Source organism: Canis lupus, chromosome 26, assembly GCF_048164855.1.
Source record: "Canis lupus baileyi chromosome 26, mCanLup2.hap1, whole genome shotgun sequence".
NCBI lineage: Eukaryota > Metazoa > Chordata > Mammalia > Carnivora > Canidae > Canis > Canis lupus.
Genome location: NC_132863.1, coordinates 44604772 through 44743520, shown reverse-complemented (window position 1 = coordinate 44743520; position 138749 = coordinate 44604772). Strand labels below are relative to the sequence as shown.

Here is a 138749-nt window from a genome sequence, read left to right as displayed (position 1 = left end):
GAAAGATTCAGAAAGGAGACCCCCAAATTCTGCTCACCCACATCTCTGATTGACTCCTGATTGCACCTGGAATAGACCCAAGGCAGCCCAGGAAAGATAAAGGGATGAGCTGACAGTACAGCTGCCACCCTAGGAACACAGTTTGAAATTCAAACTCACCCACATCTTTGCCTGCTAAAACCCAAGAAAAGGCACTCATCAGAGAAAAATAACAAAATCCCAGAATCTTCACAATTCAGGGTTCATTACATTCAGGTTTATTCATTTGCTATTGCCAATGTAACAACCTTCTGCAAACCTAGTGGCTTAAAAAACACTGTTACTATCCCACAGCTGCACAAGTCAGAAGCCAAACTTGGGTCAGCAGAGCTGGTTCCTTCTGGAGGCCCCCTTTCAGCTGTTAGAGGTTCATGGCCACTTCCTGGCATCACTCAGACTTATGCTTCCATTGCTAAATCTCATCGTAAATATCCTTGTCATTATACAGGGGACACTAGGAAAATCCAGAATAGTCTCCCCATCTCAAGATCCTCAGTCACATCTACAAAGTCCGTTTGTTAGGCAAGGTAGCATACACGCAGGTTCCCAGGCAGAGGATGTGGACACCTCTGGGGGTGGAAGAGGCGTTATTCCATTATCACACCAGAATACAATCCAAAAATAACATAACTTACAAAAAAATAAGAAATGGGGGTGTCTGGGTGGCTCAGTTGGTTAAACATCTGCCGTTGGCTCAGGTCATGATCCCAGGATTCTGCTCAGCAAGGGATCTGCTTCTCCCTCTCCCTCTGCTCTCTCCCTGCTCATGTTCATTCTCTCTCATTCTCTGAAATAAATAAATAAAATCTTTTTTAAAACATAAGAAAATAAAAAAGTAAGAAGTGGATGAAATTATCAAGAGAAAATGAAGTTAACTAAGAAAAATCCTAAGATCAACCAGATATTGGAACTAGAATACAAAACTTTTACAGCAGCTATTAAAATAGCTCTCATAAAGTTATATGTACTCACAAGTAATGAAAAATAGAAAATTTCTGTAGAGAATCAGAAACAATAGAAAAAGGGCTGAATGGGAATTCCAGAACTGAAAAGTATGATATCTGAAATGAAAAATGCAAGGGTTGGACTCTTAACAGCATGTGGAGATGTCTGAACAGAGTCAGTGAACTTGGAGACAGGTTAATAGAAATTATTTAATGTGGAGACAACAGTGATTCAAAGAAAAAGGAATAAAGCCTCAGGGACCCATTTAAATGATGCGAAAGAGTCTCACATACATGCAAACAGAATCCTAGAAGGAGGGGTGAAAGAGAATAGAACAGAAATAATAGTGGAGGTAACAGCAGTCAAAATTTTTCCAGATTTGGTGAAAAATAGAAATGTACTAAATCAAGATGCTCAATGAACTTAGCAAGCAAAAGCAAAATCCCAGAGCAAAGCACATCAAAGTAGAACCATTGAAAACCAGAGTAAACACTACAACCTCAAAGCCATAAGAGACAGTGGCACATTGCATAGAGGGGAACAATGACTCAATTAAAGGCTGACCTCATATCAGAAATCATGGAGGCCAGGAGGTATGGAAAAATACCTTCCAGGTGATGAAAGTTTAAAGGAAAAACCTGTCAACCAAGAATTATACAACCAGTAAAAATATCCTTCAAGAATGAAGGCAAAATAAATACATTCTCAGATAAGAGAAAACCAAGGGCATTTGCTGCCAGCAGGTCTTCACTACATGAAATGCTGAAGGGAGTCCTTCATCCTGAAGGGAAATGATGTCCAATGGGATCTCAGATCCTCAGAAATTAGCTTTGATAAATACGAGGGTATCTGCAGAGGATTGTCCTTTTTTCCTCTTAAAAATCATAGAACCATTTAAAGGAAGAATTATAACATTGTCTTGTGGGATTTAGATATGTATGTATGAAAAATAAAATAAAATGTGTGTATGTGGAATATATAAACTAAAACATAAAAAAAAATAAAACATAAAGGAGGTGCAAATATGGGCTTGCCCCTTGCAAGATGTAGATGCAAATGTAAAAACATTCTACATGAAGTTATGCAATATTAACTGTGGGTAGAGTATGAAAAGTTAAGGATGTATATTCTAATCTCTACGGCAATCATTAAAAAATAATGCAAAGAGGGACACCTGGTTAAGCATCCAACTCTTGACTTCAGCTCTGGTCATGTTCTCAGGGTTGTGAGATGGATCCCAAAATTAGGTTCTGTGCTGAGTGCAAAACCTGCTTCAGATTCTCTCTTTCCTCTCCCTCTACCCCTCCTTCCCCTGTTCACACACTTGCATGCTCTATCTCTCTCTGAAAAAAATAATAATCAATAAAAATTATTAAGTAATGCAAAGAAGTATGGGTTTAAAAATCAACAGGAAAACATTTTTTTTTTTTTTTTTTGGAAAACATTTTTTAAATGTGTGACTCTTGATCTCGAGTCCATGAGTTCAAGCCCCAGATAGGGTGTAGAGATTATTTAAATAAATAAGACTTAAAAAAAAAAAACCCTCCAATAATCCAAACACCAAGAAGTAAGAAGGGAGAAGCAAAGAAACAATGGCAAAAACAAGTAAAAAACAGAGAAACCAAATAGAACAGAATATGACAAAACGTGTGAGCACAAATCTAACTCTATCTGTATTTACATTAAATATTAATGTAATAAACACTTGAATTAAAAGCCAGAGACCATCAGGGGCAGCTGGGTGGCCCTGTCAGTTGAGTGTCTGACTCTTGATCTCGGCTGAGGTCTCGATCTCAGGGTCATGAGTTCAAACCCCATATTGGGCTCCACAGTGGGCATGGAGCCTATTTAAAAAAAAAAAAAAAAAAGGACAGAGAGCATCAGAATCAGTTGGGGACAGAAAAAAAGATGAAACTGTATGCTGTCCTCAAGACTCCCAATATGCTACCAGTGACAGAGTAAATGGACACCAAAAATATGCGACACACAAATAATAAATGTCAGAGCGTGACTCTATTAATCTCAGATAAAATAGGCTCTGAGACTAAAAGTTTATCAGAGACAAACATTGCATAAGAACTGCTCTCATTTCTTGCACTCCTACTATGTGCCAGGCCCACTACGCAGAGCTTCCCTTTACCATAGCAAGCCTGTGAGGCAGATACTCTTATTTCTGTCCCTGTCTCATAGTTGAGAAAACTTTTTGACTTGTCAAAGATGACACAAGGTAAACCCAGACTGCTGCACACCAGAGCCTTAATTCTCGGCCACCTTGCTGTCCGTGCCGTGGAGCCAGTGAGGGGCTGCCCGGGCACCGCCCTCAGCCAGAAGAGAATCCTTGGCTCCCCTCCTCAGAATAACCTGCTTCCTCCCAGGCCCGCCCATCTCCGACGTGGTGCCAGCATCCCACGGCTCGGACCTTGCAGCCATCCTTAACCCTCTCATGTGGCACCTGTGAGCCGCCAGCAAGTCCTGCTGGCTGCACCCCCGAGTTAGGATCTACATCTGACCGCTTCTCACCACCTTCACACGCCCGACTCCCTGCAGCCACTCCTGCCCTCCCCGCAGTCACCCTCCACCCAGCAGCCCCTGACTTTTAAAAGGCATGAATCCACCCCCCCTTCCTACCCCCCACTAGAAGCCCTTTAACAGCTTCTCATCACACTGAACAAAATCCTTTCCTCCGACCCTGTCTGACGAGCTCCTCCGACACCTCTCTGTACCTCTACTTTCCCCTCCCCCTCTAATTCGCTCTCTCCTACCACAAGCTTGCTCCTGTCTCAGGACCTTTGCATAGACTGTTTCCTCCTCTTGGATCGTTTTCTGGCCGGATCCTCCCACAAACATTGAGGCCTCAACTCCAATGTCACCTCCTCAGAGGGGCTCTCCCTGGCCACCCTGGCTGAGGCATCCTCTCCATCCCACCATCACATAAACCCCCTTTTTAAAACTGTTGTCATAGTCCCTCAGTACCTAGATGACTTATTTCTTTGTGCAACTTTCACAATGAACAAGCGCAGCTCGAGATGTACTCATAAATTGTATCATTTTCGTCACCCGTTATCTGCGAGAATGGATTCAGTGGCGCCGTTTTTCACCCTGGGTGAAAACTTGGACAGACCCTGTGACTTTCTGGTCATCTCATGTGACCAGATACCAGATCCTCCTGCCTATACTTCAAGCGCCAGGACCCATGTAATAGTCAAACTCTGGCCTTGGTTGCACGCGAAGCTTCACACCCCTTCGCCCTGAGTCCGCTGCAGGTGGGGAGTCCGCACCCTTGAAGCGGGTCTTCCTCTCCCGCCTCTTTCCTACCTGTGTGGCCTCATCTCCTCCTACACCTGCCCACCGGGCTCTGCCCTCCAGGGTAGGGATGCAGGGAGGAGAGCGAAGAGCAAACCGTCCTCACTGGCCTGGTAGCCCAGCCCTACTGCCCCGTTGGACAGACAGAGGTTTGACCTGATTGTCCCCAGTGGCCCTTTGGAGCCGCCCCTGCCTCCCTGCCTCCGATTGCCGGGGGTCTAACCTGAGGTTCTTCTGCAGAGGGTCCATTTATCTCCATCCTAAGCAGGGGCTCCTTCCTCAGGAAGGCCCAGCGCCCCCCTAGGCTCTTCCTTAGGAAGCCTGTGTGCTACCTCCTGCCCAGGTAGCCTTCTGCTCCGGACGTGAAATGGCCCAGCCTGGCTCCTGCATGTGGTGCTCACTGCTGTCTAGCTCCCAGGACACACTCCACAGGACAAGCCCGGAAGCACGGTCTGCACTCAGATCAGGCGGGGCTGGAGCTCCACTGTGACAACCTTCACTCCCCTGGGCTGGGCTTCTCTTCCGGACTTCTGTCTCCACTCGCCACCCGGTTGCTCCTGGAGTGCTTTCCCAAAAAAACCCCATCGTGTTTATCCTTGCTTTGGGGCCAAGGGCACGAGTGTGAAACCAAAGGGGGAGGACATTGCTCCCCAGCACAGTAGCCACTTGCCACACGCGGCTGTTGGTCTTTGTGTGTAGGTTATTTAAAAATATCTATAAAACTGGTAATTCAGCTCCCAGCTGCACTGGTGCAGGCACCCAGTAGGCCCGCGTGGCCGGTCACTACCATGTTAGAGACAAGAGAGCATTTTCATTAACAGAAGGTTCCATGGCACGGTGCTAGTCCAGCGCTCAGGAAAGAGGCAGGGCTGGGGGTCTATAGGAGGAGGACGAGGCATAAGAGCAGCCCGGCCCCCCATGTGTGCCTCGAGGCCCCGCTGTGTCTGGCCGTGCTCCCTGCGGCCCGTCCAGAGAGCACAGGTGTCCAGAAGTCCGATCCCAGCCACAGCACGCCTGCCTCTCCACGGGAGCTTGGAACCCCTGCCTTCCACTGAGATGAAATAGATCACGGGCGATGAGCGAAAACCCAGAAGGAAAGATGTAGAACTTCCCCCTCTGGCCTGTCAGTCTCATTATTAATATAGATGTGGTCTGGGAAGGCAACCTTTTCTCAGTCCTGAGAGCTGATGGAGCGCACGTCCGCGAGCTGACGGCAGCCGCTCTCCCCCCGGCCCGCATCTGCCTCCAGCTGATGCTGGCGCCGGGCACCGGCCACAGCCCCGCTGACGGATGTCACATGGCCTCACGAAGAGGGACAGCGTGCCGGGGTCTCCGCGGTCACTAACCTGCTCGTGGGGCAGCAGTTGGGAGCCCGCCCGGGGCCCGGATCGCAGGCGACCTGGACAGACGTCATGGCTGGGCCACTCAGCAGCTGTGAGGCTGTGGGCAACCTGCTGGACACCTCTGAGACTCAAATACTTCCTCTCTGGTAGGGGGTTCTCGAAAGCCCTGCCTCAGCAAACCCTAGTGTGGGGACTAGATGGGATGACACATGACAGACAAGCCGTTCCACGAGCACAATGTAAGTCCCTCACCGATGGTAGCTGTCACTTGTGTTGCTTCAGTGAAAGAGTGGTCCGTGGGTCCCCCCATCCCCAGGGGCCCCCAGAAGTCCAGGTACAACAATGCTACTCTGAATGAACAAAATTCAACTCCTCTAGGGCATTTCCCCCTAAACAGAAACCTTCTCCGTGGAGGGGGCAATGTGGGGAGAGGACGTGGGTTTGGCATCACACAGCCCATTGCTCTGGGTGGGCCCTCTGGCCTGTGTCCCAGTCCCTTCAGGGATGATCCCAATGCCCCCTGAGCGCAGGGTGAGGGGTCAGTGTGCAAAACACAGGATGGTGCTTCCTTATAGAATTTCTTCAGAGCTTTCCCAAAAGAGGTAACCAGTGGAGAGCTGGCTTTTCGGCAAACTTGCACAAGAACGTCTCCAGGAAGAGCCCCATGGAGGGTGCTCGGAGTCTGCCCTCTACCTGACCAGAGACGACCCGAGGCAGGAAGCCCCTCCAGCCAGAGGGAGCCCCGGCCTCGCGTGGACACGTGTGCCCACGCCGAGCGCAGAGAGCGGGGAAGTGCCGCTCTGTCCCATAGGCCACGGCACAGAAGGATTTGAGATGAGGAGTCCGTGGCGGCTTGAACAGACCTCTCGGACTCTCCCCCCGCCAACAAGGAGCCGCCTTCCTCTCCCCGAGTGGGGCTGGCCGTGGTGACTTCTCCCAGCAGACGGCAAACAGGCCAAGTCTCTGGGGCACAAAAGCCTCACTCTTTCCCTTTGCTGTTTGTCTTGGCTCACTCAGCCTTGGATAAAATGCCACCACATCATAAGGACACTCAAATGATCCCGGGGTGGGGTCCTCGTAACAAGGACCTGAAGCCCCCCGTGCCGCCCTCCGTTGTGTGAGCCACCTTGGAAGCAGAGCCTCCGGCCCAGGCAGCCCCAGATCACGTCCTGTCGGCAGCCTCGTGGGGACCCTGAGCCAGACCCACCCCAACTGTAAGATGATAAATGCCTGTGGTCTCGAGCCGGGAAGCTTGGGAAACATTTGCTCCACAGCTAGATAACTAATAGAGGCCTTCAGTTGACTGAATGAGTGAATGTTGGCTTTTTTCTTACATGTTAACAAGAGATTTAATGTAAAGAGGGGTACAGTGGGTGCTATCAGCTGCCTACAAGTTCCACTGCCCCTTTTCTGTTCCCTAACAAAATCTTAATTTTGTCCAGGTATCTGCCATTCCCAGGCACCTCTGTTCTTGGGGGAAGTTGACTCCTTCCTCGATGTGGTGATTGGCCTAACTAAGCCAGTCAAGGTCATCCCACCGCCCTTGCCACCAGTTGGTTCACTGGTAGCCTCCCATGTATGAGGGGAGCCTGCGAACAAAGCCAATGTGTGGAGGAGGGCAAAGCCAATGGTGCATAACGGAAGCAGAGCCTTGATCACATCATGCCTGAAGCCCTCCTTCTGGCCTTCCCATTGTAGATACCACATGTCTTTTTTCACTTAAGTCTTATTCAGGGTTTCTATTTCTAGGCAGGTTGCTGATTTCTTTCCTTCATTTAAGCAAAGGTTTACTGAGCAACCACTCTGTGCCAAGGTAATGGAGGGTGAGAGGCCAAAGTCATCTCAGCGACCTTGACCACAGTCATGACCAAAATTCATGGCTATGGGGATGACCTAAGACCAGAAACACCCTTATTGCCTAATAAGCCTGTGCTGTGCTGGAGTTGGGGACACAGAGATAAGTGAGCCCCTAAGAGCCCCAAAGAGGAGACTGACAAGTGGCACTAAGGACCTCTGGACCTGAGCACAAACTTTGGAGCCAGACAGGCCTGGGTCCCCCAGTGGCATCCACCACCTGCCAGCATGTGACCCTGAGTGGACAGCCCAGCCCCACCGAACCTCAGTCTTGTCATCCATAGGATGGAGCTGATACTGGGCTCCACCCCAGTGTGACCCTGCGAGAAGTAAATAACCACAATTTAGCCACAAAGGTAGCTGGGGAAGTAAGGATCTGGTCGTAGGGTGTGGAAGCGGGAGGTGGAATCTGCCTCCCACCGAGATTTATAATGTGGGGGACCCTCCAATGTAAGACGAGGTTCAGACTCTGGGCAGTCAAAATATGACACATGTCCACAGCCCCCTGTGAGGACTCAGGAGTTTGGGACAAGAAGCTTGTGCATCTGAAAAATACGTGTTGCGTACCCACGCACGTGGCTAAAATGGAAAGGGTAGACAACAGCAAGTGTCGACGAGAGCATGGAGCAGCTGGGCCTCGCGTACAAGCACTGAGTGCGAGCAGTACGGCCACTTCGGAGGACGGGGCGGCAGGGTCTGCTGTTTCCAATCCCGGGAACGTGCTCAGGAGAACGGCACACAGAGGTGTCCAGAGGTGCATACGAGGGTCCTCACAGCGGCACCGTGGGTAACGGCTGGACACACCCCACATGCCGCTCGACAGCAGGAAAGAGCTTCTCAACCCTGCACTACCGGCCCTGGGCCGCTCAGCCTCTGCAAGGGGCGCTCTGGGCACTGGAGGGTGTTAGCAGCATCCCTGGCCTCTACCCACTGGATGTGGCAACGAAGATTGACTCCGGATATTGCCCAATGTCCCCTGGGGAGGGATCACCCCCACACCGAGAAGCACTGCTGCCGAACAATGAAAAGCAAGAGGCGGGGTGTGGGGAGCGACGCTGCGGGCAAGCACATGGATAAATCTCAAAGATGTGGAGCAGAAGAAGCCAGACACAGAAAAGGACCCAGACAGCGTGCGGTTCTGCGTATATGAAGTTCAAGATTGGGCAAAACTGGCTGACAGTGATTCAGTAGGAACGTGGTTATCCGGGAGGGGTCGCTGCCTGGGAAGGGCGCCAGGGTCTTCCGGGAGGTGGTGGGCGCACAAGCCAAAGCTCATCAAGCCGTACAAATAAAATTAAAGAAGTCTACTCGAGGTTTGTTAGACCTCAATTAGAAAGTAGTTAAAAAAAAAAAAGTGGCGGCTCTAGCCCTCCGTCTCCTGGGCCACCTCCGCATCCTCGAGTCTGCCCTCCCGCAGGGACTGGCCACCCCACCTGAGAAGGCCCGTCCCTTCACCCCCTCCTGGGCTGTAGCCCCAACTCCTACCCGCTCACAGCAGCCCAGGGCGCCCCCACGTCGGTGCAGCTCCGGGGAACCACAGCTCGGGCTGCGCTTCCCTCCCAGAGGCCCCCACAAGCCCTGTTGAGCCCACCTGCCCCCTGGCTCCAGGCCTTCCTCCCCGCAGGGAGGGGGATCCCCATCTTGTCTTCAAGATCCCAGACCAAGCCATCCCGGCATGATCCGGGGTTGGCAGAACCCTGAGCTCCAGCCCGGGAAGGGGGGCGGATGCAAGCAAAGGGGACCTCGAGCCCCAGCGGGGGTCTGGGAAGAATCGGGGTCCTGCCCCACGTGGCAGGGTAACCAGGCCCCACCCACGCTGGGACGGCAAGGCTCCCACCGCTTCTCTGGCCGGAAGACAGAACCACAGGGAGCAGGTGTGAACCGGGGGCCTGGAAAAGCCCGGGTTTACGCTCCCATCCTTCTGCCTGGTAAGGATGGAGACCTGGGTCCCCACTGGGTCGGTAGCATCACTCTAGCCAAAGGCCATTGGCTGAAACAGTCCTAAAGCCCACGGCACCCGAGGGAGGGGACAGATGCCGCGCCTCTCGGTGGGAGCCCCGGCAGAGAATTCAGGAGCGCGTGTTGCAATGTCAACGCCCGTCCCTGGCCGAGCAGCTCACGGCCCGGCTGGACCACGGACGAGCACCCAGCCCGGCGGAGGGAAGGAGGTAGCTGGGCCTTCAGGGAGGGCAGAGCGGCGTGTGCGGCACGTGCCACCACCGATGTGCAAAGGAAAGAGGCTAGAGATTGACCCCGAGCTTCCGGGTGCTGACAGTCTCTGCCAGGTGAGGTCGCGGAGGACAGCGGCGGGGAGGTGGGGCTGGGGCACGTCCCGAGGGCCGACACTCCGTTTGCACTTTCCTTCCTTGTGCGCAACTTGTCTCGGCCGGGTGCCTGTGTCATAGACGCAATATTTATAAAAAACATATATAAATAAATATACATATTGATATTTAATATCAATATTTATAAAAATTAAAAATAAGAGAATAATTAGATTAGCACTTCCGGGGAGAGATGCCAAGACAGTGTCCAAGAGCTCGCTTGCTTTGCTCAGTGGGCACCTATGTGCATGTTGCAACCACATTTGTACACAAAACAAGGTGATACACACCCACCCACGACCTCCCTCCCACAGGTCGGGAGGGATACACAGCAAACTGTAGGGAGGGGCATAGGATCAGGTGGGGTGAGACCTCCTTATTTTTTGCCCCCATGCTTCTGGATTTTTTTTTTTTTAATTTATGATGAAAGTCTTTGCAAAAATGCTTAAGAAAATGTTTTGGGTAAGAAAACATATATAAACAAGAGGCATCATCATAACAGTGTGATTTGGGCGAAGGGGGAGCCCAGGGCGACAGGAAGCCTGGAAGAGGGCAGCAGAGGTTGCTGGTGGTCAGGGAAGGCTTCCTGGAGGAGGAGGAGGCATCTGAGCTCTCTGAGGATGTCTCTCCTGGAGTCGTGGAGGGAGTGCCCTAGAGGGGACCTCTCTGCTTCCTCTCACCTGCTTCTCTGCCCCCCTGGGAGGACCTGCCTCTCCCTCCCCAGCCAACACCACTGACACCTGCTGGGGCCAAGACAGAATGAAGAAGCCGTTTGACTGCCTGGGGGCTCTTGCTTCACTTTCCTGCCTCCTTTACAATAATACATGCAGATGAATTAATAATCACCACTTTGTGCCAAGTGCTGCTGGAGCACTTTATTTGTCTTAACTTAGAGAGGAGTCCTACCATGATCAAGGTTCCAATTTTACAGGTAAGGAAATGGAGGCACAGAGAGGTCAAGTGACGGGCCCAAGGTCACACAGCCAGCGGCGGAAAGTGGCACGGCCAGGATTTCGACCCCACGCAGATCCGTCCCCTCTCACTGGGCTGCGAGTCCTCCAGGGTGCTCACCCCCACTCCCCCATGGGCCCCAAGTCCTTCCCCCCACTGCACTCCTCTCTCTCCCCTCCTTGCCTCCCCTGCCGCAGGGCTGGCGCTGAAGGTCAGCTGCTTTTTGCCAACAAAGCGCATTTCAGCCGCTCAGGTTCCTGAGGGCGATCCACCTCTCAAGACCTTTAGAATGTATTTATCTAACTAAATCCCTCGGGAGCCCGGCAGGTGGAGGAGCTGGTGTCTAACCACCAGGCGCGGCGGCCCAGCCCATGCAGGCGGGGCGGCCGCATCCCAGGAGCACCCCCCTGCCGGGCAGGAGCACCCAGGTGACCGGAGCACCCTCCATCCCCTCGGAGTCAGGCCCGGCAGCCAGCTGCGTTTCCGGCCAATGAACCTGCCGCTCAGAGCCTCCTTTTAATTAATTCCATGTCTCAGGCGGCCGGAGCACGTGGGCAAACTTCTGTCTGACTTCACTGCGAAGCCCAAGCACATCCCAGTTTGCTTTCTAAGAATAGAAGCGGGAGGTGGGGGAGGGCGGAGGCCGGGATCTAAAAATGAATTTGCAGCCCAGAGCAAAACAACCCTGCGAGGAGAGGGGAGAGAAAGCCGCGCACGCACCGGCCCAGCCCGGCGGGGGCTGTCTGCTGCCCTCCCGGGTGTGAATCACAGACCTGGCAGTCTGCCCAACTGTCTGGCAGGCACGGGGGTGGGGGTGGCGCTGCTCATGTCAGGAGCAGGCAGCTGGGGACGCCCATGGGAGTCTGGATTTTTTTTTTTTTTTTCTGGGCTGGTTGGTTCTCCCCGGTAGGCAGAAGTGACTCATGGGCTTGCAGGATGGGCTCGGGGGTACGGGAGAGCCCCAGATGTGGCACAAAGTTTTGGGAATTGGGGGCCCGAACGCCTGGTGGGGGCGGTGGGGGCGATGTCCTGCCATCAGTGAATCTTTGCCCCCACCAGGTAGGTGACAGAGGTGACAGAAAAGAGGAAGCCCAAGCCCCACCACTCAGAGGGACACTCGGGAATTGATCAAGGTGACACACTTAGCTGCTAGAAATAACAAAATCCGTAAAACAACAAGAAAATAAGGGAGATTTCGCTCAGCCCATCACTGCTTTGTATACTTTACCCAAATGACCGCACTTGAGCCTCACGACAGCCTTGTGCGGCATAAGCCACCTGGTCCCTGTTCTACTGATAAGGAAACTGAGGCCTGGGAGTTTCTCCCCCACCCAAGTTCACACACTCAGAGAGGTGTCCACCAGGGTCAGGACGCAGGTGAGTCACATGCTCAGAGAGGTGTCCAACATGGTTGGGACACAGAGTGGGTCATATGCTCAGAGAGGTGTCCAGCAGGGTCAGGACACGGGCGAGTCACATGCTCAGACAGGTGACCGGCACGGTCGGGACACAGGTGGGGCTCCTGCAAGGCCCAGACCCCCCTCTGCAGCAGCATCTCCCTGACAGCAGCCCCATCTCTGCTTGTCCATTGCAGGCGCAGTGCCATGTAGGCATGGCCTGTGTCACCCGGGACAGGGGTCGGGACAGGTGTGAAGTTAGGAGGGGTCCTTGGACCCAGCAGCAAATAACAGGCTGCACACAGAAGCTTTTCCCCTTTGCTTTCTCTTTCAACCTTTCCAATGAGATCTGTCATGGAGAAAGTCTCCACGGGTGCTAGTTTGTCCTTAACGCTCACCGCCCCGGCACTCGCTAGTCCCCCTTTTGAGCCAAGAGAGCGGGCAAGCGCCTGCCTAGAAGTCAATAACACCGTTTTGTTCCCTTTGTGTTTATTTTTCCTTCTTTATGGAGAGTGACCCAGATTTTCCTTTTAACATAGTGACATAGAGTTCACTTTTAAGATAAACTCAGTTTTAAAAGTCAGTCGAACCCTTTAGAGACAAATACTGAAATATTTATGGATGAAATGACATGATGTCTAGGATTTGCTTCAAAATAATCTGGAGAGGGGGCAGTGAGTAGAGATAGAGAGGAAACGAGATTGGCCATGAGTCGAAATTTTTTGAAGCTAGCTGATGGCTATTATATTATATGGCATTTATATTATAAAAATATTAATATCATGTATAAGATAAAATTTTATACATTACAAATTGTATATAATGCTATATTAAATTATATATAACATATTACATATTTTCATATATTTAAATATATATAATATATATTTTACATTATATATTATATGATATAGATGTATTGCATTATATTATCCAGATTACTTTTTTAATTTTTAAAAAAATTTTTTTTAATTTTTTTTAAATTTATTTATGATAGTCACACACAGAGAGAGGCAGAGACACAGGCAGAGGGAGAAGCAGGCTCCATGCACCGGGAGCCCGACGTGGGATTTGATCCTGGGTCTCCAGGATAGCGCCCTGGGCCAAAGGCAGGCGCCAAACTGCTGCGCCACCCAGGGATCCCCTTATCCAGATTACTTTTGTTAAAATTCTCCATAATAAAAAGGTTTTTTTTAATGGTATATAATTTTTTTTTTAAGTAAGTCGTTTTAAAAAAAAAATGGTTAGGTAATGGTTAGGTAAGTGGCACCCAGATATGGCAAAAGCCATGACGATGAAGTGCAAATGAGCAAGGCATGCAGAATGCTGGTAGGCAATGTTTCCCACATTTACAAGTTTATTTTCCTCTCTTGAGGAGCCAGGGGAGGTAAAAACCCCTAACCCCATCCAGAACCTCCTCCCTCTGGCTGGAGGTGGGCCCCTGGTGAGGTCGGCGATCTGCCATCATCCTTACAGATCTTGAGAAGGAGGGCGGGAGGGAAGCACTGCCTTTTTATCTTTTGCCTTCAATGATATAAAAGTGCAGTATTGCTAAAATGATTGCCATCTGGAAATCTAAATGCATCAGGAGTGAACAGGCCTGGATCAGGGAAGGGGGGTCTTGCAGGGCCCTGTGCTGGGGTCATTCCCAGGCCATGCTGCAGGCCCCACCCACAGAACCTCATGCTCAGAGGCTGTGAGAACCAGGAGTGGAAGGGCCTGCTGGTCTACCCAGAGCCCAGCACTAGGAAGGCTACACCCCTCGGGGCAGCTAGGGGAGACCCTGAGAGGCTCTGGGTGTTGGCAGTTGGCCAGAAGGGACTTCACAGAGCAGAGTCCCTGAACCCATCAGACAAAGGCATGAGGGGCTTCAAAGTCCCCACCCAGAGTCCCTTCGGGCCTCACGCAAGCAGGGCTCCAATTGTAACTTCAAAGCACAGACAGCGAAATGCCCTCCTTCTTGTGGGCATCCATGTATGCATGTGTTCATTCATTAAGTTAATTAACTAACATCTATGAAGCACCTACTGCATACTGGGGATAGTTCTAGAAGCTGAAAATACCAGAAGGATAATGATGCTTCCCTGAGTCCCAACACTGCCAAGTTAGAACACTTTCATTACCTCCACTTGCAGATGAGGAATCTGAGGCACTCATGGAAGAGGGAGGGGAAAGAGTGTAGAGAGAAGAAAACAGGTACACGAACCAAGCAGCTGACCTTTACTGAGCGCCGACTGCATACTGTGCCCTATTCTTTCCTCATGAAGGGGTGCAGTCAGTAGACACCCTGGCTCACTGAACTAGAGGTGGCTGGGGACTTGCCCAAGGTCACCCAGGTGGCAAGCAGCCAGGCAGCAATTCTAACCCGATGGCCGTGGTGGACAGACTCCTGGCCCCTGGGCCACATACAGCATGTGACACATCAGAGAGTTGAGAAGGGCCCTGTCAGGCTCCTGTTATATGATGACCACTTGGTAACCGAGAAAACCAAGACGCAGGAAGAAATGAGCACGACTCTGAAGTTAACCAGTGCCTGCAAACTGCAAACACAGTGGTTTATTTGATCTGTTTTGCCCAACGTGGCAGCTACAAGCCACGTGTGGCTATCTAGCACTTGAGACGTGGCTGGTCCTAAATGTGATACACCATGTGTATCATTACGTGTAAAACCCTGCGTTTCCACAGCTTGACATGAAAAATGAAATGTAAAATATCCCGATGGTAATTTTTTCCTTTGATTACATGTCAGAATGATAATATTTTGGATATAGTCCATTAAACCTAACTTTTAAATACATTGTTAAAATTAATGTCACCTGTTTCTGCTTTTTTCTCGTGGGATTGCTAGAAATTTCTAAATCATATACGGGTCTAAGTCCATTTTATAGATAGGGAAGGAAACTAAGGACCCGCAGGGTGCTGGCGTCACGGGAGTGCGACCCACGCAGTCACACAGGCACTTGGTCCGATGCTACGCTCCTGCTCCTGCCGTCTGGGAATTCTCAACTTGCAAACAAGGGCCCAGGCCTTCGCATTCTGCAGTGGTGCATGCAGAGGAGCCAGACTGCCCACACCGATCCGGGGGAGGGTACCAGCCCGGACGCCGGGCCCCATCTCTGCCCTGTGGGTTTGTGGCTGAGAGCGGCCCACCGGAAGCAGCTGCCAGCGGCCTCTCGAACACAGGACAGCCCCACACCCCCTCTCCCACGTCCTTGGCGGTTCCTCCACCAGGTTCCTCTTTCTGAGAAGCCCGAATGTGCGTGCACATTTCCCCAGCCTTGCTGTTGAGTTTTCCCAAGCCAGGCATAGCCCCTCTGTTCCAGAAGGCTCCTTCTAGCCTTCCGGCCACCTCCTCCCTCATTCCTTGGGTAAAGAGAAGTGGAGAGGCCTAATTGGGGCGTTTATGATAGGCGGGAATATTATTGAGGCACTTAAGAGGTTATTAACACCTTTTATGAACCTCATTGTTTAAAAGCCTACCATGCTTAATCATTTTAGCACCATTAAATCAGTATTAACAACAACCCCGCGACTTGCACTCCAAAATGTCACCATTTGATAACACTCATGAAATGCAGTGCCTTCTGGGCAGAACAGGTGAGCTCCCAGCTTCCCCCACAAACACATGTCCTCAGCTTGGCAGGCCCCCAATTAGAAGGGGGTGAGCCTCCTGCCTGGGGGCTCAGAATCTGCTCCCCAGTCTACTGTCTCCTATCCTTCCACCCATCACTAGAGCAGATCTGGGATCCTGCTCAAGACCTTCCTTGAAAAAATCACCCAAAAGACCCACTTGGAAGAACATGCTGGTAGGTAAGCAGGGCCTGAGATCAGTAGGGTATCTGATGCAATTGTGCAAATAGAAGCACGTTTCTACCTTTCACATGCTTGCCCAACTCCCGAGGCATTTGTAAAGTAAAAAGTGTTGCCTTTCTCCCCACTGACGAACCTCAGTTTTGCTACTTGAAAGCTGTGTGATCTTGGGCAAGTGACTTTACCTCTCTGTGCCTTTATTTTCCCCCTTGTAAAGAGGGCATCAGACTGGCACCTACCTTATTATTGTAAAATTAAGCGAGAGGATCTGCGTATTCAGCACAGTGTGTAGCACCTAGTTAATGTTCAATAAGGTCTATTACCTCTTAAATTCCAGCGGTAACATTATTAGCAGATGGGGGTCTATCCTTGCCGAGTTTGTGCACCTATTAAATGCACCTGCAGGGAGGTTTCTCCAACTTTGTTGTTCATTGTTATTTACAAAACTGAAACCGTCCTATTTATACTATTGTGCATCTCCTCCCCTCTTCTGGTGTTTTCTCATGAGGCAATAAGTCATGGAGAGACTTCTACCTCAGTGTTTATTGATGGAACAAAGTTTTTCTGGAAAGGGTCAAATAATAAATATTTTAGGCTTTGGAGGCCATCTGGTCTCTATTGAACCTACCCAAGTCTGCCATCATAGCTTGAAGGCAGCCATAGACAATAGGCAAACAAATGGCTGTGTTCCAATTTATTTATAAAAACAAGCAGTGGGCCACAGTTGGCCAGAGTGCTTACCTTCCTAGCCTCACCCTTGTGAGTAGGTCCCTGGTACCTCTGTGCAGCGGTACTGTTACTCACCCAGTCCTCTATTACGGGGCATTTAGGTGGTTTGTCAAGTTTGGCTTTTCAGACAATGCTTCCAGGTCTCACACCCAGACCTCTGGGCACCGATGCCAGGGGATGCATTTCTCCCACTGGGATTGCCTGGTGATGGAGGCGGTACCCCGTGAATGTTACCACGTTGTGTTTCGAACACAGGACGCCTACATGGTGCAAAGTGAGGGTAAAAAGGCACTTCGAGGGAATAACTGGTTGTTTTCTGAGCAGAAACAGGAAGGAGTCTAGAAACATGACCTTCTGAAGGTCACTGGGTAAGGTGTGGGGGAAAGAGCAAGTAGGAGCCGTATTTCACAAGCTGGTGCTCAGCCCTGGACTGACGGACACAGCCCCCTCTTGGTCCACTATGACCCAATTCTAACAGTCCTCCATCATCAGTGTGGCCTACGCTGGATCAAGGGACAGAGGCTCAGCAAGAGGATGGCAGAGTCATGGCCCACACGAAGTCATGGCCCACACGTGGATTCATATCTCCATATCATTTATTTTAATTTATTTTTAACTGGTTACCAAAATGTAAACATCAGGACTTTTCCCATAGAAATCAGGATTTTGGCTTCTCTTGAACACTTGGAAGGCCAAACGAATGCAGCCCAGTCCCTCAGGCAGGGGTTGGACCATCTGGGTTGGTGTCCCAGCCCCAGGAACTTGAATAAGCTATTTACCTCTTCGTCCTCTGCAACAACACGGTGGTACTTAAAGCACATGCTTCCTCATTCTCTGGCTCTGGAACAGGCTGCTCCGGGCTCCTGAAACTCAACTGAGGTCTTGCCCAGCTCAGGCCCCACCTGGGCTGGATGCTCTGGCCCTCAGTTCCTTCCCCAAGGAGACTGCTCAACTCATCTCTCTGGTCTCGGCTCAGAGATCTCATCCTTGGGAAGGTCCTCCCAGACCTGCAAACCAAAAGCCTCCCTCATATCCCATCTCAGACCCTCCTACCCCATCTCAGATCCTCCCCAGTAGTACAAGGATCTGCGGTTGTTTGATATTATTTGTGTGTTTGCTCCATTTCTGTCTCCTCCCCACCCCACCCCCCACTATCTGCAACAGCCTCATTCAGTCTGTGAGGGGACAGAGCCAGGATTTGAACCCAGCCCCTTCCCCCACAGTGTTTTTTTTCCCTCTGCCTGCGTATTTCACCTCCCTCTGCTGAGAACGGGGTGACAGTGCCCAGCTCCTAGACCGTCAAGCATTGGCTGAGTCTGTGAGGTTAGTACAATGCCCTGTGCAGGGTAGACAGTACATGCGTTAGCTATTTGCTATGTCATCACAATCCTCCACTTCCCAGCGAATACCAAGATCCCCAAAGCACCCTCCTGACAGCAAATCCAAGCTGGATCTCTGGCTTCCCCGTAGGGAGAGCCAGCACCAGTCATAAGCACTTCCAAACTCATGACTCCTCCTAGAAGCCCCAGGAGGCATAGGGGTTATTATCCCCATTTTAGAGGCGAGCAGACTGAGGCACAGAGAGGTTACGAAACACGTTCCAGATAAAACAGCTGGTGAGGCAAAGAGCCATGGAATTCAGGGCCAGCCCTCATGGCTTCATGAGGCACCACCTGCTGGGTACACCTTTTGAGGCACCCATCCCTCCTGTGCCAACTTATCTCAAGGCAAGAATCGGATGATCACACAACGGGCAACGTGCAGGAGCGTTCTCCACAGCATCGTGTGCCAGGGATGAAACCTGGAAACAACCTAAATGTCCATTCACAGGGGATTGCTCGAATAAGGAATGGCGCATCGAGCATGGATGCTCCGCCGCCAGGAGAGATGAGGATAGATCTATATTCATTAGCATGGAAGGCGTGACAGCTACGTGGAGAAAGGCAAGCCACTAAACAGCATTCCTAGTGTGAGTCTATTTTTGCTTCAATATATTGAAATATGTGTGTGTGTATTTTATATATACATATATATGTGTGTGTGTGTATATATATATATATCCCCATGTGTGCAAATATGCATAGAAATGAGGCTAGAAGAAAAGGCATCAAAATGTTAAAAGTAGTGTTTCTGGGCAGTAAGATTCTGGATTCTTTCCACTTTCTGTCTCCTTATAATTTTCTGTTTTCTCTATTTTTTTCCCATGAGCATGTATTGCTTTTATAATTGGGGGCGAGTAGAGATGTAAAAAACGATTTAGCTATTTTCGTTTTGAAAAATGTACAACTTGCTTTCTGTACTTAGAGATAAATCACGGGCACCTCTCTCCATCCTCAGATAGGAGTCGCACCCTCCTCTATTGTTGCTGTGCTTATTCTATGGTATGGGGGCATCGTTACTGAGCCGGCCATTCCTCTAGGGACAGATGTCACTCTGTGCTTCCCTGTGGATGTGGCCACACTGACAGCTGTCACGGCCCTGCTTACAGACTTGCTCTAGACTCTTGCTCTTCCCACTGTCTTTGAAGAAGTGAATGGCCAAAGATCCCACAGCCCCGAGAGAATCGATTCTACCAACAGCCTCAGGGACTCGGAAGCTCGTTCTCTTCCAGCCCCACACCTTGATTTCAGATGAGACCGCAGCCCCAGTCTATACTTTGATTTTGGCCAGCTGAGTCGTGCCTGCCTTCCTGACCCACAGCTATTGTGAGCTACTGAATGTGCGTGTGTGTCTGTGTGTGTGTGTTTAAGATTTATTTACTTATTCATTTGAGAGAGAGAGAGAGAGAGAAAGTGCACGCATAAGGGGTGGGGTGGGGGGAGAAGCAGAGAGAATCTGGAGCATACACCCCGCTAAGTGCAGAACCGTATGCAGGGCTCGATCCCATGACCCTCAGATCATGACCTGAGCCAAAATCAGGAGTCAGATGCTTAACCTACTGAGCCACCCAGGTGCCCCTGAATGTGTGTTGTTCTAAGCCACTAAGTTTATGGTAATTTGTTGGACGACGATAGACAACTAAAAGAAATGTATTAATTCGTTCATCCAACTCAGCTCTGCTAGATAGGTTTGCTAGATATAGCAGATGAGAATGCAGGATTCCTAGTCAAATTTGGAATGAAGAATGCTTTAGTATAAGTAGGTCTTATGCAATATTGGGGGCATATTTATACCAAGAAATTCTCCATTGTTTACCTGAAATTCAAATTTAACGAGGCATCCTTTATTTTATCTGGCAACCCTACTAGTTGACCTCGCAAAGAAGATATAGAGCAGAGAGCCGAGCACACCTTACCTCTGCCAGAAAGGCCCATACTGCAGACCCAGGGGACACCCCGAAAACAACTCTACAAGGCCAGCTTGGTAAAGACCAGAACCAAATCCCAAGTTCCTCTTTTGTAACCCCAGATTTCCGGCACCATCTCACTAGCCCTAAATTGAAGGGACCCTGCATTTCGGCTCTCCCGGGCCAGCACCACCCGGGACATGCCTCCAGGGTTCCCAGCAAAGGACAGTGGAGGGCTGGAGCTCTTCACACTTCATGCTCTCCTTTCTCATGGAAATAAGCCATCCCTTCCTAACAGATTGGTCCAAGGCCAGAGACTCTGCAGTTCTTGACACCAACTTAACAAAAGTAAGATACAGTCTTATCCCTCAAAGGGGTTATGGTCTAGTGGGAGGCAAGCAGGAAGGAAAGAAGGCAGGAAGGGAGGTGGGGAGGAAGGAAGGAAGGAAGGAAGGAAGGAAGGAAGGAAGGAAGGAAGGAAGGAAGGAAGGAAGGAAGGAAGGAAGGAAGATCGAGGGAGGCTTAGAGGGAGGAAGGAAGGAATGTCACAATCGTAGTGTTGAGTGAAGAAGCTGGACACACAAACAGGGCGTGCTGTATGATCCTTTCACACAAAGTTCCAGAACCACCAGCTTGAACCATGAGTTGGAAAACAGGGTCCCCTCTGAATGGGACACAGGGGTTTCTGAGGTGCTGGTCATGTCCATTCCTCACTCTGGGTGCTAGTGTGTTCACTCGGTGAGATTTCACTCGTCGGGCCATGTATGATCTGTGCACCTCAATAAATAATCGCTTTGTAAAAAAAATAATAAGATTTATGGACAGGTGAATGGATCAGCAAGCTGGCACATATTCACATGGAGAAAAGCTGCCCAGAAATAAAAAGCAGTGAACTATTGCTACACACAACAACATGCACAAATCTCAAAATAATTATGTTGAGTGAAAAAAAGCAAGACCAAAAAAAGCACATACTGTATGATTCCATTTATACAAAACTCTAGAAAATGCAAAGTAATCTATAGTGACAGAAGCAGATCCATGGCTGCCTTGGGGGTGGGGGCAGGAGAGAGGTTACCAGGGGGCGCAGGGAAAATTCTAAGGGTGATGGAGAGTGTCCAGTATCGTGATTGCGAGGGTGGTTTCACGAGTGCTGTGCCAAGGTCAAAACGGATCCAACTGTACATCTTAAATATGTGCATGTCATTTCATGTATGTCAACCCCTCAATAAAGCTATTTTTTAAAATGGATGGGATGTGGGGATTAGGGGCAGGAGGAGGGATCAGAGGGACCCACCTGCTGACTCTCAGACCAAGGAAGTGAAGGAGGGGGACCTTGTGTCACGGTCATCGTCTACTGCTTCATGCCACCCCAGGCTCCTGGAAGGCAGGGCTTGTCTGTGTTTGGGTTCCACTGGCCCCTGGTCCTTAGCACAGGGCCAAGCCCCAGGAAGGACCTGTATTCGGGGGGGGGGTGCTCTTTGCCCAGACGAGGGTGGTCTCTGCTAAAGATGTGTGTGGGCTGAGAGGCCTGACCCCACTGCCCACCCCCGGGAGGGGGGGGTGTTTGCTCCCGTGCATTTCCTCCATTAAACAGTCACCCAGGGAGACCAGGGCAGAGAACAAAGTCGGGAAGCCTGCCTCACCGGAGCCCCCACAACGTCAAGAAGAACAGCAGCTGGCATTGGCCGGGTCTACCCCACAGGCTGCCACCCTACCTGCCTCTGCTTCTTTGGTGCCCGGACACCCTGACAAGGTCCCTACTGGCAGTGTCCACAACCTACAGGTGAGGAAGCAGGTGTGGTGGTTAAGAACCTGGCTCTAGAGCAGTGGTTCCCAACCCGGAGTGATTTTTGCCCCCGAGATAGGGTTGGCAGCTACCAGATAAATCCACAGCACACCCAGTTAAATTTGAACAAGTAACTTTTTCATATAAGTATGTCCTAAATATCAAATGGACATACTCACACTAAAAATAATTCATTGTTTGCCTGAAATCCAAACATAACGGGACCTGTATTTGATCAGGCAATCCTACCCCCAGCAGGTACGTGGTAATGTCTGGAGACACTTTGGATTGTCACTACAAGGGACCCCGCTACCGGCATCTAGAAGGACGGCCCCCCAGCACGGAGAGTTACCTGGCCCCAGATGTCAATAGTGAGAACTGAGAAATCTTGACCGAGAGCCACATGCCGGGGGCGGGGGAATTGAAGTTCTGGATCTTCCCTGTGGGCCAAGAAGAGGCCGGGGTGGTGGCAGTGGAGACCGAGGCCAGATCAAGCCTCACTTGGGAAGCTCGCAAACGAGAAGCAGAGAGCCAACCACCCCCGGAAAGAACAGGCCCATCGTCGTGTGCCTTGGACACGTGTGTCAGACGGTCGCATTTGTGGGGAGAGGGTGTAAAATGATACACGGGGGTCTAAAGATAAATAAATAACTAGAGAAGCCCGAATTAGCCGTCTGATGGTTTTAGCATGGAGAGTGGGTACAGCTTGCTCCAAGCATCCTGGTTTCCTTGGATACGTTGGCCGAGCATTAGCTGTCTCAGGCCAAAAATAAAAGATTTTCGAGAAAGAAGCCACAGGACGTTGCCGCCGCTGCTACAGCGTTCGCCTGGGCCCCAGGGAGGGACAAGTGCTGGGTTTCCTCCTATTGCCACAAAACGCAGTGGGTCTGAGTTCAAATTTTGACCCGCACCGTCACCCGGCAGGCATTCTAAGGACCTTATTTAACTTGCCCAAACCCCAGAGAGGTTGCCACCTCTGCTCACCAAAAGGGAAGATGCCCCCGCCTCGTGGGGCGGTACGAGGTGCTGGGCACTCGACAGGTGCCGAGCGGGGTCCGACCCCCGGGAGCGCCTTCCTACGCTGCTTGAGGGGCCGGGCACGGCCTGCCGGGGTGTGGCGCGTGGAAACATGCTCCTAGGCCCGGCTTGGTTGCTGCCGGCCAGCCAAGGAGGCGCCCCCCCCGCACCCCATCCTCCCAAGCCCACCCGGCTGCAGCTGAGGCACACAGGCCGCTAGACAGGCTGCAGCCTCACCTGCCCGCTTCACACATTTCTGCCTCCTCCTGGAGGCCCCCCGAGCCTGAGTCTGTAAGCTGGGGCTCAGTCTCTCCCCGGGACCGGTGGGGGGTGCAGGGGGGTGTTGGTGCTGGTCTCACCAGTGCTCCAATGCTCTGCACTCACTCCGGGCTATTAGGATAGCAAAAAGGAGGAGTCACAATTAACAGCCAGCACCTAAGGTAGTGCTCCCAGCCCTGGCCGCCCGTCGGAACCTTCTGGGGGCTCTCACACACACCCATGTCTGGGCAGCATCGGGGACCAGTCAGAACCTGAGGCTGGACCCTGAGCATGTGATTTTTAAAGCTCCCCAGGTGACTCCAGGGTGCAGTCAGGATTAAGACCCATTGTCTAGCCCGGGGGTCAGCCGATTTTTTCTTAAAGGGTGAGAGAAGAAATATTTTGGGTTGGTTGGGCCATAAGGTCTCTCGCAACTATTCACCTCTGCTGGAGCAGGAAAGTCACCACAGACGGTAAGTGAATGATGAGTTTGTCTGTGTTCCAATAAAACTTTATTTGTGGACACAGAACTTGAATTTCACATAGTTTTCATGTGCCAAAGGATATTATTCCTTTTGACATTTTTCCGACCACTTAAAAATGTAAATACCACTCTCAGCTCCTGTGCCTTTCAAATATTGGGCTGGATTTGGCCATGAGCTGCATAGTTAGCCACCCCTGGTCTAGAAGACACCATGCTGAATTTTTAACTCCAGTTGTTTCATTGAGCATCTATCATGCACCAGGCACTGGGCCAGATCCCGGGGATGCGGCAGGAGAGACCACAAAGTCTCTTATGTATAAGTAAGAGGGGTCACATTTTCATCTCTTAACAACCCAGGTTGGGGAGTGTCACTGCCACCAGCTATGAGAGGCCCTGTGGCCTCAGAACTGGCCTCCTCACTGACCCCTGTGTGCCCGGCCCTGGAGGGGATGCTGGCACTGGACACACTGGGAGCACGGTTCAGCTCCTTCCCTCCAGCGGAGGAGGATGGGCCCTGAACCCAGGCCTTGAACTTCTCAGCGTTGCCCGAGAAATCATTTTTACTTTTCTACCCACTTTACAGAGGAAACCACTGAGCCCAGAGACGTGAAGTCATGTGCCTAATGACCTCACCTGGGTGGGTTCCTGAGAGCAGCTCCCACTGAGGGAGCTGAAATGATCATTTCCAAACAAGTGAGGCCATGGTCAGAGCCAGGGAGCCCGCACGCTGCCCCCCACCTTGGGGCTGGGCCTGCCCCCTCCACCTGCAGCCAGCCCCGAGGTGCCTTTCCAGAGCCCAACACAGACCTCCCTTGTAGTCTTATTTATTTTCAGTGTTGGTACATTTCAATGACAAATCGCACACGTACATCAATATTTTTTGCTTTATTTTGTCGTTGCCAGAAGTATAAGCCCTCTGCTTCTATATTTGTCTCCAGTCTTCCACCCCACGGGCGTTCCTTCTGGGCAAACATACTTGCTCCTCCCTCCCTCTCCATTTCTTGACTCGGGGTCAGTTTGGGGCGTTTCAAAGCCCCCCTCACACGCGTGGGTCCTGGGATTGCACGAGTGCAAAACGAGGAGAGGGCGAAACGATGGCCCATCAAGACTTTCCCCAAAAGTAACCAGACCTGCCTGGAAACGAAGGAGGCCCTGTCCATCTGCCCAGCAGGACAAGAAAAAAGACCCCCAAATATCAATATTTCCAAGTTCACTTCATCCGGCTTCTCGTCAGGGTGGGTCCTTGCCACACCCTGCAGGGCCGGTGAGGCCCACAGAGGTGGAGCCTAGTGGGGTGACCCACCTTCCGTTTGCGGGCTGACTGGTGGCAGAGGGTGTGTGGACACCCCCAGGCCTGGGCCCAAGCTCTAGGGGCACAGATGGCATGACCTTGGCAAGCGCCGCCCACCTGTGCAGAGTTCACGGACGGGCACAACTCGTTTCCGGGGGTGGGAGGAGACCACCCTCCATCAGTAACTTCAAACATGCCAACCGGAAACATCTTGCAAATGACTCTCTGCGACCAGCATCATTTCCTACAAGAAAGAACTCATTAATGCCAGCGAAACGGAAAACATCTCCATCTTTGCAAAAAGTTCACGCCCCTTCCCTGGGGGCCTTTCACAGTGGCCTGATGGCAATGTCACCCTCCCCCCCCCCGACTGGAGGCAGCTCCAGTCCTGGGTGGACAGTCACCGGGCAAACTTGCTACCTGCACTTCAGTTCTCCCAAGTACTGCCCAGAGCAGTTCAGGGAGCTGACAAGCACGTCCCTAACACCATGGCTCCTCCCAGGTGACACTGGCCACAGGGCGTCGCCGGGATGGTGGGATGACACGGGGTGCACTCAGCTCTCAAGACAGGCTCACAAGCGGCCGTTATCACAGCTGGGGCGATTTGCAGCATCTGTGTTACTATTATTACCGCCGTTGCTGTTGTTGTCATGATCATTACCCCTCCACTCCAGTCCTGTCTTCTGATTCCAAATCCAAGTCCTTTCACTCATGAGTGAGAGCATCAGTTTTAAAACGCCACGGTCTGGATTCGAATCCTGCCTTTACCACCTGGGCCTACGACTTACCCATTCCGGGCATCAGATTCCATGTCTGTACAATGGGGACAACAGTGAGGTCAGAGGATTCTCATAAGGATCTTGTGAAATAATTCAGCCGAAGACCTCAGAACAGCGTTCAGCAAGTAGTGGGAACCAGTCTGAATCACTGTGATTGTCGGAAGCCGCTGGCTGACTGCAGACCCTGCCCCCTTTCCATGCTGCCCCTCTGCCCTCCCGTCCCCCTTCCCCGCCCCCCACCCAAGACTCTGACCCAGTGATTTCAGGACCAGCAGGTCAGAGTGACAGGCTATCCTCGGCCATGAACACAGGGGCGTCGACTTGCTTCCAGGATGGCCCATCAAGACTTTCCCCAAAAGTAACCAGACCTGCCAGGAAATGAAGGAGGCCCTGTCCATCTGCCCAGCAGGACAAGAAAAAAGACCCCCAAATATCAAACCAGGGAAGCAATTTGGCCGCTGGCTGCATCTTTCTAGACGCTGGAGCCTTACCGGACCAACGGGGAAGGCTGGTTCCAGCCAGGGAAGCATATGGGGCCCTCTCAACTTCTTCTTTTTTTTTTTTTGCCCTCTCGACTTCTGACACTCGTTTCCTGTCTCCCACACAGGCTATCCCAGTCACTGTGAACCGAGACGACACCAGAGTGCCAAGGTAAATGGTGCTCTACCCTGGGGCGTGATGACCTTCCTATTGGGGAGGAGGGCTCAGTTTGGCTGACACATTCCTTCTCTGTGCTCGGCAAACAAGCCAGACAGGTCCCTGTCTTCACGCAGCTTACAGTTCAGAGAGGCAAAGTTCAGAGCAAGGAAACAAAGACTCACATAGACCCTCACGGCTCTTGCTGGGGACCCAAGGGAAGAAACAGGGTGATGGAGTGGGTCATGGCAGGGGTGGGGGAAAGGCTTCCAAGGGGAGCATTTGTTGAGTCCTGAATGATATGGGGCTGGCACAGGGGACAGCAAGAGCAAAGGCCCTGGGGTTGGAGTGGGGGTGGGGGTGGGGGTGAGGGTCACGTCCAAGGCCATACGGCTTTGGGTACAGAGGAGAAGCAGGAAGAAATCGGGCTGGCCAGGTGGCAGATGGGTTATGGGCAGGCTGTGCAGGGCTCTGGACTTTAGTCAAAAGCAGGGGGAAGTGTTTAAAGATTCCAACTGCCCCTCCCAGTTGACTCCTCACCTGGTTCACCTGGAGGCGTTTGGCTGACAGGACGTCTGGTCTGTCTCAGAGACTCAACCTGAGGCAATCCTGATTTGTTCGTCAGTGGGAGAGAGGTGATCTTCTTGTCCAGGGTCAACAGGTTTGGAATTTCAGGTTGCCTTGTCTGGCTTTGGGCAAGAAGAAAGGTGTGAGATTTGCGATTCGGTCCAGGGTGAGCATCGGTGCTTTTGGCTGTTTCCCTGACAACTTCTGCTCCCAGAGCGACGAGCAAAGACTCAGGGGGACTCAGGAGTCCGTTGTCGCAAAGACTCAGGGGGACTCAGGAGTCCGTTGTGATCACTGGACTGTGTGCTCCCTGAGGTCAGGGGCTGCAGCCGCTCTGCTCAAAACCCAACCGGCAGGGGCCCGAACACTGACTAAGCAAGTAGAACGAAGGGATGAATGGTAAAATTCTGGTGGACGCTGCGGCTGTACTTTCTTCAGAGAAAACTTGCATAGTCCTTCCTAGATTCTAAGAAGCAATCAACATGCCATTGATTCAGTAACTTTTCCAGGAAAGGGAGTGAGCCCTGAATTCAATGTGCCTGCCCACTGCGACTTCTGTCCCTGTTTCAGAAACTGAGGACTGTTGACTTCTGGGAACGGGAAGGTATCTGTTTGAGTAGTGTCCCCCTCCCCGCAATTCAGGCCCATCCCCAACCCCAGAATGTGATCATATTTGGAAATGGGGTCTTTCCACGTGTCCTTAGTTAAGATGAGGTCACACAGGATTTCAGTGGGCCTTAAATCCAGTGGCTGCTGTCTCTATATGGAGATCACGTGAGGAGAGAGGCAGAGATTGGATGTATACAAGCCAAGGGATGCCAAGGATTGCCAGCAACCCCAGAAGTGGGAGAGTGGCCTGCAGCCCGGAAGGAACCAACCCCGCTGACATCCTGGTGCTGAGCTTCCAGCCTCCTGAGCTCTGACAGCATAACTCTCTGTTGCTCTAAGTTGCCCCAAAGACCAGGAGCAAGGATCTGTGGCTTGACTATGTGTGTGCCTGCCTCACGGTTGCCCACCGTGGCTGCTGAAATCGGGAGCCAGCCGTGCCAGCCAGACATCAGAAAAAGAGAGTTCCAGACCTTCTGCAAATGATCACCTTGGTGGTGTGGACCAGCAGAAATACCTTTCCTCACGGTTCTGGAGGCCAGAAGCCTGAAATCAGTATCCCAGGGCCAAAATCACAGTGTCGGCCACCCTCCTTCCGGAGGCTCCCGCAAAACAGCTGCTGGTGGCTGTCACATGGCTTGGCTTTGTCCAAATCACTCCAGAGTCTGTCTCTGCTGTCACACGGCCTTCTCTGGGTCAACCTCCTTCTGCCTGTGTGATGAGGACATGTGCAGGCCTACCTGGATAATCCAGTAACTTCCTAACTCCAGACCCCCGACTTAATCATATCCATAGCAGGCTCTGCCCCAGGGGCCCAGAAAGGAAAGCAGTGAGTCCTGGGAACCAGAAAAGGTTCACCTAGAATAACTGACACTTCCACTTCCCACCAGGAGGCCCACCTTGCAGGCCATGTCAGTGCTCTCAGGACAGGCCAAGACCGTCAATGAAGAGAGTGGGCAGTGGGGAAACTGAGGCAGGCTACAGCCCAAGTCCTCTCCTAAAGGGGACAGAGCCCACTCGGTTCCCACCTGGGATGGTCTGATCTTTTGATTTACCAGGAAAAGCCAGAAATGAAAATCTTTTAACATGAAATATCCTCATTATTAAATAAGCAACTAATTTTTAAAATTCGCAGTCCTCTGAAGATCAAGCAAGACACAGCCAACGGGCCACCAGCTCCCAGTGTTTGCGGTGGACAGAGTCTATCAGAATCCAGCCAGCATCTGGAAAGATCTCTGAAGCATATGAGAGGAAGGTCAACAGCTGAGACTTGGGTTCAAATCCATCCTTCACCAGCTGTGGGACCTCAAGCACATTAAAATCTCCAAGTGCCAGTTTCTTTATGTGTAAAATGGGGCCATAAGCCCAACTTCCTCTGGCCACTGGGAAGTGGTTATTAAGATGCTCAAGGCAGGAAGCCCAGAGCACAGGGCCTCCTGAAGTGAATGTGCTGTAAGGGTTGAGCATTATTACTATTGTGTTTCTGAAATGCATTTTTTCATATTTTAATCACTCAGACATTTGGATGCAACCTACCATCAACCACGTAAAATTAACACAATCAAACAACTGTTCTGCTTTTTTCTCCCAAAAGTTGTTTTTCAACAGATTGTTGAAGCTCAGAGAGCTTCCTGTTCAAGGTGTGGAAATATAATGTACATGACGCTCATGTTGGGAAAGGAGATTAATGAAAGATTGGACACTCCGTTCGAGAGAGCACTGTCCGAGAGCAAGCCCCAGAGCCCTGCCCGTGCTGGGTCCGTCCGGGTCGGCATCCTCACCAAGCACTCACGTGAAGTCTGAGAACCCACGCTTGAGAAATTTGCAAGTGACCCCAAGAGGGAGGGGGAGCTCTGGCCTGGGGGGTGAAGAAGGTCCAGGGCCCGAGAAGATCTCTCACCAGCGGTCAGAAAGGGAGAGCAAGTGTGAGTCCTGTCATTTTGGCTTCCTTAGGTGAGTTGCAAAAGTCAAGGGCGACACCCACCAGAAAAGCTGCAATCAAGAGTGGTGACATCAAGAGTGGTGACAGGATGAAACGCTGGGATGGCTCAGAGGACTGCCGGGGGCAGGGGCGGGGGGAAATCGGTAAGAGCCCCCCAATTACTGCCTGGCCATGTCTGCTAGAGCATTCCCATTCCTGCCAGCAAAGCCCGAGCAGGAATGGGTGCACACGTGTGCAGGGAGCACGTACAGACAAGCCCCAGAATGCTCAAGACAGCCCCAGCTGAAGCAGCCAACAGCTGGGGGAAAAAAAAAAAAACAAAATTAACCAGAGAATCGGCAGGAGAATGGCTAAATTGTGGTATGTCATGACTGCTCCAGAGCAATGAAAAGAAACAAACCTCTACCACACTGAGAACGTGTCTCCCAGACTGCACGGCGCGAGAAGTCAGACACGCAAGAGCACACACTGTGATTCTGTCTCTGTGAACTTCGAGAAGAGGCAAAGCAAACCCACAGTGGAAGAAGTCAGAATGGTGGTTACCTCTGCAACAGGGTGGGGGAGGTCGTAGTGGGAAGGAACAGGAAGGAACTTTCTAGAGTGACGGAAATGTTCTCTATCTCAACCTGGGGGGTAGTTACTTAGGTGCACGTGACATAAAAAGTCACCCAGCTATATACTTCAGATTTGTGCACTTTAGAGAGAGATTCTATAACAATAACAAACGGTAAAGCAGGGATAGAGTTAGCGGCTACAGTAGCAGGTGCAAGATAGGATCTTGGGAAGCAGGACTCTCTAGGGGAGTTAGAGATACAGACCAGGTGCTGGGGCCTTTCCTCAGGCCCAGCTGGAAGCTCTCAGGATCTGATCTGCTCCGGGTCAACCGCACCCAGCCATGTGCGCTTCTGGGGGACATCGCAGGCCTGTGGACCACGAGCGGGAGCAGGGCCCCTTCATGGGGTGGGACATGTGTCACATGGGACTCTGGCCTGAGAAGGAGCTCTGAGCTCTGCTGCTGTCGCCTGAACTTACAAATGATTTTTGAACAAGAAGCCCTACATTTCTGGTTTGCTCTGGGCTCCACAAATTATGTAGCAGGTCTCGAATGGGAAGCTGTGACGTTTAGGAGGGGTCCTCACTTTCCGAAGCACTGTTCTATGGAGAGAGAAGCTCATTTATGGTGTCAGGCGCATGAATTGACGAAAATTCCAGGCGGGCAGGCCTCAGCCTGACATAAGGAAGAGCTTGCTGCCCATGACAGTGGCTCTCGATGACCTAAATCCCGAAGAAGCACCAACAATCCATGAGATGAGCACCTACTTTGTGCCAAGCGTCTTCCATACTTCGTCTGACTCTTTGCAACAACCGGATGAGGAGGGAACTATTGCCATCCCTGTTTTGCAGAGGAGGAAACCGAGGCAGGCTTTTATTGCCAAGCATCCCTCAGCTGGGTTAGCAGTGAGGCTGGGATTTGAATCCAAGTCTGACTGACTCAGAGTTAGCATCCTCCACCAGGGTTTTCAGACACTCCAGCTGAGGGTTGTAGGACATCAGGGGCCAGAGAAGGAGCTTTTGGCTCTGGGAGGGGCTGGACTTTAGGGCTCAAGGTAGAGACTCTGGGATTTTAAACACAGCAAGCAAGGCGAAGGGTGTCCAGAGGGCTCATCTGAGAGCCAGCCCTGAGGACGCTGGTCTTAGGATACCTGGCCCCACCTGAGGGCTTCCTTCCTGGTCAGACCAGGGGATGAGGACACTCAGGTGTGGCTGAGACACGTAAATAAGGCTACCTATGTGTGATGCAGTCAGGAGGCGTGGGAATTGCGCCAATTTAGGCAAAAAAAAAAAAAAAAAAAAAGCTTAGAAAAATGTTAAGCATTATGGAGGCAAAACCGAAAACACTTCAGCAGGCCGCCCACAGGTCACCAGCAGGGTTGCTGGTTTAGACCGCCAGCCCGAAGGACAGGTCTGTCCCCGTAGCCCAGCAACAGGGCCTGGCAAGCCCCACGGCAGCTACCCAGCCCCCTACACCTCTGCCCCCCAGAGCTGGGCAGGCAGTGGGTGGCAGGGCCCTTGCTCACTTGGCTGTGCCTCACCCAGCTGGTTCTACTCCCTCCCCTTTCTCTCCCTTCCCAGTAGCAGGGCCTGACTCATGAGGATTGTCTTAAGAAAGAAAGGCTGAGACCTGGATCAATATTGGGATCGTGCACTGGTTGAGACCAAGGCCTCTGGAAACAAGCAGACCTGGTTTGAATCCAGCCACACGATGCCCTAGCCCAGGATCTTAGTTACCCCGCCACCTCGGGCCGCCCTCTCCATGCCTGTAAAACGGGAATGACGATAGTAGCTAACTTGGGTTTTCTGTGAATATTAAATTAGGTGATACATGCAAAATCCCCAGAACGCCTTGCGCATGATAGACATTCACCCCATATTAGCTGTCACTCTTTAGCACAGGGAACAGTCGCATCTCTCAAATTCCAGCGCTGTGCTAAGAACTGGTGCAGACCCTCCACGAGGCACACCTGCCCCTGTCACCTCTTCCCCTGCAGAGCTGGGACAGCGTTAAGGGCCGTGAAGGAGCAGAGCAGTGGGGGCCGTAGGTGAGGCCGCCTGCACACGGTTACACGCCCCCGCCCCCACCTGCACCTAGTAGGTGCTCAGTAAACGTCTGTCACTGGATGCACGTGCCACGGCACCGCACTCTCCCCTGGAAGGCACCTGCTCGCACCCGGGCGCTGGGCGAGGCTGAGCCGTCCCCGTCCCCCGCCCCCCGCGGCACCTGCTCCGGGTCCCCCGCCGAGAGGACGCGAGCCCCCCCCCACCCCCACCCCGGCGCCGCCCCGCCCTCCGCTCACCACGTGGATTTAAACCCCACGCGGTTGCCAGGCTCCTGCCCCCCTCCCGCCATTGGACGAGGCCGCCCGCACTTGCGTCCAATCGAATGGCGGCTCCCGGAATCCGAACTTCGGATTGGCCCGTCCGCTGTGTCATTTCGGGCGGCTCGTGACGCGCCGGCCTGACGCCCCGCCTCCTCCGCGGCCGCACTCCCAGTTAAAGGAGCCGCGGGCGGAAGACGCGAGAGTGGCTTGCGGGAGGTGGGGGTGGGAGGTGGGGGTGGGGGGTGGGGGGTGGCGGCCCTTGGAAGTAACCTTAAAAATTTTTTTTTTTTTTTTAATTAACGTACGTTGTAGAAAATGCAGCAAACAATATACGAGTGAGGTCCATTCCACGCAATCCATTCCACGAAGCTAACCACTGTTACACTGTTCTGGCGTGTATCTTTCCAGTCTTTTTTCTAGTAACACAATTTTATTTATACAAAATTGAGATCGGTTCGGCAGCCTATTTTTAAATGTATTTTATAAAGGACTTTTCAAAAAACCATCAAATCATCTTGGGAGACATTTTTAACTAATGCGTTTTCTTTGATCTTCTTGACCTTACTTAACCAATCCCCTCTTTCCCCCGCCCCTCAATTTAGTTGCATTTTTATTATTAAAAGTGAAGATAGGATCAATATTCTGGTCCATTAATAATCAGAGGCTGAGCATACCTATATCTTAAGGCCTTAATACAGGTTGCAAAATTGTTTTGCATTCCCCCATTCAGTGGATTTGCATTCTAGGAGCCCATTGATGCTAGGAGCTATGGATGCAGCAAAGAAGCAGACAGGTGTAGCCACGCGGTTGCCTCTGGAGCCAGCTGCTGGACACGTGTTCCCAAGTTCCCATATGAGCACAGGGCTCCTTGTGTAGAGGGGAAGGGGCCCTATCTCCAATGCTAGTGGGGGCCTGCAGAGGGAGGGCACAGGGTGTTTTCCAGCTGCAACTCCCTTGTGGGGACTGTCAGGGCCCCCGTGGTGCCCCACAGCGCTTGTCTGGTGTTCTAGAGGCCCTGGGGACATCTGAGCATCTGTTCCCAGAACCAGACATTGAGAACACACAGGGCACAGTCCAGCTGGGGTGAAAGACGCTGAACAAAGCAACTAAAGAGTCATGAGAAATTTCACTGGGGGTAACTTCTCCGAAGGGACAATTCTAGGGTTGGTTTATGTTTTATATGAGACTGCGAGTTGCCAGGGCACAGAGCACGCAGTAATAACACGCTTTTTTCAAGAGCTTATTCCTGCCCGTGCCCCGTGCTGAGTGCCAGCCAGAACGTTTCCCCTTGTTTCATCTTGCCTGTAGCTCTCTGAGCAAGTCCGTTTCTAATCCCCATTTTAAAGATGGGGAAACTGAGGTCAGGATCAGTAATGAACTTTCCCAATCGAGATCAGGAAGTTAGCAGTGGCGATGTGTACTCTCAGTTTTGGGCATGCAGAATTCAATGTTTGGGGAATAATAGGTCAATGAGTAAGTGAGCTCCCCAGAGGGCAAACTCTGTGAAGGCAGCGCCCAGCTTGTCCTGGTCACCATGTGCCCCCAGGGCCTGGTGCTTGGCTCTGGAATAGTCTGTGTGAACTAGGTGTGGGTGCGATGCCCCTCGCTGGACAGACAGCCCTCCCTCACATCCGGCCCCCTTTGCATCAGGTCCCCCTCAAAACCAGCAGCAGAGGCAGCAGCCCAGCTTGGCTCCAAATGCCTTTCACGCCACCGAGAATCACGGTTTTACATTATTAATCACTCCTGACAACAGTAGAATGTATCCCTTCACGAGAACAGAGACACAGAACATTTCTGCTCTGGTGTGTCTGGCCTGGGAAACCAGCTTGAACGACGCACCATTCTTTCTGGAAGTGTTTCAGACAGGAGTTGAACATGTCTGAATGAGCCTGTGAGGGGAAGGTCTGCATATTACGCTATTTACGATAACCAAAGACCCTGCGACCTGAGCCTGGAGTCAGGATCCCCTGTGCCCTGCACCAGCACCTTGACCCTAGCCAAGTCTTGTCTGGGCCTCAGTTTACCCATCTGCCAGAAGACAGGATTTGGCTCTAATGTGTCTTTCTGTCCTTTCCTTCTATCCTTTCCACTCTTTATCTTCCTGCCTTGGTCCCAAAGCCCTGTCTTCTCTATAGAAACCAGTTTCCTGCTGGAAATAAGAAACAGAATCAGAGGAAAGAGATGTCCCCCTTGGTGGGGGGTGGGGGTGCATCTATGACCAGTTTAGCCAGCTTTCTTTGGCTTGCTGCTGCAGGAGAGCTCAACCATGTGACACACCTAAGCACACATGATACCACCCACAAAACACACATGCACCCACAAACCCACAACACACACACGATGCATACGCACACACATGCGTCTTTATGGTTAAGACCTCTGGCTCTGGCCTGGTACCAGGCAAGTACTTCTTTGTAGATACTGGCCCTGGTTTCTGGCTTCCAGATGCTTGGTTAGAAGTTTGTCATGAGGTGGGCATCCAGAGCACTGACAAGAAGTGTGGGCGTGGGGGGCGGGAGAGAACAGGGGGGAGAGAATTGTCAGAAAGTAGCAAGGGCAGCCCAAGTGTGACTTGCACGTTATTATCTGTGGTGCCAGTCATTTCCTCCACAGAGGTTTGCCAATGCCCACTGCAGGCCAGACCCCATCAGACGCGCACTGGGGCCTATCCGGTGACACGCCCACCGAGCTGCCTGTCTACGGTTGCCAATCAAGGGGAGACAGGCCGTGAACAAGGTGTGTGTCCACTGCCGCTGGTCTGTGCTGAGGCCTTGACACACACACCACCCCGTACTGTGAAATACTGTTGTTTCCACCCCCCGCGCAGGGGTGGAGATGCAGGTTCGGCAAGGTGAAACCACCTGCCAAGGTCACCAGTGTGGGATTCTGAGTTGGGTCTTCATCTCCCCTCTCCCCCTTGCCTGGGATCCCTGCAGAAGGCAGCTGCTCTTTATCCTCCGAGGGGAGATGGAGCTGGGGGAAATTCCAGGAAGCCCAGGGAAGGGTGCTGCCCAAACCCAGCACCCTTCCCAGGCAGACCCAGGTACCACTGAAGGTGGTAAGGATGGAGGAGGGGAGCAGGAAGCACCATCTGCTGAGGTCTGCCTGTGGGTTCCGGGGCCCAGGCACCTGCATCCACATCCTGCCCCACCTCACGGGTGGCGCCCTGAGCCTCGGTGCCCCTATCTGTCAAACGGGAATCATATTAGCTGGGACCTCACAGGGCTGCTGTAGGGATCCAGTGAACTCACTGTAGACCTCGATGCATGTTTGTGGAATGATTAAGTGAGTGAATCTGAAGAGTCTAGGACAGGGCCTGGTACACAGTCAGTGTCCAATAAACATTAGGTCTTATTAGTGTTTGGACACAAAAAGAGACCCCCTCCCCCCAAAGTTGAAAAACACAAAGTCCAAAGGCGCTAAGCGGGAACGTGGACAGGCTGATTAGGCCACACACATAGGATTTGGGGACAAGCAGACCCAGCTAGAAGGGGTTTCCAAAGGTGGCCAGTTGAGAGGAGAGGTTGTTAACCCACCCCTCAGGCTGCCGAAGCTGCTTCTGCAGAGGCAGATCTGTGCGGCAGGCCTGGTGGCAGGAGGTGAGGGGCAGGGCTGGACCTGCGGAGCGGAGGCTGGGATCTGCCAGCCAGGGCAGGCCCTTTGTTGACTCAGTGGGACACTTTCCACAATGCCCAAGGGACAGAGTCAGGACACGGCCAGCCACCCTCGGCCCAGCCAAAACCCACGCTGGCTTCCCTGGGTTCCCAGCTGGCTGCCAAGGCAGGCCTGGCACCTGAGCAACAACAGGATACGCAGGGCCCCTCGTTCAAAAGTTATTAAGAATTTCAAGATGATGACAGTAGAGGATTCACCCAAGCTTGGGGCCCTTTTGAGGGAGGAGCCCGGGCACCTGCATGGATCACACATTTGTGAAGCTGGCCTTGTACCTAAACCCAGCCAGCAGGGATATGCCACTAGGAGCCAGCCCTCCTTACTGGCATGGATAGGATCTTTTCTCTCTAAAGATCCTCCTGTGGTAGATCCAACCCGTGATCAGGACAGACAGCAGCACTGTACCGTCTGGAGGCCCTGAAAGGCCTGTCTTGGCGGTCACCTGAGGACATATACCCATTTCACAATCCTATGCCCTGTAACCAGGTTGGGAAATGCATCTCAAGCCCCAGACTTCATAGGACTATGAAGATCCCTTTGCTCTTCTTCCCCTCAAGGGTTTTCCTTGGGCACCTGCTGCTCCCGGCCTTGGACTCCCGCCTGCTGTCCCCTCTGCCCAGAGAGGCCACTTCGTGGGCTCCAGCTATAGCCGGACCATGTCCCTTTGTAACATTTCTGGCTTTGAACTCAGTGACCCTCTCAATCATCACCTGGACGTATATGTTTCCATATTCATTGTCTGTTTCACCTACAAGCAACAGGAGCCCCAGGAGGGAAGAAGGGGTTTGTACCTGGCTCTAGGTAGATGTTCAGTAAATATGAATTGAATAAAATGCCACCTCCTCAAGGGGGCTTTCCTGATCTCCAACCTGGCCTCTAGCTCATCATGACCATTTCTGAAGTGACCTAAGTTTAACTATGGGTTTGTGTGTGAGTCTATAATCTCTCCCGTTCCTGCCCCCTATCCCATGTGACCCATGTGACACCCCCTCCCCATGTCACATGAGGGTGGCTTTTGTTTTGTTTGTTGCCCTGCATCTGGTACCCAGCACAGAGCCTGGCACTGAACAGGAACACAGTATTTGCTGAATGTATGAAGGAAATCTCTTTCCCTGACTTATGGCCTCCCTCCCATGGACTCAAGCTGGTCCAGCAGAGGCGGCCCATCCTCCCGTACCCACACTCCCAGTAGGGGGAGTGCTCCCGCACGCACTGCACCATTCACACCTTGGCTCCCCGGAAAGAATCCGTGGGTCTTCCTATGCCTGGCCTGACTGTGGGCCCTGCTCCTCCTCACTGAATCCCCAGCACTACAGTGCCTGGTACACACAGGGCAGTCAGATTTAGCAAATAAAGATACAGGCATACAGTGAAATTTGAATTTCAGATAAGCAACACACAAATTTTTAGTATAAGTCGATCCCAAATATTGCACAGGATATACTTACACCAAAAATTATTTGTGATCTATCTGAAATTCGCATTTATCTGGCAGCCCTAGGCACACGCAAAGCCTCCCATGAGTGTGGGTTCTCAAGCGTATGCTTCTCCCAAAGCAAGTCTGTCCTTTCCCATTAACCACCTTAGCCAAGGATGCTGTCATTGGGTGAAGCCTTCCTCATTGCCGATCCTCTCATCTGCAAACAGGAGGATAAAATGACGCCAGTTCCTCCCCTCCCCAATATGCCATGAGGATTGCACAACAAGACCACCAGCACATATTCAGCCTCTTACACACTTTCACGGCACTGACTCCTTTATTCGTCACTCACCATCACCCCAGTCAAGGACACCATTAGGGAGGCAGGCCATTTTGCAGAGGAGGTAACTGAGGGGACAGGTGAAAGGACTTGCCAAGGTCACGTGTCCCACCCATCTTTAGAGATGCAGTTGTGGCCACGGTGCCCGACACCCCACTTCAGACCCCCAGCAGAACCAACGTTGGAACCAGGGCACAGACCACGAACCAGTCCCAGGGCCACCGTTCGAGCAGTGATGGCATACTGTAGGTGCTCAGTAAATGTGGCCGGTGCTGTTGTCTCAGGCAGATCAACCAGAGGTCAATGTTGTGGCTAAGGCGGTTTTTTTTTTAATCTGTCCAGGCATCCAGGCCCTGAGCGCTTCCCCCCTCCTCCTGGTCCCTGGGGTTGGGCACAGCTCTGAGAGGGAGCCTCTCTTCCCAAACAAATCAGGGTCAGAACCTTTGAACCTCCCTCTGTGTGGGCACCTTGGGCTCCTCCTCCGTAAACCCGGAACACTCAGTCACCCCTGAATTTGAATTCCTTCACAGAAAGTGCTCTGTGACAGCAAGGGGCATCCCTGGGACCAGCTGCCCGGAGAGATGTCACCCACTTCCTGGGCCGGCTTTCTCTGAGTTCTACGAATCTCTGGTCTGGTTACAGTCTCTTAAAAGGGAATAATTTTTAAACACCCCTCCCACCCTGCCCAACACGAAAGGAGTCACTGCTCCTTCCTAAACCCCAGTAATTGCGTGGATATGTGGATATTTAAAGAAGGAGGAAACTATGTGGGGGTGCAGATACCCCCCCGGGGTGGGGGGGAGCAGCCTTGGATGAGGACCAGGCTCTTGCACTGCGTGGCCCTGAGCAACCAACTCCCCAGGCCAGCTCCCACGTCTGTAGAATGGGGCTCACAACATTCCCGTCTCGGGGAGTAGGTACCAGGTTGAGTTCCTATTTGGCGAGTTTCTGGCACTAGGTAGGCGCTGCCCAAGCGCATGCAAAATAGAGACTGGAGCAGAGGTCCAGGAGGGGCCACACCACATTGTGGAGTCTGGAGGTGTGCCAGGGAGAGGACCTCTGACGTAATAGCTCCGTTCCTTTTTAAACCAGGAGAATGTGTTCTTGTAACACTTGTGTAATTAAAACTTAATGAAATAAAAGGACACCCCCGCACTTCCTCCCCCTCCCCCCGCCCCCCGCCCCCGTCTTTTGAACTCAGGAGGCGCGCCCCCCAGCCGGCGGCCCCTGGGGCAGCAGACGACCGCAGGGGTTTCGCCCCCGGCCCTGCCGGCCGGGTCGCAACTCGAGTCCCAGGACACGTATTTACATGACAAGGGCTCCCGGGCGTTTCTCGGAGCCGTCCGGGGCGTGTCTACACGAATTCCAGCCTTCCCCGGGCGACCTCCTTGGGGTCGGGGTAAAGTGCGCAGCGGGGGGCGCCAGGGGACTAGAGGCCTCGGTGTTAGGTAACGGGTGATGGGGGACCCCCCTCATCTTCTCCAGTTCCCCGTGCCCTGAGTCCAGGGACCTGCTCTGGGAGAGGACAGGCTTCCCCTAAACCTGGGGCGAGGATCCCGGGGACCCAGGACGCACCCGCAGCGCGCGGGGGCGAGGGTGCCGGCGAGCCGCGCTTCCCCGGGCGCCCCGGTCGGGCCACCGGCCCCCAACCGGCCCCAGGAGGGGCGGAGGCGCTGCGCGGCCCCCCGCCCCCCGCCCCGCCGGCCCCGGGTCTACGCGGGCCGCCTCGCTCTGGCCCTTTAAGAGCCCGCCCCCTTCCCCGTCACCCCGCCCCGCGGCCCGGGAAGGGGGTGCGGGGGAACCTCGGCGGGGATTGGCGCAGCGCGCGCCCCCTCCCCGGCCCCCGCGCGGTGGGAACCGGCAGCCCCGTCTAGCGCTGACGTCAGACCGTCTGCCTGCCTCCGACCGCGGTCTCGGAGCGAAACCCGATCTCCTTGGACTTGAATGAGGAGGAGGCGGCGGCGGCGGCGGAGGCGCTCGGCTGCGGGAAGCCAGCGGCGGAGGCTCAGCCCCGGCGGCCGCGCGCGCCCCGGCTGCCGGCCCATTTCCCGGACGCCACCCGCGGGCACTGCCGACGCCCCCGGGGCTGCCGAGGGGCGGCCGGGGGGCGCAGGGGAGCGCGGCCGCGCGCACTGAGCCCCGCGGAGCCCCGGGAACTTGGCGGCGCCCCGAGCCCGGCGAGCCGGGGTGCGCCCTCCCCGCCGCGCGCCTCCTGCATGCGGGGCCCGAGCGCCGGGCGCCGGCCGGAACCCCCCCCGGCCGCCCCCGCGCCCCCCGCGCCCCGCGCCGCGCCGCCGCGCCGTCCATGCACCGCTTGATGGGGGCCAACAGCACCGCCGCCCTCGCCGCCGGGCAGCCCAATGTCTCCTGCACGTGCAACTGCAAACGCTCTTTGTTCCAGAGCATGGAGATCAGTGAGTGACCCCGCGCCCCCCTCCCCGGAGGCCCCGTCGGGCTGGGACCCCGAGGCCGGCCGCAGCCGCAGCCGCAGCCGCGGGCGGGGGCGGGGGCGGGGGCGGGGGCGGGGGCCCGGGCCGTGCGCGCCCCCTCGGGCCGTGCGCCCTGCGCCCGGGGCGCGCCCTCCTGGCTCGCGGCAGCTGGCGGCCGGCCCGGCTTTGTCCCGCGGCGCGGCGAGCCTGGCACGGCCCCCGCTGCCCGCGCCCCGCCCGAGGGGCCTCGGACCCGGGGCCGAGCGGCCGGGAGGGCGGCGGGGCGCGGGGCGCGGGAGGGCCGGGGCGCCCGGGTCCGCGAAGTTTCCATTTTATTTCCCCGAGGGGCAGTCTCGGTGGAGCAATTAGGCCGGCTCTTTATCAACTTTGGCTGGGGGGGGGGCGGGGGGAGGGGGAGGGGGAGGGGGTGGCGGGCGTGTGAGACGCTGTCTGGCCTGCGGGGTGTCTGGGGCCCCGGGTGTGTGTCTGGAGTGTGCGTGGCGCTTCTGTCTCGGTCTGTGCGAGTGGGTTTCCTCGCGTCTGTGGAGCGTGCGTGTCTGTGTGTCTCTGTCTGGGTCTGGCGCGTCTCCGTGGCTCTGTGTCTGTGTGTCTGGGTCGCAGTCTGTCCCGGGCATGTGTAGTCTTCCTGCGCCCCTGCCTGTGGCCCGGTCGGGGTGCCTCTTCGGAGCGTGTGCATCGTTCTGGGGGCTTGGGGACCGTTTGTGCCCAGGTGTCTGGATCCAGGGCTCCGCGCCGGTGGGTCTGGCCCAAGGTGGATCTGGAGTGTGTGTCTCATTGTGTGAGTGTCTGTGTCCCCGACGCACCTATAAATAGCCTCTGTCTGGACAGCTTGGCTCAGCCTGGCTGGGACCGTGGTTACAAATGAGTCAAAGTTTGGGGCTGTCTGTGTTTGGGACCGCCTGGCCCTGAAAGGAGGAGATAGACCGAGGGTGGGGAGGGGGTGTTGGCAGCTTGGCACCAACTCTCCCTGTGCACCCAGAAGTTGAGACAAATAAGCCTCTACTTCCGCCATTCGGACCCCACTCGGGTAGAGGTTGGGTTGGGTGGAGCGCCGTCTAGCCTGTACCCCCACCCCCCACCCCCCACCCCCAGCCCATCCTTTGGTGTGTGTGTGGGGGGGTCTTACCTCTCTGGGCTTCGGTTTCCCTACCCTCACCCCTAAGCACCGAGGCAAGGGAGCACACAGCCCTCCCCTGCCAGGGCCAGCCTTCTTCCAGCTGGGACCAGGAGCCAGAGGCGGCCACCACTGAGCAGGGCAGTCACTGGGTGACTCATAAGCCAGTTTCCGCAGGCGGCTGCCACAGTGCGTGGCCCCTGAGCCTGTAGAGTGAGGCACAAGAGGTAAAAATAACCCGTGACCGGCTCTGCCGGGGCAGGCAGGCCAGCTTGAGTGGTGGGTCCTTCCATCCGTGAGCGTCCCCTCCCTCCAGCCCCGGGATGGAAAGCCTGCTTGTCCCCAACCACCCCCCACCCCCAGCCCCCAAGCCGCCCTGCGCCAGGCCAGCGAGGTGCCAGGAGAACCTGCCCAGAGCCAGCATGTGCGGAACTGAGTTGCATTAAACCAGATTGCTTCCCAAAGGCCCTTTATGAACTCAGGAGGCTAATGAAATGCACGAGGATATTATTAAAATATGTTCGCACATGTTTGGAGAGAGCCTCGCCGGTGCTAAACGGATTGCTGTTTAAGTACCCGAGGTGCCTCATTTTCCCTCTTCTGTAAAGCTGCCTTAGGGCGCTCCCCACCCCAGGGGTCCCCGCTATTGTGTTGAACCTATGGAATCTGTCTTTAGGAGGACTGGACACAGGCATTTTGCTCTTGTCCTTCCTTTGTGTTCAGGACTTTTTTTTTTAAATTCATTCTTATTCCTGTCCCTCGTTAGGCTCTTCAGCCCTGATGGTATTTTGGCTGACACCAAGGTGTTGTTAAATCCATCGCCTTCAACCCGTGTGCTTCCCCCAGGCGGGCATCTGAGCTGGGCCCTGGAGGTTAGCGCCTGGAACCCTGGCCTGCTCCAGCTGGCCCCAGGGTGGTACATGAGTCACCGTGCACAGTGTATTTTTTACACACGGCCCCCTACTTACTGGAAGAAAGCCCAGGGCAGGAAGGGAAATGATCTTTAAAATGCAGGTATAATGTAACAGTTTGTTACAAGTGCTAATCAGATTTCCCCGAAAGGGTCTGGTGAGGAAGCCTGAAGGCCTGGAGTTTCTTTATACAAAAAAGATGGGGAGGAAAATTTGAAGTGAGGAAGAAAGGCCACATTTCATGTGATACGAGCTGGGGGGTTGTTCGCACGCAGAACGTCAGAGATGGATTTGGAGCTGGGCTGCGGGGCCTTGTCCAGGTGGCCCTTGGTTGGTTCCTTAAATCGCCTTAGTTTCCTCATCTGAAAAATGAGATCTGGACGGTTGAAATTTAAAAAGCTTACCATCTTTCAAGATGGGGCCTCTGCCCTCCCAAGTCTGGCTGGAGGCTTCCGTGCCAACGGTGGCTCCCCTCCCCCGGAACAGTGCTGGGTCCCTGGGGTGGTGTACAGTTGCCCCAAATCTCAGAGCTGGGTGGAGCCTTGGCCGGCTCGGGCTTTATAGATGAGCCTGAAGGTGGCAATGGGAAGCTTTGCTCCAGCTCTTCCAGCGCACACTGGACCCAAACCCAGGGTTGTTTCTCAGGGAGCGCACGCACTGTCTCTTGGGACTTGGGCCCCACAGTAGGTCCCTCTTGAGCTGGAGGGCTGGAGGATCTCAGCAGTATCCCCATTGCGCTTGGGAGGGCGGGAACTGGGTGATCTCCAAGGAAGCCAGATAGGAGATAATGCCGGCACGCTCCAGGGGCCCCAGTTTTCTCTGAGAGTCAAGGGGTGAGGGACGCTGTCTGATGAGAATTCACTCTTCCCAAGATACCCCACAGAAAAAGAGGCTGTTCTTTAGAAAAGCCAGGGGTCCTGGGGTTAAAAACAGCTGGCTGACACCAGAGCTGACAGTGGGGAGTTGGCCGGGCAACTTTTCAGGAAAGGGCTCCTTCTTGGCATGCCGGTCTCTTGGCGTTCTCTTGACCTCTTCGCAGATCTGTCTGTCTTAGAAACTAGCCCCTGCTTTTCTCTTCCAGCTGCTGCTTGAGGCTTTTGGGGAGGGGGGTGCAGATCGGTGCTGCCTCTGCCTGGACAGACTGACTTGTGTCATATGGCTGTTGGCGCTCGTGCCCCATTTCTGGAGGGCCCTGGGCCGCGCGCCCTGCGCTGGACCCACCCTGGACCCCTGCGGCCAGTATCTCTGGTGGCAGTTTTGCTTCCCTACACTCCAGTGTCACTGAGTCTCTGATTCCTCTTCAAACCCAATTCCAAAGAGATACTCCCAAACACTAGAGACTGAGCTGCAGGAACTCCCAGGATGCCCGGTGCCCCATGTCTCAAATCCGGGGCATTTCACCCATGGCACTAGGACGTCCTTGTTGGGAGGGAGGGGGAGGCTGTGTGCTGTGCTGGATATTTAGCAGCATCCCTGGCCTTTGTCTGCTAGATGACCGTTGGAGCAGGCTTCTGCTTCCCTCTCCACCAAGTTGTAACACCCGTAAATGTCTCCAGACCTCCCCTGATGTCCCCTGGGGAGCGCATTGCCCTCCCTGGCTGAGAACTGCTGTTTTAATCCATTATTTCTCCAAGGGGCTGGGGGGCGGCAGGGTGGAGGTGAGTTGCCAGAAGCTGAACTTCAGTCTGCTTCAGAGATCAGCCCCTGGGAAGACCCGTGGTCGCGCTCGAAGTTGGCGCCTGCCTGTCATTCCTTTGGCCTTTCTTGCACGCCTGTTGTGTGCCACGCAGGAAGGATGGGGAAGGATGGGGCCTCCGAGCGCCTGTTGTGCACCACGCAGGAAGGATGGGGGCTCTGTCTTCAGGAACTTCCCAGTTTTCATCTTGGATTTGCATTTATTAGGAGGAGAGACTCTGGCACCATGCAAGCTTGTATTTTAGGATTTGGTTTAAACTGTGGCTGTCTAGCTGGAGCTATTTCCCCCATGGGCCCTCTGAGCGGGGACTTTTAACCCACATGTTTTCTGACTGTCTGGGTTTTAGGTTGAGGTGCAAATCCTAGACTGGATCTCAGATCAGACAGTTGGCCACAGCTCCCCAGGAGGTCTGGGGTAAGCCAGCCACACCACCCAGTGTGACCCAGGGTCAGGGGTGAGCTGAGTGTTTGTCAAGGCAGAGAGTACGTAATTGCTCCTCCTGCATGCATGCACACAGATGCACGCACACGCACACACACACATACGTGCATACTCGTGTGTGTGTACACACGGCCAGTGCATGCACACACGTATGCACACACATGCTCCACTGCTGCTTGTCTTTGCCAGCTTCTCTTCGGGTAATGGCTTTACCTTCTGGGCACGTAAGGAAAAGGGGGAAAAAGTGCACACGCACACAGTTGGGCCTTTAAGTTGTGCAGATTTATGCACTCTCCCTTGGAAGGAGAGGGAAATGGAGCGGTGTGCACAGCTGCCCAGGAGAGGAGGCTGTTGGGGAGGGCCAGGGTGGCAGCAGCTTTTCTGGGACAGCTAGGAGCGCTTGCCCCACAGTAGCCCCAGAGCTGCCGGCGCAGGTGCACCCCCGGACCTGCCCTCTGCGCGTCCTGGCCCGCGGCTTGTCAACGTTCCTGGTTTGGTCAGTGGTTCAAATGTACGAATGTGTTGTGGAGGAGGTTACTGGTGGTAGGGCCCGAGCTGGAGGGCCCACGTGGCTTTTCCTCTAAGGGTTTTATCATCCAAAGGCCAGGTTTGCAGGCATCTCAGGGTCTGGGATGCTACCCAAGGAGAAGGAGCTCCTAGCAGTGGAAGTCGGGAGGCCGCCAGCCTTGGGGTCTTGCTTGCATGGGGCACATGCTGAGGAGGTGATCAAAGCCAGGGGCCTGTTTTGTGTTTTTTAAAAGGTGTCATGTGCATATAGGCGTGCACGTGTGTGTGTGCATGCGCGTGCCAATGCCCAGTTAGGGGCACGTGTGGAGGCCCTGTGTGCTGGCACGTGCCCACTCTTCTCTCGGTGCCCGGGAGCAATGAGGATGGCACCGTGCTGTGCCCGGGGCTTCCCGAGGCCAGCGAAGCGTGGCACGGGGTGGCAAACTCAGCTTTCTGTGGGGGTGAGTCCTGCCATGGTTGGGGGGCAGCTGCTACGCGGGCCCAGTGAGGCCAGACCTTTCAATTTCCGGGACCTGGACAGCCGGATTTTGATGTAAAACCCTTGGTTTTTAAGTACTGGCAATTCTTTTTTTTTTTCCTCTCACTTCGAGGGTCCTGCAAAACCCGCCTGCAGACCCGATCTCCTTGTGGGTTGCAGTGGGTTAAGTGTGGGATTGGGGGCCAGGGAGATGGAAGCCCAGCCCAGCTCCAGAACTTTCTGGCTGTCCTGTGGTCCAAATGAAAACGGGGTACCGACAGCTCCTGTGTGCTGGGGGGTTGTGTCTCTTCAGAGAAACCTCTGTGTTCCCGGGGGTTGGTGGTGACAGTTGATGGGGGGAGTCTCAGCTGTTCACTCTGTCCTGCCCCCCGGCGGTCGCTGCCTGAGGAGGTCTGCGCTGGAAAAAGGTTTCCCTGTCCTGGGGCTGGGGTGCTGGCAGGGCCGGGGACGTCAGAATAGGCAGGCCCACGTGGGAACCGTGACCTTGAAGGTGGAGATGCTTGAATATCTCCCTCTCCTGGTCCCTGCCAGGCCCACCGCAGGCCTGGCTGGGAGACCCCCAGCATGCCCACCTCTGGGCAGGATGCCCCCCAGGCTCTCCTAGGGACCCCCTCGGGCTCCCGCAGTCCGCTGCCAGCTTTGGAGGCTGGGGGCCAGCTGGGGCTGTGAGGCACAGACCCATGAAGTCAGCAGCACCCCCGACCTCCAGACCCCCCACTAGGTCCAGCGCAGAAGACCCAGAGCACAAAGCCCAGGAACTGGTGATGCTTTGCGGCTCCCATTTTTTGAAAATTAATGTCAGTTTTTTTTTTAACAAATAAGGGTGTACAGGCCGTGAACCATCAAAATAAGAGCCTGATCTTCTTCGCCGATGGGGGCGGGGGTGGGGGGGGCGCATCTTCTGCTCCACGTCTCCGAGCACCTGTGTCTTCTGTGCTGCCCTGCCCCCTCCCCGAGGTGGGCTGCACCCCTCCATGAAGTCATGACAACTCGGAGCATTGACAGTCAACCTCACTTTCCCTTCGGGTGACACTACAGAGCCAATCTGTGACACCTCTGTGTCTCGTCAGGGCCTTGTCAGGTACCCGTGCGAGTGCCTGTCACCACACTGGGAAAAGTCCCAGAGCGGCTTGCTGACGAGAGCAGGGGCTTCGGTGCCCTGGGATGGGCCTGGAGAGGGTTGGGGCATCCCTGGGCTTTCCGAGAGCCACAGAACGGCGTTTCTCTTCTGTTTCCAGGGTGACTGATGGATTTTTTGCTTCCACTCCCTTTCCTAGTTGGATATAGAGAACTTATTATGTGCCAGGTACTAGTGACGCATTTTTCTTAATCTTCAAAACAGCTCTGCGAGAGCTAACGCTGTCGCCAATTTGCAGATTCCAAAATGGGTCCAGAGAGGGTGAGACACTTGCCCCAGGTCACACAGCCAGGAACTGATGATCTGTTGGAATTCAGACCTAAGCTCCCTGACCCCCAAGCTCGGGCTCCTCTGATTTCTAACCCCACAACACCACATCGACTCCCTGAGCCCCAACATTATCTTTGCAAGACTCGACCCGGCAGTGGTAGTTTAGATTTTGTCCCGAGACTGCAAGCGCCCATCGGACCGTTCACTAGGGAAGAACGGGAACAGATCTCGGGTGTGTGGTCGGGTCCATTCCACTCTGGCCGCACACTAGCTATCTTTCTTTGGCAAGATGTCCCCCAGGCAAGTGTCCCTTAGGAGGCTGCACCGGGAGCTGGCATCAGCCTGTCTACAGCCCCCTCCCACCACCACCACCACCATCAGATGTTGGGGCAGGAGATTGCTGCTTGGCCATGCAGACATGGAGGGACCATGTCTGTTAACCTTACCCTGATTTCCAGGCCATCTGGGGTCTGCACTGCCAGGTGAGGAAAATGCAGACTTTCCGGGGGCGGGTGTGGGACACGTGGCATCCTTTAGGTGCTCAGCCATCCAGCGCTTCGTCACGTAGTTAGTGACTGTGATGCAGAATGCCCGCGACCGTATAGACACAACCCTGCCCTCTGAGAGCCGCCCTTCTAGTGAGCAGACGCAAAGTGAGTTTATTCCAGGGAGGGGGCCGATTGGGATTGGACCCGAGGCGACACTCAAAGCCTCTCTCAGGCAGGCCCCCCCAGGGTCTCAGACCTGTTATCTGGTTTCGACTCCAAGAGCACCCCGGGCTCTCCTGTTGCACTTGTCGTGTTGTGTGGGGTACCGTTCAATTAGTTGTCCGTTGTGTTGCTCCTGGTCCCCAGACACTGAGGGGTTGGGGACCGTGCCCGTTTTGCTCAGTATATCCCCCGAGCCTGTGGAAACCCTGAGTGTGAATGAGGTGGGGAAGGAAGTGGGCATGGGCAGGGCGGTGGGCAGCCTGGAAGAAGAGTCCAGAGTGGACAGGACGCGGTCAAGATAAAGACTCTGAAAACCATCTTTTTTGGGACAAGGGCCGAGTCCCTCCCGGGCCTCCACTAGCACGTCTGTGAAATGGAGAGAAGGCTCACACCTGCTTCCTAGGTTGGCAGGGCAGTTGCCTGAGCAATGAAAAGTGCCTCGGGCACCAAGTAGTATTCTGAACCATCAAGGAAGTTTCCACTGTTTGGGGCAGGAAAGGTGCCTCAGCCTCCGGGCTACCGTCACCTCGGGGGGAAAGGTCAAAGCCGCACTAAGGGGCAGGCGGAGAAATGCCCTGCTGCAGACCTGCCTCCCCTGCTTCAGCCACGGTGGTCCCACGAGGTCGAGGTCTCTTCCCTATTGCTTCAGTCCTCAGAGTATCGAGATGACAAAGGTGCATTGCCACCGCCCCGGCTGGAGAATGTATAGGGCAGTTCTTTTCTGCACAGACCTGCTTCAGACCCGGGGTGTTTTGGAGGGTTACTCTCCCACCCATTGTCACCCGCGAGCGGAGCTGGAGGTCGCTCCGAGGAGACGGTGAGACGCCACGTGTTGAAAGGAGCCTGGGTGGCTCCCGTGACTCACCTGCGGAGGTATCAGGGATCATAGGATCTTCCTGATGTCCCGGCAGGTTCTAATATGTATTTGTTTTCTGTTGGGTCGGGGGTGGGAAGAAGAAGGGGTGGGTCCTTTGGCTTAGAGTTGGTGCCTGCAGTGCCTGGTGAGGATGTCAGAAGCCTCAGGGAACCTGGAGTCTTGAGTTTCTTCCCTTTAGACGTATCGGAACTAAAATCCATGAGTATCGTGCCAGTGGGTTTGGGAAATAGCTCTACTAGCAGAAGAGTTTTAAATATTTGGTAGCAAGTGTACCATCCCCCGTGGCCTGGGATCTGGAAGCTGGATAGTTTGCTTCTGGCCCTTAGGAGCCGGCTCCGAACGCTCCTAAGGCTTTTCCGTCCCCTACAGAAGCCCCTGCCAGCTCTCCATGGCCTGCAGCACTGGGCTCCCCCAGGGCCGGACCGACAGACACACCTACAGCTCTGAACAGCCGTGCAGGTTCAAGATCCCACCTTGCCTTTTACGTTTGGAGACCTCGTCCTGTGTCTTTTGTCCCTCGTGGAGATTTTGGCGGTGATGGAGACGGGGACGGCGGTGCCGAGTCCTGGTCAGTTTTTGCATGCTCTTCGGCTCAGAGTAGGTGTTCAATAAACAGTGAAGCAGCTGGCGAGGGGATGGATTTACGATGTCCCTCACTTGCCCCTGTGACCACTGGGTGTGTGGGTGATATCCTGTGAACTGCTGACACATGATGGGGTCTGTCGGGAGCAGCCGCCGTCCTTTACTGTCACCGATGGGGAGTCGTCGATCCCTGGCATGCACATCACGTAGGCTGCAGGGGTCCGAGAGTCCCTGTTGGTCCTTAGGTCTCCAGGACATGGTGGTTCCATCCCTGGCTTTTGGGGGGGCGGTAAAAGTGACAAATCCAGCTGCGGATTTGTTTGGGTGTCAGTGGTTAAAAATACCGCAATGTGTGCTTTAATATATAAAACCGCATATCTTTGGATCTATGAGAGATACATAAATGTTTCATGATACAAAATACGCATGTTTTAAAATGTGTGTGTTCCACCCACCAAGGCTTTTTTGAGGTCCCTTGACTGGAGGCCCCTGTGGGGACCCTGCCTCCCACAGGTGTGCCCCGCATCGAGCCTGAGCCTTCCTCTGGCTATGCCCGGGTCCACCAGCGTGGGTGAAATCGGGGTTCCCAGGCCCCTTTTTGAGAAGAAAGAGAAGCAGGGAGCTGAGTCAGATTTCTAGCAAATTTTGGGGAAAGCAAACAGTCCTTTCCCAAAAGAGGGTTTTCTGCCCCAGTGGCCTGCGTGACCTGGCCACTACCAGGGGCTGGCGTTGCCCAGGGCACCTGCTTGCTGTACCCATGAACGGTCCAGGGAGCCGGTGGTTAGAGGGCCGGCTGCCTGAGAGCATAAGCCAGGTGTAAGCTCGGTGTTATCCTCTCCCGCGTCGGTTTGCCCACAAGGATCTGACATTCCTGACGGCGATGCTTCTACACTTTGCAGAAGTTTGTCCAGGAAGCCTGGCCGGCAAGCTCTAACCCAAGGCCTGTGGGCTGACTCATCCCAGAGGTCACACTTCGTTAACGGAGAGGCTCAGAGTTTGCATGTGGCCACAGCGAATGCTCTTTCTTCATCTACCCCCCAAGTTTTATAATAGGTAAAATAGCTTTGATCTGAACTATCTGCAGTCGGTTCGCATGGAGAAATTGGGTGAGCGTTTGGTTGTGGTAGATGATGTGTTTCCAAATCCTGGTCCCAGAAGAGAGGATCTCTATGTTCTACTGTGGCTGCTGCATTTAAAGAATAAAAATAAATAAATAAAAGTTGATACCAAGGTTTCTACAGGAACTGTGTGTAAATGTGCCTGCCTCCTCTACGTCGCTGGTGTGGCTACAGGTTTTAAGGATTTCACGGAAGTCTTAACCCGCCAGGGGGAGGCAGAAAGGGAGGTCCCCGGGTGCCCTGCAAGACTTTGGGGGCTGCCCTCCTCTGTCCCATTTTGCAAATTCCCATGTCGATAGGCTGATGATGGTGCCGGAGCAGGTCATAGCTCTAATTGCCTTCCTAAAAACAATTTCGTCGGTAATAATTCTGTAAACCTATGAATCAACTTTGCGCAAACACCCTGAGTAATTTCTTTGTTCTTTTCTTTCTACTTTGTAATTGGTGTCTGTAAAAGCCAAAGGTTTGGTCTTGCGGAAGGCATGATTCATTTATTGGTGTCTGTACCGCCCCGTTATCATTCAGTCATTTGAAATGCCGTCGCGGTGAGCCCGGAGTGATTCATACCAGGCTGAGCTTGGCAGCCGATGGGGTCACGGCCATAGCAGGAAACTATTTTTTCTAATCTATTTATGGTATGGGAGGGAGAGGTGGGTGTATTGAGATGATGGAGAGGGTGTCGATTACGTTGGTGAATATAACCAATTAAATAACACCAACAGGCCCTTTAAACGCCACTCCATTTGCTGCTGGTGATCGTTACGATAGATCACAGCTAAATACGCTCCTATCTCGGCTGTATCTGGCCCGTGTTTATGGATCCCGGTTCCCGAGCAGGCCGGCACATAGGGACGCCCCCGTCGGCGTCCTGGAGCCCTTTACTGTTGAAAACGTACAGATGCAGAGAATGTTGTCTTAAAAAAACGAACAAACAAACAAAAAAACAACAGAAAACACCGACGGGGGTGGGGGGCGTCCACCATGCAACATTTTAAATGTCCAGGCTTAAGAGTCAGAGGCCATTCCCCATCGTCCCTTCAGTTTTCCTAACAACGACAATTATTAGATGTTTGCAATTGTCAAGCCTGTCATTTCGTTATTCTGCAAAGTGTGGGGACTTAACGCGTGGAGTGGCTCATTCTGCCTAATTTTATTACTTACTTTTGGCCCTAAATAAAATTGTCACTACCCTCCTATCTAGAGGCTAATTAGAGTTGCTCGCTGCATGGCCCAGAGGTGTAATTACAAGTCCAGCTTCCAGTTGTCCGTGTAAATCCAGGCCCTGCCTGCAAGTGCGTAATCCCACAGTCACTTACGCGGAGTTGACGAATATTTCTCCCCGCAGTCTGCTTCTCTGGTGACTCTCCGTCAGCCTAATAACTCACTCCGCTGGATCCTGCGGTCTGGCTCGCGAATTTGTGAATCCCCAGCTCCTGTGACCCTTTCCTTAGACTAGGAGAGCCCAGCTGGTGTTCATTGAGTGGCTTTGTGACTCCCAGGGTGTGGATCAGGGATGAGTGCGTGGCTGTCGGTCCCGCACTGTCCTTCCCGCCCCGTGACAGACATTGCTCCTGCATAGCAGCGTCCACTCTTGGTGGGGCTCGGGGAGGGCTCGACGGCGATGTCGACGATCCTCAGGAAGGAAGCTGAGAGTTGTCTGTGCAGGGAAGTCCGGCCGGGAGAGGCGTCAGGGCCGCAGGACTCCCTCTCTGCTCCGAAACAAGTCAGTGGTCGTCCGTTCTGTGAGTTCTAGGAATGTGCCACCACCTTGGAGTGGCCCAGGCCCCTGACTTCAGCTCTCAGGCTTGGGTCCCTCCCAGACCTCCAAGCTCATGCAAGGTGAGATCTGCAGAAAGACCCATCCCTGTTACTCCCCAGCTCCCCGACGGCACTTCATTTGTCTTTCTTTAAAATCGGGGTCATGAGCCTACATGTCACAGAAGCCTCCCCTTTACCTCAACAGCCTCTTTGCCCTGGATATCCTGAGGCCTATGCTAAACACATTGTAGCATTCCTTTACACTCTAGTAAGAATGAGCTCTGGACCCTTTCCCCAGAATAGACTCGGACGAGGGGGGATGAGGATTGGGAGCAATTTTCTCTGCGTCCACCCATAGTGGCATTGTGGCTTTTCACACCCCGCTCTTCCTCTTGTGCATGCCCTGCCTCACTGTCCTTGGGGTGCCCCTCGTGTGTACCTGAGGAGGCCAAACCAGGTCACGTGCTGTGGTGTGGGAGATCACAGGGAGCAGAGCAGGATTTGAACCTGGGCCACGGGGCTCCGAAGCCTGTGCTTGGCCTGCCATCCTCTAGACTTCGGAATCACTTGCCCCCCACTGCAAGGGTGTTGGTGTCCCTGCCTTTGCTCTCTGGCTTCTCCAGCCGCCTCTCCACATCCCTCCTTGTAAGGGTCACCTGGTGGCGATGCCTGGGGCACAGGCCTGAGATAGCAAGGGTTTGTCTGGCATTGAGCTGCAGCTGAAGGGAGAGAGGGGTGACTGTGGCCTCTGGGATGCTGGGCAGGCCTGGGCTCCCGAGAGGGGGTGGAGACAGCTTAGTGAGCCTCATGGCGGGAAGGTGCTCCTGCAGCACCCTCTGCACTCAGCCGTTGCCGCGCTGGCTGCACAGGAGGTCCGCCTCGAGGCTCATAGTCGGGCACTCAGGTGCACCCCAGGCCAATGACTGGGGACAGGGCAGGCAGCCAGGATGCGAACCCTCCGGGTAATTCCAGCGTGTGGCCGCAGCTAAGGCTGCTCCAGCAAGGGAGAGGAGCAAACCAAGGCCAGTCTTCAGCCCAGAGCCCCTCAGTTACTAAACGAGGCCTGCTACTTATACTGTTTTCATCACAAGGATACGTCATACCAGCAGGGACTCTGGGTGTGCCGGCTTGGTGCTCCCACTCATGTGCGTCCGTCCTCAAGGCAGCAGCAGGATGCCGGGCGGCCTTGTCTCCCAGCACGGGGCTCACCTGTGTGTTGTGTTCTGGACCAGGTGCTTGGAACGACTGAGTGACCCCGGAGGCCTCTGGCCAGCCTCGGGGTTGGGGGGATTACCTGGGGTTTGATGGACACCATGGTCGGGATGGGCCCTTGGCATCCTGACTTCTCTTTCCACGCCCTGTGGCTGGCCAGAGACCTCGATTTCTGGCAACCTGTGTGAGGCTTTCTGCCTCACCGGAGGTGGCACATTGCTTCTCTGCAAAGGTGTCTTGGCACAAGGTGCCAGAGGGGAAGAAGACAGGCAGAGACGGCACTGGCGGGCCCCCGGTTGAAGGCTTTCTGGACAGGAGGTTTTCTTGGCCCTGATCCCCTAGAAGAGCCTGTGCTGGTCTCTCCTATCATCTCCTCCCATCCATTTTCTTCTTTGTCAAATGGGCACAGTCAAACCTAGCCCGTTGCAAGAAGAAGGAGCCCATCAGACCTCACCTGCGCGTCCCTTCTCTTCCCCTAAATTGTTAGCCTTCCCCTGGAACCCATGTCTTCCCTGCTCTGATGTGTTTATTGAGGTATAACTATAGGCACCAAGGTGCACAGACATAGCGTAGGCCGTGATGAGTTTTGGCAAACATGTGTATGGGACACTCATCCAGACTGACCCGACAGCCCCCCATCCCGGGACAGGTCCCCCGGCCCCCTTCTGGTCTGTGCCCACCCCCTGGAGCAGACACTGCCGGCCGGTCTTTCCTAGTGGAGAACTTTGCATAAATGAAACCACACTATATGTTTGCTGTGACTGGCTTTTCCCGCTCATTCTCCCGACTTTGAGCCCCATCGCGTGGTGTGGATCCGTAGCGATGCCTTTTTATGGGTGCGTCCTATTCTCTAGCGCAGGGGAAGCTTGGGGTGGCAACACTCACCAAGGCAAAGGAACTGTAAGGGGCCACGCTGGACCCAGAGAATCACCGTCCACTGGTGGAGCGCCAGCTGCCGCCGTGGGGGGGAGCGTTGATAACCGGCATCTGGGCCTCGTAGACGGGTACCCCAGACCCGGACGTCTGTCTGTCCAGCCCCAGCCAGGGGGGACTCTGCAGCGGAGTCCTTGAGACCCCGCAGGCTGCACCTCTGGCGCCGCCCGGCACCCATGCCAGCCCGCCTGCTCGCCTCACCTGGCGTGCATTCCTTTGCAGGGAATGAGGATGTGGGTGACCCCAGACAGGTATGAATCATGTCTGGGGGAGGCGGTTACTCAGAGGCCCTAGCAGTGAGGCCGCGTTCCTGCCGGCTGACGGAGGGCTGGGGCCTCGGAATGGGGCTGTGGGTCGGGGGTTGGAGCGGGCCCCGCTGGGGAGTGTGGGGCTGGCACCCTGGGGGCCCCGGCTCGCCTTCTCTGTGGGAGGAACAGACCCCGCAGAACGGCTTCAGAAGCCGGGGCCTCTTCAGAATCGTGGTGGCATCGCTGTTGTGGCTTTTGCACCCCTGGTCCTTGCTTCGGCCGTAAAATGGGGGTGTTTGCAGTGTTCTGGCTCCCTGGGGCTGTGTGTGGCAACACGATTCGGTCCTGCCGTCGCTGATGCCAGCCGCCGCGTCACATGGAGCCCTCGTGGGGGCCGCTGTGACTAGACCTGTTTTCCGGATGGGCAGACTGACGTGCAGAGGACAGAAGGCGCTTGCCCAAGGGCACGCGTGCCCACCATGAATTGACGGAGCTACATCTGGATTCCGTTGAAACCACCTGTGTCCTCACTGCCCTACCTTGTAAGTTCGGAGACGTCGACAGGCCCACGGCAAACCAGGAGCCCGGGAGAGAGACCACTTTCAGTGGCATGTGGATGGACGTTTTAAATTTCGCCGTTACACGCTTAGGCTGATGTATGTTAAATGCATGTCAGGATAAAACGGAAAAAGCATGGCCCTGATTTCATGAGGGCTACTGTTTAAGACGAGAGTATGTAGTGAAGGTGAGTTGATAGGCTAGAATTTAAATTTTAAAAATTAAAATATTTAGGATTTTTAGTTCCTTTAAGGGGTATTTGGAAGTGGCCTAAATCGGGAAGCCTAGGGGAGTGTCACGTTCTAAGAGGCTCCTGTCGGGGACTCCGCGGGGGTCCCTACTAGCAACCACAGACGGGTGGCACCTCCTGCAGAATGGAAGCACCTCGCCCTTTGGTCTTTTGAGGTCACCCAGCCATTTGAAGGTTGGGGTCAGCTCGATTCTAATGAGATCAAGGTTCAGGGTTGCGGGGTCCTCTGAAGGAAGGGAACCCAAGGTGGGGGAGCAAGATCGGGGGTGGGAAGTTAGGGATGAAGGGGAGATCCACATCCTTCCTCCAGACACAGAGCTTGGGGCAGCATCAGGCAGGTGACAGGGCTCCAGGCTTGTTCTCGGGATGGTGCCGATGATGGGGAAGCCAAGCCTTTGCCCCCTTGGACTCTTGATGCACCCCACGCAGTTTGCAGGGGAGTGCCTGTCGCAGCTGTGTGTCATCTGGATCTCTGTGTGTGTTTTAACCGAGATCTCTAAGTTCTTTTTCTGTAATGGAAAAAAACCTCCTTAATTTAATTGTCCTACGGTGCCTGAAATGGTTTGATGCTTTGCAGAATAGATCTGTGATTTACTACCGAGCCTCCTAATGCACAGTTTTGGCTCTGGGGATAAGGGGACACAGTGGGAAGCAAGTGAAGCAAAGGGCCTAGGTGTGTCGTAGCTCTGGGCCTCTCAGGGGTGCATGGGCACGTCTGCTGACCACGCTGCATCATCCCCGCCGTCGCCGGGTCACTGCTGGGAAAGGCTCCGGTGGCAGAGGCGTTGGGGGAAGTTCTGCTGCCTGTCTGGCTCAGGCTTTGGCAGAGCTTGTGCTTTATTTCTGCTACTTTCAAAACAGTTGGCGTGTGACAGGTGCTGGAGGGAGCTGTTTGAGGACCCCGCAGTGACACCACAGTCAAACCTCCTCAGAGATCTGAGAGTCCCTTAAGGGACCCACCCCGTGAGGCTGGTCTGGCTGGGGTGAGGCAGGCTTCTTCCCAGGGGGCTCCTGACTCGCTGACCTTCCTGGACCTGGAGCCCAGGCCTCAGACCCCGGGTCTGGGTCTGGTCCTAGGGAACCGTGGGGCACAGGCGAGGAGGGTACCCCACCAGCCACACTGGGTAAGGCCGAGGAGAGCTCATGGCGCTTGCCCCCTTGCCCCCTCTCTCTGTTCATCCCAGGGCCGGCCTCCTACCTGACTACCTGTCTAGGAATTTTTATTGCAACCCACAGAGGCATTGCAGCTTGGCTGGAATGTGAAAGGTCCTGGCCGCACGGGTGGGAATGCAGAGGCGGAGGCCCCTGGCCTGCTCACAAGAGGAGTGTGGACGTTGTGGTGGTGTTGCCTCGGGGCCTGCCCAGGCTTTGTGCTGTCTCTTTGTGCCCTCAGTCTGCCTGGTTGCTTCTGGTCAGATTCGGGGTTGACCACTTCCCCTGAGACCTCGATGCACAGTGGGGCCTGAAGTAGCAGCTGAGGACGATGAGGTGTGAAAGCCGGGAAGACAGCCTCGAGAGTGGAACGGCTCCCGGGCAGCCCCGCTGTGCCCCTGAGCACATTGCCCAGCACTCTCCTCCCTGGGTGTGGAATCCTCCCAGCTCCTTGGCAGCCTTTGCTGCCGTTAGACCCATTGTGCAGATGTGCACACCGAGGTTTAGAGGGTATTTGCTTTAGGTCCCATGCCTGGTAAGTGGCAGAGCCAGGACCTGAACCCCTAGCAGCCTGGCTCCCCGGCCCACGCATTTAGCTGAGTGTGGGCTGCAGGCTCCGCCAAGGGATGGATCTTCACGGCCTCTTAGGGATCGGAACTGCCTTGCCAGTCACTGGGGGAGATGGAGGCTCAGGGCTCCCAGAGCTCTTCCTCTCTGCCTGGAAGAGCGTAGAGGTGACATGGGGGCTGCACCCTGGAGAGGACTTGGAGCTCCAGGTTGACTCTGGCTTCCATGGGCCGCCCTGCCAGTGGGTGCCAAGCCAGCAGCGCCAGCCGGCGTGGGAGAGGCCACTCTGCCTCTTCTCCATCTGGCAGCCTCAGCCCTCAAGGAATTCGTCCTGGGGCCAGGAGTGGCCTTGGCCGCGCCGTCCTGTCCTCTGCTGGCTGTAGGCCAGGTGCAGGTTCAGGCTGCTGTGAAGCAGCAGCGGCCTGAGCAGAGGAGGGGTCTTCTGGAGAAGGACCAGGCCCGGGGGCACCGGGCACCAGGGATGCCGAGGTTGGGGGCTCCAGCCCTCTGTCGCAGCCCTGAAGCCTGCAGCCTGGCAAGGTCCTCGGAAAGGCCAGACCCCCGTGTCTGGAGTGGGCGGGCACTGCGGACCCAGACCCAAGGAGGGGAAGGCAGCGAGGGCCTCTGTGGATCCCCACTGCCAGGGGAGTGTCCCTGCGGTTGCTTCTCTGCTCTGGGCCTCTGTTTCCTCATCTGTAAAATGGGGATCCTAAGAGTCAGTCATTTCGTAGGATCATAGTGGGGATCAAATGAGGAATATGTGCTTAGCTCAGTGCTCCGTGCCTTGTAAATGCTCAAGAATTGTAGCGTGTTCTGTTATTAAGTCGTGGTCCCGCGGGCAGCAACTTCACCCTTGCCACAACCTGCCCAGAGACCCTTTGTGACTCAGCCCTGCGTCACCGCCCCTCCCCCTCCAGAGCCTGCGGGTGGGGGGGGACCCCAGCCCAGCCCCCTGCTGGAGGCACCTCTGTGGATGTGCTCCTGAGGAGGAAGAGCTAGGGAAGGAGGGTCCCCTTGTGACATCCTAATGGGGGGGGGGGCAGAGGCGAGGGCGGGGTGTCTTATCCGTAATCTTGCGCTCATGTAGGAACCTTCCTGGTGGGTTATCTCCCTCCGTATTTTACTCCCTCGTTCACAAACTCATTCACCACATCTATTGAATACCTACTATGTGTTGGGCTGAACATTCTAGAAGTATACAACCCTGACAAAGAGAAACTCGACTATGGCCGCCAGAAGATGCCTCCTCATTCATCAGGTGCAACGGTTCACTTAGATATGGAACTGAAAAGGAGACGCTTCCCGCCTCTCCCCCGGGGGTGCTGGTCCAGAAACTTGGCGTAGGCCAGGAACCTGCATTTTTGCAATTCTCTTGTAAGGAGATAGGGATTCAGGAACGCGGGTCCTAGATCCCAATCAGCCGGGGCAGAAGAGAGACTGCTAGTTCTGGTGGGTGGGGGCATCCTTGAGACTTTGGTTCCCTCTCTGAGTGCTTCCTAGGACAGATTCCAAGCCGGGGATCACGGGGCGCACCTGCGTGCCCACTTTTCTGGCATCTGCCGTGTATTTCCAGCCAGGACCCCTGAGGACGCCCAGAAGCGATGCACCCCACCCCGCCGGGGAGAATGGGCAGTTCTCCTTTTGTTTTGCCGTGAAAATAGCGCAGTTCTTCTGATGGTAAGGGGTGATATGTGCCCCTTATTTAACAAAAATTCAAAGAATTTGATAAATGACCAAGACAAAAGTCAAAATGCCTGTGATCCCATCACGTGGAGACAGGTTTATGCTGCTGAAAGTGCTCTGCGGGCCGGTCTCCAGGCATTTGCAGCGACGGCTGATAAAGAGTTGGTAGCAATGGCTGGGGAGATGGGTGCAGGTCCACCCCCCCCACTCCGTACACACACCAGCAGTTTGGGGAGGGGGAGGGACGTGTCACCCCTCCCACCCCCCGCTGTCTGTTCTTGCACAGCTGCCCAGCATCTCTTCCCTGGGACGTGTGGGTGGGAGGCCCACGTGGGGACTCCTGCTGCCCCCCTGGCGCAGCTCTCTACAGACAGGTGGCCTGGCCTTTGAGCCTCTGCTTCTGCCACTCAGAGCCTTGAGCTCCTGGTCTGTCAAATGGGCTGATGCCCAGTTTCAGTCTCAGAGGCAAGGGGACGAAGCCCACGGGTGTTAGAGGAGGCTCAGCCGGCACCCGGCTCGTAGTAAGTGCCCAGTAAACCTCGGCCACTGGGTGCAGAGCCTCACACCCCTGGGGCCGCAGGGCAGTACTAGCAGGGCTGTTTGTTTCTGTTTGATCCCTGGAGCGCCCAGGTCCACCCTTCCAAGCCAAAGGCTTCTGCTGGTAAGATAATCCTGAAAAACCACAGATCTGATCTGAGCCCCTCTTTATACAGACGGGGGTCCCTGAGACCCAGAGAGGGTGAAGAGGGGACTGGGGTCACACAGCCGGCAGCCAGGAAAGTGTCCAGGAACGTGTCCCCTCCTCCGCGTGGAGCAGGGTCTTCCAGACTCAGGAAGACTCTAGGGTCTCTGCAGGGACCTCTCCCCCCGCGTCACCTCAGCCCAGAATACACATGAAGCTTCTAAACGGGTCATCCCGAAAGACCGCTCGTGTTTATGGGTGCTTCCCGGTCTCAGGCACCGTTCTGAGGGCCTCCCGTGGATTTGTTCCTTTAGCGATGAGCCGAGGGATTCCCCACTTTTCACTTGGAGGCAGCGCGTCCAGCCTTGGCAGCGACCCAGGCCGGATTCCCGGTGCAGAGCTCTGGCCACGTCTCTTCTCCAGGACGGACAGGAGGTGCGTGGGACCGGAGAGGCGGGCCCGGCCAGAGCCACCCTCTCCTCGCCCCCGCGCCCCGACCTTTCCGCCTGGGAGGCCAGGCCTCCGTCCCGGTCACACAATGCCCCCTTCTCACGTTCAGACTGGCGGTCTAGACGCTCACGCTCCCTTTTGTTCTGCAGGGTCAGGGGTTGGGGAGCGGCCCCAGAGAGTGGGATTTGGGCCCAGGCAGGAAGAAATCTTCCCCAAACGAAGAAGGGGGTGGGAGTGAGCTTCGGAGGAGGCAGCCCGTTGTCCCCGCCTGCCCGTCGAGTGACCAGCCCTCCCAGCAAAGCACGCACCGCTCTGTGACGATGGAGGCAGCTCCCGACAAACGCGCTGTGAAACCCAATCGAGTTACGCCCCCTCAGGCCTGCGCGCCCGGAGCCGCTTAGCTGACACCGTCTAAATAAAACCCCACAGCCTGTGCCAGGAGGCCTGTGCCAGGCTGCCAGCGGGAACCCCAGGGCCAGAGGCAGTGCTCGGCCAGGCCCGAGCGCAACAAACTGGGAAGGGATGCAGCCCAGCCACGTCCCCTCGGCCTCCCCCGCTTAGGGGATGTCTGGGTGCTCCTCCGTCAAGGGCAGGGCGGATGCACACAGCCCCGAGATGCGACCCTGGAAGCCATCTCGCCTGTGCCACTGGTGGGGCGACGCTGGGAGCTGGCGCTGGCCAAGGAGAGACACGGAATCTCCCAGTTTGGTGCTCTGGTTCCAGACCCATTCTTGACCGGCGAGGTCTATAACCTCTTAGAGTCTCATCTGTAAAATGGGGACGTGAGCGGCCACAGTGATTCCTCACAGAGCGAGTCATTGTGGGGATTTGGTGGGATGATCACATTCCCAGCCGGGGACGGAGTGAGTGCCGTCACTCTTGGGTTGGGGGGGAACATGCAGGCGCCCCCTCCCCTGGTGAATGCAGAGCCAGGAGAGAGCATGGGGGGCGGCCGCTGAGGCCGGGCTGACGGCGTGGGCAGCCGTGGAAGCTTGAAGCTGGGGCGGGGGCGCATGCTCTGACCCGCACTTGGTGCTCTGTGATGTCGCCCACCACTTGTCTCTTTGAATGGCCTGTTCCCACTGGAGGGCCCCTCCCAGCTGGTGCAGAAGAGCCCCCAGAATTGGGGTTGGCAGGTGGCGCTCATCACCCATTCGGGCCCTGGTACCTGTTGGCCCAGCCGTAGGGAAGGAGAAGCAGGAGAGCTGCTAACATCTCTCAGGAGCAGCTCACGAGGCCCTGTGGGTTTGAGAGGAGTTTGGGAAAAGCAGAGCAGGGTCGAGAAGGGCTGGCCACAAAGGTGCTGAGAAGTGCCGGACCCTCTGGTGGCTGTTCGTGGTGCCCCCTGGTGCCCCCTGGTGCCCTGCCCCTTCCGTGCCTTCCCCACGGCCCTGATCCCGCCCTGCAGGACTTCTCTCATTCCCATTCAGGCCTGGGACTCTCCAGCACTGCATTTGGGGGAGATGTTGGCAAAAACGTTTCATGCTGGCTTGGCTGACACGGGGTGGCTGGGGAGAAGGAGCTCGGGGCTGGGCTCTGGGGTCGCTGATTCCCGTCTGCCGTGGTTTCCAGGTGAGAGTGGCCGCAGGTGTCGGGGGCCTGGGGGAGTCCCACGTGCAGGAAGGAACTAACTGGGTTCTTTCTGGGCCTGACTGGGTCACCTGGGCAAGGCTCGGCCCCGGCTTGGGGTCCGGCTGGTAGATGGCACGCCGGCTCGGCTGGCTTCGGAAACTCCAGCCCAGGCCCGGGGACCGTGAGGACCTCCGTCGCCCACCGCTGCGCCTGGACCCTCTTGACCCACGAGAACACTGTTCTAACTCCCCGAGTCCTGTCCCCGGCGGCGCCTCCACTCTGCGTGTCTGGGTGAAAGCAGGGGCTCTGCCCACAGACAGGGGAGCCGTGGGCCGTTCCCCGTGGGAGGAGCGGAGATTAGCAGCAGCTTTTTATTAAAAATGAGCGTGTGGAAGGGGGAGCGCATAGCCTGCGATGCCCCCCTTTATGTGAGCAGTTTTTGGTTGCTGTAACCCCTGGGGAGGTTTCAGAGTTTATGTCACCAGCACGGTGATCTCCCAGTGGACTGGCCATGTGTCCAGCCCTGGGCTCAGCTCGGAGCGTGTGGATCCCCCCCGACCCCGTCTCCTGCTGCGTGTGAGTGAAGCGGCCCCCTCTTCCCGCCTCCCGGGGGCAGAGGCCAGTACACGACCCGGGCCAGCAGCCAGTCACATTAAATGCTCACAACAGCCCTTCAAGGCTAATGGCCGGGACCCTGTTTCACGATTGGAGAAACTGAGGCTGGAGCCCCACAGCCTGATGGGGGCACGCAGCTAGAGTTTGGTCTGTGGCTGTCTGGCTCCAGTGTCTGGACTCCACAACATTTGAGGACGGGAGGGAGGGACGCAGGAAGGGAGGGCAGGCGAGTCTCAGAAATAGAAGCTGCCTCCGGCGGGGACAGCCATGCAGAGGAAGTGGCTGTTTGGCCAGCACCCTGGCAGGGAAGGCCGAGAAGGTTGGCAGAAAGCATGACCCCTTTGGACACCTGGCGGGCACGAGGCTTTGCTCCAGAAGCTGGCAATCCTGAACAGAAGAGACCAGAGACCCACATCTAGGGGACCCAGGCCTGTCGGGCCGCCCCGGGGGGTAGCCTGGCCGAGGGGTCTGCACAGGTCTGCACACGCCCTGTGCTCAGCCCACCGCCTCTTGGGGGCGGTTCCTCCTCCCTTTGACCTGGCCTAGCTGAGTAGAGGCACGGCCCGGGTTTAGGATCTGTTTGGGTGACCCTGAGTGCGTCCCAGGGATGCCCCCTGCGGCCAGCCCACCCCCGCCACTGTCCTTTCCTGGGAAGGGAGCAGCAGCCCTTTGTGAAAGCAGGCCCAAGAGCCTCCTGCAAAACATTAGTCGCAGGTGACACCGAATTTCTGCCCTGCCCCACCCCCCCCGCCACGCATCTTATTTTAACCCTTTTGCCACCCCCTTTAAATGAACAGCGCTGCGGAGAAATGGCCCGCCCCAGGTGTTGGGAACCTGCTAGTGTCGGCGTCTCAGAACAAGGGCGAGAATTATCTGCCGGCCAGCCACGTACAGGCCCGGAGCAGCCTGGAGCATAGCCCAATCAGGGAGGATTCGTTTTCTACTCCTCCGGAGCGGCCGGCCCCCCGACGTCCCCCCCACCCGGCCCCGTCCACCGGCAGACCCCAAACCAGACCGATAACTTAGCATTTTCATTTAAGTCCATCTGACAAATCGTTTTAGACGGAGAAAGCAGCACTGCATCTTTAACTGGCTACTTTGTCAGCGCGTCTCTGGGCGCTGTAAAAAGTCCTTTGTTATCTGTGTCTAGACAGCACGCCAGCGGGATATTTGGTCTGCGTGAGGGAGAGAGATCTGACAAGGTTGAATTCATTTACCGGCTTATTTAAAGCAGAATTTCAAAACACTTGCTCATAAACTGTTTTCGGCCCAGACTGCCCCAGCCTCCCCCTAGCCCACACTGGCTTTTCTTGTTTTATATAATTTTTCGCCTGTTCGGGCAGTTCTCGCAGGTTGCAGCCGATGCCCTGGCGAGGAGGAGACGCGGGGTGACCGCGGCTTGCAGCTTTTTTTTTTTTTCTTTCTTTCTTTAATTGTCCTCTTTATGACTGTCTAGACGCCCTGCAGATGGACGTTCGCAGGGAAATGGCTTTTCCCTCTGGTTACGGGACACTAAGTGGGCAGGTTGCGGCCGCCACCCCCTCCGGCCGTTTGACCGCCCGCCCCCTTCCCCCCCAAACTGTTCTCCTCGATTCTTCCCTCCCTGAAACGGAGGCACTTCGCCTCCCGGCAGCGTCTTTGTGTTTATAACACATTTACTTGACTGTGCTAATTTTATACCATCACCAAAAAAGAGAGAGAAAGTGACATTCCAGGCGTGCGTCCTCCCCTGTGCGGGCGGCCAGAAACCCCCTGCGGCCCCTGCCCACAACTTTCTCTACTTCTTATCACTTTTGCATATTTTTTTTTCCTTTTCTTTTGGTGGCACACGTAGGCAAATAAAACGCCGGAGGTTGGCTTTTTAAGGATGGAAATATCAGGGCACCTTGAATGGGTCCCACGTTGTAGTTACACCCAACAGATGCATTCATTAACCTTGTTGCCATAGCGACTAGGTGATTGTTGTGGGGTGAAAAGGGGGCAGAGGGTGGGGGCGCCGGCCCCCCCCAGCCCCTCCGCCACTCATCGCTGCCATCCCTGGAGGAACATCCCTGCAAACGGCATTGTCCTGCCCGCCACCAGGAAAGTGGGCCACTCTGGGCTTTCTCCCGACTCGGTGATGTGTGGGGGAGGCTGCTCAGCTTCCTCCCTCCCCTGGAGGCGGCCACAAAGCCAGTGGATTTAGGAAATTGAGTTGAGTTACGGTCCCGTTATGTTAGGGCCGCTGGGAGGGGGCAGACAGCAGCGCTCCCCCTTCTGAAGTGGGGGCCGCAGGATGGAGAGGCATGGAGGCTGCGTGCCCTACACCCCCCCCAGCCCCCTGAAAACTATTGTCATTGCTGTTGACCCGGCTGCAAAGCCATAAATTTCCACCCTCCGCCCAGCAGTCATCAATCTGCCGCAGGGTTTTACATGGTAGGAGGCACAAAAGGTGGGGAGAGGGTTGGGGGCGGGCAGCTGACCAGATGTCTCCTGGGATCCCGAAACTGCATCTCATTTCTGCCAGGCCAAGCAAATCCAGCGTATCAATCTGCTTCCTTGGGGGTGGGGGGCTGGGGGATTGGGCATTTCGTCTGCAGGAGATAGGACACGGGGAAAACACGTCTCAGCGCGCTGGGCTTCTTGGCCCCATCCTTTTATTTCTTTGATTTCTGCTCCGCAGACGGATCGCACCCACAGGGCAGGAGCAGTGTGTTGCGCCGCTGTTCCCATTGTGCCCGCACGGGTCTGTTACTATTACCGGCTTTGTTTGGGCAGCGACACAATGGGCTGCGGGGAGAGACAGGGAGCTGTGGGCTCTTCCTCGTCCCCCCACCCAGAACCTGTCATTCCTTCTCCCTGGAAGGCAGAGGTCGGGTGCCTGAGTGTGTCATGTCTCCGAGCTCACCCTCCACCTCCCCACCCCCCCAAGGCCAGCATGTCCATCTTTAAGGAGAAAAATCCAAACTGAAGAAAAGGAGGTCTTTCTTTAAAAGAGAGGGAGAGAGAGACCAGAGCAGCATCACCAAGTTTGTGACGCGCGCAGACAGTCCGCTGGCCCCGCTCCCTCCGCCAGGTGCCCCCGCCAGGTGCCCCCGCGAGAACGGGCCTCGAGGGCGGGCAGCCGCGTCTGTGGCTGGGTCTGTGTTGGGGTAATTAAAGGCAGATGATTATATTAACCCAGTCACCAAGCCAGCGTGGCGTAGAGAGATGAGTGGCACCAGCATTGATATTCCCCTCCAGAAATTGTCCTTTCCCAGCGTATTAGGAATGCGCTCTTGGGTTGAGTCTTGGGGGCTTTTTTTTTTTCCTGCATTTTTAAATAATCGATCACGTCCCCCAATCTTCTTAAAGAACAGCGGAGGACCCCCTGCCCCCGGATAAGAGCAGCTTCGGTTCGTGCAGGGACACGTGAGCCTTTGCAAGCTCCGCTGGAGCGTGTGCGTGGCCCAGACGCCCTAAGAGCCCGCAGCTTGAGAGATGGGATTTTAAAGTCGACTTTTCAGAGCTCCAGTCTGGGAGGCCTGACCTTATTTCTCCCTCCTCTGAAGAGTTGGAGAGGCCGGGGTTTCAAGGCGGCCTTGGTGTGCTGCCTTCTTTAGGAGGCGAATTGCTGCTCATTTGTCAGGCAAAACAGATGTGGCGAGGAGACAACATCTATTTTCATAATTCGAAACAAATCTGGTGAGCCGCCTTCCTTTTCAGTGGGGCCCGCTCATGCAGAAAGCCCCACTCCCGGCAGCATTTAGCAGAAATATTTATAGTTCGTCAGTTGAACTTTCTTTCCTCCAGGATGAGTTCGTTTCTGCTGGCGGCTGGGACTGGGACCGTGGGCTCTCCATAGATCCTTGCTCTTGCAAGGATGTGTGTTTTGTTTTGTTTTTTAATTTTAAACAGGGAGAAGTCGGGGGCCCCAGCCAGTCAGAGCACCTTGTGCTTCACCTCATCGGTGGGTCCTTTCCTCTCGTCTTCCAAATGTGGGGGGCTATTGGCCGAGGCGTTCTGTTTCCCATCATTTGTCAGGGGGGCAGTTGGTGGCTGGACTTAGAGACATTCCGCACCCCCACCCCCACACCCCCCGGGCAAGCAGCTGGCTCCCCTGATGCTCCAGGAAGACCCAGGACCTGGGTCCCTAGTCAGTGGGGAGCTTGTGCTTTGGTTTGCAAGGGAATTTGGGAGTCACCCCCCCTCCCCCCATTTTAGAGATGAGAACACCGAGGCTGGGAGAAAAGCAGCTTGCCTGAAGCCACGTGGTGACTTGATGGTGGAGGTGGGGCCCTGCCTTGGAGGCAAGGCCCAGAAATGACTCGACCTGTCCAGATTCTGCTCGAGCCTTCACCCCGAGCACAGCTGTCGTAATCTCCAGCTCATTGTAGCTGCATAAACAGGGATATGGGCCCTGCATGGGGAAGAGCCATTACCTGTTCATCACTCAGATAGCAGAGCTCCTGTTTTCCTACTGGAGGAGCTGGGGGCACTGGAGATGCTTGCGCTCCCGGAGCTCAGACCCTAGTGGGGAACAGACAGAGGATGTGGTTGCAGATGCTGGTGATGCCAGGGAGGAGGAGGAGAGACAGGGTCACTTCAGTGAGCCAGGGGGTGCATGTAATGCAGGGGGTCATGATCCCAAAGGTCCTCGAGGGCTAACACATGCCCAAGACTTGAGGGGTGGGATGCAAACAGCGGGAAGCTCGGGGGCGGACAATCTCGGGGAGGGGAGTTGAGAGGGGCGCAGCTCCTCTGGCTGTGGTCCTGGAGGAGGGGCTGCCCAGGCTTCCGTCCCCTGGTCTATAAAACAGCAATTGAGTGCACAGTGTGGAAGTTTCTGGAACAGACACAAGTGGCACTATTTTGCAAGATGCTACCATTGGGAAACTGGGGTGCTCAGTTGTTGGAGATCTTCCTGTACGATTTCTTATGACGTATGTAAATCTAGTTATCTGAGAATAAAATTTCTTTGGGAAAAAAAAAAGGTGTGGGCAGCCCTAGTGGCTCTGGTTTAGTGCTGCCTTCAGCCCAGGGCGTGATCCTGGAGACCCGGGATCGAGTCCCACGTCAGGCTCCCTGCATGGAGCCTGCTTCTCCCTCTGCCTATGTCTCTGTCTCTCTGTCTCTCTCTCTGTCTCATGAATAAATAATTTTTTTTAAAAAAGGTGAAAGGTCTGGGAGGGCCTTTTTGCTTCTCGTTGCTGGGACCACCTGGGAGCAGATTGTATCCTTGTCATCGTGGCTCAGGATGGGAAGACCCTGGACCGCCTCTCTCATTTTCACCTGCAGATTATAAGAGTGGGGGTCTAGGGGATCAGGGCCCTTTATTGCCCTGGCAGGAAGGAGACCCATGCTGGGGTCCAGGTGCCCTCATGGTCTTGGGCAGGTTGCTGGTTTGTGTGTGTGTGTGGGGGGGGGGGTCTTGGGAGATCCCCATGGCAGCGAGGACTTCTGGAGGCTACAGTGTCTCGTTATCCCCTGTGGTTGTTCACCTCGAATGGATGGAGTGTGTCCCACTGGCCCATGAGCTGGTGAACGTGGTGGGGGCTCCCGGGCGCAGGGCTGTGGGGAAGCCTTGTAGCTAGAGAGCCGGCGGTGAAGATAGCCCTGCAGAGTTCCCCAGCTGGTCAGGGGGCACATCTTTATCATTCAGAGGCCCCCGAGCTCCAGGCCTCCCATGGGCTTGGGAGAACGGGCTCTCAGATGGTGACCGCCCTTTGCACAGAAGGCAGAAGCTGGAGGTTGTCGCAAAGCCTGGTTTTCCTACAGGTGGACACTCCCATTTCAGAAATCCTTCTCCCCTCTTTTCTCATTGACCTGAACCCCACAGATGCTTGGCATCCTTCTCCTGCCTCCAGAGACGGGCCTGTAAACAGCGGCTGCTGTTCCTGCCCGCTCGCTCGTACTCTCTTCATACGCCTTCGTTAAGCACCTACTGTGTGCCTGGCGCAGGCGATGCTTCTGTGATCAGGCTGGCTATGGCGGCTCCGGCCCTCGGAAATGTACAGTCGGTGCCTTTCCCTGAATTCTGTGCTTTCAAATCCAGTTTTTAGACTGAGTTGTTTTATTTTTCTTCAAACCGATCATGTGTGATTTAAGTCTTTGCTGCTGTCTCCGTACAGGGGCCTAATTAGGACTCTCTTGGTGCCTGGCGGCGCTTCTTGGGCAGCCACTGTGCGCCAGGCACTGTGCTTTTTGGGGTCGCCTGCTGCCTACTTCATCCACGGCTCCTCAGCCTCAGCACTGTCGACATCTGGGCGGGATCATTCTTGCCCGTGGGGTGTCCCAGGCACTGTGGGATGTTTAACAGCATCCCTGGTCCCACTAGATGCCAGGAGGACCCCTTCCAGCTGGAACAACCACAGACGTCTCCGGGTGCTGCCAGATGTCCCTCGTGGGCAAAAATGTCCCCAGTAAGAACCATGGCTCTAACCTGGAGGGTCTGCCCTTGAGGTAGCTGAACGGGTGCGGGGAGGCCTGGTGTCTCTTTGTCTGTCAAATGCAGGTGATGACAGGAGTCCCCACAGTGGCTGGTTGGGAACCTTGAATGATGAACGCACCAGAAGCTCTTCTCGGAGCCCCGTGGAGCCCAGCGGCTGAAACCCTCCCCGCCGGCCTGTCTGATGGGCAAGAGTCATTCAGTCCACTCATCCGTCCGGGCTCCTGGGGTTTACGGTGGGAAGAGAGCCCGGCTCCACGCTACATGCTAGAACCACCTTGCGAGGACGGGCAGGCCCTGGCGCTCAGCCTCTGTGGTGGTGCCTCCCCCCGACCCTGACCATGCACACCACTGTGGCCGGCCTGTGCCCCGAAGACCGGGAGGCCGGTGCCGGCTCCCCGCTTTGCCAGGGTGACTTTCTCTTCTCCGGTCCACCCTTCCTGCATGCGACCCACGCTGGGGCTCTCCCGTCCAGGAGGCTTGCTCCTTCCCCTCGGCGCATTCAGGCTTCCAGGCGGGGGTCGGGGGGTGAGGTGGGGGTGTCTCTGAACCACTCCAGGTGTCGAGTGTCTACCCTCTTCGTCTTTTGCACCATAATCAGTTAAATATTAGGTTCCAGCATTTGTTTTTACATCTGGGACGTCGGCTAAGAGTTTACTTGAACAAGCGGTTTGTCTGCTAAAGGAGTGAAAGCCCGACAGAGGTGCAGGTCGTGGATGCACCCCTGCAAGACATTGACTTGGTCTGTTGGACATGGGGGACGCGGGGCTCCCATGACAGCTCTGACACGTGGGCTCGTTTGCACCGTCGCGTGGAGAGTGGTACCCGAATCGTCTTCAAACTCGCATTTTCCGTGCTGCCTCTGTGCACACAGCCAGCGCCGGGGGTCTTACATGCGTCTGCCAGGCCCCCAGCAGCTCACCCCTCATCAGACCCGCATTCCATCTGTGTTTCTTGTCCTTGAAGGTGACACACGTTCCCACCTCGGGGCATTTGCACAGGTCAGCCGTTCAGCTCCGTGCCGTCTTCCCCCAGCTGTCCTCACCTGTCAGGTCTCAGGCAGGTGGTCCTGACGCCCATCCAAGGGACCGTCCTCCCTGATTACTCGGCTCACCACCCTCCTATGTTCTCTGCATAGCATGGGGAGCTGTGGGTGCTCATTTGCATGGTTGCCGGCCCAGCTTTGGGTCCCCCCAGGTGGCAGGAGCCCCATGGGGCCAGAGGTTGGCTTCTGCTGAGCTAGCACAGGGCTGATATGGCCTCGTCTCATGTGGAGGGACCCACATTCCTTGCAGGACCAGCTGCAGCCTCAGTTCAGGGTTCCTGAGCAGACAGGTGAGCGTCTTTGGAAGGAGGACACTCAGGTATCTTCAGAGATGCCCATGTCATTGGAAGGTCCCTGTGGCTGGGCCTGAGTCACGGTCCCTGCAGCAGTCACGGTCGCTGGCTGTACGGTGACACTTTACCATGATACTTTACCTCGGGGACACCAGTGACCCGCTGAGGACTTGTATTGGGGACATTTGATCGTTTGGGGGGTGCAGTGATACTTTATGTTGGGGGAACCCAAGCTGCTGTCCCTGCCTTGGGAGAGAAGCCAGCACTTCCTTGCCCTTTGCTAGGGGGAAGCCGCTAGCAGCCGGCACCTAGAGGTTACTTAAATTCTTCTTTCTTCATTTCTAAATTTTAAATGGCATGTTTCGAACGTAATCCTCAAACCTGGGAGCCAGACCTGCAAGTTGAAAGATGACAGCCGAGAGATGGTTTCATTTGGCTGGCTGCAGCAGCCAGATGGCAGATGCTGTGAGCGGGAGAGGGGAGGCGGCTTCTGTTTCGGCTCCTGCCCGCCCCCCCCCCCGCCGCCCCACTGCAGCAGAGCACCCTCCTAGTGCCAGGCCTGGGCTGTGCCCCAGGGATCATCACTTGGGGCTGCTGGCCTTGCCCTCTGCCAGGGCGACCCAATGCTACAGCCCCAAGGGACAGGACGCCCCCATACTTTTCCCTTTTAAAAAAAGAACTTTTTTTGTTTTGATACAATTATAGATTTGCAACATTTGCAAGAAATAATAGAGAGCTCGTGTCCACGGCACACAGCCTCCCCCGGTGGTGATGACTTATGCCGCTATAGTACAGTGCCACAGCCTGCAGACCAACATTTGGTACAACCCATCGACCTCCCTCAGATGTCCCCAGCTGACGTGCGCACATCGGAGCGAGTGTGTATTTGTGGGTACATGTGTGCGTGTGCTTGCATGCGTTTAGCTCTGCGCAGTTTTATCACATGTGGAGGTTTGTGCAAGCCCCCCCCCCCCCCGTCCAGACACAAAACAGTCCCATCAGGAGGACCCCCTCGCCCCTCCCTTTGTGGCCACATCCACCTCCCACCCGCTGCCTCTGTAACCCCTGGTGGCAACCTGTCGTCTGTTTGTCTCTATAATTTTGTGACTTTGAAAGTGTTACATAAATGGAGCCATACAGCATGCGACCTTTCTTCACTCGATTCTCTGACGATGCATCCAGGTGGTTTTGTGTACCAACAGTTTGCTCCTTTTCCTTGCAAATAGCCTTCTGGGAGGTGGACGCACCATGGTGAGTTTAAGCATTCACCTGTTGAAGAGCACCTGGGGTGCCTCCAGGTTGGGGCTGTGAACAGTCACGCACTAATCTTCATGCAAAAGTGAGTCTTCATTTCTTTGGGATCGAAGCCCAGGAGTGCAGCCGGGTCATCCGGTGGTTGTGTGTTTAGTTTTGTGAAAGATCCTTCCCTTTCCATCAACTCCCCTGTGTCCTCCGGCCTCGGGGGAGAGCTGCGAGACTCCTGCAGGACAGCCTTGGACATGAATGCCTTCCTGCTTCAGGTGGTCACTTGTGGGCCGTGCCCTGTGCCAGGCCGGCGTTAGCCACCAGGGATGCGGTAAGACTGGGGTCGGCAGGGGCCTTCTCACGGGCTCCCTTGCTGGTGAGTTGAAATCGGCAACAGATAGACAGATGCTGTAATAAAGGAGCTAGGCACTTCTAGCCGCCGACCCTCACACAGTGCTTCCCTTCGAGCCATGAGCTCTCTGGGTATCTTGCGATCCTCCAACAGGCCTGTGACATGGGGCTGTCCTTCGCCCCATGGTGCAGATAAAGAAGCAGAGGCACAGAGAGCCAGAACAAGACGAGCCAGGAAAATCCAGGCCTTTGTCAGTACACTGCGTTGCCCCTCGTGGCCGACACAGGCCATCAGGGGATGCAGAGGTCAGAGGTGCAGCGTATTTGGGATGGGGCAGCTGGGAGGCCTCCCTGACGTGGTAATGCGGAAGGCTGTGTGAAGATCCCGGGACAAGACCACATGTGCAAAGGTCCTGGGGTGGGAACAGGGAAGACGCCAGTATGGCTGGAGTGTGGTGAACGAGGGAAGGAGGTGGGAGGTACAGAGAAGAGGTTGAGCAGGCCTCGTAGGGTTTTAATCTGAGCGTGAGTCAGTGATTCAATCCATGTTTTTAAAAATTGTTCTGGCTGCTGGGTGCAGAATAGACTGGGGAGGGGAGTCCATGTGCCATGGAGGAAGCGGGGATATGAGGAGGACATGTAGGCAAACCCTTTGGTCTTGAGGGATGACTCCTGGGTGTCCCCCAGCGCTGCCCTGCGAGGGCAGGACCCCAGCCAGCCACCCCCCTTGGGTGTCTGGGCTCCCACGTATGTGTGTCCCCCAGTGGATTTCTCTTGTTGTTTCTCCTCTCCCTGTCTCCACACTAGCTGTCATCATGCAAATTGAATTTACGTGCTCAGTGTCAGCCACTCCAGATCATTTAATAAACGAGCACTGACATCTTTGTACCCCTCATGCCCTGCCCGGTCAGGTGAGTCGCCTGCTTTTTAATCGAATGATGGCCCCCATTTGTGAGGCCCTTGCTGGGTGCTGGCCAGCGCTGAGAGAACTAGTGGATCTCTCCTAGCTCAGCTAATGCCAGCTGTCCTGGGCCGCTACACATTACTGATCCATCCTTATGACGGGGAAACTAAGGAAAGTGGGCCAAGTGACTGCCTGAGGTCACATGTACAGGATGTGGCCGCGTCTGGATTCGAATCCAGAGCCGGGCGCCTGGCCTCCCACGGCCTTGCCACGTCCCCATCTCGGAGTGCAGAAAAGGAGCACCTCCCTGAGCTCCTCCTTCAGAGAGCAGTTGCTCAGGACCTCGGTCTTCCCAGCCGTTGGGGTTTTCTGCTTCTGGAAGATGCTGTTTCAAAAGGAAACGCTGCTGAAGGCTGAGATAGCCTTGCCTGTGGGGCGGGGACCAGAAGAGGCGTCTGGGAGGCTCGTAACTGCCCGCTGGGAATGTGTTTCGACTGTCGTCGGAAAAAGAGTAAGAGCTCGTTCAGAGTCACGGGGAAAGATTCAGCAGATTTAGACCACGGTCAGCCTCTCTCTCTCTCTGTCTCTCTGTCTCTGTCTCTCGTGCACACACACACACACACACACACACACACACACAGGCAGGAAACACCCAGAAACAGAGACAATATCCTGAGACACAAGCACACAGATGATCATAGGTGGGAGGTAGACACACAGACACCCCCAGACACCCAGACTCCCGGACCCTCGCGGAGAAGCAGGGACTGACTTTCTTTCTGTCTCACCTGCTTGGGGCAGGGGGCGGGGGGAGTGGGGTGGGGTGGCCCTGCAGGGGTGACGTCACTCCCCACCTGAGCGCCTCCCAGGCTCAGGCCCTGCCCAGCCAGGGTCCATGCAGTGGCCCACTGTCTGCGGGTCCAGCCTTGTTTCCTCGAACCTCCCCTGCGAGGCTTCAAAACAATCTGGCGTCAAGGAATGCCTCGTCCCGTGCCAGGGTCTCTCCTGCAACCAGCAAGTTAGTGACCTTCCAAGGCCAGCCTGGCTTCTGCTGGTCTCAGGCCTCTGCCGTCGAGCTGCCCCTTCTCAGAGATGACCAGATGCCGGAGGGAGTGAAGGGCGGCGGGGCTGCCAGGAGGTGGCGGTTTGAGGTTGTGGCTGTCGTACTGACTCTCTTGTTGGCTCCGACAGGGGAAGAGTAGTTAGGACACCAGGCTTCAGTGTCCCGGGCCCTGTCACACAAACCTGTGTGCACTGGGCATGTGGCTCTGCCTCTCCCAGCCTCAGATCCCTCGTCCTTAAAATAGGAGGACATAGGACCAGGGCCACCCCGGAGCGCCTCGGGAAGGGGCAGGAAGCACAGCAGGTGTGTGCCCTCCTGGCAGGCCTTCACTTAGAAGGGCTTTCTGGGTCTGCGTCCATCTGTCCCACATACAGATCCAGCCAGGTTTCGGGGAGCACAGAATCAAATTTTCTGCCGCAGAAAGGACACATCACGGTGGGATTTGAGGTGCCTGCGGCCCTGGAGAACCTCGGCTCCAGGTGGCCCTGGCACATGGTGGGGGCCGGGGAGTGTGTGCTGCTCGAGTGAACGAATGGGAGAAGCCCCTGCTGTCGTGCCTGGAGACCGAGGCCCGGCTGCGGGCCGTCCTGTCCTGAAGGGGGTGCATGTGGGACTGTGTCTCCCTCCCTAGGTCCTTACCCCCACCTTGGACAGGCGCCTGCACAACTGGTGGCTGAGTTCCCTGCACTCGGCTCCTCTAGGTGGTCAAGGTGTCCTAGTCGGCCGGAGTCGCTCTAACAAAATAGCCGTAGTCCAGGGGCCTAAAGAACAGAAATTTCTTCTCTTTCTGTTCTGGAGGCTCGAAGTCCAAGTTCAAGGGGTCACCAAGTTCAGTTGATGGGGAGAGCGTTCTTCCTGGTGGGCGGGTGGCCGCCTCCCCCATGTGAGTGGGAGGGAGAGGAGCTGAGCTCTCTGCTGTCTCTTCTTTTTTTATTTTTTTTAAAGATTTTATTTATTCATGAGAGACACAGAGTGAGAGACAGAGAGAGAAACAGAGACACAGGCCGAGGGAGAAGCAGGCTCCATGCAGGGAGCCCAACACGGGACTCGATCCCGGGACCCCAGGATCGCGCTCTGGGTCAAAGGCAGGTGCCAAACCACTGAGCCACCCAGGGATCCCCTCCGCTGTCTCTTATGAGGACACTAATCCTATAAACCCAGGGCCCCACCCTTACGACTCCCCGTAACCTTCCTTACGTCCTGAGAGACCCACCTCCAAATACAGGGAGTGAAAGCATGGACATAGGGTTGGGGGGAGACATCCGGTCCGTGGCCCGAGGAGGCCCCTTCTGACCCAGGGGATTTGGGGAGGTCGCTGAGCCCCGCCTGCTCCACAGGCTCTTGGGTTAGGAACAGCCCCTGCGGCAGCTGTCTCCTGCAGGGTTCACCGGGAACCTGGCACCACGGGGGCCAGTATTCTGGGGAATTCAACCCCCAGGTTGGTTCCAGGAATGAGGCCCCATATGGCGGTGAGGGGGCTGAAGGGGGAGGAAAGAGCCCAGAGACGTGTGTGTGGTGTCTAGGTTCACACCCGGGGCTACCCGGCTCCTTGGTGCGTGGCCTCTAGTTTCTTTGCTGCCTGAGAACCGCGGTGGCCCGGACGCCAGGGAGAGAAGCCAGTCAGGGGGATGCTCTGTCCTCGGAGCCGGAGTCCCGCGTGACCGTGGCCTGGGCTAGCGGCATCGTGGTAGGATGTGGAAGTCGCCCTGGGGCGGCCAGACCTGGGCTTGACCTTGGTCATCAGGCCACCTCCCTGCCCAGGCCCCGGGTCAGCGCGGCGGCCGCGTCCGATGGGGCCCCCGGCACGCGGCCGGGGTGACAGAAGCGCCCGTGACAAGTGGCTAAATACGCACCCGCATTGCCGCTCCCGGACGGTTTTGTCCGAGAGGCTTGGAGAGGGAGCCTGGGCTCACTTCTGGGCTCACTTCCCCTCTCCTGGGGCTGCCGTCCCGGCTCCCGTCGGGAAACACCAGGCTCTTGAAAATTGGTAATTGAGAGAAACATCTGCTGGTTTTCAAGGAGCACACGGTGCCTCCCAAGTGGCGAGGGCAGGCGTGAGTGGCCTTGTCAGCCTCTCTCGGCAACACACACCCACAGGCACGCACGTGCCTGAATTGTTGTTGTGTGTGAAGATTTTAAGAATTAGAACGGTCAACGTTTGCCATAAAAATGCCAACAATATACGGACACAGAGAGTAAAAAAAAAGCATAGTCTTCCTCCTCCAGAAGTAGTCCTGTTGACAATTTGATGATTATCCTCATTTTTGCAATGAAAATGGGTCCGCATTATATGCGCTGTTCCAGTTTCGTTATTCCTGCTCGAGAATAATTGTGAACGTCCCTCCAACATCAGACCTAGACCAGTAGTCCTCAGCCAGGGGTGCTCTGCTTCTCACCCCCCACCCCCAGGGGACATCGGGTGATGTCTGGAGACATTTTTAGTTGTGACAACTTAGAGGTGATGGTGTGACTGGCATCCAGCGGGTGCGGGCCAGGGTTGCTCCGATGCCCAGAACGGCCCCCACGGCAGAGAATTATCCAGCTCAAGACGTCATAATGCCAAGGTTGAGAAACCTGGTCGATTGAGGTGTATTTTGAATGGCCCCATTGCATTCCATAATGTGATGTACCGGGGTTTGTTTAGGGGGATTTAGGTGCTCTCTGATTATTTACCTTTAAAAAAAAAATACCCTGCAGAGATAACCTCATACATATATGCTTTCAGGGTTTCTGTGAATGTTTCCGTTGGACTCGATCCTGGAAGTTAAAATTGCTGGGTTGCAGGGTAGCTCGCATTTTTAATTTTGATGGGTATTGCCAAAATGCCCTCCGAGAAGATTATGGCCAGCAGCACAACCACCGGCACACAGACTCACTCACCCGTGCGACCCACTCCCCATTTGTTTCCTGTTCTCCTCAATTAACAAGACGCGTTTGATTTATTTTAAATAACTTTCCCTGGCACCTCCAACATGTCCAGTGGCAGAAACGGGTCTCTCCCCGTGAATCCACTCCATTCTGCCAATAACTCTCGAACGGTGATTGATATTTTGCTGACAGTGGGTGTTTAAAGATGTTCGATGTCAGTGACAATAGAAAAAAAAATCTCATTAGTTCTTTCCATTTGGTTAATAGCAAAGGAAGATAAAAGGCACGGCTTTGTCTTTTCTGAGTGAAGGAGCCGCGGGTCAGGAGGTTCTGCTGTCCCTGGGGTTCTCAGCTCACAGCCTGTTCCCCTGCTCTCAGCCCTGGGCTCGCCCGTTGGGCAGCTGCAGCCTCTCCAAGGCAACCCCCAAAAGGTGACCCAGGGATGCGTGGGGCGAAGCCCCAGAAACAGGTGAAGTTCCTCGCAGTTCTGCTGCTTTGAGCTGCTGCTCAAAGTGCAGAAGCACTTTGTCCCCTCACCTGAGTGATCCTTCACAAACTAGGACAAGATGCCTTCCCAGTGAAAAGGAGACATACCCACAGCGGGGTATGTGGACGGAACTGGTGGCCACTCCAGGGACCAGTGTCCTTTTGGCACGTGTATTGTTGAGACAAGAGATGGTCCAGGCTGACACCATTCCCTCGGCCTGGAGGCTACCTCCGGCCTTCCCCCACCCGGCTGACTGGCTCCCTCCCTCCCTGGTCATATGTGCACCTGCACACACTTCCCTGCCGGGCATGTCCCCCTGCCATCACCCCCACCCCCACCGCCACCCCCACCAGGCTCCGGAACACGCAGCTGTCCCCCACCGACTCTCACCTTCTGGCTGCCCTCTGGCCAACTGTGTCTCAGGATGGGCGTGCAGGGCTCAGCTCTAGACTCCCCCCTCGCCCCCTCTGTGGGTCCTTCCCAGGGTCACCATGCCAGTCCGTTTCATTTTGCAGGTGGCCTGCTGGTCCCCGGTCTGTGAAGACACAGATAGTCACCCATAGGTGTGCATCCCAAAAGTCACTTTTATTTTAAAGATTCTATGTACTTGACAGAGAGACACTCAGAGAGCATACAAGCAGGGGGAGCGGCAGGCAGAGGGGGAGAGGGACAAGCAGACCCTCCCACTGAGCAGGGAGCCTGACTTGATCCCAAGACCCTGAGATCATGACCTGAAGCCAAGGCAGATGCTTGACTGACTGAGCCACCCAGGGGCTCCGATTTACTTTTATTTTAAAATATCTATGTTTCTTATCTTTTAAACAAAAACAGACTTGTCCTAGCTGGTGGCTTCTCTTTCTCTCATCCGGGCGTCTTTGGTGCCAATACATACAGATGTGCTGGCTGTGGCTTCCTGGGTTGTGTCGGCCCCTCTGGGGGCCGTTTAGGTGGTTCCCGGTGATTTTTTTGCCCTTCTGCGCAAACCTGCAGTGGGCCTTCTTGACACGCATCTGTGCACACGAGAACAAACGTGATCATCTATTCAGCATATTCCTCATGTGTGCTATCACGGGAAGGTGCCGGGGACATAGGAGAAGCAGAGTCACCTCCGGTGCCACTGACCTTCTAGTAGGGAGAGGCAGGAAGTAAATGGTTACAGAGGTCACAAATAGCATTCCAGAGGAGTGCTTTGGGGAAAGGAAAGCAGGCACAGGACATGGGGTCCTGGGGCTTGGGGCAGAGCACCCTTCCCCTGAGGAAGGGACATTGCAACAGAGGCTGAAAGGTAAGGGAGGGGGCAGGCATGTGCATAGGGGGAAAGATCATCCCAGGCAGAAGGGAGGGCACATGCAAAGGCCCTGAGGTGGGGCTGTGCTTGGTCCTTTTACAGAACCCGTGATTACAGCCCTGTGAGTGCGAGGGAGAGGCCCAGCAGAAATGCACGTGGAGATCCGTGCCCGGAAGCTGACATGCCAGGTCAAGTGTTCGCACTTGAAAGTTTTGAGAGCTTGTGAGTTTGACTCTACGGAAGTGTTTCCAGTTTGTACCGTCCAGTAGCTACAGCACTGGTGGCTGGGGGGGGTGGGGGTGGGGGACACCCACCTGGTTGACCCACAGCCGCTATGGATTCAGGGTGCCCCAGGCCAGGTGTGTGTGAGGAGACGGGGCAGGCACTGCGCTGGGCCTGCAGGTCCTGGTCCCAGGGATTCCTTCCTGGCTCCAAATTAGCTGAGGTGATTCTCACCGCAGCCATGGGAAGGAGGGACGAGGCTACCCCTCTCTTTATCTCTGAGTGATAGGCCTAGGGTCACAGTATGTGGCAAGGCTGGTACTCGAACCCAGGGGCCTTTGGACCAAACACGTTCTTAACGTGTTCCCTGGGATTTTACCGTGACCGGCAGGGCAGGGAGCCTCAGTCCTCACCCCCTCGCTAGCCAGCATGTGACTTTTTTCTTGAGGCCACCAGACAACACCAGACAGTATCGCAGGGCTTACATGTTCAGGTAGCGGGTGCCAGACACCCAACCGCGTGCTTGGCACCGAGTAGGCACTTAGTAAGCGGTTCGGTCTGTTTTTAAAAATGAGAATACTGGCCTAGATTTGCTGCCCACCTCTCAAACCTCAAAAGAAAGACAGATTCATTTTTTTTTCTTTCCCCTATAAATGGTCTTACCCTAAGAAATAAATGTGCCGTTGGGGGTGTTTGAAACGGCACCAGGAGTGATCAGAAAGTTATTCCTTTGACGTCTGGTTCAATTTTATTTGACATCCTAGGTGGGGAGGGAGCTGGGTTCTTATTCAAATGCAGGGTGGGGGGAGGGGGGGCCCTAATGATGTGGCTGGAACCCCAGGCAGGCCGGGGCTCTGCTGAATGACAATGAAGCCCGCCCCAGTGGGTCTCATCCAGGCAGGTCTAACAAGATTAGATTTTCATAAATTTCAGACAGTGCCAATTCCTAATTCCTTGGTGTGCGGCCGGGAGGCCAGACAGGGCCGCCTGCATGGGCTGCTTGTTAACCAGGAAGCAAACTGGCTGCCCCTCCGCTGGGAGCAGACACAAGGGGGGCGGGCGGCGGGGGGTCGTCTGGTCTGGAAACCTCCTGGGGGCTGGCGGGAGCCAGGTGGACTCTGGCCCAGCTCTCCAGCTGAGGAAAGAGAAATGAGCTCCAGCACCCAACTGCTACTCCGATGATTAATCGAAAACTTAGTGACAGTCACACTCCCTTAGAGTACCTGTACGGGACGCGTGTGGTTCTCACGCATTGTGAGAACGCAGAGGGAAGAGCGCGTGTCGGCCCAGGTCCGCCCGGCCCCCTCCCCAGGCCTGCTGGGAAGTGGCTGAGCCGGGCTTTGCGCCCAGGCTCCCGAGCTTCCATCCGGTCGAGGCTCTGTCACCGAGAACAGGGGGGCCACAGCCTTGGATGCCAGACAGTCGCGTCTTTACCTTCACTAACGGGATCAGGAACCAGGAACGCCAGCCAGCTCCAAACCGCAGAGGCCTCAGCAACCCCCGCCCCGTGGTCGCCGGTGGAAACCATGGATCTCGTATCCCCTCGAAATCCTCCAGGTCCTATTTCACGCCTTCCTATCCCCGAGCCACAAGAACAACTCCGTCCGTTCTTGCCGTGTCACGCATCTGGTTGAGAGTTCGGGAACGGTTTTTGATGCCATGGGCTTCCTTTTACAGCCTCGATTGTATTTCATTTTAATTTAATTTTAATTGAGTCTTCACTGAAAACCCATATTGTGTGAGAGGGCGTCCCGGCCTCCCCAGTTGCTGGGGTTCCACCACAGGGAGGAGGAGAACCGGGCTCGGCCTGGGCCCAGGACTGCGCTCCGACTCGGCTGCTGGCCTGTGGCGCGGCCGATGCTCCCTCCCCGCCGGGGGCTGTTGTGGGAATTAGAGGGGGAGTCCTGTCCTGCCTTGGCCCCCCCTACCCCGCTTGGCGCGCAGGTAGCAGCGGAAGAGATGGGAGCCGTTAGGATCTCTGCTCCGTGCCCAGAGCTCCGCCGAGTGCCTGGGATGGCCTTCCTGACCCTCCTGTGATATTTCTCCACTTTAGGGGCAGGGGAGGGGGAGGGGGGTACCACCTGCCACAAATCCTGCCCACAGGGACCACATGGCAGGTGATGCTCCCAGCAGTCCTGACCCAGCCTGGTGACCAGTTCCATTCCACGCGAGCCCTTTGCTGGAACCCGGGCTGCTCCTGACCTGGAGCCGCGGTGCTCAGGCCCGCCGGGTGTGGTTAGGTGGCTGAGCCTGGCCCAGAAAGCACGGGCTGCGGGGGTGGCCCTGGGCCTCGGCGTTGTGTGGCCTCTGGCCAGCCATCTCCTCTGTCAGCCTCACTTTTCCTGGGCCGTAGAGCAGGTGCGGGCCGTGGGCATGTTGGCACCTGCTTTACAGAAGGACGGTGAGGATCCACTGAGGCGATGCCGGTGAGCGTGCGGGCCGCACCTGGCATTTAGGGGGCGGTGGGCGCACGCTGCCTCCCCAGTGTCAGGCGGGCTGGGAGAGGACCCGCGATGGGCGTGCAAACATATCAAAGTGACTGTGTCCGTCTCTGGAGGAGAAGACAAAAGGGAGGGTCAGGCCACTCTGAGGAGGCAGACGAGCCTGTTAATTTGAAATTATTCACCAGGAAAGAAGAGGCTAAATTAAATTAGAGTGACCTTACTTTGCATGTGGAAGATGGGCTTGGCCACCCCCGAGAGCCTGCTGCATCTATCACCCACCCCAAGGGGGAAATTAGGAAGAAAAATGGCAGAGCCGCTCCCCCGCCCTCCCCACGGCGAGCAGACCCGGCGCCCGGAACAAAGTGTTCTTCTCCCGGAGGCTCCTGTTGTAGCCAGGCCCTTGGAGCAGGAGCAGGACAGGCGCCCCGAGTCCCTCGTGACCTTGGGTCTGGCTGCCACCCAAGGTGACCACGCTGGACACACCTGACTCCAAACCCCCGACCCCTGGGCAGAGGCCAGTTGGGCACGCCAGCCCCAGGCAAACAGTGTTTCTAGAGCATCGGCCTGACTGAGGGGTGTCGGTGACATGTGAGACATGGTGACAGGGGAGCCCGCTGTGTCCTGCCCACTCTGAGCTCCAACGTTTGCTTCACGTCCACCACGCCAGGTTGTAACTGGGGCTCTCGGAGGTCCGCGTGCCTGGGGTCACACAGCTTGTAGCTGGCAGATGCAGGGAGGCAGCACCAGCCTTCCTCGCAGGTGCTCGGGACGTGGGGAGGGGACACTAAGGATTGCTTTAAGTGCTTTATTGCACTAAGGATTTAGTGCAGCAAGACCCTCAGGGAGGCTCTGGGCCGAAGTCCCGGCCCTGCTCTCTCTAGGCGCATGGGCTGGTGCCTTCTCCCTGCACCTCAGTGTGCTCATCTGCAAAATGGCAGAGGGGGCGGCCCCCACCTCCTAGACGCTCCTAGGCAGCGGGCTCCGCGTGGATGTCGTCGCTGCTGGGATCATAGTAACGGCTCCAGGGACTGTTGACCAGCCCGCCCACCCCTCTTGCTCGGTCCCACTCCGTCTGTGAGCGGGCCTTGGCTGTGACTCCTGTGGTCACGGGAGACTTGAAGGCAGGGAAGGGGGAGGGCGGGCAGTGATAGGACCCGTTCTGCGTGCACCGTGCTGGGCACCTGGCCTATGTCCAGGTGCAGGGGCGTCTGTCGGAGTGAAGAAACAAAGCATCAGGGTGGCCCCATATCTGCCCTTAGCAGCTGAGCGACTTGGGCCCGTCTCGTGGCTGGAAACCCGCAGGCCACCCTCCCTGCAGGCTTGGGCCGCCCAGTGCTTTTAAAACTCTTGCATGTGTTGCCAGCGAAAGGCCAGCGAGCTTCACGGGTGGTTTCTGGGTTCTGGAGAGATCGGGAGGTGTGACAGCACGGGGCCGGCTGCCTCGGGCAGCTGGGGTTCCAAGGAGTCGTGCCTGTCCGGGGGTAGGGGGCTCATGCTCAGTTCACAATCCTGCCTGGACCCAAGAGAGAGGAGTCGGAGTGCACAGGCCCAGGCCGCCCGCCAGGGCCCAGCAGTCAGCACCAGCCTGTAGAAGGAAGGCAGCCCCCCTCAGCTCTGTTCCCGTGGGTGGTGGGGGGCGCTGTGGATGCACCTGCCGTCTGCCCCCTCTCTAGCAGGTGGTTTCCTGGCACATTTCCTGGAGAAGGTGTGTTCGGCCCCCAAAGGTGGATTCTTCTGGAAGCAGCCCCCTGAATGAGAGCGCACGGAGGTGCTGTCGGCAGGACCACAACCCCCTCGCCCCACGGCCGAGGCCAGAACACCCAGAGGTGTGCTCTGCCTTGTGGGTTGGTGTGAACCAGCTGCTGGCCGGAGGCTTCTGGACCCTCAGTGCCTCCACCCACCCATGCCGGGGCCGGGCCGGGCCGGGCCTGGCCTGGAGTACCCAGCACGGCCAGCTTAACCTTCTCTTGGTCAGCATAGGGGCTTGGGCTTCCCTTGTTTTGCCGTCCTGGAGTGCTGGGAGCCCCCCAGTAATCGTGGTCACTGAGGGAGTGCTCCCGAGTGCCGAGCACGTCATCCACACGCAGCTCTGCCACCAGGTGCCCTCTGCCTCCTTTCCCGTGGGGAGGCTGTGGGGGCCCCGGCAGTGAGGTCCAGGGTCACACGGAGCTGGCCCAGGAACCCTCGGGGGCCTCCCTGCTCTTCTGGTCCTACACCCAGGCCTTGGGCTTCCCAAGTGCAGCCCAGACATCAGTCGTAGTGTCTCTTCCTCTGAGAGGTTCTCCCTCCCGTCACCCGTGTGGATTTCCTGGGTCCTGGCCGTCCCGGGTTATGGCCCAGGGCCCTGGGGTGGTCACAGTAGTGCTTTTAGGATGCCATGCTCATTTCTGGGGGTGATTCTCTCACAGAAACGTGTTCTCCTGCCCTGTTGGTCCGGCCTGGTGGGGTCAGGAGAGCGGTGGAGAGCTTGTCACACCCGCTGGGGCCTCTCCCACTGCCCCCTTGCCGTCCTGCCACAGCTGCTGTCTCGCTGCCCCACCCGGCCAGGGACAAGGACAAAGACAGCCGGCTGTGCACCTCCTTCCTCCAGGCACCTCCTTCCTCCGGGCTGGTGTGGGCAGGGCCCGAGACAGCAGCCGGAGGGGGCAGAGGGGAACCCACCGACCAGGGCGACAGGCCCTGGTCCCGGTTGGGGTGAAGAGTGCACAGGGCCGGGGAGGGGAATCGTAGGCCCCTCTGAGGAGGGAGGGCGTGGGGGTTGCACAAAGCAAGCCTGTGTGTCCCCTGAATGGGCGGCTTTATCCTGGGCCCTAACAGGCAGGGCCGGGCCCTGGGGAGTCAGAACAGGCCGCCAAGGCCCCGGAGCAAACTGTCTGGGGAGGCAGGAGGTGTGGCCACTGTCGCTGGGTCTGAGGCCTAACCCAGGCCTTGCTGCCCGCCCTCCTGGCAGGAAGGTGAGGGTGTCCCTCCTGTGGGTCCAGGCCTGGTGATCCGTCTCCTGCTGGGCAGGGCCCAGCGCTCTCAGCACTCATGAAGTCTCACCGAAGTCCCCGGCCGGTTCGTCCGCCCTCCGGGGCCCTCTGGGGCAAGGTGGGTCGCACTCCCACCTGGGAACCAGAGCCAAGGCCCAAGCTCCAGGTTGAATTCCTGGGTGCAGAGGAGGGCGGCCAGCACATGGCTGACTGGGAGGAGCCAGCACGTAGGGCCCTTGGGCTGAGTCTGTCACTCGACCTCTGGACCTTGCTCTCCTGGCCCGTGAGATAGAATGATGAAAGGGCCCGAATGTACGCTCAGCCCTGGCGCTGTGGACCCGTCACTGCCTGTCGTGGGGCATCCCCCGCGCTGTAGCAGCCCCCACCCAGTAGATGCCCAAGGGCCTCCAGGCGCGACAGCTGCCAGTGTGCCCAGAGGTCGTCCCATGTCGCCCGGTGGGGAGGCTCACCCGACTTCCTAAGAGCCGTAGGTATTAGAGGCGTAATCAGTAAACACCGGTCCAGCCGGGCACACAGAACGTGGCACGAGCGGGCAGGCATCCTGGGGCGCTGGTGTGCCGGGATGGGCTGGCCAGGGCTTCGGAGAGGAAGTTGAAGTGTGAGTGTCGGGGGGTTCGGTGTGGAGAAGCTTCCACCGTTTTGCAAACAGTAATCTTCCCACCTAGGATGCGTTGCTTTCCTGCTGGAAGCCATAGGGAAACTGAGGCAGGAAAGGCTGGCTTTCGCCCGGGTGGAGTTTGGGTGGTCCAGTGTGAGGGCCCAGAGCCCTTGAGGCCACACCACGTGCAGCCTGTTGCTCCCCCCCACCCCTCCAGCCGCGGTCTCTTGGAGGAGGAAGCGCTGAATCCGTGGCCTTGAGCTTGAACCTGTGCCCTGGGGAGCCCTCAGCTAATTGCTCGTTAGCAGCCAGAGGTGGGGGGCGCTGCCCCCCGTGGGCAGCTGTGGGCTGGGCAAGGCCGGTGGGGCCAGGCCCCAGTGCTGCCGGCCGCTGCCCCGTCTGCCCCGTCACTCCCCGGGTCCCCGGCGGCCCTGGGCGCTGGCACCTCGCCCATGGCTGGGGGCTCTGCTGGCACCGGCCGCGGGCAGCTGCCGAGCCGCCTCGACACGGACCCGCTCGAGTCAGCAGAAACCGCCCCGGCTCTGGCAGGATCAAAATAACCTTCTTCCTTTTCCAGCACTTGAGGGTTTTTCCGCCTTCGAGGGGAAAAACAAAACAACATCAAAAAAAAAAAGAAAAAAGAAAGAAAAGAAAAGAGAATGGCAGCATCTGCAGGCACCCGGAATGTGGTTTTTCTGAGGCTTCTCTCCTGAGAGCTGGGGGCGGGGGGCATCCTCACACATTCCTATCCTGTTGGGGGGTGCGGTGTGTTCGTGATAAATATGTTGGGGGGTATCTGTGGTTATGTTTGTGTGTTATCTGTGTTTATTTGTATTTGGGGGAAGGTGTGTGTCTGTGTGTGAGTATTGGGGTGTGAATGTGGGGGTATGAATGTTGGGGTGTGTGTCTGTGGTAAGTGTGAATGTGGTGTGTGAGCATTGGGTCGTGTGTGGTGTGGGTGTTGGGGTGTGAGTGTTGGGGTGTGAGTGTTAGGGTGTGTGTCTGTGGTGAGTGTTGGGGTGTGTGAGTGTTGGTGTGAGCATTGGGGTGTGTTGGGGTGTGAGTGTTGCATGTGTGAGCATTGGGGTGTGTGTCTGTGGTGAGTGTTGGGGTGTGTGTTGGAGTGTGAGTGTTGGGTGTGTGAACGTTGGGCTGTGTGTATGTGTGAGCATCAAGGTATGACTGTTGAGGTGTGAGTGTTGGAGTTTGTGTCTTGATGAGTGTTGGGGTGTGTGAGTGTTACAGTGTGAGCGTTGGGGTGTGAGCATTGGGGTGTGAGCACTGGTGTGTGTGAGTGTTGGGGTGTGAGTGTTGGAGTTTCTCTCTTGATGAGTGTTGGGGTGTGAGTGTTGGGGTGTGTGCGTGTTACAGTGTGAGCGTTGGGGTGTGAGCATTGGGGTGTGAGCACTGGTGTGTGTGAGTGTTGGGGTGTGAGTGTTGGAGTTTCTCTCTTGATGAGTGTTGGGGTGTGAGTATTGGGTTGTGTGAGTGTTGCAGTGTGAGCGTTGGGGTGTGAGTGTTGGGGTGTGAGCACAGGTGTGTGTGAGTGTTGGGGTGTGAGTGTTGGAGTTTGTATCTTGATGAGTATTGGGTTGTGTGAGTGTTGCAGTGTGAGCGTTGGGGTGTGAGCATTGGGGTGTGAGCACTCGTGTGTGTGAGTGTTGGGAAGGGAGTACTAGAATGTGAGCATTGGGATGTGTGAGTGTTGTAGTGTGAGCATCGGTGTGTGTGAGCGTTGTGTGTCAGTGATGAGCGTTGGGTGTGAGCGTTGGGTGTGCAGGGAGGGTGAGCGAGCGCTCACAAGGGCTGGGCCCGGAGCCCGTGGCCTGCTTCGGGGTCCCCCAAGGCTCACGCGTCTCCCCCGGTCTTGCAGCAGAGCTGGAGTTTGTTGAGATCACCATCATCGTGGTGGTGGTGATGGTGATGGTGGTGGTGATCACGTGCCTGCTGAGCCACTACAAGCTGTCTGCGCGCTCCTTCATCGGCCGGCACAGCCAGGGCAGGAGGAGGGAAGACGCCCTCTCCTCGGTAAGTGCCCTGCCCCTCCCGTCGGCACGGGGAGCCCCGGGTCAGGGTGCTCGGGGGACGGGCGGAGGGCAAGGTGCCCGGAGTCTTGCCGCCTTGGCCCAGACGGGCGGGAGGTGGCCCTTCCCTCTTCTCAACGGCCCGCAGGCATCTGGGCCGGGGACGCACAGTGTTTTGGACACCGCAGGTCACCCCGGAAAGGCCCTCCAGCCCCAGGGGGCCTGGCCACTCCACCCATGAAAGGGGGCTCCCGTTGCCACTCGTTGCGAGAGGGGCCCCGATCGGGCCGCTCCCCGGAGGCTGCGGGCTTAGCGCGGGGCGAGAGGCCGAGCACTGCGGGCCGGGACGGTGCAGGCTCCTCCGTCCCCTCGGTCGCTCGTCCCTCCGTCCCTCACCCGCCCGTCCGTCCCTGCCCCCCGAGAACGCCAGGGGGCCGAGTTTGGTCAGGATGAGCCTCTTAGGCCAAACCCTGAAGGAGGAAGTGACGACGGGTCCAGGCAGGTGAGGCAAACGCTGGGCTGGGAGCGTCCTTGCTGTGAATACTGCGTTTTGGTATCTTACTGGAATGGTGAGCTTCACCTGCATCCTGGAAGCCCCAGAAGTTGCCCCAGAAATTGCCCCTCAAGACTCCACAACGTGGGGGCCCGGCGGGGGAGGGGAGGCCTGCCTTTCTGCAGCTCTGAGCGCTGGGCCCCCGGCTCCCTGCACCCTGGGCGCTGCACTGTGCACTGCCGCTCGGCGCCCTGCAGCCGGTGGACCGAGGTGGGGGCGCAGCTCACCCCCGAGTGGTTTCTGCCCCCACACGGGCGCTGTGTGACTTCGCCTGGCAGGAGCAGGCTGTCTGAAGGGCAGGCTGGGATTTGCAGGGAGAAGCTGGCACGGGGGTGGCCCCAGGGCCGTGGCCCGAGCACACCTCTGAGCCTGGGAGGACAGCGACAGCAGGGAGGGTGGCACCGGGGGTGGCCTCCCAGGTCTGGGGATGGCCGCCCGGGGTTGGTGGCAGTGCCCAGAGCCTGCGGGGCTGAGCCGGGTCGAGCCGGGTCCCCGGCAGGTTCGGGCGTGTCCCCCCACATCAGGCTGCGGCGCGGCGGGGCGGTCAGCAGGTGGCCAGGGCGAGGAGCCTCCGCTGGGTCCCCCGGCCCGAGGCTCAGCAGGCATCCGGAGGGCACTGGGCGCCGCTGCTCCGGCCAGGGCTCACCCGTGTGTCTGCTGTGCCTGTCCCCCAGGTGGCTGTGCCGAGGGTGTGCCTCCCCGGCTCACGGCAGCCCGGAAACCCCATCCCACGGGGGAGAAACCGGGGCCCAGACAGGTGGGCGTGTTGGCCTGAAGCCGCGCAGCTTGTCAGCGGCGGTGCGAAGAGCCCCGGCCCCCTGTGCCACCTCACATGCTGGGGCAAGGGAGAAGATGCGAGCCGGGTGGCCCGTGCCCGGGGTGGGCCTTCTCGCCCTCTGGGCCCCACTCTGCCAGACGGGTGGAGCTGGCCCTTCTGCTGCCTGCCCCTGGGTGTGGTCACTGAGGACACCGCTCGCCCAGCGGGCTGGGGCCGTGGCGCAAGTTCCAGCGTGAGGGATCCTTGCTGCCACCGGGGGCAGGGAGACAGCCCCGTGGGCAGCACCTGGGACTTTGTGCCCAGACAGAGGGTTAAGATCCTGGCCCTGATTCCCAGACACCTGGAGCCACAGAAAAGTCCCCGCCCCATCTACCCAGCCACCTGCATGGGCCCCTGGGGATGCCCGGCTGGGTAAACACAGCCTCGTTAGGCCTGCAGCAAGTGTGGCAGCTCCCTTGGGGACCCCTCCCTGCCAGACAGCCTGCGTGCGTCTCAGGAGTCTCAGGGCCCCGTGACCTCCCACAGACACCCCAAACCTGGGCACTCTCCGCCTGGGGCTGGGCCTGCCCCTGGCCTGACTGTCCTGCCTCGGTTCCTTTCCAGGGGGACCCCATTTGCTCATCTGTCCGAGAATAAGGCTCAAGTGCAGGTACGCCACTGGCCCTAGAACGTCACTTCCCCGCCCGGGGCTGTTCCCAGGGAAGCCACACTATATTGTGTTGTGGTAACAGCAGTGGTGATCTTGCCCTGACGGCGGCACGGAAGATGGGTCTGCAGGGGCTTGTCCTGGAGTTGGCGGGTGGGGGGGATGTGCCCTGTGAGGCAGGTACGGAGCCACCTGGCACAGGTAAGCAGGTGTATAGGTGCCACCAACCCCACCCAGGAAGCCTCCTGCTCATTTCTGAGCTGCTCCTGGGTCCCTGAGCTTTGTTTTCAAACATTCCCTGCTTTGAATTCCTCCCCTTATCAGCTTATTCCCCCAAAGTTTATGCATCTTGAACAGCAACGGTCACGTCACCCATAGGTCTCTTGGAAGACGGTTTGTGTGTGAAGCCTGCTCAGCATGGGGCAGGATGGATGCAGACTAGAGGCTCAGCCAGGAAATTGGATGGGGCAACCCTTTGTTCATTTTGTCCCCAAATCAGCCCTGGCATGGGTCTCCCGCTTCCCGAGCGGCTTCTGCAGGCACAAGGCTTCTAAATCAGGGACAGGGCAGCCAGCTGGACGTTCGATTACTGTACAGCGAGCCAGGCCGATATAGGAGCTGAGATGCCATGGGAGCCTGGGAGGCAGGGGTGGTGGTGGGTGGTTCCTGGAAGGCTCCCTGGAGGAGGAAGTGACTTCCAGGTGCACACGTTGGAGGTAGTCAGCTGACGAGGCTGGTGGGTGGTTTGGGGCTCTATGGTGGGGCTCCTGGGGCATTGATGGGTGTTTCCTTAAGCTTCCTGGGTGGTGCCAGGTAGCTAACCACTCTGTTGGGACTGGGAGTGGCGGGGGGGGGAGGGCAGTGGTGGGAAGAGGTTGTTGGCCACGTCATGCAGAGCCCGGGACAGAGGGACTCGTGGGAAGGTTTTAGGCAGGAGTGTATCTGGGTCACCTCTCATCCAAGCTGGCCTTAGCTGCATGCATCCACCACCCGGGGCCCCTGACCCTAGTGAGGAGCGGGTGGACGTGCCCATCGGCTTCCTGGCACGCACATGGGCCATGCCAGTGGCCCGGCCTGGGGCTACACAGCCAGGATTGGCCTGAGCCCAGGTGGGTCTGGAAGCGAGCAGGTGAGGGTTTGGATCCCAGCACGGCCTCCTACCAGCTGGGCCCACTCAGCTCTCGGTGCAGTGTCTGGCACCGAGACAACGATTGATAACATGACTAATATCAGTAACAAAACGGCCTTTGACCACGCCAACAGCAAGGCTGTGTGGCCGCTTGCTGCATCCTACCACCTGGAACCTACTAGAGACCACAAGGAGAGCTCATGGGTGCTTTCCCGGTGGGACCGTTGTGAGAGCCACAGAGCCCCCCAGTGGCCATGTAGGCAACTGCACTTCTCTGGGCACCCAGCCCCCTCTCCAGGTCACCCTACGGCCCCAACTGGGTGAGACCGGGAGCCCCCAGGATAACGAGCCCCAAGGAAACCTTTGGAGCGCTAGATATTTTGATTGTAGTCACGGGTCTCTGGTGTATGCACGCACCAAAACTTAACCAAATTGCATACTTTGAATATGTACAGTTTATTTATTTATTTTTTAAAGATTTTATTTGTTTATTCGTGAGAGACACAGGCAGAGGGAGAAGCAGGCCCCCTGCAGGGCGCCCAATGAGGGACTCGATCCCAGGACCCCGGGATCATGACCTGAGCCGAAGGCAGAGGCTCAGCCGCTGAGCCACCCAGGCGTCCCCACGTACACTTTATCTCCATCTCTAGAAAGCTGTGAAATTCAGAGACGACATCCTTCCCCCCGGGCCCAGGGCTATCCGTCACCACATAACCAGCATTGTCTGGGTTTGCCTCTCAGACAAACTGAGCCTGGTGCAGGGTCCCACGTCCCTTGGGTCTCTCCCCGAGGCCTGAGATGGCACGTGGCATGTGCCCAACTCAGCCCATGCGGCCCGGCCACCCGTGGGGAAATCTCAGAGCAAGAGGGTGTGAGCTTCCTGAGGTGGCAGCTACACACTTGGTATGGAAGCGGTACCACCTTCCGCCTTTGTTGACTGACCCCATCATTATTTGGTGGCAGAGCAGCTGCATGGGGGCACTTAGCTCATTAACTAACTTTGTCCAATATTTCTGTACCCGTGAACTGGGCTCCTGGTATACAGGTTGAGACAGGCTGTAAAGAGGTAAATAAATAGAGACAAGTTGGTTACAGGTAAGAGAGCTGCTGGGAAGGAAGTTAGCCCATGCCAGGATTGTAAATGGGGGCGGGCCCTTTAGATGGCAGTGTCAGAGGAGGTCTGCGGGGCTGCCGGTGCAGTGGGGCGGCCGGTGCAAAGGCCCTGAGGTACATGCATGACCCTTTGCACTAGAAGGTGCGTCAGCCTGGCTCCCAGCACTTTCGTGTAGTCACAGAGGGCCACGTGCACTCCTTGGCATAGTCTACCCCTCAAAAGTTCTGGAAGTTTAGTAACTTGCCAAGATCACGCTGCAAGCACGTGGTCCAGGTCAAGGTCGGGAGGGCCAGGTCTCGCCAGGCTTCTTCATCAGCCTAAGGCACGCGGGCAGCTGCTGGAGGGTCTTAAGAAGGCGGAGCCTACAGGTCAGCTGTAGGTGGTTGGGGTCACATCTGAGAAGTGGTGAGGGCCCCAGGCCGGGGTAGCAGAGTGGGGATGGAGGGTGGCCGATGGCTGCCAGATGCAACTCCAAAGAGAAGATGTCAGGCTCAAAGCCAGTTGACCCTGTGTGCGCTCACCTGTGCTCAGCCTTCTGACCCTGCCCCTCTCGTCCCCACACAGGAAGGATGCCTCTGGCCGTCCGAGAGCACGGTGTCGGGCAGCGGAATCCCAGAGGTGAGCCCCCCGTGGGGCCCCAGTCCCCTGCCTGCTGCCCCCCGCCCCCCGCCCCCCGGGGTGCTGTAGTGGACGCCTCCGGCCATCTGCCCGGCAAGTCCCCTCTCCAAGCCGGAGGCGCCTCCCCTGGCCGCAGGAGTGTGGCTGCCAGGCTCACCTCTGTGCCCTTCTCTGAAGAATTGTCCTTGGCTGCTGGCACCGCCCGCGCCAGCCGCTCACCCTCTCCCACCCCGCAGTGGGGGGCCCACAGGGTCCACAGGCTGGAGGACAAAAGTTGCCCCTCTTCCAACTCGGTGATGAGGATCCCATCCAGGGCTCCCCAGTGCACCCCTCCCTCCCCCCCCCACCCCCAGAGAGCAGAGGGTCCCCCCCAGGCAGCCAGACCCCACCGCCTCGGGCTGCTTCGGGGTGGAGGACCCTCACTCTGCTCTGCCCCCGCAGCCGCAGGTCTATGCCCCTCCGAGGCCCACCGACCGCCTGGCCGTGCCCCCCTTCACCCAGCGGGACCGCTTCCACCGCTTCCAGCCCACCTACCCGTACCTGCAGCACCAGATCGACCTGCCGCCCACCATCTCGCTGTCGGACGGGGAGGAGCCCCCGCCCTACCAGGGCCCCTGCACCCTCCAGCTGCGGGACCCGGAGCAGCAGCTGGAGCTGAACCGCGAGTCGGTGCGCGCGCCCCCGAACAGAACCATCTTCGACAGCGACCTGATGGACAGTGCCATGTTGGGCGGCCCCTGCCCCCCCAGCAGTAACTCGGGCATCAGCGCCACGTGCTACGGGGGCGGCGGGCGCATGGAGGGGCCGCCCCCCACCTACAGCGAGGTCATCGGCCACTACCCGGGGTCCCCGGCCTTCCAGCACCAGCAGAGCAGCGGGCCGCCCTCCTTGCTGGAGGGGACCCGGCTCCCCCACGCACACATCGCCCCCCTGGAGAGCACAGCTGCCTGGAGCAAAGAAAAGGATAAACCGAAAGGGCACCCTCTCTAGGCACCCCGGGGCCGGGGCAGCGGTAGGGAGAAGACAACACGCTCCGCACCTCTTAGACGAGAAGACAGAGGAGGACCGGGCGGCAGCCACCACACGCGGCGCGTAACCATCCTCTCCCCCTCTCTCTGTGTATAAATATTTACATGTTCTGTGTGGTCTGAATGCACAAGCTAAGAAAGCTTGCAAAAAACCACGTTTCTTTGTTGAGCTGTGTCTTGAAGGCAAAAGAGAAAAAAAAAAAAAACAAAAAACAACACACACACACACAAAATCTACCCTAGTCTTTTCTGTTTCTAGTTGAGCTGCGTGCGTGAATGCTTCTTTTCTTTTGTTTGTTTATGATGATTTCACTTAACTTTAAAGACATATTTGCACAAAACCTTTGTTTAAAGATCTGCAATATTATATATATATAAATATATATAAAATAAGAGAAACTGTATTGTGAGGGCAGGAGTATTTTTGTATTAGAAGAGGCCTATTAAAAAAAAAAAGTTGTTTTCTGAACTAGAAGAGAAAAAAAATGGCAATTTTTGAGTGCCAACTCAGAAAGCGTGTATTACCTTGTAAAGAAAAAAAAAGTACAAAGCAGGGGTTTAGAGTTATTTATATAAATGTTGAGCTTTTGCACTATTTTTTAATATAAATATGTCAGTGCTTGTCTGATGGAAACTCCTATCATGTCTGTCGAGACTTTTAAGGGAGAAATGTGGAAATTTCACAGTCGGCGTCAGGCAGAGGGCGGGCTCGACACGGAGTTTGGAGAGCTTTCCGGAGGGGCCGCTTTCCTGCGAAGTGGAAGCTTCTGGCTAGCGATAGGTTGTTACCTCGTTATACATTCCCCACCGAAGGAGACAGTTTCCCCCTCTGGGCCAGAACAGCCTTGGGATGGCAAACCCAATAGGGAAGTTACTCTAGGCACCAAGTTGCAGGTGGTGGCTTTGCCTTTCCCGAGATGAAAATAAACTTCTGGAAGAATCTTAGTTTTTCCTCCTGGTTTTGTTTTGTTTTGTTTTGTTTTTTTTAAAGCATGAAGCCTCGCCCCCGCCCCCACCCACCTCCAGCCGCAGCTGCTCCCCCTTCCCTCCCCCAGAGGGGGCTTGGGTGGCTGCTTTGCCCAGAGCACTTCGGGGCGATGCGCTGGCTCCAGGATTTATCAGCTGAGGTCGGTCGGTGGAGGCCACCGACAGGTCAGAAAGGCCCGGAGTATTAGGAATTTGACCTCGTTCCTGTCTTTCTCTTTACGTAGCAATTCTCACCTAACAGGCCAACAAACGGAACCCCAGAGATGAAAAAGCGACATGCCCCGATTTCTCCCAGGACATGCAAAAGGGTTAAAAGGACAACAAAAAAACCAGTCGAACCTGTGCTTTTATGTTTTCAAAGCACAATTCTTTACCTTCTGCTCTCCCGCATTTTCGTTCCCTCTCCCCGTGGAAACAATCATGTTCGATGTGCTTATTTATCTGTGTTTTCACAGCCTCTTTAGCGGATACGAGTCTTGTCTACCAGGATTTTCCTGAGTAGGCTGCGGTGTGGCGGGATCCCCTGGTGGTGCGCAGGTGAGGGCGCGTGAGTGGCGCAGGTGTATGCGCGGTGGCGACAGGTGGGACATGGAGTGGGGGTCCCTGGGGTCGACCAGGGACAGTGGCTGGAGCTGCAGGTTCTTCCTCCCACTGAGGACTTGTTCACATTCCATGGGGTGATCCCCCAGATGGAAGAGCAGCCCCCCGCCCACCCACCCCCCCAAGCCCCTCCGCATGGAGCTGTCTTTTCATTTTGGCAGAACACTAACTAGCAGACTAACATAAGAGGAGGCATCCGGGCAATAACTCTTGTTTTTAAGCAACTTTTTTATTACTTAAACGCCTGAGAACAGTTTTGACGTTCTGACCATTTGGACTCTATTTCTACGTACCCTTCCCCAACACGGTGACCAACAGATAAACATGGGGTCTGAGTGGCCGCCGGCCAGCCTGGCGGAAAGTTCTTGTACTTTGACAATAACACCTGCCTCTCCGTGGCGAGGTCGGGGTGGTGGTGGTGGTGGTGGTGGGGTGGTCTTCAGCCTAAACTTTGCTTCTCAAAGAGGATTCTTTTCAGAAGTCGTGCAGAAACATCGGTATTAATTTGTCCTAAAAGGTACAGGGACACATTTATAGATAAAATTTTTAAAAACTGTAGCTTTCCAAAAAAAAAAAAAAAAACTGTAGCTTTCCTCTATGTGAAGAGCCTCCCTAGTGCCTTACTGAGGAAGGAGTGCCCTCTTGTCACCAAATGGGGGCATCCCTGGACAGTGACACCGAACCCCCATCCCCACCCCCTCTGCCCCTCTGCCCCGGGGACTGACCTTCCCACTCTAGGTCAACAAAGGGCTGCAGCTTCTCAAATATCCCCATCGCCCTGCCCTCCCGTGTCCCACCCATGCACCCACCCACCACCGTCTTGTCAGATGCGGTGTTTGACTCCCATGTGACTTGTAAGCCTAGAAATGGCCCCGGACTGTGCAGGTCCCCAGGTCTTGAGCCAAGCTGTTGGAATCCCGTTGGTTGGTGGTGTGGTCTGCATTTGCCGTGTTTGGAAGGAGGCGGGGGAGTGGCTCCCTGACCTCAGCTGGCTTGAGGGCAGAGCACACCCCTCCAATTGCACCCCAGGATTGCAGTCCAGGGCTCGATGCTGCAGCGCCCCCGGGCTTCATGCCCGGCAGATGCCGGTTGCAGAGGCTCAGGGCAGAGCAGCTTGTCCAAGTCGGGACACATCCCCAGAAAACCTGGGGTGTGTGTTTCTGGAAACAGCTAAGCTCTTGGTTTCTCTGCTGGACCCCAGAGCTGGGGGTGCACTCATTCCTCTGGATGTTGGCTGTCGTGCCGTTATCTTTGAAAAGATTCCGAGCACCCCTGAGGAGACCTCCTTTTTCCAGTAAAAAGTTTGGGGGTCCTCAGCTGTGGCTGGTTGGAGGGGGACCAGGTTGGGCTTCCTCTACTCCTCATCGTTTCCCTGCTTGTCCATCACATTTCCTACCCCCCGAGGAAGAAAGAGCATTTCTCCCACAAAGGCCAGGTCTCCGCAGACCAACTTAGGAAGGGGCACTAAGCCATCTCTGTCCCCCCCGAAGCCCCGGTGTTCTTTGCAAAGAGCTGAAACTCACCCCAGCCCACCCCCACCCCCCACCATCTAGCGAACCCCAGGGCAGGGCAAGAACCGAGTCCAATCCCTGTCCTCGTCTCCTCTCTGAATTGTATGTTTCAGAAATCGTTCTCTACACGCACACAAAGCTTCCAGATCCATAAAACATCCTGATGATAAGGAAAAAATAAAAGTGTTTTTGTTTTGTTTTTGTTTGTTTGTTTCCTGGAAACTGCGCTTCAAATTCTGCTGTACTATAGAGCCCAGAAGGACACGCGTTCTCGTTTGCCTGCCTGATTCCATGGTGGTGTGCTGATGGCACGCTTTTATGTTGCGTTCTTGGCGTTGGAACCGCTCACCTTTGCAGCCCTGTTTTCCCAAGTTCTGTTCAAGTTAAACTCATGTAAATTCTCCGTGGCACGCTGGGTGCGGCGCCCACGTCGCTGCCGCGTAAGACTCTGTATTTGGATGCCAATCCACAGGCCTGATGAAATCGCTTGTTGTGTATCAATAATCATTAGTGGCAATGATGACATTCTGAAAAGCTGCAATACTTATACAATAAATTTTACAATTCTTTGGAACGAGGCTTTTTTACTTCTTTGGCTGTATTGCCTTCCCCTGTCCCCCACCGCGCTCAGCAACGGTCCCAGGGCCCATTTAGTGGGGAGGGAGGGAGGCTGCTGAGCTGCTGGGGGGCCCGAGACCTCTGTTCCAGTTCAAGCAGCATCCCTGGAGCCCAGTGAAAACACTAGCTCAGGCAGGTGGTTCTAACAAAGGGGTTTAAAATTAACTCACCTCTTAAAAAAAATTTAAAAAATAAAAATAAATAAAATTAACTCCCTCTTTCATTAATTGGGGTTAAAAGAGTTTGTAAGGTGTTAACCTACTTTTCTTCCCTCTTGGAAAAATCGTGCTAAGGCTCTGATAAGGTCTGCAAGAAAGAAACTGGCCTTATGTGAGTCCCTTCCAGAAGGAAACACTGAGGCATGGATTTGTAAGAAGGGACGTATGAAGGGAGCGCTGCCACGGGAGACGGTTAAGGAAACTGGGGAGAGGACAGAGGAGGAAAAACGAAGTAAAGTAGCGAGGGGGTTTAGGCAAAGTCCCCGCCACAGCCTGATCCCAAAGATCCCAAAGGGACTGTGGGGAGCTCTGGGGTGTGAGGTGCTTCTGGGTGAAAAGTAGACTCTGAGATGCTCCTGGATTCTCGGGTGTGAGAGCGCAGCAGTGAGGAGTTTCCCAAGCCCCAGGGTGGCCCTCAGAGAGGTTCCCAGGAACCAGCCATTCGCAAGGCCCGTGCAAGCCAGGAAGGGGAGACAGGAGTCTAAAAGGGATCCCCCGGGTTCCGAGTGTGCTCCCCGCAGTGCCCACTACAGAAAGTCGCATTTATTTCTCTAAACAGAACCATCTTTGACGTCTGGTCAAGGTGTTTTAAAGATCAGCGCCCCAACAGTTGATTCCCCGGGAATGACCATCCTGCAGCCTCGACCCCACGGTTCTGTAAGCTCTGGGAGTAGAGTCCTATAATCAGGGCAGAATGTGAGGCACACATCGGTCTTGCTTTCTCCCTCTCTGGTGGAGGAAAACCTAGGAGTAAAAAAGAAAGGAAAATTGATGAGAAACCAAAGGAGCTCATTACTCTCCGGTGTTGGCAGTGGGACCCCACGGTGCGCTCCCAGCCTGGCTCCAGAGCCCCCGGCCTCTCATGAGTGCCCACTCTCCCGGGGGCCTGTCACTGTAGAAAGTGTTGCCGCAGTGCCTGTGAGGTTGTCTGAAGGACATCCTGGGTCGAAAAGGAGACCCTCCCCGCTCCTCTGACCTGGCTCAAGCACATATCACTGAATCGGTCAGGAATAAAGGCGGAAATCGGAGTATCTACTATTTGTTGAGCACCTACTAGGCGCCAAGCACCATGTCAAGGTCTCCAGTGAGGTTGGCCGCTTGTCTGGGGAGATCTCATCTCATTCATCTGCCTCTTGGTTTTCTGGGGTTTTTTTGGTTTTTAAACAGGGTCTCATGCTGGGCTCTGCTCGGGGGTCCCAGCGCCTGAAGCCCGACCTCTGACCTCAAGGAACCCACCTCCTGGTGGTCCAGACAGACTCACAGACGGCAGCACAGCACAATGCCTCGGGGGCAGGACCCCGTGCTGTCGGGGGGCGGGGAGGCTGGATTCCAGTCCCCCCCCCCCCGCCCCAGAGGTCAGGGAGGAGAGGGGCAGAGAGTGAACCAGGGCCCTGCACGAGCAAAGGCCTGGAGGAGACTCGGCGGGGCCCCCGCCCTGGAATCGGCTCTTCCTCCGCCAAGCGAGCCAACGCCAGCTCGGCCGGGGTTTGCAGGCCTGGGGGTTGCGGATTCCTGCAGCTGAAAAGCAACAGGTGGAGCGGGGCCGGGCGAGGCCACCAGGCTGGATGGGCGACTGTGACGTCACCGAGACGTCTGCCCCCCGCCGTCAAACGCTCTTCCCCTGACGTCCCTCCCGCGCACGTCCCCCTCCCCGGCCGCTCTCCCGGCCGCCCCGGAGCAGGAGGGAAGAAGCCGGCTCCCGACGCCCGCAGCCGAAGTCCCAGAATCGAATCCCATTGGCCTGGCTTAGGCCACGTGGCCGCCTCTGAGCCAATCACTGCGGCCGCGGGGAGGCGCGCCCTGATTGGCCGGGGTTCCGTCACGTGCCCCACCTGGACGGGGGCGGGGCCGCCCCCCGCGCCCCCCCCCGCGCGGAGGCGGGGGGCGGGGCCGCGAGGGAGGGAGGAGGGGGGCGGGGGCCGCGAGGGAGGGAGGGGGGCGGGGTCGGCTCGCGCCGCTGCCAGTCGCGGTGATTGCGGTGGTTCCCGGGGGTCGGCGCGCCGCGCTGCCTTCACCCCTGCTGCCGGGGATAACACAAGACCGCAGAGGCCTCGCAAATAATTTGGAACAAATGGTGCATTTGGATGTGAGAGTAAATTTTAAAATAAATATCCACGCGTGTGCGTGTGCGTGTGTGTGCGCGTGTGTGTGCTGGCACGCGCCGCCCTCCCCTCCAGGCCCTCGCCCCCTCCCCTCCCTCCAGGCCCTAGACCCCCCCTCTCCTCCCTCCCCTCCCTCCAGGCCCTTGACCCCCCTCTCCTCCCTCCCCTCCTTCCAGGCTCTCACCACCCTTCCCTCCCTCCAGGCCCTCACTCCCCCTCCCTTCCCTCCAGGCCCTTGACCCCCCCTCCTCCCTCCCCTCCCTCCATGCCCTCAACGCCCCTCCCCTCCCTCCAGGCCCTCACCCCCCTTCCCTCCCTCCCGGCCCTCACCACCTCTCACCTCCCTCCATGCCCTCACCCCCCTCCCCTCCCTCCAGGTCCTCACCCCCTCCCCTCCCTCCAGGCCCTTGACCTCCCTCTCCTCCCTCCATGCCCTCACCACCCCTCACCTCCCTCCAGGCCCTCACCACCCCTCACCTCCCTCCATGTCCCTCACCCCCTCCCCTCCTTCCAGGCCCTCACCCCCCTTCCCTCCCTCCAGGCCCTCACCCCCCTCCACTCCCTCCCTCAGGGTGGTCCCCACCTCACCATAACTGATAAGCCTGGAAGTGGGGGCCTGAAATCATGATGTTCATCTTATTAAAAGGCTTTTATTGAACTCAAAATAATTAAATTTGCCTTTAAAAGCATCCAACTTAATTGAGTGAACAAGTTTTAAGATGAAATTTTAAAATTCATAGTTAGACTCCTGCCTGCTTGTTATAGACATGGGCAGATGCAGGCGAAGAGGCAAAGCATGGAGTCAGGGCTCCGTGGTCGTTTGGTCGTGGTTATTTGATCTGGATTCAAATCCTCCTCTGTCACCTTTCTGGCCAGTTAACCCCTCGGACCTCAGTTCCTGAGAGGAGGAAGGTGTGCAGAGAGCAGTAGGAAATGTCACCCAGGCCCCACCCATATTGCCTTGGCCCTTTTCACTTCTGTCCACATGGGCCCAACTTCCATCTAAAAGCACTTGTGTCCTGCTGCCTGAGGTTTCCTCTGGCTTCTGGAAGCTTCTCTGCCTGTTATGTAGCAGACCAGAAGTGCAGGGAACTGATGCCATTGGGAGCAGCCTCTATGGGTGATGGGAGTAGGGGATAAACACCCCAGCTCCTTCGCCTTTGGGTGGGGGCGTGGTGAGCAGGCCCTGAGATGATTGTCCGCAGGCTCCCAGTGTTCCTGCGAGCTTGAGGCACCGAGCACCGAGCCCAGAGACCCACTAAGGTCACTTGCCTGATGGCACAGCCCCCAGGAGCTGCCCGCCTCCTCACTGCCCTCCCAGCATTTCCTGGCATCACCTTCCAAATAAACGGCTTGCACTCTGATCTCTGCCTCCAGGCGTGCTTCCGGGACCCCCAGTCTCAGACCAGACGTGCAGTGGTGGTCAGCAGAGTGAGAGATCAGAGCCCCTCACGGGGCAGAGGGCACAGGTGGGCTCGTGTGTGTGCGCGTGTGTAAGTACAGGCGTGTGCACGGGCATGTGGGTTCAGGGCTGTGTGCACCTGTTTGGCTGTCTTTTTTTTTTTAACCCAATATATCCAAAATATCATTTCTACACAGAATCGGTATAAAAATTGTTAATGAGAAAAAAATCTTTCAGGTGTTGGACTCTCTTCCAACTTGCCAGGTTTCACGCCCCTGAGTACTCAGCACGGTGCCCTGCTTATCTGGGCCCTGGTATGCACTGAATGCCTGTGCCCTCCTAAGTCCATACACTGAAACCCTATCCACCCCACACGGTATTAGGGGGTGGGGGCCGCGGTGGGACCAGCGCCCTGTAAGAGTCACGGGGCTTGCTCTGCGCCTCCCCCACCACGTGTGGACCGAGCGAGGGGGTGGCCATCTAGGAACCGGGAAGCAGATGTCACCGACGTGGGGTTGAACTTGTTCTCTTCCACTCACTAGCCTCGACCTTGGACGTCCCAGCCTCCAGAACAACGTTTGTTGCTTCAGCCCCCGCCCCCCCCCCAACACCCCGGCCCAGTCTGTGCCCTTTGGTCATCGCCACTGAACTGCTGAAGGCAGGCATACTCTGTCGAAGAAACCTTACAAAGCAAATATCAACTTTCCTTTTGCTGACAGGCTTGATGACGTGGAGGTGACGTAGAGGTGTTGAGCAGAGAAAGGGCTGCTCCCTCTTCTTGCAGCGCTGGGACCACGCACCTGTTCCCAGTGATGGAGATAGTCGCCAAGAGCTTGGATGCTAGAGCCTGACATTCTGGGCGTGAACTTGTTCTCTTCCACTCACTGGCTCCGTGGTCCTGACCAGTTTACCCAGACATCTCTCTGCGCCTCTGTTTTCTTGTCGGTAAAATGCAGATTTAATATTATTTGCCTACCTTACAGGTTTGCTAGGAGGAGGAATCAGTGAAATAATGGAAACGGAGTCCATAATAAGCTCTAACTAATGCTGTTGAACTCTGATCAACACGGGGATTAGGGGCATGGAATATCCTGTGAGGTCGAAAATCCATGTGTAGCTTTGACTCCCTAAAATACAACTAGTGACTAGAAGCCTTACAGATAACATGAGCAGTTGGTTAACGTGTTTTGTATGTTATGTGTGCTATGTCCTGTATTCTCACAATAAAGTAAGCTAAAGGAAAGAAAATGTTAAGACGATCATAGGGAAGAGAAAACACATCTATAGTATCGTACCGCACTTATATAAAAAAAAATCCACTTATAAGTGGACCCACATCGTTCAAAGAGGTTGTTCAAGGGTCGATAGTAGTTGCCACTCAGTGCCCCCGGTCTTTTAAGAAACACCTTTGGGTCAAATTTTAGAGCGGGATATCCGTTTAAAATGAAAAGAAGTTACAAATTGACGGGTAAAATTGTTCTACTCTGGACCTGTCCCTGTCCCCACACTCGGCAACACCCTTACCCACAACTCAGCGGGGCCACAGCTGCAGAAGAGCAAGGACCCTGGCCCTTGGGATGTGGGTCTCCCCATTTCCCCATCGTACCTTCTAGGTACAGGATTCTTAGCACCTCAGGCCTATGGATGCTTCAAGAGCCTTTGAAAATGTGTCAGCTCCATATTATGGGCTGGGGGGCAAGATGTCGCAAAATCAGAATCAACAAATGTTTAATGCAATGTCTAGGAAACCTAACATTATGTCGGGTTCATTAATCGTTTCATCTAGTCGTCACAAAAATTTCGTTACACTTCACTATATTTGAAACGAATTTATAGGTGAAATCTCATTTTGCCAGAATTCCCAAGAACCCTGAATGCTCAGGGAAGAACTTGTGGCCAGTTGTAATTAATGAATGTCTCATAAGCAAATAATTCGGGTGGCAATGTCATCAAAATATCTCTTGATGGGACGCCTGGGTGGTTCAGTGATTGAGCGTCTGCCTTCAGCTCAGGGTGTGATCCCAGAGTCCAGGGATCGAATCCTGCGTCGGGTTCCCTGCATGGAGCCTGCTTCTCCCTCTGCCTCTGGCTCTGCCTCTCTCTCTGTGCCTCTCGTGAGTAAATAAATAAAATCTTTTAAAAAATATAGCTCTTGATTATAAAAATATAAATCAGATGTGAATTCATTTCAATACATTTGTTGGGATGTGGGGGAGGGCCCCCTACAGAGAGTTGGCGGGTGGGGAGGAAGAGAAACAGCCTGGTGCTGGCCACCACCCGCCCTTGCCCACCTCTTGCCAACCTTCCTCAACCAGGGCTGCCTTTACCCAAGTCAGCTTGGATGAAAATCTCCCAGTGGCCCTTCTTTTGCTCCCAAAGATCTCAAGTTTCTACCACGGCCATCCATGCCCCGGCCCCTGCCCATCCCCGGGGCTCACTTTATACTGGCCAGCACAGCTGGGCATGATGGGCCACCCTGGACTCAGCCTGAGCCACCTGTCAATCCCCGAACTGGGCAGTGTGGCCTCTTCTCCAGCTGGAGAGAGAAGTGGATCCAGGGAGCAGCGAGGAGAGCTCTCCCTCCACCCTCACTACATGCTCCAGCTCGTGGTCCGGATAAAGGAATCACAAAACTCTATTCGATGAGAGACCAGATGAAATGGGACGGCTCGGCCATGTGGGAACGGGACGGCTGGGGACCCGGCAGCGACGACGTGACTCACTCCTGTTTATCGAGCGCGTATATATGCTCGTTGCTCTTGCAGGACCTCGGTGCATGAGCTCGTTTAACTTCTGCAATAACCTCGGAAGGAGCTGCTTTCTGAGGTGATCTCCTTTCCCAGAGGGAGAAACTGAGGCTCGGAAAGACTAGTGACTCGCTCCAGGCCCACAGCTAGGAGGTAGAGGTGCCAAAAGCAGAGCCCCAGGTCCGTCCAACTGCAGTGGACACAGTGACCATGGGAGTCCCCTGAGCTCTGCCAACAGAGCCAGGGCAGGTCCCCACGGGGGGGGGGGGGGGGGGGCAGGACCTGCTGCCTCTGAAGCAGCTTTCCCCGTCTTTGTGTCTTGCCCTCTGTCGACAGCTCTCATGACCACGTGCAATCCCGGTCTCCTCCGGCCACCCCTGGGCCTCCGATCTTTGCCCCTGACCCAAGACACATTAGTACCCAGCTCCGGCGCCGTCAGGCCTTTCCGCTCCCTCCCCCGAGGTGAATTCACAGAGGAAAATGTGAAAATAACATCCAGGCTGCCTGGTGGAGAGGAGACCGGGTTTTGCCAACACAATGTGCAGTAAAAATATCTCTCCTTTAAAAGGGAGAGACAGAAATGTAAAGACTGGAGATCAGTAACGTGTAATTATCATCTGGTTTGGGTGGAGAGTTCTAATAGTTTCCAGAAAAACACAAACCATGGAAAAGGAATGTGCTTTCCAAGGCAAAAAGAGATTGGGGCTCGGGCAGGCGGTGGCCCCGTCCTGGATCTCCTGTGGCTTTGAGGCCCTTCCCTGGCAGAGGAGGGAGGCACCTACCCCCTTCCTCTGCTGTTTTGCCTTCCACGCTGGGCAGGAGGCCCCTGGAACGTGGACGCTGCCTTCGAATCTGCTCAATAAATAGGCTCCTGTGAGTGGACACATCTGCAGGCACAGAGGAAGGATCCATGCTCCTCCCTCGGGGGGGGGGAACAGCAGAGTCTCGAAATGGCAGCGACAGCTCCTATCCTCCAATATCTGTTGTCTTCTATTTCTAACTAATAAAACTTCCTATTTTAGCTCAGTCCGTTGTGGCACAGAACAAGTACCATCGTTCCCCCACCTTCCTGGCTGGGCCATGGAACCACTGGGATGTCAGTAAAATGTGTGTGCAACTTATTAGTGTTCTTAAAGGGGGAGATCACTGCCCTTCTCTTTCCTCCTTCCTGCTGGAAGGAATGCAGATGTGAGGGCTGGAGCTTGTGCAGCCATCCCGGAACATAAGGCCAACCTGCGAATGCAGGCCACAAATGACAGAGCAACAAGATAGAAGGTGCACCACCCCACACCTGGACCACCTACCACACCGTTATGGGAGAAAGAGAGAAGCAGCTGCGTTGTTTAAGCCACCGTTATGTGGGTCAAAGATAATCCTTATGGTCAAAATTACCTTGAAAATCTCTTAACCTGAGAAATGAAATACAAGATAACCCAAATCTTTAAAAGTGCTGAATCCCACTGAATCCCACTCAGTGTGGTGAGGCACTCACAGCAGGTCCGTGGCTTCCATATATTCCAGACATGTGACGGAATGCTTTGGAATGCTTTGGGAGTCTTGTTGGGTTGTTTGTCTCCGGGTCTTTTTGTGAACATGCTTTGTATCACGTTTTCCAAAGTTTGCCACTTTTGTGAGCACCGACTAGGGCATGATTTTCCTTATTTGTTACCTCTGTTTAATCACTAAAGAAACCGAGGCTCAGAGAGGTGGTGACACAGAGCTAGGGAAGGGGCAGGGCTGCCCTGAAGAGGAAGGCAAGGCAGCACGTGTCCAGGTGGCACCTCCCAGGGGCCCTTGGCCTTCCCGGCTAGTGGTTCCTGCTGCGGGCTCCGAGGCCAGGGGACAAGCCCCAGGTGGCTTCAGGATGGGGGGGGAGCTGCGGACTGGGACACAGCAGGTGCGGGGAGTGAGGGGGGCAGAAAGGGGCCATCCAGAACTGTCCAGACAGACACCTGCCATGAGGGTGCCCGCCCGCTGGTCCTTCCAGAAAGGATCTGCGCCTCGGGATTAAGCTCAGGCTGAGCTGCAAGCCTACCTGGCACCTGGGTCAAAGCCAGGGCCTCATCCCCCCCAACCCTAAGAGGTCAGCAGCGAGCAGGGAAGGAGACAAGGAACCAGGGTCAGAGAGGTCAGGAGGGAGGGCAGGGCGGGGATGGGCGAGGTCCCCTCCCTCAGAGAGGCGGCCCAGCCCAGTCGGTGAGCGGTGGTGTCCCCTGGCAGCCAGTCCCAGCTCGCGCCCCCCAGCCTCTGCGGTGTCTCCGCCCACCCCACCCGGCGCGCCTCCCAGTCTCCCCAGCAGCCACCCCCACCCCCGTTACCCCGCATTTAAAATTGATATCACAGGGAGAAACACGTTTTCTCAGCTTTATATGAAAGAGAAACGAAGTGGTTTCCTGCTGCTCCCGAGCTGTGGGCCCGGCGGCCTGGCGAGCGGATGCACTGGGACCTCACCTGGGACCCCACCTGGGACCCCACCTGGGACCCCTCAGGGGCTCGGCTGTGAGCGGCCTGGGTGCTGACCCGGCGGACTGGGTGCACACCTGCCCCCCTTGCTCTGCAAACACTGCTCCACACCTGCCGGCCCCTCCCCTGGCCCAAGGGCGCGGGCAAAGTCCTCCGAGGCCCTGGGACCCCGAGCCCGGGGAGTTGCAGGGCTGCGTCCAGGACCCTCACGGCTGCCTGGCCCGAAGCCCTCCACCGCGGCGGGCCCCGGTGTCCCCTCCTGAACGGCAGCTCTGAGCACCCCCCCCACCCCCCTGGGGTCGTGGCTCCTAGAGACCAGGTGGACCGGGCAGGTGCCTCTTCCAAGTGTGTGGGTGCCCCGCTGTGCTCACGGCTGGAGCTGGCACTTGCTGGGGGAGGGTCTGGTCAGGCTGTCCAACTGGATTATCCCCCTCCGCCCTCTCCAGGACCTCCTGACATAGCTCCTTTTATTAGCACCATTGTACAGATAAGGAAACTGAGGCGCAGACATGTTAAAGAACTTGCCCAAAGTCACGCAGCCAGCAAATTGTGGGCTGAGTTAGAACCCAGTTTTGGCCAAGTGCCTGCACCAACCTAAGCCTCAGTTTCCCCCCCACCGAGAGAAGTCCTAGCCCCGACCTCGTAGGAGAGTCAGAGGGGCATTCAAGATCGGAAAGCACACAGTAGGTGCTCACTAAAAGCAGCTGTCATGTTGACACACACAATGGTTGCAAGGCCTCAGCACCCCCACCCCTCGGGGGATCTCAGCCTGTATGGGGGGTGAGGGTGGGCAGCGGTGGGTACCCAGAAGGTCAGGGAAGTCCCATGGGTCCAGAGAATGCTCCTTCCTACCAACACATAGTCAGGGGCCTTGCTCAACAAGTCTGCTTTCAATTTTGTTTCTCTCTGAGGCCACGCACAGGAGTTTCGTTTTCTGTTTCTCCCGAAAGCTGGTCAGGTCAGGCTGACGAGGCCTGTTTCTAGAGTGTGAACAGCAAACACCCACCGGCTGCCGCCTCCTCTCACAGCTGCCAGAGTCCAGCCGGGCAAGGGCTCGCTGCCTGCACCAGCCCATCCCCTCCACGCCGCGGGCAGAGCAGGGGCCGCGGCTCCAGGCCTCCAGCCGCTGCCGCTGGGATGGCCCAGGCTCCGGGCGACCCTGATGAGAGAGGTACTTCTTCCTCCCAAGGAACAGCAGGTGCTCCCGGGGGGGGGGGGGGTGCACCTCTGCCCAGCTCCTTTCCTGGGCTAGCTGACAGCAGTGATGGCCTGCGGGGTCCCCAAGAGGGGCCCCGAGAGTAGAGGGGAGCCCAGGGCCTGGTGGGGAAGGCTGGCTCTGCCTGGGCACCTGCCAACACCCTCTGCACGCCTTTTAGAAGACCTTGGGGGGCAGCAGGGGGGACACACGTGATGCTGTTTCCATTTTATACATGAGATTCCTCAGGCCCTGCGAGGGGGACCCGGGGCCTCGCAGCTGATGCTGGGGTCCGAACACCTGTCCTCACACTCATTTTAAGAAATAAGAGAAGTTGCTTTGCTTCACTCCCGGACGAATAACCCATAAAAGTGAGCCGTGTATGGGGCCAGGGCTGTGTATTCTAGAGAGCCTGTGGGCTGTGGGCCACATGTGTGGGCTGTGGGTTGACGATGGCTCTGATTTGGGGATTTTTGGTTTTGCTATCACTAGCTGGTTTACTACTCACTATAATCTTTGAGATAGCTGCTCCGATCCCCACTTCACAGATGGAAAAAGTGTGGCACGGAGAGGTCACATAGCCGGTGGATGGCAGGGCGGGGGCTCAAACCCAGGAGAGGTGCCGTCAGAGGACAGAAAATAAGTCAAGGGGTGGCCTGGGGAGGGGTGCCATCGGGGTGCGCCCAGGGCCTGGGCAGTTTCCCCGGTTTCTCTTCTGCTTCTCCAAGGGGGAGGTGCAAGTACTTGTTGCTCAGTGCCTGAATTTAACTTCTCCCTCTGAGGTTTTCCTCTCCAACCTGTCACTTACACGTCGTCCAGTTTACAACTTCCCATTTACAGACGCATCAGCCTGAAGACTCGGCACGCGAGGCCAGCCAGCCCTATGGGCTTGGCCCTCACTCTGGTCTCTGAGGCACGACCCCTCTGCTCCTTTGGGGTCGGTGGGGGGGGGGGGAATGGAGGAGGAGGGAGGGGAAGGCTCACCCGTGGGCAGGCTTTTCAAGAACCAGAACTCTTTTCAAGAGGAGGCAAAGCCAGGCTTGCAGTTGATTGGATGGGGATCCCCGGCTGCTGGGGGTGAAGGAGTAGATGCCCCCAGGCGTCCTAACTGCACTTCACCTGCACCCAGCAAGGATGAACATGTCCTGATCATAGGGCAAGCCTCAGAGCCCAGCTGCAGAACCAGCAAATAAATGCCTTATCCCTTCCCCCACTAAGGGAAAACCCAGAAGGCAAAGGATCAGGCTGCTGTCCCACCAGGTGCCCCAAGTCTTCCCTAGAAGGGCCCCACTTTGCATTTCCCTCTGGGCTCTTGGGGACAGACATTTCCTGGTAAGAGGCCGGGCTGCCGGGGGGGGGGGGGGGGGGGGCCTCCAGCTCCTCAGGCACTGTCTGTGCCCTGTTCTCCGCTCCCCAAAGAGCTGCTGGCTTGGATTTGTGGGATCCTGTCTGATTGGAACGGAGGCGTTCAGAGAGCTCCTGGGATTCTGCTTAGGGTCATTAACCTCAGGTGGAGAATTAGAGACCTAGTTGCTGTCCACGCCCTGCCCTGGGTCGTCTGGGCTGACACCTGTCCCAGTGGTGAGCAGATCCACTCAGACACTCATTCATTCAAATGCTGTTTCCTGATCGTCTACTGTGTACCCAGCACTGAGTTAGACACCAAAGATACTACAGTGCACCAGGCAATCACAGCAGGGGAGCTTGGAGACATTCTGCAGCCCCCCCTCACACACAGGGCACCCCGATCACTCGGGGCACCTAGGATGGCTCCCCAAGAGAGATGGTGTTTGAGTGAGGTGTTGGGCAGGTGGAGGTTGAGGGTTGAGTAGGTGTTGGGCAGGTGGAGGTGGGGGGGGAGAGTGTTCCTGATGGAGGGAACAGTGTGTGCAAAGGCCCAGGAGTGAGTGGGCTGGAAGGAGCACACGGCTGGCTGGTGCTCGGAGGGAGGCTCTGGCTGCCGAGTGGAGGGTGGGCTGGAGGGATCCCGACTGCCGTCGGGGGAATAGCTGTGGTCACGGAGGTGGTGTACGGGGGGAGGCACAGAGGGGAGAAGATGGGATCCCAGAGAGCCAGGCACCATGTTCTCAGGACTCTCCATAACCCGGCAGCAGGGAGGAGGGCCTGTTTCTGAGCATCTTTAGCTTTCTGGCTTGGATGGATAGATGCACCACTGGCGTGGACGGTGAGCCCCCGAGGAGGGGCAGGTGCTGCAGGGAGGCGGGGACCACAGGCCTCCCTCGCAGCCACTTGGCCTCCTCCCTCCCTCCCTCCCTCCCCTTGCTCTCCTGCACTCAATCTACCCCACGCTGCCACCCTCCGCTCCCTTCTGCTCTGGGACATCTGAGGCCTGAGCATCCCCACCTCACCCTCAAGCGCTCACACCAGGCCGAGGATGCTCGGGAGGCTGGGGCACCTCCTCTGGTCACCAAGGTCATTTCTGACCAGCATATGTGTCCCTCCCTGGACAGCCGTGTTGTTAGCGTCTGCTCGGGTCTCTGCCCCTCCCTCTGGCCTGGACCCCTCACGCGGGGACACCTCCCTGCCTCCGAGTCCCCGCTCCAGGCTCGATCCAGGGGAGAATCAGTCCCCTCTCCGCCACTCTCTCCTCCGCCCAGACCTCGAGCAGAGGATCCTGCAGGCGCTGAGGGACGCCGGCTCCCCCATCAAGTCCATCCAGTTGGTCAAGGAATGCCAGGTGCCCAAGAAAAAACTCAACCAAGTCCTCTACCGGCTGATGAAGGAGTCGAAAGTCTCCCAGGAAGGCCCGGCGACGTGGGCCCTGGGCACCGGCAGGATGGGAAGAGTGGTGCCCGCAGAGCCGGCCCAGGCCAACCAGGGTAACCTGCTCCCCGGGGGAGGGGCGGGGCACCCAGGCGAGCAGCCCTGGCAGTGGACAAGCAGGTCCGGGCCTGGGTTCGAACATGAGCCCTGCCGCTTGAGGGTGCGTGGCATCCCCAGGCCGTGCCTCGTAGGTCTGCAGCCCAGGGCTGCAAGAGGGTGAGATGCGGAGGGCGCAGCCTCCCGCCTGCACACAGCAGGCGCTCAGCAAAGCACTAGCAATAACACTGTTGGCCAGTGCAACCTAGTGGTGACAACCGAACAGACTCGGCTTCGCACTGGGTCCTCCTTCGTAGTTCTGTAGCACAGAGACCAGCAGAGCTGGCGCTTGTCAGGTGCTCCCGGTGGCCGGCGGTGCCCGCACACAACCTGGACGTAGGTAGGTGGCCCTCTTCCTCTTCCCCCGGAGACGTGAGTCCGCAGCTCAGCTGCACAGCTGGGGAGCAGCGGGGCAGGTTTGGAGGCAGGTGCGTCTACCTGTGGACTCCGAGTCCAGATCTCCCACGCGCTGGGGGCCACCATGGGGCGGCCCACCGTCACCAGCAGAGTCCCCGTACCCTCTGCCGCCCCCCATAGCCCCTGACCCATCTTTCCTCCTCCAGCAGGGAGGTGCCAGCAAGACATAGTTGCAGTTCCAGAGGAGCCCGGCCTTCAGCTCACTGACCAGCGTAAGCATCCCGCTTTCCCCAAACTCTCCTTGGCCACTCGAGATGTTACTCTTGCCCCACCCACCGGAGGCCCCCACAAGGTGTCCAGGGGCGAGACTCAGTCTGCACAGTGGGAGAAGCTAAGTGGCTGAGAAATCCTCTCTCTGACAGTGGTTGGCATCCCTCGTGCACCCGCCGTGTGCCCAGCGCTGTTGGGAGCGCCGTACGCTCACCTTAGAACATCCTTAGAACAACCTAGTGCCTTAGAACAACCTCTGCGGGGTGCTAGTCTCACATCCCACAGTCTTCAGATGGGGAAACTGAGCACAGGGGGTCTGGGGTTGCCCAAGCTTACACAGCTAGCCAGCAGAGGAGCAGATTCAAACTCCGGGGCCCTCCCTCCTCATCCACCACCCTGCCTCCCAGAGGAAGCCATCTACAGGTTTCTGGAAGCCCATGGGCCCTGCAAGGCGCTGAACATCGCCAAGGGGGTGGGAAAGAAGATAGCGAAAGACGTCAACCGCGACTTGTATGATATGAGGAAGCAGCACAAGCTGGACTTTGATGAGAAGACAAGTACATGGGCAATTTATCAACCAGGTAGGTAGGTGCTGACCTGCTGCCCATGCTTGGATGGGGCAGGGCTACGAAGAGAAGCTGCAACATCTAACGCTTGGTCCTTGCTGGGCGCCCTGCCAGGCATTTTGCCAGCTCCACCTTCCTCTTCAGACCCTCACAGTAGCTTGCAGCGGTCTTGCTAATGGGTCACTAAAAGGGGGTACCAGGAGAGCGGGTGTGCTGGTGGGAGTAACCAAGGAGGGCTTCCTGGAGGAGTGGCCTAAGGCTGTAGTTGCAGAAGGCAAAGGGCTGGGATAAGAGGTGTTCATAGGATGCGGAGCTCAGCTGACACAAAACTGTTAGCACTTTGTCCAACTTGGAGTTTGGAAGTTGCAGGAAGAGAAGGCTGGGCTCAGACACCCGCAGGGTGGGGTCCCAGGTGACTTGTCCATCAGGCGCAGCAGGCACGGGGCCTGGCATCAGAGGTCTACAAAAATGTTCTAATTTCTCTTAAAATCAGAAGAAAAAATGAGTATTATAATAACGGTGAAGAGTTAACCGTGACTCCCACCTAGATTGCATTTGTCTTTATCCCCACAGTGTCATAAAAGGTAATTTTGAATATTTTTTTTAATGGAGGAAGGGACCCACAAAAGCACAAAAGGTGGGATGTGGCTCTGTGTGTGGAGCCGGCAAAGCCCCAGGCAGGTGCTCACCCGGCCCTTGAGATGACGCACAAGCTCACAGCGCCCAGGCGGGGCTCAGCATTGCGGGCGTGATAGCAACCTGTGACGGTGGCCAGGTTTAAACACTGGAGGAAAAAAAATCTAAATTCTTAAAAAATGCCACATGAGCCCAAACCAAGCTGCTCTGGTGGCCAGAAACAGCCCATGGACGGCCACCCTGCAGCCTCTCCCTCTGCTAAAGGAGAGGGGTCCTGGGGCTCAGTGGTTAGGGGAGGCCTCTGACCAGGGACAGAAGGTGAGCAGCAAGGCACCCAGGATCCCCCTGGGGTGGCAGAGGACACACGAGTAGGTGACCTCTGCGGTGACTTCTAAGCAGGGCTCATCTGGGCTCCTCGTTGACCCGCCTTGGACCCCCTGACTCCGCGCCCCCGTGGCGAGCACCTGTGCCTTAACAAGCTCTGCAGCAGATTTAGAGGGCTCGAGTGGAATATGATTTTGCAGATTCGAGAGGAGGAAATCGGGCCACCGCAATTATTTACCAGAAAAATCCAATCAACATGATCTGTCAGAACGGACCACATAACCACATTTCCATTGACAATTCTGAAAACATCCAGATTGGACAAGGGAACGTCATGGTGAGACAGGTGGCCTCTGGGGAGAACGGTGAGTCCCTTGACAGACACCTGCCCCCTGGAGGGGTATGTGCTCCAGCTGGGTGGGAGCAGGGAGGGGGGCACTCAAGCTCCGAGGACACAGGGCGGCTTTCAGATCCTTCCTGAGAATGAGGACGTCTTCCTTCATGCCTGGATCAAACCTCTCCTGCTTTCCCTTCACTCTGATACCTTTTGCCTCGCTTCCAATGCGACCTGATATTTTGCCTTGAGAAACAACTCAGGGTTCCCTCAGTAGAACATCTCGAGGGGTCACTGTAGTATTTTGTTTGTTCTGAGACATGCCCTTCCCCCACATTTTAACATCTTAGAAACTGGGCATAACCAGTGACATCCTAGTTTTGTCAAAATCCAGCCCCGCAAAGGGGTGCTTACTCCCTGCCAGGCACTGGGGCGGGAGGGGACAGGGGCCAGCCTTGGAGCACAAGTGACAGCACCAGCTCGAAAGCTAGAATACCCCCTGTGACCTCAGGAGAGCCCTGCCCCTCACTCCCACCCCCCACCCCCCACCCCTGACTCTGGGGTTCAGTTTCCCCAGCAGTGAAGCCAGGAGCTTTGTTTTAGAATCTAGATCAATGGTTCCCCATCCTTCGTCCTCTGGGTTCCACATTCCCCAATTTGGGCCGTGCCCATGTCTGATTATTTACTTAATATTATTAAACGATTTACCTTTGTATTCTACTCAGATTTATCTTAAAGTTTAGGTTACTAGCATTGTCTTAAGTTTAAAACCAGGAGGCTTACCATAAAAATAAATACCGAGAAGAGAAAAGGATGTCAAGGCTCCGAATGCTCACGGCTGAGGACTCATGCCCAAGGAGATTGGCCCTAGGGAGCAGAGGCTGTGCTGGCTGACTGGGTTTCTGGGCACCCCAGGGACATCCCAGGCACCAGTCGTAAAAACCCGGGAGACACCCCCCTCACTGTTCTGCTTCCCCATCAATAGTCTGAAACACTCATCCCCAGTCCCTTAGAGCCCACAAGGAATTCAGAGGCCTGTCTCCCAGGGGAAGTCAGAGGGCTCAGAGGTCACGTTGCCGTGTCCCCTGCCAGGCTCCATGGCTCCCCTCCCTCCCGTGATGCCAGCTGATCCCTCCACTCAGGGTTCCCCAGCTGCAGCCTGGGGACCCCAGGACATCCACTTGGAGAAGACTATGCTCAGACGGGTACAGATGGGACATGACAACATGATGAACCTCAACAGCACGCCAACCAAGGGCCCTGCCGCCTGCAGCCCCTTTGGCAGCTCCTCAGGTACCCCACCCTGCCCTCACCCCACCCCATTCATCTCCTCCCTGGGCAGAACTTGAGCTGGCCTTGGCAGGGAGAGAGGCACGATGGGAAATTCCTTTCCTTCCACCTGGAGGCTGTTACGCTGTAGAGCAGGTGGGGCTGTAGAGTCATCCCTCGGGATCCTGTGTCCTCATCTGTATGACAGGCAGGGGCCAGCCAGAGCAGGGTCAGAGGAGATGGCCAGACTGGAATGGCATCTAAGGAGGATACATCTAAGTACCTGGTGACCCACCAAGTGCTGTCGACAGTGACCAGAGAGCCCAGGCCAAGTCCTCTTCAGCACTGGGAACCCAGAGACAAGCTGGGGACAGAAAACAGCAGGGAGACCAGGGAGGCCGGGGACACCAGGAGGAAAGTTTCCAGAAAGGAGAAGCCGATGAGGTCAGGGAGCTCCATGGGGTCCAGTAAGAGGGGTCCGAGACAAGCTGAGGGGACAGAGGAGTAGGAGGAGGGGAGACTGCACAATTCTCGTCCGAAGTTTGCATGGGAAAGGAGCCAGGTGGCAGGGGCTGGGGACCGGCTATGGCTGCGCGGAGGTTTTAAGCAGAGAGGGAGATGGTATTGCAGAGCTTCGGGCAAACCAGCGGCACGAAGGGAGCAGCCAGTGGTGGGGAGGTGGCGGGGAGGTGGCCGAAGCCCAGGGGAAGGGCCTGTGAAGAGGTGGCACTCAGGCTGGCTGACCTGGGTGGCAGAGAGGGCCGGCAGCCCAGGCCATGTGCAGAGATGCTGAGGGGGGCAGGGTTTTGGCCGTGGGCCGAGTCTAGCCTGGCTTCAGGGAGGAGAGTTGGCCGGGGAGAACTTGGAAGCCAGGCTGGGGGTCAAGGCTCGAGGCCACCATCCAGCTGCCCGTGCGGCCCCTCTGACATCTCTGTCTTTGGCTGCCCGACAGCCTTTGCCACCCCTGGTGACACAGAGGCTTCGTTCGAAATTCGAACACCCAAACCAGGACCTTCCTCCGAGGGGGATGTGGCCCAGAGAGTCCACATCAGTTCGTGCATCCTTGAGGACACTGCCATTGGCAACAGCAACAGAATGACTGTCAGCTCAGGGACAGATGGTCCAGGAGGAGTTGCAAGGCCTGAGGACGCTGGGGAGCCAGGCAAGGATGCAGGTGAGCCTGGGGCAAGGTGGGCCCTGTGTTCCCTCCCTTTCTCTCTCATCCACCCATCCACCCACCCGTCTACCCACCAGCTCATCCACTCACCCATTCATCTATCCATCCATCCATCCATCCACCCACCCACCCACCCACTCATCTACCCACCCACCTGCCCATCCATCCATCCACCCATCAATAGTCATTCTCGAATCTCCCATTTCCCGGAGTCTGGAAAGCAGTAGAGGATCACAGCAGAGAGCAGCCCAGGAGCTAATGTGTGGGGTCCAATGTTTTTAGCCTAGTGACCTAGCCCAGCATTTAGCTCTGAGCCTCTGTTTCCCCATCTGGGGCATGAGGATGATAATTGCCCGTAGCTCCTAGTTGTGACGAGGACTGGGTGAGCTGTGCAGGCAAAGCCTCGGCACTGTGCCTGGCCCTGCGTGTGCCTCCAGGCATCTGACGCGTCATTACCATTGGTGTTATTTGAGGCCTCATGGGAGGTGCTGAGGTGCCACAGTGAGTGAGGCTCTGTCTCAGGGAGAAACTCACTTGCTGCAGCAAAGAGACCCCTACCCAGAGTGGCTCCCACCTGCCGGAGGCGCAGCCCACATGCAAGGGGGGCAACCGTCAGGGCTGGCGGGAGGCACAGACCCGGTTTCTTCCAGCTTGGTCCTGGGCCATCCCGAGGGCTCTGCACTCACCCATGGGCAGAGAGGCTACGAGGGCCGACCGTCCCCCTTCCACCAGGCACACCCACGCTCCTCATCTCAGCCCAAGGACCTGCACTTGGCCTCAAGAGGAGCTGGGAAATGTCACTGGAGCCCAGCTCCCCCTCAGGAGGAGGCCCCATGGCCAACAGGAGGACACTGGGGGTGCAGTTAGCCACCGGGCCGCAGCTCCTGCCCTCTGGTGGTGGAGCCAGGTGACTCCAACTCTGCTGCACAGGCAGGAGCAAGGTGGTGGTGGCAGGTGGGGGCTGCATCCTGCGGGTGGACGAGTGTGTGCGACAGGGGAGACCAGGACGGTGGGTGGACAGAGTGCGAGTGTGACCCATGCGTGCTTTGAGGATGGCAGGGGCCAGAGCACGGCTCCAGCCAGGGCGGGACTTTGGCATCTATCCCAAGGCTGGCGGGGGTCGTGACCAGGACAGGGTGTGAAGGGACTTCTGCCTTCCGTGTGACGGCGGGACCGGCCCGAGGATACAGGTCCTGACTCTCTGGGATTTGCACAAAGGAGTCATGCCAGGCCCCCTGTGGTGAGAAAACCTAGCCTGGGGACCCAGCCGGCATCCACCGGCCGCTGCCCGAAGGCCCGTGGACATTTGTGCTGGACGCCGAGTGTCCTCCCATCCTGACGGCCATGACCTTGAACTCCCAACAGCAAGAGTCCGGAGAAAGAGGGCGCCCTTTTCCCCTCTTCCCAGAAACCTCCCAGGAGGCAGGCGGGGACCCCGGGGTCATGGGCCCCACCACCTGGTCTTAGGTGGGACCAGCCAAGACTCCTCTTGAAGGGAAAGAAACACAGCCCTCTGCTTTTGAAAAATCGTCGATGCCCCCTCCCCTGTACCCCCCCCCCCAGGGGCTACGCGGTGGCGCCGACGTGGCCTTTCTCACTCCGCACCCCTACCCACCCTCCTCGCTGGGCTGAGCAACACCTAACTTCTTACTCAGGTGATGGGCAGGACCCCATCCTGAGACCTGTAAGGCCCGGCAGGTTTTCCTTTTGGGGGAAATGATGGGTCAGGGTCTGTCAGCACTATACAGTGTGGCACCCTCTTCGGGGTCCCTGTGAGCTGAGGCACCTGGACAGGTGGCCCGCAGGGGTGCTGGGGGCCCTCAGCTGCCCACCTGCCCGGCTCACTGCTGAGACACCCCGATGGCACCGGGGACACGACTCTGGGGGCCTAGTGCAACACGGAAAAGTGGGGTTCCTGATTCCGCCTCATCGGAGTTTCAAGAGCGGAACAGAGCTTTGCACTGAGCGCAGGGTCCCTCTGACTGTGGGCTCAGGCCACGTGCCCGTGAAGCTGGCCCTCCTTGGGGTCTTCTGGAGCAGGACCCCTCCCCTAGCCGTACCCCCCGCCCCAGTCATTGGCCAGTTCTGGCCCCGTCCTTGCCCTGAAACACACCCTCACCTGGACATACAGCCACGAGCAAGTCGGAGAAATAGTCCAGGAAGGAGGAGGGGCAGCTCACAAAGCAATCAGGCCTTTCGAAGAGAGCCCGGCCCTGTAAAAACAAACAAAAAACCACAATAAAACCCAGGGAGGGGTGGGCAAGGAGCTGCCGTGGCGGGGCAAGGAGAGAAGTTTCCAGGAGGAAGTGGCACCTGAGCCGAGTCCTGAGGGGGGGGAGCCAGCTCAGCAGAGACCCAGGGACGGCCCTGCAGGAGGAGGGAGCAGCAGGTGCATGGCCCCCAGGTGCAGAATGGGGTGCAGGAGTCTAGGGAGCTCGGGGAGCGGGTTCAGTGAGCCAGGGCTGCGCCTCTCAGAGCCGGCAAGCCCAGAGGAAAGGTCTGGATCTTGTTTTAAGGGCGCCAGGGAGCCCCTGGTGGGTTTTGAGCAGAAGCAAGTGTTAAAATGTCACCGAAGACAGGCAGGGCACAGAAGCGAGGCGGGCCCGGGGGAGGCGAGAGCCCCTGCTCGGTCCCGGTGACACGGGACAGGGCCCCCGCGACCGTGAGCCACGTCGCTTGGGTTATTTGAGGCGAGGGGGCCCCTGTGCTCCTTTGGCAACACCTTCTCTTCCCGGGATCCTGTCTCTGAAGGTGCGGAGTCCAGAAGCCACGTCCCCCACGACCGTGACCAGGCTTTCCCCGGCAACGGCAACAACTTCACTGAGTTCATCTCCCACCTGGAAGCTGTGACTCTTGAAAGCAGGGGTCCCCAAGCTGCCGAAGCCGGCGGCCGGGTGGACAGAACCGCAGACGAGGACCCGCAGGGGCAGGGGGAGTCCAGGACAAGCAGCCAGGCTCTCTCGGGAGGAGAGGACGAGCACCAGTGACCCTCACCGCTGTGCTTTCTGTGTCCCCTAAGTGTCATTCCCACCTTCCTGCCTCCTGACACGTGGCCAGCGAGAGTCGGCATCTGGCCCGACGTGGGGACGGGCCAAGGCACCCCTGTCCCTGCTGCCTCCTTGGCCCACCTTCCAGCAAGGCTGCCCATTCTCCTCCCACTCAAGACCTGACTTCCTCAAGGCCCGTGATGGCTGCCTGACCTCTTTCCCGCCTGACCTCTCTGGAACCTTCCTACTTCCACTCTGATCTTGCAGGATTTCTTAGCTGAATTTCCAGAGAACAAATCCCTCCCGTCCGGGCCTGGCAGAAGTCACCGGCCAGCTCGTGGGTCAGGTGACCTCGGCTGGCCGGTCATCAGGGAATGCTTGTCATACGGCAACGTGGGCTGGTGGGTGGGCTGAGTTCCCTCGGAGGGGTGGGGGATACGGCGGCATTTCCAGAACAAAGGAGTGGGGTGGGGCCTGGGAGACACGTGGGAAGGGACGATGGGAGGAAGATAGAGAAAGAGGGAGGCGGTGGTCAGCCAGGCAGGGCCACTGTGGAAGAGGACATACGTCCCCCACCTGTTGTGTCCATAACACACCCGCAGCTACATGCCCACGGCCCCTCCCAATGCCACACCCGCACCTCACTCTTCATTGTGTTTCCTCCGCCGCGGGACCCTGCATGTCCAGTGTCCCGGACCCACGTGCCCTGGGGCTAGTGTCTGCCTTGGTGGAGGAAGGGCTGGCTCATCACGGAGCCTCAGTAAAGAATGTCATTGGACAACATTTTCTCTCTTTTCAACGTGTCTGAGAGGATCTTGAGATCCTTGACAGGACGGTCAGTGCCCGGACCAATGCACTGCATTTAGGGTATGTCCCTTAAAGGGGAGTCCTAAGGCATTGTTTGAGCCCCTGGATCCAGTCGTTCCTGAAGCAGGATCTATCTCCGCATCAGTCCATCAGAGCAGCTGGTGTCTATCCCCTCAGTGCGGAAGCCAGCTCCAGTCGATTTCAGTTTCCCAGTGTGGCACGTCTCTCTCACGTCTGTCACCCCCGTTCCCTAGCTCGATGCCAGCAGGTCTCAGCTGAGACATGACCTCGTCCCGGAAAGCTTCCCTCTGCTCCCGAGGCGCCTGTGCTTTCCTGTCAAACCCGTGTCTCGCTGCCCTGCCTTTGTCTTGTTACTGGTCTGTCCCTCCGTATTCGTCAAGACTCATTTTGTCGTAGGTAGAAAGAAAGCTGGGACCCTCTCTGCACAAAAGGGGATGGATGTATGGGCTCTTCTGATAGAGTCACGTCCCCGTATAAATCTGGCTTCAGGAATGTCCCCATCCAGGAAGTCAGACCATGTCTTAGGACGCAGCCCCCTTCCTTCCATCTCTCTGCTCTGCTTTCCTCCGCGGGCAAACACGGCCCCTGGAGGCTCCAGGCCACCGTGCCGCCGACTTAGCTGCTCAGTGGAAGGACAGCACCTCTTCCCAGCGGCAAAAGCCAGGTTGCATGGCTTTGGTCCCGTGACCACCTCTCAGCTGGTCACCGGCCAGAGTGGCGGAATGCTGTGATTGGCCGACTGGCATCACATGCCCTCTCCCTGGAACCAGGAAGGGGTCAGTCACCCCGTCACCTGGCTTGAGGGCAATGGATGGGAAGTTCTCCAAAGTTACAGAAAAGGATGTCGCCAGACAGGCAGGAAGCTCAGAAGTCCCCGTATTTCCCCCGCATCAGCCAGTGAATTCACGAGGCATGGAGGCCTTGTCTTTCCACTTTGCATGTACCCCCAACCCCCGGTGCATGCTGGACAGGCCCGCAGGCCAGGCCCTGGGCCTGCTGACGGAGGGAGAGCCCTGAGCCTGGGGGAGCAGTCACCGTCGGCGGGAGGTGGGCACCGACGTGGGTCTGGAGCAGGACTAGTCCCAGGGAATTAAGGGAGGACGGAACAGGGGCCCACACGCTGCCCGGAGGGTCCAGGAGGCTCCAGGGGAAGAGAAAGCCCAAGAGCTCATTCTCCCACATCTGGCAGAGGGAGGCCCGGGGGGATGGGGATGATGTTCAGGGCAGGGGCACAGCCGCAATGGTCAGAGCAGGATGACCCAGTCAGCCCCACAGCCGCTTGGGTGTCAGGGGAAAGCTCAGTGCGACAGAACCAGCGGGAGGTTGGCTGGAGGGAAGCAGGTGCCAGACCTCGTGGACCTGGGAGTTTGCACTGGACGCTGCGCTCTGTACAAGCACGCGCCGCCGCACCTGCTCACGTCTTCCGGGGAGGACTGGGCAGGTGCACAGGGCCAGGAAGCTGGATTCATTAGGACGGGGGTGTCTTGTCCCATGGGCTGCAGTGGCCCATCTCCTGGGGGCTAAGTTACCTCGGCCACCGTGTTGACCGGGGCCCCCCGAATCCTTCTTCCCTCATGGGACATCCCATTTGCAACATGCCAGCAGGTATCAGGGGCTTTGAAATGGGGTCGGGCTCAGTCCTCCTGGCATTGTCTTTCCTCGGCGGTGAACTCAACACTGCTCGCCTCAAAGTTTGCCCAAGGTCTGTGGTTAACCAGGCCGTGTCAGGGGAGGCTCCAAATGCAGCTCTGAATTCAGCCTCAGCCCGCACCTCCAGCCCAAGCCGGAATGTTCATCTCCCTGCGAGATTTCCCCTCTCCATATAATTAATTTGTCATAAACACGCTGACAAAGCATTGCCAGCAGTTAATGGGGGCTGGAGGTGAAGGTCACCGCTGGTCTTTTCAGGAAGGAAATTAAGTAGCTACCATTAGCTAGCAGGGAATGATTAAGTCCATCCACCCCCAGGCCTCTGTTCCTGCTCCCTCCCCAGCCACCCTCCCTCCCCTCCTCCATGTTTTGTGCAAACGGGGCTGCAACTACAAGCTCCATTGGCTGCTTGCGAGTCCGAGGTGGTTTTCCCCAAACCACCGTAACCTGCTGACAAATGCAATCCTGTTCTCTCATCCCAGCCTCTCTGCTTGTCTCAGGATGAGCCTGGGTGGGACCCCCCGCCCGTGGGGCTTTAGCAGGCAGCCAAGACGAGAGGCTTCGAGCAAGAAAGAGTCTCGGGAGTAACTGAGGAGCATTTTGGGGGCAAGTGACAGAAACATAGCTCACTTAGGGCTTTAAAGAAAGAATCTATTGCACCTGGGAAATCGATACTTAGCTTCAGGAAAGGCTGGCTCCAGGGGTTCAAGCATTATTTTCAGGCGTCTTTCTCCCCATCTCTCTGAGAAACTCCTTTCTGTCGCTGCCAGCTGTGCAAGGCTTAGGGCCTGTCCATTTAGCAACCCCAGCAGAAAGAGAATTGGTGCAGCCACACGCCGCTGGTAGTGTCCCGGGGAGGGTTCTGATTGGTTAAACGTGGGCCTCGTGCTTGCCCAAACTTGTAAGTGGAGCCCGTTCCACGGGGCTGAGCCTTCCAGATTCCGAGTCAGATTTCTCCAGCCCCAGTGATACACCCATGGTCCAGAGGCAGCCTCACATCCAGCGGCCTCTTCGCTCTGATGGGTGAGACCAGGATGCCACCCACCCACGGGCAGCCATGCCGTATCAGACGAGAGGATGGACGGGACCAGCACTGTGTATTCTGTGAAAAGGTCCTGTGAGAGGTTCTGTAAACTAAGAGTTTGCTGAGCAAATAAACTGGAGAAGAACAGTAGCCGCCCTGGGTCGTCCTCAGGAGCCTCCTGCCCAGAGAGGCTACCAGGCTCAGGAAGTTTCGCCAATTGGCCCAGGGGAAGAGACAGGATTTGAACCGAGGCCACGGGGCTCCCGAGCCAGTGCTCAGACACCTGCTGCTGAGGAAGCAGTTTCAGAGTCAAAACCTGGCTGGGCTCTCACTGCCTGGCCTCACTTTCTGGGACACACACCGTCGTTCCCTCCCTCCCCCTCACCTGGAACCCCGTGGCTTTTGCTGCCATCCACAGCGGGTAGGGGGGCCACCAGCTGCCGGAGAAGCAGCCCGACCCGGAAAACCCTGTCGAGGATGTGGCCCGTGGTTCCCCATCAGGGCCCATGTTACCCACATCTCCCCGCTGCCAGTGACATGTGACATTTTTGGTTGTCATGGGGGCAGAGGGTGGAAATGGTTTCCTGTTACTGTTGCAACAAATTGCCCCCAAGTGGTTTAAAACCACACAAACTTATCTCGCAGCGCCGGAAGTCCCGCACGGGCCTCGGTGACTGAAGTCAAGGTGTTGGCAGGGCTGGCTGCTCCCGGAGGCTCCGGGGGAGAATCGGTCTCCTGGCCTTCCCAGCTTCCGGAGGCCACTTGCGTTCCCTGCTCATGGCCCGTCCTTCACCCTCAAATCGAGCATCACAGCGTCTTCCAAACCCCATCCCGTTCTCGCCGTCCTTCCTCTTACAAGGACACTTGTGAGGCTGTGGGTCCACCTGACACCCCAGGACCACCCCCTACCTCCAGACCTTAGGCATGTCTTCGAGGTCCAAGTCTCCGAGGAGGGTGTGGAGTCACAGCTTCCAGGGACATGGACACTACTGGGGGGCTTCACCACCCTGAAGCAGGACAGCCCCCCACAACAAAGCCATGAAGCCCCAAATGCCTGCAGAGCCAGAGTGAGAAAGCCCCACACAGGCGATCCTGTTTTCATCATTAGCATCACGAAGATCAATGAATGAGTGGGCTGTGGCATCGCAGCCCTACGTGGGCCCCGAGTGTCACCTCAGGTAAGTCCCAGCAACTCTGAGCCTCGGTGCCCTCCTCTGTAAAACGGGCAGGAATCAGGACAGCACCTCATCCTCGGAGTTCATCAGGAGGTCTTACACTGTGACCCTCAGTCCAGGGAGCGTCTAACAAATGCTGACCCCACACCCATCGAGGACAGTCGCCAGGACAGTCTCCACCCTGCCGGGCCTGGGCAGGTGTATTTTTCAAAGCTCCTGCTGTGGTTTCAGGGAGCCAACTCCCCACTGAGATGTCCAGGGCGCCCCCAGCTGGGCACTCCCCGGACACCAGCGGGCCACAGCCATCGCTGAGACCCCTGCAGCACTCGCTGGCCCCTGTGGCGGGAGGGCAGGGCGAGGACAGGAGGACAGGAGCCCGCGGCCGCCACCAGCTGAGCCAGGCCAGCATTTCACAGCCTTGGGCCGAGCGCCATCTGCTGGCCGCGGATGGGCCGCACGTGCGGGGCTTGGGACCGGCGGGGATCCAGCCTGGGGACCAGGCCAGGGTGGGGAGGCCGCCGCCCCATCCCCTGCCCCCCCAGACGCGGCCTTCTGCACGTGGTCCCGACGCAGTGCCCAGCATCCAGGCTAAATTCCTGCTCTGCTTTCTCACCTGGCTCTCCCTTCCCACTGATGCAGGCACCCCAAATCCCACGGGGAGCATCCCTGTCAGCCGGGGCCCCTAGAAGCCCCCAGCCCCCACGGGAGCCCCAGGGGCTTACTTGCCACCATGCCCGTGGCCTCGCTGCCCCAAACCCCTACCGTAGCTGACTTTTTCAGACTCCTGCTCGTACAGTCACGTAAGCCTTCCGTGCAGTCCACAGCGAGAGGGATTCTTGCCCTTCCCACGCGGTGGAAATACTGAAGAAGCACAGACGAGGTGAAGCCACCACCCCCCCCAAGGGCACACCGCCAGGGACGAGCCCGTAGGGTTACACCCAGGGCACCAGCGAGGGAAGACAGCCCTGATGGGAGCCAGAGGAATCCTTTGGACCCCGAAGTCCACCTCACGCTTGGAGATGCCTCCCGGCGGAGACGTGGGCAGGTGGGGTGGGGGTGACAACCCCGCCGAGCGCACAGTCAGCCCCCGTGTCTATGTACAGGGTGGGCCTGAAGTGAAGCAGCCCAGGGCCACTCTGGGGTCAGAGCTCAGCCCCCTGCTCTCAGCCAGGTGACCTTGGGGTGAAACCTGGCTCACAGGAGACCCCGTACCAGTGTCCCCGCTCACTGTGTGCTTTGGTCACCACGTTCCGAGCCGCCCCCACCTTGGAGCTCCGCCCCCACCTTGCTCTCCCGACCCCTTCTTCCTCCTCCGAGTCCCCCTATAGCCGCTAAGTTTCCCTGACAGTCGGCCGGGACGGGATGGAACGGGGAGCCACCCTGCCCCGGTGAGGCCCGTCCGGGCCTGGCGGGCAGCGGCTGCCCCCTCTGGGCCTGCAGGCAGTGCTTTACGGAGGTCCCCTGTTTACCCTCGTCATGGCCCTGTGACATGGACCAGCCGAGATTTTGCCCATTTCATGGACAAGGAGACTGAGGCTCGGGGTGGGGAGTAATCCTGGCACCCAGGATTAAAGGGAGATCTGACTGGCCCCCACCGTGCGTCCAACCCCCGTGTGCCCATTACAGGCAGTCAGGGCCCTCCGATTCCAAAGGGGGCCTGGGGTGGGTCACGGGGCGACTTCAAGCGGACACCAGGAGGCCAAACTGGGCTCGGTCCCCAGTGCCATGACCTTTGCCTCCAAACGTGGGTTTATCAAGGCCCCCTTTGCATCAGAGCACCAAAGGCTTTGCGGTTTCAACTTTCTTTGAGGGAGGCAAGGCAAAACCAAAAACATTCTAGAAAATTCGGTTTGCTCCCATAAACGCACCCGCTCAGCAGCCCTGAGTCAGCCGGGGCCACTCCCAAAGGGTGTGCGCGGCTGCTCGGATTCCGCTGTACGAGAATATTCACTGACGCAGCACGAGACCCACCACCCAGCCGTTCACGGGGAGCAAGAACCTTCCGTGGCGGGGAGGGCCGGTTCACTTCTTGGACGGGAGTCTGCCTGGACGGCTGGAGAACACTCTGGGGGCGGCCGGGCACGGCCGGAGCGGCTCGCTCTGGGTGTGGGATTCCACGTGGTCAGTTTCTCCGGGCGCTACGGGGTCTCGGACTTCACCTGCAGGGCGCGTGTGCTGCGTGGGTGACCACAAACATCCACAGGAGTACGGACGCGGGTGGAGACGGGCCTCCTGCTCCCCAGAAGTGCCGGGCTGGGCCGGGGCCGGGGCCATGGCTCTGGCCACCAGGTGGCACTCCCGATCTTTTTTTTCTCTTTTCTTTTTTTTTTCTTTTTTTCTTTTTTTTTTGCAAACAGAGCTCAAGCTTGGAACTAACTGGGTGGTGGGACGGGGGTCACAGGATCCACTTCTCTACCTCAACTGGGCCCAGGGCCCCTGGGGCAGGGGTCAGCTCCTGGGGTCCTTTCCAGGGCTGGAACTTTGCATGTGAAGACCCCTCCACCCCATCCCCACCCTGCCTCTGTGGACAGTGTGGCGGGTCCTCCACAGAGCAGCGGTGACCACGCTGCACATCTGTCACCCCCAGCCCAAAGGTACGCGCCCTCGAGACGACCTTTGGGTGCCTTCTTGTCCAGTCCCTGCAGGGGTCACTGGCGTCTACCTGCCCAGGCTCCTTCTGTCCTGGGGAAACCCTTGCTCCCATGGGGCTCTTGACTCTTCCTACCACCCCCTCACCCCAAGGCAGCGCCTGGGCCCCTGACAGCTCTTGTCTCTTGCTGCCCGTCACTCTACGTCTCTCTGGTTTTCTCTGTCTCTGTCTCCCTCTCACCATCCCCTCCTACAGGATGACATCTTTGTTCCAACAAAGCCCCAAATACCCATGTGTTTGCACAGGCAGATTCTCAGGCGCCTCCCCTGCAGAATTCAATCCAATGGGTCTGGGTAGGGCCCCGGAATCTGCATTTCATGTAAACCTCAGCAGACTCTCCCCTGCTGAAAACTATGTGGTTAGTTCACAGCCCAGAATCGCTCCTAAGCTGGGATGGAGGACTGGCCTAGCGTTGCTGGCCTTCCTCACCTCCCGACCTTCCTGCCTCCCTCCCTAGCCCTAGCCACACCAGTCTTGAATTGACTTAACGTCCTCCTGTCCCAGGACCTTTGCCCATGTACTCCCTGTGGCTTCCTTTCTCAGTCTTTTCTGGCTGGCTCATTTTCAGGGTCTCCTCTCAAATGCTTCCTTGTCAGAGAAGCCCTCCCCGTCACCCAGGCGCTACCTGTCACAGCTCCTGAGCTACGTCCTGAGCACCCAGAGCAATCTGCCACCACGTCGTTTCCTTCTTCCCTTAATTCATCTCTCTCCCTGGATGACACTAGGCTCCAGGGGTGTGTGTCCTCTGTTTGTCTGTCCGCTGTCTCTTCAGCGACCTGAGCGAGGTCTGGCCAGCAAGTAGAGACATAGTATATGTTTCATGAATGAATGAATGAGTGAGCTCCCAGAGGTGATCGAGGTCCAGTAGGGATGAAGACCTGGACAAGTAGCCTATCATTCCGACCCTTTCAAGGTCTGGCTCCACCTCCCCCCTGCCCCCTATGGTCCCCCAGACGTGCTCACTCCAGTCCAGGAACATCCCCGTTCCAGCCTGTGGGCCTTAGCTTGGGCAGTGGCCTCCCCCTGGATGCCCCCCCACCAACTCTGCCCACAACCCTATGTTAAGGCCTCACCCAACCTCCGTCTTTGCATGAAGCCTTCCGAGTCCCTTCCCTGAGTCAACATTTATCTCTCTGTCCTATAAATTCCACCCTGTGCTTGATGGGTCCCTCAGGGTTCAGCCCAAGGCCATTGCTGTCTTCTCCAAGGGCAGTGCCACGCTGGGACCCAGCCTGTCCCTACCGTCCCCAGATGCCAGAGCGGACTCGCAAAGACACCGGCCGGCTCCAGGGCCCCTGGCCCAGGGATGCCATGGCCGTAGGGACAGGTGTAGCCCGGGAATCGGCATTCTGCAGCCCCTTCCCCACCCCGGCCCACGCTGATGCAGGCTGCAGGGGCTGGACTCTGACTCACCTGAGCCCAGGGCCCATGCGGCCTGGCAGGCCCGGAACCGAAAAGGCACAGCTCGAGGTGTCCTGGTCCACCTTGTCCTGAGGGCAGAGGCTTTGCCCCAGAGCTGCCTCGGTGGTGGTTCAAACCCTCCCCCAGGCGGCGCCGCTGTGGGCAAGTCTGCACCTTCCCTGTGCCTGCTTTCCCACCTGCACCCCGACCTTGTGGGCTGCTGGGGGCCGGGGGGGTTGGTGTTCAGGGACCCTGACACCTGACGCCCTTGGATAGGCCCTACAGAAGTGAGAATTGCTCGTCTGTCAGAGAAGTCGGCCTTGGAGCTGAGAGGGAGCGTGTGAGCCGGGCGCTGTCCCCCCTCAGCAGGTACAGGGGTGTCGGGAGAGTTGGCGGCTGTGCAGGTGACCCTCGGCCTCGGGCTCCCGCTTACTAACGGGGTCCGGTCCATCCGGCCTCACACGCAGGCAGAGGTGAGGGACCCGGCTCACGGCCTGTCCCTGCCATCCCGCTGTGAGCTCCTAAATGTCCTGGCTGTGCCGTCACCCCTGCGCCCTCATTCTGGGGCTCCAGGACGTCGGCCCTGCCCCCTCGTCCCCCGGTCCCCTTCCTCGTGTGAGAGGGAACTGTCACCCCCCTGGTGCGGCCCCCTCAGCCGGCCTGCGTCTCCGACTCCCCCAGGGCCCCGGTCGGGCCCCTCACTGTCCTCGCCGCCTTCCCTCGGGCCACTGCCAAGCGCCCCACACGGAGTCAGGCGCACGGCCTTGCGGGTGGACGGGCAGGGACCTCACTCCGGGCCGGGGTATTTACAAAGACCCGGGTCTCAGTCCACATGCTGACGTGGTGGCCAATGTCCCTGTAGGAGTCACCAGGTTAAGCATTGATTTTTCCGGTGGATTCTGGCTTTCAGGCAGGGCACATCCAGGGGAACTGCCAGGTCCAGAGGTTTTCCTGCCGCAGCTGGGGGCTGCCCTCCTGGCCCTGCCCTGCCCTCTCCCTTGCTGACGCTCGAGGCCCAGACCAAACGTCCTGTGTGCCCTCAGCCCCAGGTCCCAACCGCAGGCTCGCCATCAGCACGGGCCAAGCACGCCCCCCACCCTCTGCTAGCCCGGCCCCCCACCTCCAGCTTGCCCTCCCGCTGCCCTCCTGGGTGAGACAAGAAGTCCTCAGAAGCGAGAAGCAGGTCTGGGCCTTAGCCCAGGAGCAGGGGAGGGCCCGGCCAGGTGGCTCTGGGCATCCCTAACACCTGCTCATCCCCGTCCTCCCCAGGACTCAGGCAGATCTCCCTGGAGGAGTCTCCCTGGGAGGGTGCTGAATGGTCCCTCGTTAGAGCCTCCCTACCTCCAAAGCCACGCCAGGTCTGGCCACTACCATCCGTCCCTGGACACTGAAGCAGCCTCCCCCGACCCCCTTTCCAGTCACCACCAGCATCCTGGGCAGTGGGGGAAAATGCAGCTCCAGGCACCCCCCGCTGCATCCCGCAGGGGCTTACCATTGACCCCAGGACCAGCCAAACCCGGCCCCCAACCTTTCCCTGCTCTCCGCACCTAGTTCTGCACACCAGACTGCGCTGTTCCTCTGCTGCTGGGCGTGCTTCGGCCCTGCCCTGGACCCCAGGTCTTCTACACGTTTCCTCTCATGGGACGCCCTTCCCGCTTCTTTGGGGGGCTCCAGGGTGCAGCCCAGGTGTCCCTCTTCCAGGCAGGAGGCTCACACCTCTCGTTCCCCCGACACTGGCTCCAACCCCCACAGCGTGTGGCTTTGGAATTGGCACCCACCTGCTGGTTAGTCCCCATGGGAGACAGCCGTGTCGGGCCGTCGTGGGCCTGGGGTGACCGAGGCTGCGGCAGCAGGTGGGTCCAGCTCCCCAGTTAGCTCTCCTCGGGGCATATCCCACCTGCTGCCCAGCAGCCCCTCCCTGGGAAGCCCTTTCCCTGTCCTCTCCAGCTGGGTCCTGGCCCCCAGGTGGCCTCTAGGTTCTGCACATCCCCAAGGGTCCCCAGCCATCCCATGCACCACATCATGGGGGAAACAGTCATAGGCCTGGGGTTGCTAAGGGCCACGTGTCCTTCCCCATCTCCACCACAGGCTTGTCCCACACCTGGCTCTGAGGTGGCTGAGGGGCTCAGAGCTCAGGCCCTGGAGCTAGACACCTGGTGCAAGCCTGCTCTGCCTTTGTTAGCGTGGGCCCTGGGCAAGGAGCTAACCCTGCTGAGCCTCCATGCCCCCTGCCCTGACGTGGAGGTGGGTGACAATCGTGTTTAGCACTCAGACGGGCCGAGCACTACATTGGCAGGTGCTGAGCACTCAGGATGCTGCCTGAGGGACTAACCAGCAGGTGGGTGCCAATTCCCTCCGTGAGCACGAGCACTTCTCTCTTTATCTCACCATCCTATATCATGGTTTTATTTTATTTTTTACTATGTCTGCAACCAGCACTTCCCATACCACCAGGTGCTCAGTAAATGTTTGGTTAATAAACAGCAGCACCCAGGGCTCCGAGGAGATCCCGGTCTGCTTTACAGGCAGGAGAGCTCACCCCTGCCCCACAGACCTGGCACCTCCTCCTCCCTTGGGCAGGTCACCAAGGCGCCCTCATTGTAATGTTCACGGCCAGGGTCTGGGCTCTCCTGTGGCCTGGAAAATTCACTCAGAGAGTCAGCTCCACAGGGAATGATTAACAGGGCCAGCTCAGGCTGGATCTCTTGCTAGAAACTTCCAAGCTGCCAGAGACACTGGCTTTGGGTTAGCGGGGGCAGCCCCACCCTGTCTGAGCTCTGCCCCCACCGCTCATGACTTTGGGAAAGAAAAGCCAGGCCTTGGAAAGCCCTGTCCAAGCAGGGAGGAGGGCAGCGAAGGGGAAACCGGGCTGACCCTCCCCGCCACTTGCCAGGACAGCAAAACTGCCCAAAGCTCCCTGAGGCCAAGTGCAAGTGCGGGCGGTGCTCCTGTCAAGTGTGCCATTTATCTCTGTCCTGGCCTTGCTTCCTGGCTGGTTTCGGACCTGGAGGCATTCCTGGAGAAGTGGCTGCTCGTGCCAGGCAAGCCTGGGAGCCCAGGGAGCCCGAGGCCCCAGCTCACGGAGGCCAGTGGCCCCAGCTCAGACCTCTGCCCTGGACAGACCTCCCGTGAGCTGAGGCTCTTGTCCCGGTCCAGGCCCCAGTCGGAACTCCGTGCGGGGTCAGGAGCCGGCCACCGCCTACTGTATGCCCAGCTGGGCCGGGAGCGGTGCCGGCATCGCCCCGCTCCCCTTCCCGACAGCCGCAGGGGGACGGCGGGGTGGGGAGAGGGAGCGGGGACAGCCTGGGAGCCTCACGGGCTGGGTTCAGCCTCACCCACGGTGGTCTCCGCACAATAGGCACAGTCATCCAATTCGGGGAGCTGAGCTCAGGCCAGGTAGGCGACTGGTCACTGCCACTTGGCTGGAGAGCAGCGCTGCAGGATTGGGGTCCCCGCGCTTCCCTGTGGCTCCCACCCCCCCGTGGCCCTGTCCTCTCTGGTGATGCTGCTTGAGCTACTGTCGCCTCCGGGTATGTCACGGGGTGTCAGGGCAAAGGGTCAGAGCCTGTCTTTTCTGCCCACGAGGCAGAAGCAGTAAGGATGGTACTGTGTGGTTGCTAACACTCATACTCTACTGTTTGAGAGATCCGAGTTCAAATCCTGCTCCCCCGTGTGGCCTCAGGCAAGGTCTCGTCTCTCTGGTCAGACTATCCCCATCCATAAGGAGAACAGTGACAGCCAGTCATTAACGGAGGGTGCTCAGAAAGCACCTCCAGGGGGCCGGCCTCCAGGAGCATCTCGTTTTTATCATTCGCGTCATTCACCTGATTCCCCAAAGGGTCAGGGTCGGTGTCCAGGGTTAACATCCAGGGTTCGGACCAGGGCCGGGGGGCCCATCATCACTCCCAGATTGATCACTCATCCTCCCCAGCCTTGATGTCCCCATCTGTTAAATGGGGGACTGACAACAGGCTGCCTTTCTCAGGTGTTTACCAAGTACCGGGCCCTGTTCTAAGCTCTTCATGTGTGTCCGCTCATTTACTCCCCACGAGTCATGTGCAGGGGTGGGGCAGCTGGTTCAGTCCTCCCTGGGCTCCGGGGAAGAACACAGCAGCACCCTTGGCCCACAGGGACCACCATGCACGGGCAGCTTCGTCACCACTCCCATGTGGGGCCACGATGCTTGGAGCCTCCCCAGGACATCCTGGCATCTGCAGAGCCAGCCCAAGGGTCCAGGCCCCCTGGGGGAAGCACTTTTCCCTCCTTCCTGCTTCTTCTCTCTCCCTGTTTAATACTGAGCAACGTCAGGAGTTCTGGAGGCGAAACCCCAGGACCCTCCTTGGAACAGCACATCTGTTGCAGGCATCGGGTTAGGTAAAGCCAGTGTGGAGCAACCCGTCCCAGCACTGCAGGACCCACAAAAGAATGCTGGGCTGTTTTTATCACGCGGAGGGTCCCTTCAAGCGTTTTCTGAGACAAACTCAAAGCCCATGATGACTCAGACAGAGGCTCATGCTGTCGGCACCGTCGGGCAGAGGAATTCCGCAGCTGCATGAGGCAAGTGAGCTCCCCATCCCTGGAGAAAATCAAGTGGGTGTGGGCGTCCCCTGATCTGGGGTCCTGGGGACGCTTGCCCCCCCCCCCCCACCGGCTGCAGGGTGGACAGCTGGACAAGGGGGTGGGGAGTGAGTGAGTCCAGGTCAAACACTGAGAACAGTGTCTGGCTCACGGAACCCAACGCTCGCCGGTTACGCTGTGAAGGCCCCTCCCGGTCCTAAGCTGTGGCAGCCTGTGGCTTTGTCTGTATGCCCATGTGCACGGCATGAAGGAAGAGCACCAGGCGAGAAGTTGCTGAAGGGTTAAGAATTAAGTTAGAGGCCAATTAAGTAGCGAGTCTGCATGCATTCGTGAGCCCCAGCTGCTCCAGCGGCCGAGTACCCGTGGAAATGTGACAAATTGGAGAAATTCATATTTATTAGAGCTCCTCTCAGGGAGAGTGTGTCTGTGATTGCAAGAAATCTCTGGACAAGGCACATGCTCTGGGGATGAGACCTCGTCCCCAAAGACACGCTCGCGAGGCCCAAGGCTCCCCCTACGCGCCCTCTAGGGAAGTGCAGCCTTGCTCCCGAGGACTCGGGTTCAGCTGAGCAGGATGGGCTGGAGTCGGAGGATGAAGAAGGAGGTTACATCCTGGCAGCTGCCTTCTGCATGCGGGGGGACACCCAAGGGAGGGGGGGCTGCCTGGGGCCCCTCTGTCCTCTAAGAGTCAGTCCCAAACTGAGGAATCCCCTTCTGGATGGAGAAGGATAGGAGATAAACAGGTTCCTATGGCAGCAAGAATGTGTCTGTCTTCCTTCCAGAAGAATCCATGTTGGGGAGCGGGGGTGGGGGGAGAGGGGGAAACCACTTCACTGCCCTTTGCTGGAGGTGCACCCCAGGGCCCCTCAGCCTGCTTCCCAGAAGTGTCTGCTCAAGGATGACCTCACATGATGGTCCCTTGGCCACCCCCCCAGAGCATGTGCCCCTTGGGTGGGCCCCACGGGCAGGGGCCACGTCGCGTCTGGTTCCCCATCGTGCCTTCACGTGCGCAAAGTTCCTGTCCATGATGGGTCCTCGATTACTATGTGTTGGATCACATTTAATAAAATCAAAGCCCCTTTGAGAGGTAAGCATCGGTTTTCATTCCCTACCTGTCATCCCTGAGGAATCATGCTTCTGCATTCTGCGAACCCATATTTCCTGTCCCTGCCTGATTGGCTTCTACCTTGGCACCCCCTCCCAGGGCATCTTCTAGGGGAGCTCAGAGAGCCACCTCACCGGCCGGTAACCAGACATGGTCACCCCACCTCCAGCCCTTCGTCTACATCGATCCCCCGCCCGGCATGCTCTCTCCAAGCCCTTTCCCTCCTCAGCTCCCACTTCATTCCCAACTTCCAAAAGCCCTAAACATCCTCCTTTCTCCCCCCACCCACCCCATCCTGCGTGAGCATCCTTGGGCCACGTTGAAGCCTGCTTCCCTGAGCACCCAAATACTGAGTGCACACAAGGGCATTATTTGAAATTGCTTTTTAAAAATGATCGTTCATTTAAAAGTCCGTTTCTGGTGTGAGCATAGCCGTTCCCTCCTGCAGACGCTCGCGGTGAGCCCACCGGCGCCCCCCGCCAGGCCCCTGTGGCAACACCAGGATGTGGCATCCTTGGAGAGTTCCAGGCTCAGGGAAGCAACTGTTGTTCTAAAGCTTCGAGTGCTAGAGTGGAACATGGCTAGTGACTCCCGGGGGACTTCGTATTTGCAGTTACAGTATCAGAACCAAGACCCTTCCGTGGCGGGGGGGCGGGGGGGTGGCCCAGCTCCAGCTGCCCCTTCCTGCTGGATCTCAGCCCGATGTGCTGGGAGCTGAGCCTCTGTGGGCAGAGCTGCAGGCACCCCAATCTCTGCTTGTCGCAGGCCTCGGGCTGGACTTGGGGGTGAGAGTACCATCCACCCACCCTCCTCCGCAGCCCAGCTGCAGCCTCCCATCCCTCCCTGTCTCCCTCCCCAAGGCTGCTCCATCTAGCTCTCTCTCCCAAGCCCCCAGGTTCCCAGAGAGAGCCTGGATTCTGGAAGATGCCAGGTCAGGAGGGGGACGCAACTGCAAGGTGAAGCCCACTCAGACGCATCCTTACAAGGACCCCACTCGCACCCCCGCCTACCTCGCTTCCCGGCAGAGGTCCCCACACCGACACCTATTCCCACCTGCTGCTTGAAGGCAGACACAAAAGGGCTCTTTGCGTCCTCTCTGCCTCGCAACATACCATCTGTCTCTAGGTCCGTGGGCCCCACCCCTCAATGTGGCCTGAATCTCACACCTTCTTCCACCCCCGTGGTGCACAGCTTTCCCCCGAAGCCCCTCTTCCCTGAGATGGAGACCACCCCCACCCCCCTGCTGCTCCCATCCATTCCTGCATGGCAGCCAGAGGGAGCCTTTAAAATTCTAGGTCAGGTCATGCCTACGCCATGGGTCTACACCAGTGGTTCTCAAAGAGGAGTGTGCCCCGGAATCCCCGGGGGGAACATCCCCAGAGCTTCTGACTCAGCTCGTCTGGAGAAGGGCCCCAAACGCAGCCTTCGCAACAAGTTCCCAGGGCTGCAGCGAGCATGAGGCCGCAGCTGAAGGATGCAGGTCTACACTGGGCTTTGTGCTGCCTTCAAGTCAAAATCAAAACCGAACATAAACTGTGCCACAGGCAGGTGCTGACACATGGGCTGTCTGGATTCAAGTCCTGGCTCTGCCACTGCCTGTGTGTCCTGGATCAAATGACTTCGCTTCTCTGTGTCTCAGTTCGATTTTCCTCTCGGTAACATGGGAGCGATGACCGTGTCTCCTTCCCGGGTTTGTCGTGAGAATGAAACAAGCTGATGCTGCGACCGAGTCTGGGGTCTCCCAGGAGCAGGTGGGGAGGCAGGGGTGTGCGTGACCCCAGGAAGCCCTGTGGGAGGGGCCTGAGGAGAGCCGGTGCAGGACACACCATCAATAACCCCGACATCGAGTCTGTTCCAGCTGGGAGGCAGGGGACAGGGGGTAGTCATCCTCCTGCCTCGGCAGTCACGGGTTGAGGACTGTGCCCGCTGGGGGCAAGCGGGGTGCGGACAGCCCGCCCCACGTGCAGCAGGGCCACTCGAGCGGTCCGAGAAAGCCGTCCAGCCCCCAGAGCCGTGGGCAAGTGCCCGGGGCATGTAAGGAGCTACGGAGAAAACCAGCCCCAGCATGCAAAGCACCGGGTAAGAGCTTGTGCGGCTCCAGAGCCCTGGCTGATTCCCTGGCATGGGCCCCCTTCACCTGAGCCCCTCACCGAACCACCTGCAAGCCTGGCCCTCCCATCCCAGCCCACACCCCGGGCCACCTAGCTTCCTGTCCCCACCACACACACCCCGTGGGTGCGCCTTTGCACAGGCTGGCCCCTCGGCAGCCCTCACTCCCCTCTCGCTCAGCCCTCAGAGAGCACTTTCCTGTCTCTCCCACCCGATGCCGCCGGGCTCAGCCGCTCTCAACTGCACCTCCCTTCATTCCCAGCCAAGCAGGCCACGCTGATCTGCACGTGCGCTTCCCCGTTCACTGGCTCGTGGTCTGGTCTGTCTCCCCCAGCTAGCTGGCTCTGCTCCAGGATTCCAGAAGCTGTAATGTTTATCATCCAGGCTCCAGCCTCTAGCAGGCATAGAGTAGCATTCACTGAATGAATGAATGAATGAATGAATGAAGTACTTGAGTGGGAGGCAGAGAAGCAGCAATGTCATCTAGGAAACACAGGGATGGTAAAGCTGGAAGCCCAGATCATTTCTCACTCCCAGGTCCTTCCTCTGTTCCTCAATGCTTTGCCTCTGTCCCAGGGCCACAAACACCCTTCTGACCGTGGGAGCCGGGGAACTGACTGATGGTGCAGGTGGGAGCAGCCTGAACAGAATGAATAGCGTGGGCTCCCTCCTCCATCCTGGGCACTCCCCAAAAGCCTAGAACATTGCTTAGGATTCGGTGTGGTACATGGAACAGAGAAATAAAACCAGAAGTCCCCAAAGCCCAGGTGCCTACTACCTCGTTGCCCCTTCATCCTCAACACAGAGCTTCTACTTCATGGACTAAGGTGGCTGCCTGGTGCTCCAGCCATCACATCTCCATTCCAGCCATGAGGAAGGGGAAAGGAGTGAGGAAGGGCTTGCTCACTCTCGGTAAGGATACTTCCTAGAAGGCCACACACCAGACTTGCACTCACATCCCATTGGCCAGCCCTCAGTCTGGATCCATATCATCCAGATGCTAAAAATTAGGGTGCTCGTTCCTGGAGAAGATGGGGAGAGCAGATGAGGGGGAGCAGTCAGCAGCTCCGCCCTGGCAACTTTTCAGGGGAACCATTCTATCATTCTGACCGTGTGCCCTGTGCCAGGTGCTGGTGAAAGAGCAAGGACCTGGAGAGAGAGAGAGAGAGAGAGAGAGAGAGAGGAGAGCCCCAAGGGTTGGCTCCCAGGGAGACAGCCGAGCCCTCATCATCTGCGAGGCCCTGGGAAGAGGGTGGCAGTGCTGAGAAAGGGCCTCGGGGGCAGAGGGGTGGAAACTACCCTGGCCACGGGACACGGGGCAGGCCTTTCCGGGGAGGCAGCATTGGCATAGAGGCTCGAGGATTGAGAAGGAGCCATGGACCCTTCCAAGCAGCAGGGAGTGGCTTGCACACCCCAGTGCCGCCGAGGGCCCCCGGGTGGGTCCCCGTGCCTCCCTCTGTCACCCACAGCTCGGGGGCAGCAGCCACTCACTCACTCGGCTGCAGAACGGGGTCTTCGTGGAGAGACTGAGGCCCAGAGGGTCCGAGGACGTTGCTCTACACCGGTAGTTCTCAACCAGGGGGAGAGTGTCCATTTCCGGAGATATTTGTGATCATCACAACAGGGGAGGGGGCTGCTGCTGTGGGCACCCAGTGGGGGGAGGCCGGGGGGTGGGGGGGCTGCCGGAAACATCCTACAAGGCCCAGAACAGCCAGTCATCCAGCCCCAAACCTGCCCTCTGCGGCCACCCAGCCAGAAGGAACGGGGTCCGGGTCTACACGCGAGGGGTCCCTCCACCCAAAGCCCCCTCGGTCTTCTCCAAACGTGTTCCAGAACCGCCACCCCAGGCCCCTTCCGTGTACCCCAGACGACGGGGTTTAGATGTCTGCTTTCTTAACAAACAGCCACAATGACTCAGACATTTGCTAAAGTTTAAGGGGAACTAAACTATGTGCTTGTAAAGTACCAGGCACGTAGCCGCCACCCCCCACACCAAAATCCATTACCAGTTTAAAGTACAGCTGTTATTTTTACAGCATTGCTTAGAAATGGCTTGCAATCTCTAATTTGCTAAATTGATGTGTATATTGACTAAATAAATATTCGGCACGAAGCCCGAGTCCCCCTCCACACTTATTAATCCTCAGGAAATGGAAACACAAGACACGAAATGAGCTTTTGCTCCGAGCTGCAGACAGGAATACATTATGTTGTTTTTCAAGCGTTCGGGGGCCTGACTCGCTGCAGCAAAGACGATCCAATCACCAGGCTCCAGGCTTTCCATGACGCACATGTCTGCCAGCGGACGTGCCTGTGTTGCTAAGGCTCTTTCTCGGACTTTGAAAGTCTAGAACAAGAAACTTTTAACTCAACGGGGTGGGGGAAAATCTGGGGTGACTGCCTTTGGGGGAGCTGATTTGAGGGGTTGGTGGATGACACCTGGGTTCAGGAACAGAAATAGGGGCCACCGGCAAGACCACTGAGCGATAAGGTGGGACCGTCCCCTTCCCCAAGGACTAGGCTGTTGGTGCTCTCAGCGCTGGGGACCGGAGGCAGAGCTCCCTGGGGCAGGGGAGGTGGGGGATGGGGTCCTCTGTCAACACCCCTGCCCCAGGACGGAACAGTGGGCAAAAGGGGGTGCAGGTCCTGTGGACAGAGTGCCTGTTGGCTTTTCCCACCCTGGGGCTCTGACCTCTGGGATGTTGATGGATGGGTCCTTGGGGCTGGCTTTGCACCAGGGTGGAGGGGGGAACGGACACGTGGGGAGACGCAGAGTGTGTCTGCGGAGGTCCCTCGTGTATTAACTTCTAAAGGTTCCCAACTCCATGGAATATTTCCCTGTGGTGCCAACTGATACCAATGAAGCAATAGAGCCCAGAATTAGCAGAGAAGTTCATCTTAGGAGCCGGGGAGTGAGGAAATGTTCTCCAGAAGAAAAGGCAAGAGCTTTCCTTTTGCCTTACTGGGAGGAGGTGAAGCCCAAGAGGGAGGCATTTCATGGAGACTGGCCTCTGCCCGAAGCCAGTGCAGGGCTCCTACCAGGCAAGGTGCCAGACCCCTCAGAGCATCCCACTTTGCACCCCCCACCCCCAGAGAGGCCAATCCCACAGGCTGGAGACTGAGGGGGCCTTCAGCATTACAGTGACCTCAGCCTCCCGGTCTGTCAGATGAGGTTCATGGTGGTGGCACCCACAGTGACGGCACCCAGCGCCTGACCCGCAGCCAGCAAGCTCCCTGCTGCAGAAGGCAGTGGTGACCCCTCCCACAGGGGCCCCAGTCTACTGATGGATGCGACTGGCCGATGGGAGGGCAATGGGACTCTCTGAAGCCTTTGCACCTTCAGGGGGTTTCCCCCAAATGAGCCTGTGGGGCTCCAAAATGGTGCAACTACCGAGGATGCAGGAGTGAGAGAGGAGGAAACACAGACCTCCCCTCTACCATTCTGCAGGCAGAAGGAGCAGCCAGTGTGGTTGACCCCAGCCGGTAGGCCAGAGCCAGGTTTGCAGGGACTGTGGTCCGAGATGAGGGCAGAGGGTTGGCCAGGGTCGGATCCCACAGGACCTCGTGGCCACCCACAGCAGGTATTGGGGCTGTAGCCTGGGGGCACCGGGGAGCTTTGCGAGGGACATATCTGAGCTGAGCCTCAGCAGCCCTGGGAAGAAGCCTCAGCCTCATTTGCAAGGTAGATCCTAGGCTTGCAGCTCCTGAGCTCGGCCAGAGCTGAGCTGCCTTCCCCAGCAGCTCGGAAGGGAAGGAGAAAGCTGTCCTCTTGCAGGACCGCCGGGGACTCTGAATGAAACAGAGGGTGGGGGTGGGGGGCTTTCCCCGTGCGGGTGCCACCACACACCTGCCCAAGCAGCTACAACAAATCCAGTGGCCCATCAAGGGCTGGCGAGACCGGGGAGGGGCCGCTGGTCTGGGCTGGCGCGCGCCCACAGCACAAGCACCCGGAAATCTGGGCGGCAGATCCTTGCGGAGTTCAGCAGACATCTGCCCTGGACCCGGCCGCTCCAGGCAGAGGTATTTACCCAAGAGGAAGTACCCAGAACCAGAACAGGCATTCCCAGTCTCCTTCCCCCAACTGGCAGAGCTGCCAACAGGCCAGCTGGCCACGATGGGGGACGGGCTCAACCCACGGTGCTCAAGGTTTCCGGGGGCGGGGGGGGGGGTGGGGGGGAGGCACACGGCCACGCGGAAGAGGGTCGTGGCAGCACAGCCTAGGAGGATGAACCGTGTCCGTCACAGCAGTCCGCCTCTCTTGGATAAGGCACGTCTCCCCTAGTGATGGAAAGAAGATCAGTGGTTGCCTGGGGCTCGGGGAGGTGAGATTAATAGGGCAGGGCACTGGGGAACTTTCTGGGGGTGATGATAGAATGTTCTAGATCTTGACCTGGGAGGCGGTTACACACAGGGGTCCAGACCCCGTCCCACCGGCCACCGAAGACGTGTGTATTTCACTGCATGTAAATATCTGCTAATAAAGGCCCATGTTTAAGAGGGGGTCTGCTCCGGGGCTCGGGTGGGCGATCTGCGCCCCCTGGAGCCGCCCGAGCTCCCCAGGCAAAGCACAAGTCCTGGGCGAGTGGAAAGAGCCGCGCGGGGGCTCCTGAGGCCACGGCGCCCGCCTTCCCGCGGCGCATCCATCTTGCTGCTGCCGGAGCCCGAGAATTGCTCCCGGGGCCGAATCTTGAATATTCATCTGATTTACGGCCCGCTGCCGACAGCTTTATGAATCCACCCACCAATACCTGCAGCCGGTCATCAATCTTCCCCCGAGATTGTGCTTCTGCCAGTAACTCATGAATTAAAGAGGCCCCCGGCGGCCCCCACGCCTCCCTCCCCGCGCGGCGGCGGGATGGAGCAGGGCCTGACCAGAAGTCAGAACACGCCTGTCGTCTTGCGGCGGCGGCGGCTCTGGGTGACCTTGGATGACTTGCTCCGAGTCTGCGGCCAGCAAGGGAAACTTGGGAGCCTTCAGATCCGCCGCTTCCCCGCTGCGAGCCTCAGTTTCCCCACCTGGAGAGACGGGGCGGGGTGGCGGCAGCGCCTCTGTCCGCGTCCCCGGCTCCGGGGTGCGTGTGAGCCGGGCTGTGGCCGGGCGTCCGGCCGGGTCTGCGGGAACCAGAGACGCCCTGGGGCTCACAGCAAAGCCCCCTCCGTCTCTTGTGCGCGTCCACGGCGTGAGACTGAAGGCGGCGTTTCCCTCCAGGCCTTCCCGGAGGGAGGGGACCCCAGGAGGCCACCGAGAAAGGACTCCGCTCGGGGCTGCGCACCCGGCAAGCACTTGAGGGGGTGGCGGCGGGTGAGGATGGTTTGTCTGGGGAAGGAGCAAATGTCACAGGCTTAGCTCTGGGCCAGGAGGCAGCTCCGAAGTGCTGGCGCAGCCCACCCAGCGGCTCGGACCCCTGGCACAGGCCTGCTGCCCGAAGCCTAGGGCCCGCCGGGCTGCTTGCCCAGGAGCCCCCCGAGCCCCCCGAGCCCCCCGTGGGGATAGCCCTGAGCAAATGTTCCCCGGTTGCTCCGACTTTCACTCCACCATTGGTAACGTCTGCAAAGCCCTGGCTCCACCTGGGCCGATAGACGGCTGGAGGGCAGAGCATGGACGCAGCCCCTCTGGGCTCCGACTCCTCGGGGTTCAAGCCCCACCCTGCATCCTGTGACCTCGCAAGTCACTATCCCCTGTGCCCCATAAGCCCAACCTTGGTGTCGTGGCTGCCTTGGCGCGGCGGCTGGGGGCTCAGGGGGGCAGCCTGCTGCAAGCACCTTCTCTGCCACAGGGGAGCCTGCGGGAGTGTCGGCTCCAGGGGGTGTCCCCCAACATCTGCTCGGCAC

At 57.0% G+C, this 138749-nt stretch overlaps 2 protein-coding genes and 3 long non-coding RNA genes across 16 annotated transcripts; 2 read left to right on the top strand and 3 right to left on the bottom strand.

Annotated features, from left to right (window-relative positions):
* Window positions 1-24404: 24404 nt before the first annotated feature.
* On the bottom strand, window positions 24405-41376 carry LOC140618696 (uncharacterized). Its single transcript, XR_012018759.1, has 3 exons — window positions 41241-41376; window positions 26776-26924; window positions 24405-25064 (listed from the first exon to the last, which is right to left on the bottom strand). It is a non-coding gene; the product is annotated as an uncharacterized lncRNA (long non-coding RNA).
* On the top strand, window positions 38959-95426 carry PMEPA1 (prostate transmembrane protein, androgen induced 1). Of its 9 annotated transcripts, none has more exons than XM_072801543.1 (4): window positions 38959-39112; window positions 85738-85892; window positions 90673-90726; window positions 91168-95426. In XM_072801543.1, exons 1-4 carry the CDS (start codon window positions 38974-38976, stop codon window positions 91714-91716), a joined length of 897 nt encoding a protein of 298 aa, XP_072657644.1. In that variant the 5' UTR covers window positions 38959-38973; the 3' UTR covers window positions 91717-95426. The 9 variants fall into 9 exon arrangements, with proteins under 9 accessions (XP_072657644.1, XP_072657646.1, XP_072657645.1 ...); XM_072801545.1 differs by lacking the exon at window positions 38959-39112 and adding an exon at window positions 39924-40078 and having other exon boundaries at window positions 85741-85892; XM_072801544.1 differs by lacking the exon at window positions 38959-39112 and adding an exon at window positions 39924-40078.
* Window positions 95427-96261: 835 nt separating this feature from the next.
* Window positions 96262-97350, bottom strand: LOC140618695 (uncharacterized). The gene is made up of 2 exons (XR_012018758.1): window positions 96925-97350; window positions 96262-96432 (listed from the first exon to the last, which is right to left on the bottom strand). It is a non-coding gene; the product is annotated as an uncharacterized lncRNA (long non-coding RNA).
* Window positions 97351-105327: 7977 nt separating this feature from the next.
* Window positions 105328-117180, top strand: ZBP1 (Z-DNA binding protein 1). Of its 4 annotated transcripts, none has more exons than XM_072801541.1 (8): window positions 105328-105573; window positions 108216-108437; window positions 109041-109106; window positions 109512-109685; window positions 110831-110995; window positions 112057-112257; window positions 113186-113407; window positions 116162-117180. In XM_072801541.1, the coding sequence occupies exons 1-8, from the start codon at window positions 105540-105542 to the stop codon at window positions 116395-116397; spliced, it is 1320 nt and encodes a 439-aa protein (XP_072657642.1). In that variant the 5' UTR covers window positions 105328-105539; the 3' UTR covers window positions 116398-117180. The 4 variants fall into 4 exon arrangements, with proteins under 4 accessions (XP_072657642.1, XP_072657641.1, XP_072657640.1 ...); XM_072801540.1 differs by having other exon boundaries at window positions 105328-105600; window positions 109044-109106; XM_072801539.1 differs by having other exon boundaries at window positions 105328-105600.
* On the bottom strand, window positions 108020-113513 carry LOC140618692 (uncharacterized). Its single transcript, XR_012018757.1, has 2 exons — window positions 111748-113513; window positions 108020-110152 (listed from the first exon to the last, which is right to left on the bottom strand). It is a non-coding gene; the product is annotated as an uncharacterized lncRNA (long non-coding RNA).
* Window positions 117181-138749: the final 21569 nt, after the last annotated feature.

What these genes read in the sequence shown, in the direction of transcription:
- PMEPA1 (XM_072801543.1), top strand. Translation starts at nt 38,974, where the DNA reads ATGACAAGGGCTCCCGGGCGTTTCTCGGAGCCGTCCGGGGCGTGTCTA. An exon ending in ACTAGAGGCCTCGGTGTTAG is followed by an intron (nt 39,113 to 85,737) that starts GTAACGGGTGAT and finishes CCGGTCTTGCAG; the next exon opens with CAGAGCTGGAGTTTGTTGAG. An exon ending in GGGAAGACGCCCTCTCCTCG is followed by an intron (nt 85,893 to 90,672) that starts GTAAGTGCCCTG and finishes GTCCCCACACAG; the next exon opens with GAAGGATGCCTCTGGCCGTC.
- ZBP1 (XM_072801539.1), top strand. Translation starts at nt 105,540, where the DNA reads ATGGCCCAGGCTCCGGGCGACCCTGATGAGAGAGGTACTTCTTCCTCC. An exon ending in TTCCTCCCAAGGAACAGCAG is followed by an intron (nt 105,601 to 108,215) that starts GTGCTCCCGGGG and finishes TCCTCCGCCCAG; the next exon opens with ACCTCGAGCAGAGGATCCTG. An exon ending in CCCCTTTGGCAGCTCCTCAG is followed by an intron (nt 112,258 to 113,185) that starts GTACCCCACCCT and finishes GCTGCCCGACAG; the next exon opens with CCTTTGCCACCCCTGGTGAC.